Here is a 144,179-nt window from a genome sequence, read left to right as displayed (position 1 = left end):
GAGCCGGCCTTTCCTGTAGCTCTGGACAGTGGAGACCGAGGCCATGGCGCCAGGCATGCGCGTGTGCCGTCCATACGCCCGATCTCCTCGTGTCGTTCATCCGCCGATGCCCCGAGACGCATAAGACCCTCCCCGGTGGCCTGGTCAAACCCTAGCTCGCCCATTCCCCTTCTCCAGCTCACCCTTCTCGAAATCTATACAAGACCGAACTACCGCCGCCACACTCGCTGCCGATCCCGTGGCCACCGGCCGTCCCTCGTCGCCGCACCATGACCAGGAGCCGCACATCGACGCCTTCTTCATCGACACAACAGGAATCGGGCGGAACCACTTTGAAGTCGTCGCCCCGGTCGCGTCTCCATCGCCTCGGCCGCCGCACGATGTCGTCATCGATTCGCCGTGCCTCGACCACCTCCGGTTGCCCTGAGCTGCTCCTCGTCACCGATGTGAGCACGACGTGTTTCCCCCTCTGTTCCCGCCTTTAATCTTGTCCCGTAGCACCAAATCCCCACGAGCCCCGATCTCCCGCGTATGTGTGCGTATTGCTTCTGTTGCCGCTTGCTTCTGCTGCTCACGCCTGCCCGCGCAACCCGCTGCTGCCGCGGCTGTTGTTCTACTGCTACCCGCTACGGCTTGCTGCTCCTGCCGCTGCTCGCCTTGCGCCTGACCGCGCGGCCACTGCCGCTCCCCTTGGCCGCCGCCCGCAGCCCCCACTGCCGCGTCGACCGCCCCTTCCTCCAGCCGCGGCTCTGCTCCGCCCACGCCTGTCCGTGCGCCCCCGCTCGCAGCTGCGTGCTGCCCGCTGCGGCTACGCTTGCTGCCTAGCTGCTTGGCGCGCGCAGTCGTACCCCTGCTGCCGCTAACTGCTACTGCCTTTGCTTGCTGCTGCTTGTTCTACCTGAAGCCGTTGTTGCTTGCTTTGCCTGATGCGTCGTTGCTACTACAGACTTTGTCCAAGAGGCCGGCCCTATTAGAGTTTAATTGGATTAGGTTAGTGGCTAATCTAGCTAGTCTAATTAGACACTGACCACTTGGGCCAGCCCCTGCTAAAAAAAGAGAGGTTAAAAAAATAAAATAATAATTATTAGCAAGTTAATTAATTAACATAATTACCTTAGTTAACTAGCTAATTAACTGCTAATTAGCTATTGAGTCAATGACAGGGGGCCCCACCCCCTGTTGACTAGTCAAACGTTGACTGGTCAACTGGGTCCCCCTGACCCACATGTCACCCTCTGGTACACTTCTGTGTACACAGAGCGGGTACCCATAGCAATTTACTAATTATTTTCGAATTAATAATAAATCCAGAAATTGTTTAAATCTTTGAAAAATCATAAAAAATAATCCGTAACTCGGATGAAAAAGTTTTATACATGAAAGTTACTCAGATCGATAAGACGAATCGGAATACACTCTCCGTTCATCTGTCACATGCCCCTAGCATAGCGAACATCGAACTTTTCCCCTCCGGTTCGTCTGTCCAAAAATGCCTAACTCCGGGAAAACTTTCCCGGATGTTTCCCCCTTCCCCGGTACTGCGTACCCTTGCGTTAGTTCACCCCTAGTGCTACTTATTGTGTTGTCATGCATAGTATTGCACTTGTTTGCTCTGTATTTATTGTTTCTTCCCCCTCTTCTCTCCGGTAGACCCCGAGACCGCTGCTGATGCCCCTGTGATCGACTACGTCGACGACGAACCTTCTTCCCTTTCAGCGGAGCTTCCAGGAAAGCCCCCCTTGATCATTCCGATATCGCCCATTCCATTCTCTCATGTTTGCATTAGATTTTGCTACTGTAATTGATTGCTCCTATTCTGATGCATAGCCTGCTTTTGTACCTGCTGTTGTTACCTACCTGCTTATCCTACTGCGTAGTATAGGTTGGCTAGTGATCCATCAGTGACCACCACCTTGTCCTTGTTGCCCCTGCTTCATCATCGATGACTCGACCAACGTGATCGACGACTAGAGTCCCACACCTCACATCACATCACGCCCCTTTTGTTGCTTGACTCTGGAGAGTTACTATCGAGTGCCAAGGGTGATCCCTCATAACGCACTCCTGATGATAATTCTGTAGTGTAGCTATTCGGTCGTGGTCATCGAGGGTGATTTCCTCTTTCACCATTCCCGATATGGCTCTGTCGTGCAACACCTCAAGTGTGAACCTCGAGGGTGGTCCCTCTTACGTTCACCTTGATGATTACATTGAGTGGAATCCACCGGGGGTGATTCCTCGGGTTTTCCCCTTGATGTCTGGACACACGGTTACCTTGACTTTACTTGAGACATTTTTGAAAGTCGGGCGGGCCCGGAGAGCACCCGAGGAGTTGTTACGGTGGCGGCTGGCTGTTTAGCGGTATAACCGGGAGGGGGTGATAGCTCCGGACTTGTCCCGACTGCCGTCACTTCTTTTTAATAATGCACTAACAGGTTTGGGTATTTGTTCTGAGTTGGCCTTTGGCCTTTACTCACTAACCACCATGCGAGAATAGTTATGGGCCTCGACGTCGTGGTATCAGCCGAAGCTTTGTCAGACGTCCAGTTCAGCATTGTAGCATGGCCTGGTCGGCGCCCCAGTGGAGGTGGCCTGTATCGCCCTGTGCGCAAAGATCCGGAGTGCAACGGGCGATGGGCCCAGACCCCGGAGTGCTTAGGATGTAGACCGGCGGGGACCTCTCTGCTGAGCCTAGGTAGGGCTACGACGTGTTGATCTTCCGAGGCCGGGCATTGACCCAGAAAAGTGTGTCCGGCCAGAGTGATCGAGCGTGTTGGAAAACGTGGTGCACCCCTGCAGGGAAGACATATATTCGAATACCGTGTCCACGGTAATGGACGTTCAGACTTATATCCTGATCTTATACAACTAGAAATGGATACTTGATATGTGATGGATATGTGGCTCCGGGATTGCTTTCTCGCAGGGAGTCGAGGAAGGATCTCTGGGCATTAATGCTACAACATGCTTGTTAATTATAAACTGCTATTCTTTACTCTTCTACATGCTGCAAGATGCTTGGAGCTGCTTGAAGATGCTAGTCTTCGATAGGCTAGGCCTTCCCCTCTATTCTGGCATTCTGCAGTTTAGTCCACAGATACAACCCTTCCATTTGATACCAATGCATACTTAGTATAGATCTGATGCTTGCGAGTACTTTGGATGAGTACTCACGGTTGCTTTGCTCCCCCTTTTCCCCCCTTCTTTCTTCTTTCTGGTTGTTGCAACCAGATGGTGGATCCCTGGAGCTAGATGCCACCGCTGACGGGTGCCTACTACTACGTGGAGCCCGCCAACGACCAGGAGTAGTTAGGAGGTCCCAGGCAGGAGGCCTTGCCTCTTCGATCGTTGATGTTTGTGCTAGCCTTCTTAAGACATCCTTGTTTAACTTACGTCTGTACTCAGATATTGTTGCTTCCGCTGACTCTTGTGTATCGAGCTATGTATTCGATCCCTCGAGGTCCCTGGCTTGTAATATAAAGCTTGTATGACTTTCATTTGTGTCTAGAGTTGTGTTGTGATATCTTCCCGTGAGTCCCTGATCTTGATCGTACACGTTTGCGTGTATGATTAGTGTACGATTGAACCAGGGGCGTCACATCCTCGGAAAAGTATAGCTGTGCAAGCCATTTTCACCTTGAAAAATTTATATCTAGGCTGGATATTTGGTCGACATAAAATAACAGCGTGGGCTAGACGGGCCACGACCCGCCCAGTTGATACCCTACTCCTCTGAACAACAACAAAAACATCAATGAAACAAAATTCTGCTCACCCCTCAAAAAACAAATACTGCTCGAGCTGCTGGGTTCCAGCTGTCGGCCGCTCCTCGCGCAATTATCTGGTTTATTGACTATATATGTTGACAATGTTGTGGGACTGTGATGTCAGGAAACCAGGAGGAAGAAATTCTTTAATATAGTTGTAATAAGGAGGCACTTTCATACGTACAATGATGGCCCTGATATATCCATACTGTCATCCTCTCCACGTAAATTCATCTCCTGATGCCTCATGTTCGTTGACCATGTTGACAACGCGAGATGGCGGCGCTACGGTGAGCGCAACAACTCGAGGGTCGACGGAGAGGGCCTCGCGGGCCCTATGGATGGTCTGTTACAGCGCCCGCTGCTCATTCAGGAAGCCAGGATCATCAGGCCACATGTCCGCGATGGCATTGACGTCCGCTTGTTCGCTGTTGATTCATCCCTCCGTGAGCCGGTGCTCATCGAGGAGGCAGAGGTTGTAGCACTGGTCCTCCTGCACTTGCCGGAATGCCGATTCCCGGCGGCGCTGGTAGCTCTTCCGTCATTAGGGCATCGAAGTGCGACCGCACCTGCTCTATGGTCAACAAGGCATGAATAGGCTTGGGTGGTGGTGTCGGCTCCCGGTCAGAAGCCTCGTCCATTGTCTGGTTGTCGTCGCTGAGCTTGGCGAGCTCGCTGGCGAGCCAACATGTCTAGCTACTGGACCGGACCGCACGAGTCTGACCACCCTGCCCCCCCAGACCCCCTCCCTCGCCCGCGCGCACTTCCTGCCCGAAACGGTCAGCGCCTTCTACGCCGCATCCCGGTCCAGGCGACTGCTCTGCGCTCGAATGATACAACTACCAACCGTCCGTCCATCTGCTGCCCACATTAATGATACGCGATTACCGAGGTGGCTACTCCGGCGCCACCCATCCGTCCCTCTGCCACCCACCGTTGCTATATAAACTGCTGCCCCGGCCATAGCTGCAATCATCCGTGTCCGTTCCCTTTCTCCTCTCCACACCACTCCCACCATGGCTTCCTTGCTCTCCACCGCTCTCCGAGATGAGCGGATGACGGATCAGAAGAATGACGACATCCCAATGGAAAACATGGTGGTCGAGGAGCCGGCACCAACCTCCTCCTTCGCGTCATCCTTGCCAGTGCATTGCACCATGACCATCGGCGAGGCCCGTGCCCAATACATGGACATGGTGAGGCAGCAGCAGGAGGAGAAGTTCGGGGAGGCGCAGGCTGACGCTGCCTACAACCACCAGGTCCTCCAGGAGCACCTGTAGGCGGAGGAGCAGATCGCTGCGGAGCGGGCGGAGCAGGAAGCGCTGCTCGAGTTATACCACTCCGCCCGCGAGAGCCGCCTCGAGCGCTGGCGGTACCGCATGCGGGTGGCGGAGGTTGCGGACAGCTACAAGGAGGACGATGAAGTGGGCAAGGCGCTGTTTGGTGACACCAACGACGAGGCAGAGGACTTCGCTGGCTCCGCCGATGCAACGCCATGCCGGCAAAAAGCCGGAGGACTTCGCCGACTTCGCCGAGGCCCCACCCCACCGAGGCCCCGCCTCGTCAGGAACAAGGCGGAGAACATCGCCGGCTACGCCGAGGCCCCTCCCTGCTGGCAACAAGCTGGAGGACTTCGCCAGCTTCGTCGAGGCTCCGCCTCGCCGAGGCCCTGCCACGCCGGCAACGTTGCAGAGGACATCAACGGCTCCACCGAGGCCCCGCTCCGCCTTCAACGAGGCGGAGGATTCCCCCCACTCCGTCGAGGCGCCGCCCCACTGGCAACGAGGCAGGAGACATCGGCGGCCCCGTCGAGGCCCCGTGATGTCGCTTTAACTATGTCGGTATTTCCCCAAAGAGGAAGGGATGATGCAACACATATACGATAGGTATTTCCCTCAGTTATGAAACCAATGTATCAGTCTAGTAGGAGAAACAAGCAATACTATGTAAACGGTACCTGCACAAAAAGAAGAATTACTTGCAACCCAACGCTTATGAGGGGTTGTCAATCCCTCTTACAGGTAATGGCGTAGGAAATTGTCAAGTTGACGGGATAAAATTGTGATAGATTGGACAAATAGATCTTGATAAAGTGCAAAATAAAAGATGCAAATAAAAATTGTGGAAAGGTATTTTTGGGTTTTCGCAATAATAGATCTGAAAATAAAAGTGGCAAATAATATGTCGGAAAGCAAATATGATGAAGAATAGACCCAGGTGCCGTAGATTTCACTAGCGGCTTCTCTCAAGAAATAGCACACGGTGGGTAAACAAATTACTGTTGGGCAATTGATAGAACCTCAAATAATTATGACGATATCCAGGCAATGATCATTATATAGGCATCACGTCTAAGATTAGTAGACCAACTCCTGCCTGCATCTACTATTATTACTCCACACATCGACTGCTATCCAGCATGCATCTAGTGTATTAAGTTCATGGAGAAATGGAGTAATGCAATAAGAACGATGACATGATGTAGACGAGATCTATTCATGTAGGAATAGCCCCCATCTTGTTATCCTTAATAGCAATGATACATGCGTGTCTTGCTGCCCCTTCTGTCACTGGGAAAGAACACCACACGATCAAACCCATCACAAAGCACCTCTTCCCATGGCAAGAAAAATCGATCTAGTCGGCCTAACTAAACCAAAGATTCGAAGAAGAAATACGAGGCTATAAGTAATCATGCATAAAAGAGATCAAAGAACTCAAATAACTTTGATGGATATAGATGTGATCATAAACTCAAAGTTCATCGGATCCCAACAAACACACCGCAAAAAGAGTTACATCAAATAGATCTCGAAGAGACTATTGTATTGAGAATCAAAAAGAGAGAAGAAGCCATCTAGCTACTGCCTTCAGACCTGAAGGTCTACAATGAACTACTCAGGCATCATCGAAGAGGCACCAATGAGGATGATGAACCCCTCCGTGATGGTGTCTAGATTGGATCTCGTGGTTCTGGAACTTGCGGCAACTGGAATTGTGTTTCGTCGACTCCCCTAGGGTTTTTGGAATATTGGGGTATTTGTATGGCGAAGAGGCAGTGCGGGAGGCCACCGAGGTGGGCACAACCCACCAGGGTGCGCCTGGATCCCCAGACACACCCATGCGGGTTGTGCACCCTCGAGGCACCCCTCTGGTACTTCTTTGGCCCATCTTGTGTCTTCTGGTCCATAAAAACTCTCCAAAATGTTTCACTGCATTTGGGACTCCGTTTGGTATTGATTTTCTGCGAAGTAAAAAACAAGCAAAAAACAACAACTGGCACTGGGCACTATGTAAATAGGTTAGTCCCAAAAAATGATATAAAGTTGCTATAAAATGATTGTAAAACATCCAAGAATGATAATATACGAGCATGGGACAAGCAAAAATTGTAGATATGTTGGAGACGTATCAGCATCGCCAAGCTTAATTCCTACTCGTCCTCGAGTAGGTAAATGATAAAAACAGAATTTTTGATGTGGAATGCTGCCTAACATGTTCATCACATATTCTTTTCTTTTGTAGGATGGATATATGTGAAGGAAATATGCCCTTGAGGCAATAATAAAGTTGTTATTTTATATTTCCTCATATCATGATAAATGATTATTATTCATGCTAGAATTGTATTAACCGAAAACTTGGTACATGTGTGGATACATAGACAAAACACTATGTCCCTATTAAGCCTCTACTAGACTAGCTCGTTAATCAAAGATGGTTAAGTTTCCTAACCATGGACATGTGTTATCATTTGATGAACGGGATCACATCATTAGGAGAATGATGTGATGGACAAGACCCATCCATTAGCTTAGCATAATGATCGTTAAGTTTTATTGCTATTGCTTTCTTCATGACTTATACATATTCCTTTGATTATGAGATTATGCAACTCCCGGATACCGGAGGAATACCTTGTGTGCTATCAAACATCACAATGTAACTGGGTGATTATAAAGATGCTCTACAGGTATCTCCGAAGGTGTTTGTTGGGTTGGCATAGATCGAGATTAGAATTGTCACTCCGAGTATCAGAGAGGTATCTCTGGGCCCTCTCGGTAATGCACATCATGATAAGCCTTGCAAGCAATGTGACTAATGAGTTAGTTGCGGGATGATGCATTACGGAATGAGTAAAGAGACTTGCCGGTAATGAGATTGAACTAAGTATGAAGATACCGACGATCGAATCTCGGGCAAGTAACATACCGATGACAAAGGGAATTACGTATGTTTTCATTACGTTTTGACCGATAAAGATCTTCATAGAATATGTAGGAACCAATATGAGCATCCAGGTTCTGCTATTAGTTATTGACCGGAGAGGTGTCTCGGTCATGTCTACATAGTTCTCGAACCCGTAGGGTCCGCACACTTAACGTTCGATGACGATTTGTATTATATGAGTTATGTGATTTGGTGACCGAATGTTGTTCGGAGTCCCGGATGAGATCACGGACATGACGAGGAGCCTCGAAATGGTTGAGAGGTAAAGATTCATATATAGGACGATAGTATTCGGACACCGTAAGTGTTCCGGGGGTACCGGGTACGTATCGGGTCACCGGAAGGGGTTCGGGTCACCCCCGACAAAGATATGGGCCTTATTGGGCCAAGGGCGGGACAGACCAGCCCCTAAGGGGCTGGTGAACCCCCATATGGGCCGGCCTAAGTGGAGAAAGGAAAAGGGGAGGAGGAAAGGAAATAGAGGGAATAGGATTCCCCCTTCCTTTCCCCTCTCCCCTCTTTCCTTCACCCCTCCGGAGTTAAGGAAAAGGGGAGGCCGAATTGGAGGAGGCCCCAAGTAGGATTCCTCCTACTTGGGGTGCCCCATGGCTGTCCCGCTCCCCCTCCCACCTATATATATGTGGGGAGGGGGTGCCTAGAACACACAATAAACATTGTTAGCCGTGTGCGGCGCCCCCCTCCACATTTTACGCCTCCGGTCATATTCACGTAGTGCTTAGGCGAAGCCTTGCGCGGATCACTTCACCATCACCATCACCACACCGTCGTGCTGACGAAACTCTCCCTCGACACTTTGCTGGATCAAGAGTTCGAGGGACGTCATCAAGCTGAACGTGTGCAGAATTCGGAGGTGCGTACGTCCGGTGCTTGATCGGTCAGAACGAGAAGAAGTTCGACTACATCAACCGCGTTAAACTTACGCTTTCGTTTTCAGTCTACAGGGGTACGTGGACACACTCTCCCCCTCTCGTTGCTATGCATCTCCTAGATAGATCTTGCATGATCTTAGGATTTTTTTTGAAATTGCTTGCTACGTTACCCAACAGTGGCATCCAAGCCAGGTCTATGCGTAGATGATATGCACGAGTAGAACACAAAGAGTTGTGGGCGATGATAGTCATACTGCTTACCACCAACGTCTTATTTTGATTCGGCGGTATTGTTGGATGAAGCGGCCCGGACCAGCCTTACATGACCACGTTCATGAGACCCGTTGCACCGACAGACATGCAACTTGTTTTGCATAAAGGTGGCTGGCGGGTGTCTGTTTCTCCAACTTTAGTTAAATCAAATTTGACTACGACCGGTCCTTGTTGAAGGTTTAAACAACAAACTTGACGAAACATCGTGGTGGTTTTGATGCGTAGGTAAGAACGGTTCTTACTAGAAGCCCGTAGCAGCCACGTAAAACTTGCAACAACAAAGTAGAGGACGTCTAACTTGTTTTTGCAGGGCATGTTGTGATGTGATATGGTCAAGAAATGATGTGATATACGTTATTGTATGAGATGATCATGTTTTGTAAAAGTTATATCAGCAATTGGCAGGAGCCTTATGGTTGTCGCTTTATTGTATGAAATGCAAACGCCATGTAATTGCTTTACTTCATCACTATGCGTTATCAATAGTTGTAGAAGCAATAGTTGGCGAGATGACAACGATGCTACGATGGAGATCAAGGTGTCAAGCCGGTGACGATGGAAATCATGACGGTAATTTGGAGATGGAGATCAAAGGCACAAGATGATCATGGCCATATCATGTCACTTATTTTGATTGCATGTGATGTTTATCTTTATGCATCTTATTTTGCTTAGTACGACGGTAGCATTATAAGATGATCCCTCACTAAAATTTCAAGGTATAAGTGTTCTCCCTGAGCATGCACCGTTGTGACAGTTCGTCGTGCCGAGACACCATGTGATGATTGGGTGTGATAAGCTCTACGTTCACATACAACGGGTGCAAGACAGTTTTTGCACATGCGGAATACTAGGGTTAAACTTGACGAGCCTAGCATGTACAGACATGGCCTCGGAACACTGGAGATCGAAAGGTCGAACGTGAATCATATAGTAGATATGATCAACATAGAGATGTTTACCATTGAAAGCTACTCCATCTCATGTGATGATCGGACATGGTTTAGTTGATATGGATCACATGATCATTTAGATGACTCGAGGGATGCCTATCTAAGTGGGAGTTCTTAAGTAATATGATTAATTGAACTTAATTTATCATGAACTTAGTCCTGAAAGTATTTGCATATCTATGTTGTACATCAATAGCTCGCATATAGCTCCCCTGCTTTATTTTTGATATGTTCCTAGAGAAAACTAATTAAGTTGAAAGATGATAGTAGCAATGATGCGGACTGGGTCCGTGATCTGAGGATTATCCTCATTGCTGCACAGAAGAATTATGTCCTTGATGCACCACTAGGTGACGAACCTGTTGCAGGAGCAGATGCAGACATTATGAACGTTTTGCAAGCTTTGTATGATGACTACTTGATAGTTTAGTGCACCATGATTTACGGCTTAGAACCGGGACTTCAAAATGTTTTGAACACCATGGAGCATATGAGATGTTCCAAGAAGCTGAAAATGATATTTCAGGTTCATGCCCGTGTTAAGAGGTATGAGACCTCTGACAAGGACTTTGCCTACAAGATGGAGGAGAATAGGTCAGCTAGTGAGCATGTGCTCAGAATGTCTGGGGTACTACAATCGTTGGAATCAAGTGGGAGTTGATCTTCCAGATAAGATAGTGATTGGCAGAGTTCTCTAGTCACTATCACCAAGTTACTAGAACATCATGATGAGCTATAATATGCAAGGGATGACGAAAACAATTCCCAAGCTCTTCGCGATGCTGAAATTAGCGAAGGTAGAAATCAAGAAATAGCATCAAGTGTTGATGGTTAACAAAACCACTAGTTTCAAGAAAAAAAGGGCAAGGGAAAGAAAGGGAAACTTCAAAAAGGATGGCTAGAAAGTTGCCACTCCCATGAAGAAGCCCAAAGCTAGACCCAAGCCTGAAACTGAGAGTTTCTACTACAAAGGAAATGGTCAATGGAAGTGGAACTGCCCTAGATACTTGGCGGATAAGAAGGATGGCAAAGTGAACAAAGGTATATTTGATATACATGTTATTGATGTGTACTTTACTAGTGTTTATGGCAACCCCTTGATATTTGATACTGGTTCAGTTGCTAAGAGTAGTAACTCGAAACATGAGTTGCAAAATAAATAGAGACTAGTTAGGGGCGAGGTGACAATGTGTGTTGGAAGTGATTCCAAGGTTGACAAGATCACTATCGCACACTCCCTTTACCTTAGGGATTAGTGTTGAACCTAAAATAAATGTTATTTGGTGTTTGCGTTGAGCATGATATGATTGGATCATGTTTATTGCGATACGGTTATTCATTTAAGTCAGAGAATAATTGTTGTTCTGTTTACATGAATAAAACCTTCTATGGTCAAACACCCAATGTAAATGGTTTATTGAATCTCGATCGTAGTGATACACATATTCATAATATTGATGCCAAAAGATGCAAAGTTGATAATGATAGTGCAACATATTTGTGGCACTGCCGTTTAGGTCATATTGGTGTAAAGCGCATGAAGAAACTCCATGCGGATGGACTTTTGGAACCACTTGATTATGAATCATTTGATGCTTGCGAACCATGCCTCATGGGCAAGATGACTAAGACTCCATTCTCCGGAACAATGGAGCGAGCCACTGACTTATTGGAAATAATACATAACGATGTATGTGGTCCGATGAGTGTTGAGGCTCGCGACGGGTATCGTTATTTTCTAACCTTCACAGATGATTTGAGCGGATATGGGTATATCTACTTAATGAAAGACAAGTATGAAACATTTGAAAAGTTCAAAGATTTTCAGAGTGAAGTGGAGAATCATCGTAACAAGAAAATAAAGTCTCTACGATCTGATCGTGGAGGTGAATATTTGAATTACGAGTTTGGCCTTCATTTAAAACAATGTGGAATAGTTTCACAACTCACGCCACCTAGACCACCACAGCGTAATGGTGTGTCCGAACGTCATAACTACTTTATTAGATATGGTACGATCTATGATGTCTCTTACCGATTTACCACTATCGTTTTGGGGTTATGCATTAAGAGATAGCTGCATTCACGTTAAATAGGGCACCATCTAAATCCTTGAGATGACACCGTATGAACTATGGTTTGGCAAGAAACCTAAGCTGTCGTTTCTAAAAGTTGTGGTTGCGATGCTTATGTGAAAAAGCTTCAGCTTGATAAGCTCGAACCCAAGTCGGAAAAGTGCGTCTTCATAGGATACCCAAAAAGAAACGGTTGGGTACACCTTCTATCTCAGATCCCAAGGCAAGATCTTTGTTGCTAAGAGTGGATCCTTTCTAGAGAAGGAGTTTCTCTCGAAAGAAGTGAGTGGGAGGAAAGTGGAACTTGATGAGGTAATTGTACCTCCTCTCGAATTGGAAAGTAGCTCATCAAAGTAAACTGTTCTCGTGATGCCTACACCAACTAGAGAGGAAGCTAATGAGAATGATCATGAAACTTCAGATCAAGTTACTACCAAACCTCGTAGGTCAACCAGAGCACGTTCCGCATCAGAGTGGTATGGTAATCTTGTTCTGGAAGTCATGTTACTAGACCATGACGAACCTACGAACTATGAGGAAGCGATGATGAGCCCAGATTCCGCAAAATGGCTTGAGGCCATGAAATCTGAGATGAGATCCATGTATGAGAACAAAGTATGGACTTTGGTTGACTTGCCCGATGATCGTCAAGCCATAGAGAATAAATGGATCTTCAAGAAGAAGACTGACGCTGATGGTAATGTTACTATCTACAAAGCTCGACTTGTTGCAAAAGGTTTTTCGACAAGTTCAAGGAGTTGACTACGATGAGACTTTCTCACTCGCATCGATGCTTAAGTCTGTCTGAATCATGTTAGCAGTTGCCGCATTTTATGAAATATGGCAAATGGATATCAAAACTACATTCCTTAATGGATTTATTAAAGAAGAGTTGTATATGATGCAACTAGAAGGTTTTGTCAATCCTAAAGGTGCTAATAAAATGTGCAAGCTCCAGCGATCCATCTATGGACTGGTGCAAGCAACTCAGAGTTGGAATATACGCTTTGATGAGTTGATCAAAGCATATAGTTTTATACAGACTTGCGGTGAAGCCTGTATTTACAAGAAAGTGAGTGGGAGCACTACAACCTTTCTGATAAGTATATGTGAATGACATATTATTGATCAAAAATGATGTAGAATTTTCTGGAAAGCATAAAGGAGTGTTTGAAAGGAGTTTTTCATAGAAAGACCTCGATGAAGCTGCTTACATATTGGGCATCAAGATCTATAGAGATAGATCAAGATGCTTGATAAGATTTTTCAATGAGTACATACCTTGACAAGATTTTGAAGTAGTTCAAAATGGATCAGTCAAAGAAGGAGTTCTTGCCTGTATTGCAAGGTGTAAAGTTGAGTAAGATTCAAAACGCGACCACAGAAGAGAATATAAAGAGAATGAAAGTCATTCCCTATGCCTCAGCCATAGGTTCTATAAAGTATGCTATGCTGTGTACTAGACCTATTGTGTACCTTGCCATGAGTTTGGCAAAGGGGTACGATAGTGATCCAGGAGTGGATCACTGGACAACGGTCAAATTTATCCTTAGTTACCTAAGAGGACTAAGGAAATATTTCTTGGTTATGGAGGTGATAAAGAGTTCATCGTAAAGAGTTACGACGATGCAAGCTTTAACACCGATCTGGATGACTCTGAGTCTCAATCTGGATACATATTGAAAGTGGGTGCAATTAGCTAGAGTAGCTCCATGCAGAGCATTGTAGACATAGAAATTTGCAAAATACAAACGGATCTGAATGTGGCAGACCCGTTGTCTAAGCTTCTCTCACAAGCAAAACGTGATCACACCTTAGTACTCTTTGGGTGTTAATCACATGGCGATGTGAACTAGATTATTGACTCTAGTAAACCCTTTGGGTGTTGGTCACATGGCAATGTGAACTATGGGTGTTAATCACATGGTGATGCGAACTATTGGTGTTAAATCAGATGACGATGTGAACTAGACTATTGACTGTAGTGCAAGTGGGAGACTAAAGGAAATATGCCCTAGAGGCAATAATAAAGTTGTTATTTTATATTTCCTCATATCATGATAAATGTTTATTATTCATGCTAGAATTGTATTAACCGGAAACTTGATACATGTGTGGATACATAGACAAAACACTGTGTCCCTAGTAAGCCTCTACTAGACTAGCTCATTAATCAAAGATGGTTAAGTTTCCTAACCATAGACATGTGTTGTCATTTGATGAACGGGATCACATCATTAGGAGAATGAAGTGATGGACAAGACCCATCCGTTAGCTTAGCATAATGATCGTTAAGTTTTATTGCTATTGCTTTCTTCATGACTTATACATATTCCTTTGAGTATGAGATTATGCAACTCCCGGATACCTGAGGAATACCTTGCGTGCTATCAAATGTCACAATGTAACTGGGTGATTATAAAGATGCTCTACAGGTATCTCCGAAGGTGTTTGTTGGGTTGGCATAGATCGAGATTAGGATTTGTCACTCCGAGTATCGAAGAGGTATCTCTGGGCCCTCTCGGTAATGCACATCATGATAAGCCTTGCAAGCAATGTGACTAATGAGTTAGTTGCGGGATGATGCATTACGGAACGAGTAAAGAGACTTGCTGGTAACAAGATTGAACTAGGTATGAAGATACCGACGATCGAATCTCGGGCAAGTAACGTACCGATGGCAAAGGGAATTACGTATGTTGTCATTACGTTTTGACCGATAAAGATCTTCATAGAATATGTAGGAACCAATATGAGCATCCAGGTTCCGCTATTGGTTATTGACCGGAGAGGTGTCTTGGTCATGTCTACATAGTTCTCGAACTCGTAGGGTCCGCACGCTTAACGTTCGTTGATGATATAGTATTATATGAGTTATGTATGTTGGTGAATGAATGTTGTTCGGAGTCCCATATGCGATCACGGACATGACGAGGAGCTCCGAAATGGTCTTGAGGTAAAGATTGATATATAGGATGATATGGTTAGGCCAAGGGGTTAAGCCTACGGGGCTTTACACTACAAAAAAATACACTTTCGTGATGATACGTGTTTGTCGCAGTAGGTCGCGTTTTTTGTCATGCATGTACATCCATGACAAATTTATGACAGAATCAAGATAGTTATACCTGTGCTGTCGTAGAAGTGTTCCATGACATTACCAAAATTATCATCACGGAAGTGTCCACTTCCATGACGATAAATCGCGCGTCACAGAAGTGCTTTCGTCAAGGGTGACCGACACGTGGCATCCACCGTAACGGAACGCTGTTAAGCTATCGGGTCGGGTTTTGGATCCAATAACCCGTTAACAGCCCCGACCAATGGGGATTTTCCACGTGTAAAATCATCATTGGCTGGAGGAAACACGTGTCGGCTCATCGCTGGGACAGATGTCATCCACTCATTGGACAGAAGGCGCCTATGATACGTCGACACGTGGCACGGCCCAACAGTGGCCCATTCCTGTGAAAAGGCCGGCCCGTTTGACTTGGTCAAAAGCTGGCGGGCCGGCCCATGGAAAGCCTGTTAACGGCCTGTTCGCATATAGCCCATTTACAGCCGCTAACCCAAGGCCCGTTACGCCCTATTCGAATTAGGCCCAGTAGCGTCATCTGGGCCATCCAATATGATTCCAGCCCATTTTCACTTCTGGCCCATGATGTCTTTCGGCCCATATGAGGCCCTATGTAACTCTTGGCCTATTAACGGCCCGTGCTGAAACTGGCCCGTAATGAACAGTGTATTACTTTACACCCATTAACGGCCCATGGTGAAACTGGCCCGTAATGAACAGTGTATCAATTTATACCCATTAACGGCCCGTTATTCCGTTGGGCCGTTTCCAGCCCATGTTATCTTTCGGCCTTCTCAGAGCCCATTTATTCTTGGGCTATTTTCCAGCATTCGTTTACTTATGGCCCGTTACTGTCATTTTCTGCTTGTGGGCCAAATTCAGCCCGTCGTTACAGTCGGCCCGTTTGTGGTCCGTTAATACGTTGGGCCGTTTTCATAGCGTCATCAAATACGGCCTATTAATGATGGCCCGTTATGGTTGGCCCATGAACAGACGATTCCAACTCTAGCCCGTTTACGGCCAGAATGCGGTCTGTTTGGCCCATGTTTGGCCAATCGATCATACGGCCCGTATAAGGCCCATTGATGATACGGCCTGTAGAAGGCCCATTGTTTCTACGGCCCGTAGAAGGCCCACTATTTCTACGGCCCGTAGAAGGCCCACTGTTTCTACGGCCCATAGGACGCCCAGTGTCACTACAGTAAATATTAGCCCATGGTTATTGTGGCCTAGTTTTAAAAAATAGGTTATTGCAGCCACTAGCAAACCGCGGAAAAAGAACTGCAACGACTACAAGCAAACAAATAAACGAGACAACAAGGAAATAAATAAGCAAGCAACTTACGCTAGGCTATCACGGCTATCACACATATTACATCCACTGGGCATCAAAGTTCGCCACCAGTGCAAATAAACGCGCCGACAAAAGAATATACAAAACTGAGAGCACTTCAGAAGGCACTAGGCCTGGCCACGTCGGGCCCCCCAAACAGCTGAAGAAGCTGAGTAGACCTCAGTTGTGTCAATGATAGATGCATCAACACTAGATTTAAGGCATGACGGTGTGCACGACAGTCCTCTGACATCTTCATTGCATCTTTGACTTCAAGTCGGAGCTGAGCTGAAGCAAGCCTTTTCGCTTTAAGTTGAGACTGAAGAAGTCGAACTGATTGAGGCAACGACTGCACAGAGGTTGTCTCACACCTGCTGGTGAGTAGCTTCAACTCATTGTCTTCATCAAGACAGGACCTTGGGGTCATCTCGCTGTCCTCAAGATGGTTTGGCTCACTATCTTCCCTAAAGTTCTACCTGGTGTAAGATATACGAGTCTGAAAGAGAAACAAGGAGACACGTAACAGGTTTCACAATTATATAAGCAAATAAATGGATCTATTATGCATAAGGAACATGTTTTTACAACTACAATTTGAAACTGGTAGTTGTTGCAAACATCCAATCAGATGTAAACAGCAAAGCAAACAGCAGTGGAGGAAATGATGCCTATCCAAATCTATACTAGAACAAAGTTTGAAGGCTTGAGAAGGATGAACTTACATTACATGTTAACACGGGCTGGACAAAGCCCTTCTCCATGTTGATGGAAGGATAATTCAATAAATTCCCCAAAGAAAATTCTTTATAAGCGTTACCATTACTCTACATTTTGCAAAGAGTAAATATAGATCAAATAATATTGGAAGAAACAGAGGATAATGAAGCTCAGGTGCAGACTGATGATACATAATCAAATAACAATTAATTAATTACAGCGTTACAAGGCAAAAGGGAGAGAGGTACTGACAAGAGCAATGCGGAGCCCATTATTGTTTTGAGATCGTATGATCCTTTGAGCAAGGAGATTCATCTGAAATTAGTTTTCATACAAGAGAGAAGGTAAGGCACAAGCAGAAATTTAGGAGTTCAAATTTTGAATTGATATCATAGATAGTACCTGACGCTGGGCTCCCAGCAGTTCTAATAGGGGTTTGGCCACTGGAGTAGGGGTAAAGTGTGGTACAGTTGGATCTGTGTTTTCTGTGGCTACTGATCTATCTGATTTAACAGGTATCACTACCTTTTCCAAATACCTAGTTTGTACTCCTTGAGGATCTGCACTCACCCTCTTCCTTTTGGACATCTATTACGAAAGAACAACATTTGACTGGAAAAACATAGTGTGACGACACATGGAATAGGTACAGAAAATGGATAGGTATGGCATATACTCATATATGATGCTTAAACTAAGCAGATGGTGTAACAAAGTAGAAGTAATGCAAGAGGTCAGATGCAAAATATGTGCGACCAATACAACTTTGCAAAGTTAGAGCAAGCACCTTGATGGGTGAATAAGATAGGCCATCCTCCACCATGCCAAGTTTGTTAGCCAGTGGATTGTTTCGCAATATTCCTCTCATGCGCCCATTCTCATATTCATTTTGATAATGTTCAATATCTGACATGCATGAAAACATAAAAACAAGTGAGATTTTCTTTGTAATGCAGAAGTGATTCTAATCCAATACTGCCTCCCTGTAAACCCCTTTGTGCTATCTCTGCAATTCTTTTAAAAGATGCCATGCATGCTGTAATTTGTTGTGTGCATTAATATAATGTGGCCTACTACTCAAAATATGAGAGCTCCAGAAGTGATGACACTTCGCAGATGATAGCTTCAACATATAGTAAAGAAGAACAAGTCGACCTGACCTGACAGATTCAAAATATACTAAGGGAGAACAACTCGACCTGACCAGTCGACCGCAAGAGAAGAGTATCATCTTAAAGAAGAGCAGAAGAGCAAGCAGATTGAAGATATTACAAGTCTTTCAATACAATGTCGGTTGGCCACCCATGATGAACCAGAGCGCACAGAGAAATACTATTCTTTCTGGTCTCTCCATATGTGGCTCACATGCATTTCGAAACTAAAGTAGGAACATTTAGCTAACCAATTAAACATCTCTCAGTTTTACTAATATCAGCAATAATATCAGATATGAATTTGTACAACTAAGCTTGTTTAGCTCGATGGGTGGAGCAGTGCTATTACGACACGAACCACGTAGGCTGATTGTGGTCATCATAAAATGGGGAAAACATAAGCATGATGAGTACAATGTTGACCGTGGCAGTGGGATGGCAGATCTGAAGCTGCAAACCGCGCAAAGGGTAGTTAGCAACCGACGTTTGCTTTGAAATAACAACTAAGATTTGGTATGGACAAGAAAGTACGGTCAACAAGTGACAAAGAAATGCAATTATGCTGTCTCTCTATATGTCGCGACATGCATTTGGAAACTCAAGTGGGACCTTTAGCTAACCAATTAAATGTGTCGGTTAACTAATATCAGTATCATATCACAATCATATTTGAACAACTAAGCTTTCGAATTCTGAGTGTTGTGTTGTTTAGCTTGAAGGGTGGAGTAATGCTAGTACGACAGAAAGCACCTACGCAGATCATAGTAGAGTAGATAAAAGGGGAAACACCTAAGCATCAAGAGAAAAATCAGGAAAGTGGAACTTGCTGGACCAGTGGGTGGCGCACATGCTTTTCGAAACGAATATAGGAACATTAGGTGACCAATTAAATGTTCTCTATTTTAGTGATATGAGCATCATATCAGATTCGTATTTCAACACGTAAGCTTTGGGTTGAGGTCTTGAGGAGCAGTGCTAGCACGACACGAAGCACCTACGATGATGGTAGTGAATATAAAGGGGGGAAACCATAAGCTTTACGAGTATAGTGCCCGTGCCATGGCGGATCCGAAGGTGCAAACCGGACAAAGCTACTTCGCAACCAATGTTTGCTTTCAACTAGCCACTACGATTTGGTACGGACAAGAAAAGTACAGTAAACAAATTACGATCTATTTTCCGGGTGAGATCAATAACTTAAGCACATATGGAAGAGTACCACCTCTCTTGCGACGCCGTGTAGGCCTATGCTGATACGTTGAGGGTGCTGCGGGTGCGATGGCTGTCGGCGGCGGGGAAGAAGACTTTAGACGGCAGACGGCCGGGTCGGGGGATATATCCTGTTGCCGTGGACGAGGCGGTCGTAGGAGCGGCAACGGCAAGGTGGACGACGGCGCCGATGAAGCGAGAGGAGGCGATGAAAGGATCCCGGTCCAGCGCCGTGGATGAGAGACGTCCATCTCTTGCAGTGGACGACGGGGTAGGGGTAGCGGCTCCGGCAAGGTGGAGGATGGGGTGGCGGACGGAGGAGGCTGGCCGCAGTGCGGAGGTTGTCGTGCCGCTGACGGTGTATGAATGGGGAAATGGAGGGGAGGGGGATCTCAAACTTTGGGACGCGCTTCTCTGAAATGGGGGAAAGTTACGAACTTATCCCCCGTTTAAAATTTCGGACATCGCGTCAGTTGGGGATAGGACGGTAATCTCGCATCTCCCAAATATTTGCCGGTAACTATTTCGGGCGAGGAGAGGGTGTTTTGCCTCCCACGGTTGGCGCCCACGATGTATGAATGGGGCTGACAGGTTGGGCGGTTGTGTCACGTCTGATGGAAGTTACACATCTGCCCCTATTTAAAATATTAGCCTACATCGATTTCGGACGAGGAGAGTTTGTTTTGCCGGCCACCGTGTATGAATGGGGAAATGGAAGAAGAGACACATGTCTTTCGGACGAGCTTGAATCAAATGTGTTTTGCCGCCCATGTTTGGCGCCCACCGTGTCTGAATGGGCTCAGAGGCCGTCGTGTCACGTCTGATTGAAGTTACTAGTCTACCCCTATCGACAGCAGTGTAAATCCAGTCGATAAGGATGTCAAGTGTCAGGGGTAGACAGTAATTTCCATCTCGCAAACACTTGCTTCGGGCAGCCCACAAATTATAGTGGGTGTTTAGCCGCTTCGTTCAAAGCTTGGGAGAATTAGCATTCAAGTTTGCCGTGGGACCTGTCAAACTAAATTCAAATCCAATTTGTATTCGATTACGAATATCCACAGATAATTATACGTTTTGTTATTTATTTCTTCAAAACCACAACAAAGATTTATTCCACCTTTATATATGATTATGATTTAGAAATGCCGTGATCTTCGAATTCAGTAGGTTAGATACACTCTGAGTCAAACAGTTATTTCATCCAATACAATATGCTCACACGAAAAACAGTTCACCTTATGTCAATCATACAAGTACTGAGGATTACCTCGCCTAAAAAATTCGGATCATTAAAACACATGGACAACATAGGGGGTCTTGCAACATAATCCATTGAGAGACATGACACAACATGCAAGTACAATAATCTAATGACAATTTCAACTGGTATCTAAAGAAGAACCGGGATGACCTTGGGCTTCAGATAGCAGAAACATCAGGACCTCCTCCATCTTCAAATGCAACATTCTTACTTCCTCCAATTCTTGGGTTGCTTGCATAATGCGTGCCGCTAATTCCATACTTTCCAGCCTCAAGATAAAGATTACCTCATTCATGGCAGCCACACCATCTCTTTCTGCCTCTAGTAGAGCCTCAAGCACTATAATATCTGTGCTCAGACTGCTCTCCGGCGGTGTTGCCTCTGAACTGCTACCATCTGGTAACATGGATGGCGCACTGCTTCCACAAATAGATTCTGGGGTTGTACATTGTGTCCTAGTGTGAACGGCATCCTGAAAGGTTTCCGCTGGACATTAGTAAGAGATAGTTATCGTATGATCCAGGCAGTAAGCTTACATGGTAAACGACGGACGAATTATTGCCGAGCATGGCAAACTATATTTAAATGATTCGAAGCAGCATCAGCCGAAAAGAAATTAAAATGGTAAGATGAAACTAGGGATGTAAGTGGCAAATAAACGACATCCGCCAGTCCCATCTAGTTAGTTTTTGCTACCTCCCTAGTTCATTTTCCTCAAAAAACAAAAACTCTTTTGAACTATCATACCACTAGTGGACTTTAATCGGGATTAAACGGGACCCAGTTGACATCCCTAGTTGAAAGGGAGTGTACAACCGCTATATTTAAGTTGCCAAGGCATCTAAGCAGTTGAAATAATCTGAGAAAGCACTTAACAGTGCGGCCTCATATAAACTACGAAGACAGTCTTGTGATGAAGTTGAGAGGAAAAGTTAAGGACTCAAATGAAATAGGCATGCATTTCTTTACGATAGTACAGCAGGCACTGCTGACATATTGGCCAACTCAGGTATAGCGTAACAACAAATAAGCATTCGAATCAAGCAATACAGCAAAGCAGACAACTGAACTATTTGTAATTCGGTAGGATTACATGTTGAGGGCACAAGCCAAGAAAGCATCCCACTCGCATTACATTTCACATGTACTAAAACACACTGGCTTACCATATGTTGCTGTGAAGCCTAGCTGCTGTTGCAATGTTCTTTGAAGATATCGTCAGCATCCCGTGGTTGCTCAATTATCCGATCATCCAACCAATCATCGATCATATCACCGGCGATGATTACTGTGCTATGCAACTTCCATTCGCGAGGGGGGGCTGTGTTTACACATCATACCATGGGTTTCATGAATCACCATATCCAGAGATTCGTCGGCACAGCTTGTTGCCAGATAATCTTCAGTGTGTGAAAGGCATCAAGCTTCCATGCCATGGATGGCTTTTGCAAACCCGACATGCGGCGATGTGGTTCATGCCAAAAGAAAATATGCACAACTTGATTCGTGCTGATATCTAGACTGAGCCATGTATTCTGCTGCTGTAGCACGACCCTCTTTTGTTGGATATTATGTACTGTTGTTAGTTTGAAGCACTCCTCTGGTTTGAAGGATAGATACCTTCCTGGGATCAAGTGCATCCTAACTCACCCGCGTAGGATGTACTGATAATGATGATGGAGATGCTGTGCAGAAGCCATATATATATATATATCAGTTAGGCTTCAAGTGCGTACTTGTTAGTTAAACCTATGTATAAATTGTGACACTAAATACGACTAGTTAGTAGTACAGTAGCAGTACTAGTATACGTCGGTCAAATTATTCATCATGTCCACACATTGAATTGACGTGACAACACGCTGCGCGTGAGGTGACACAAGAATCCCGGCGGCGTGTTCGGGTATTCTGGACTTCAGATTTGGAGTACCACTTACCTGTCGAAATCTTTCATCATTCACTTAAAACAGTCGATTGATCATACATTGAGTACCATATAACTGGAATTACCGATGCAAGTCGAAGAAGGATTGGCCGGTGCTGCCGGCTGACGTCAAGTTCGATCCCACGGATCAGGAGCTGATTGAGCACCTTGAGGCCAAAGTGAGTGCTGACAGCGTGAGATTTCAGTCTCTCATCAATTTGTTCATACCAACCATCGACAGCGAGCACGGCATATGCTACACCCAACCTGAGAAACTTCTAGGTAAGACACCGATCGGCCGTCTACTTGCACAAACATATTCCTTTGTTTATAACTCTAATTTTCTTTTTAGACGCAGACCTGGTGAAGCAATTACAATTTGACAGTTAATAAAAAGTGAAACAAGTGACTGCAACATGCCAAAGATGTTATGAAAATGCCAACTAGGTACACTAAAACCTGTATTCCACAATACTGCAGGTATCACACTGAGTGGCCTAAGGAAGCATTTCTTCCAGCGCAATTCTAGGGCATTCAAAAGGGGCACGTGGACGCGTCGCAAGATACAGTCGGAGTGCGGCATGCACGCGATGTGGCACAAGACCGGCAATACCTTGCTAGTGATGGTCAACGGCCGGCAGACGGGCAGCAAAAAAGGTTCTGGTGTTGCACACCAACAAGAACTTCGACCAGCAGAGGACCAACTGGGTGATGCACCAGTACCACCTCGGGGACCTGGAGCAAGAGAAGGAGCGGGAGCTGGTCCTCTGCAAGATTTTCTACCAGACGAACACTAGGGCCAGGAGCAAAAAGATTATAAGTTAGTTTGGTATTGGTAGTTGTACTACCTTGTCGTCCGCAAGTTGGTATTGTTGTTAACGATCTTTTGGTATGAACTTGCATTTGCTTCCAACCATCATGCCGAGGGTCGACGTGGATATAAAGCTGAATCATTTGTTTCAAAATGAATTTTCAGGCACCTGATTTTTATTTGATGGGTAGCATAAGCACCCGCCGTTCGAATTCCCAGTTCTCCAATTTTTTCGAAACAAGTGCATGCACTTATTATCACGATAAAAAAAAATATTCGTGCTGCATCCCAGTTATCAGTTTGTACTTGCAGAATTCTCTCGTTTATTGAGCACGTATATTGTTTTTTCAGGTCGAGCAAGTTTCAACTGGGCTGTAGACTGCCCAGGGTTGGTTTTGTTTTTAACAGGCCCAGCCCATGACGACAACGGGGCACAAAGATCCAGCAGGTATCTACTGGCCTCTGGCCCGCCAGCGTTAGTTATATTTTGTCTTACAACATCCGCAGGCAGTTTTTTTACTGAATCAAACACACAGCCCAGCTCTATTTTCCTCTTGAAACGCATGTCCTACATCCGTTTTCTAATCTCTACCTATAGTTTACCTGTTCATATACACATATCATTATATTGAAAACACATAAAATTCCCTTTTCATATTTACATCCTTATTTTTGTTGTTTTTTCCCACCCAGCGCTGATTTTTTTACCACTGGTTTTCCCTTAAACCAACTCAATTGTCCCACGTCTTATTTGCTTACAAAAACAAAACGATTTTTTGGCAAATCAATAAGTTCTTAAAAAAATGTTTATCATTTCGGGGTTACAACAGTTCGGCCTCCACCGAAATATGCAAAATAAGGTTGAACTTTTTGATCGTGGTCCTGGGCAGAAAATGGGCTGTAATAAATTACTTAAGAATTAGCAAATGGGCTGCAAATTATAAAAAATAGCAAATGGGCTTTATGTTGTCTGCCACAGATTTGGAGGCTGACTTGTGGGCCTACTAAGTTCATGCGTACACAAGGTTTCTCAAAAAAGAAACTTAGTCAACAATCGACTCTACCAGCGTCAGACCATTAGATGTCAATCTAACGGCAATCGTGCTTCTTCAGTCTCTGATCTTCCTGCCCCAGTCGCCCAAACCAGCGCCGTCGGAACCGCCTGCTCCTTCCTCCCATGGCCGGCAGTGCTGCCGGGCAGGCCTCACGGCCCCATCATACTCGCATCCCTGGCCTGTCTATCCTTCTACTCACCCACACCTCCTGTTATTTTCCGGCGACGGCAGCCGAACCAGTCAACCGTCGTACTCTCCACCGCGTGGGCAGCCACTGCCGTGTCTTCCCCGGCTCCGTGTTGTTCCCTTCATAGGGCTCGCCGTCGTCCACTGCCCTGGTGCTCTCGGCGCGGCGTGGTCAACGATGTCCATCCAACGGCCGTAGTGCTTCTTCAACCTCTGGTCTTCTTGCCCCAGCCGCCCAAAGCAGCGCCGGTCGTGCCGCATGCTCCTGCCTCCCGTGGCCGGCTGTGCCGCCGCGGAGGCCTCACCGTCCCCATACTACTCCCACCGCTGGCCAGGCCATCCCTCCACTCACCCACTCCCCCTGTTATTCTGCAGCGACGACAGCCTCACACCGCAGCCGAACCAGTGAACCCTCGTACGCCTCTCCGCATGGGCATCCACTTCCGCGTCTTCCCCGGCTCCGCGTCGTCCCCTTCCTAAGCCTCGCCGTCGTCCACCGCCGTGGTGCTCTCGGCGCGGCGTAGTCAATGTGGTCAATGACCGACTTATATCGGAAGAGTACTGCACGTGGAGAGGCTGACAGCTGGGTCCACGGCAGCCGCAAGGAAGTGCCTCCTTATTACGCACAAAATAATTATTCCTCCACCTGACAGCAGGGACCCACCGGACGGGCCACCAGTATTTCGTGGAAAAAACGTTTCCCCCCTGACTGCTGGGACCCACCGGACGGGCCACCGTATTTCATGAAAAAAACGTTTGCCCCTGACTGCTGGGACCCATCGGACGGACCACCGTATTTCACGAAAAAAACGTTCCCCCCGCTGTCAGCTCGGACCCACCGGAAGTGCCTCCTTATTACGCACAGAAAAATGAATACTCCCCCTGCTAGCTGGGACCCACCATGGTGGGAGGCTGACTTGTGGGCCTACTAAGTTGACGGGGACGGAGGGCTTTGTCAACTTAGTCAATATGAACGATTCTAGCTCCAGTGACCGTACGATGTCCATCCAACGACCGTCGTGCTTCTTCAATCTCTGCTCTTCCTGCTCCAGCCGCTCAAACAAGCGCCGGCGGGACTGCCTGCTCCCTCCTCCCCGCGGCCGGCTCTGCTGCCGCGCAGGCCTCACCGCCCCACCGTACTCCCATCGCTGGCCTAGCCATCCCTCTACTCACCCACACCTGCTGTTATTCTCCGGCGACGGCAGACGAACCAGTAAACCCTCGTACAGTCGTACTTCCCTCCGCGTGGGAAACAACTGCCGAGTCTTCCCTGCCTCCGTGTCGTTCCCTTCCTAGGCCTCGCCGTCGTCCACCGCCCTAGTGCTCTCGGCGCGGCATGGTCAACATGGTCACCGACCGACATGCATCTGAAGTGGACTGTACGTGGAGAGGCCGACAGCTGGGTCCATGGCCGCACGCAAGGAAATGCCTCCTTATTACACGCAAAATAATGATTCCTCCACCTGACATCAGGGACCCACCGAAAGGGCCTCTATATTTCGCGAAAAAACGTTACCGCCGCTGATAGCTCGGACCCACCAGCTATATCTTCGCACGCAAGGAAGTGCCTCCTTATTACGCACAAAAAAAATGAATACTCCCCCTGTTAGCTGGGACCCAGTATAGTGGCAGGCTGACTTGTGGGCCTACTAAGTTGACGGGGACGGAGGGCTTTGTCAACTTAGTCAATATGCACGATTCTAGCTCCAGTGACCGTACGATGTCCATCCAACGGCCGTAGTGCTTCTTCAACCTCTGGTCTTCTTGCTCCAGCCGCCCAAACCAGCGCCGGTCGTGCCTCGTGCTCCTGCCTCCCGTGGCCGGCTGCGATGTGGCGGAGGCCTCACCGCCCCCTACTACTCCCACCGCTGGCCAGGCCATCCCTCTACTCACCCACACCCCCTGTTATTCTGCGGCGACGACAGCCTCACACCGCAGCAAACCAGTGAACCCTCGTACTCCTCTACGCGTGGGCATCCACTGCCGCGTCTTCCCCGGCTCCGCGTCGTCCCCTTCCTAGGCCTCGCTGTCGTCCACCGCCCTGGTGCTCTCGGCACGGCGTGGTCAATGTGGTCAAGGAACGGCTTCCATCGGACGTGGACTGTACGTGGAGAAGCTGACAGCTGGGTCCACGGCCGCAGCAAGGAAGTGCCTCCTTATTACGTGCAAAATAATTGTTCCTCCACCTGACAGCGGGGACCCACCGGACGGGCCACCGTATTTCGCGAAAAAACCGTTTCCCCCCTGACTGCTGGGACCCACCAGCTACACCTTCGCACACAAGGAAGTGCGTCCGGGCAAAAAAACAAAACGATTCGCCCCCCTGACTGCTGGGACCCACCAGCTACATCTTCGCACGCAAGGAAGTGCCTGACAGTCGGGACCCACCTGGTCGAAGCGTACGTAGCGTTGTCATTCTGGTCGCGAACGTGTACGTACATATATACTGGTGGATGTAGAGGTGCGCACGTGTCGTAGTAGAGGCGCGTACATGTCGTAGTAGAGGCGCGCACGTAGCATGTACATGTACGTACAGCGGCCAGGGTGCAAGAAAGAAAATACGGCCACGTATGTGTACATACGGGCGGGGTCTCGAACGCCTACTCACGCATACGTACGGCCAGGGCTCGTGTACATGGCTGGGTCGGAACGGAGAAACAGCGTCGTCGTCGTGTTCATGGGGAGGCAACGGAATGCGTCGTGTTCATGGGGAGGCAACGAAATGCGTCGTGTTCATGGGGAGGCAACGTAATGCGTCGTGTTCATCGGGAGGTAACAGAACGCGTGGGAGCCAACCGGCTGGGTCGGAACGGAATGCGTGGTCGTGTTCATCGGGAGGGCTTGGACGGAACAGGCGATGGAAACGAGGCCTGGCGTACCGCAGAACGGAGGAAACGGACCTCCTACGGTCGAAACGGGGGTCCTGTTGATCGGGAGGGGTTTGGCGTACTGCAAAACGGAGGAAACGGACCTCCTACGGCCGAAACGGGGGTTCTGTTGATCGGGAGGGGTGTGGCGTACCGCAAAACGGAGGACTCCTACGGCCGAAACGGGGGTTCTGTTGATCGGGAGGGGTGTGGCGTACCGCAAAACGGAGGAAACGGACCTCCTACGGTCAAAACGGGGGTCCTGTTGATCGGGAGGGGTGTGGCATACCGCAAAACGGACGAAACGGACCTCCTACGGTCGAAACGGGGGTCCTGTTGATCGGGAGGGGTGTGCCGTACCGCAAAACGGACGAAAGGGACCTCCTACGGTCGAAACGGGGGTCCTGTTCATCGGGAGGGGTGTGGCGTACCGCAAAACGGGACTCCACGGGATACTGTTCATCTCCACGGTCGACCTCCTCCAGCCTCCACGGGCTACCGTCGACCTCCTCCGGCCTCCACGGGCTCCTGTTCATCCAGCCTCCACCGCGCGCTACTCCACCGGCTACTGTTCAACCACCCCTCCACCGTCTACTGTTCATCCAGCCCTCCACACCACGGGGTCTTGTTCAACCACCCCTCCAAGGGCACCCCTCCATCGTCTACTGTTCATCCAGCCCTCCACACCACGGGGTCCTGTTCATCGAGAGGCAACGCCACCGCTCACTGTTCATCAAACCCCCCCCCCCCCCGCAACGCTCACTGTTCATCCAATCGATCGGCTTCAGTTAGCAGCAGTAGCGAAGGAATCGCTCGATCGGGTTCAGTTAACAGCCATCGATCGATCGCTCGGGTTCAGTAACACGTAGCCTGCAGTGCAATCGCTCGGGTTCAGTTAGAGCCCAACGCCTCGCTCGGGTTCAGTTAGAGCCAACGCCTCGCACACACGCGCGTACGTGTACGAGAGAAACGCGCATCGCTCGGCCCCCGACCTCCCACCGTAACCGGGAACTCCCTGAAATTTTCCGCCCTCGCTTCTACCACATTTTTTTCCGTCATGGACGGCCCAAAGAATGTCATGCAGCGGCGTCTCCGGCCCGCCCAGGACGAAAAGCCCATTTTCTATCATGACTTTTCGTCATAGAAGTAGGAGCCCACCATATCTATGATGATACCGGGTTTTGTCACAATTATCGTCATAGAAGTGTCATATGTATGACAGAAAAAAATTCGTTCGGCCCAAAATGTCACGGATGTGTCTTTTTTTTTGTAGTGTTAGGTCAGTGCAAAAGGAGTTTTGCGGAGGCAGGGGGCCAAATGCCAGAGACCCTGGCATCTAGCCCTGGGCCAGACGCCGAGCCCCATGGCGTCTGGGCCAAACGCCAAGGACTGTGGCGTCTGGTCTTGGAAGTTCGAGAAGGACTCTTCCTTGCGGACAAAACCGACTTTGAGGAGGCTCTTTCTCCACACCCGGGACACATCAAGATACACCAAGCCGTGTGCCGGCAATCCCGCCCCTCTAGTTTATCCTCCCTCATAGTTTCCGTTGTGCTTGGCGAAGCCCTGCGGAGATTGTTCTTCACCAACAGCGTCACCACGCCGTCGTGCTGCCGGAAATCATCTACTACTTCACCCCTCTTGCTGGATCAAGAAGGCGAGGACGCCATTGAGCTGAACGTGTGCTGAACGCGGAGGTACCATACGTTCAGTACTTGATCGGGACGCATCGTGAAGGTGTACGACTACATCAACCGCATTGATAAACGCTTCCGCTTAGTGATACGTCTCCAACATATCTATAATTTATGAAGTATTCATGCCATATTTACAACAATTTTATATGGTTTTGGTATGATTTGCATGGAACTAACCCGTGCTGACGCTGTTTTCAGCAGAACTACCGTGGTGTTGTTTTTTGTGCAGAAATGAAAGTTCTCCAAATGAGCTGAAACTTTTTGATGATTTTTTTGGAACAAAAGAGACCCCCGAAGCTTCGTGGAAGGACCAGAAGGTGAATGAGCAGGGCACAAGACACCGGGGCGTGCCTGGGCCCTTGCCCATGCCCTGGTTGGTTGTGCTCACCTCGAGGCCCATCTTCGCATGAAACCAACACCAAAAACTCCTATAAATAGAGAAACCATCAGGGGTAACCCTAGATCAGAAGTTCCACCGCCGCAAGCCTCTCTAGCCACGAGAAACCAATCTAGACCCTGTTCTGATACTCTGAAGGAGGGGGGAATCATCACCAGTGGCCATCTTCATCATCCCGGCAGCCACCATGATGAGGAGGGAGTAGTCCACCCCCGGGGCTGAGGGTTTGTACGAGTAGCTATGTGTTTAATCTCTCTCTCTCTCTCTCTCTCTCTCTCTCTCTCTCTCTCGTGTTCTTAAGATGTCACGATCTCGATGTATCGCCGGCTTTGTTAATATGGTTGGATCATATGGTGTTTTCCCCTCTCTATCTTGATGTGAACTGAGTTTTCCCTTTGAGATTTCGTTCTTATCGAATTGAATACTTTTATGGATTTGAGAACACTTTATGTATCTCTTGCTATGAATACTCGTGGTGACAATGGGGTATCATATTAATTCACTTGATATATGTTTTGGCACTCAACTCATGGATTCCCGAGGTGACATTGGGGTAATCTATGCATAAGGGTTGATGCACGTTCTTGTCTTTGTTTCTCCGGTAGAAATCTTGGGGCACTCTTTGAGGTTCTTTATATTGGATTGAGTATTGTGAGTCTGAAATGGTTTGATGCATATTGTATAATCAACTCACGGATACTCGCGGTGACATTGGAGTATCTAGGTGACATTAGAGTTGGTTGATGGGTATCATATGGTGTTATTTTAGTACGAACTCTTTGTTAGATTGATCGGAAAGAATAGCTTGGTGTTATTTTAGTACGAACTCTAGGGTAGATTGATTGGAAAGAATAGCTTTGAGGTGGCTTCGTACCCTACAACAATTTCTTCTTATGTTCTCCGCTAGATAGGAACTTTGGAGTGATTCTTCATCGCATGTTTAGGGATGGTTATGTGATCCAATTATATTAGCATTGTTGAGAGATTGCACTAGTGAAAGTATGGACCCTACGCCTCATTTTCAAGCATTGCAATACAGTTTGTGCTCCATTTTATCAACTGCTACCTTGCTATTTTATTTTGTTCCTATTACAAAAATCAATATCTACTATCATTACTACACTTTTATTACCATCTCTTCGCCGAACTAGTGCATCTATACAAATTACCATTGTATTTGGTGTGTTGGGGACACAAGAGACTTTTTATTATTTGGTTGCAGGGTTGTTTGAGAGAGACCATCTTCATCCTACACCTTCCATAGATTGATAAACCTTAGGTCATCCACTTGAGGGAAAATTGCTACTGTCCTACAAAACTCCGCGCTTGGAGGCCCAACACGTGTCTACAACAATAAATTTGCGTAGCAGACGCCAAGCTATTTTTTGGCGCCATTGCCGAGGAGGTGAGTGCTTGAAGGTATATCTTTAGATCTTGCAATCGAATCTTTTAGTTTCTTGTTTTATCACTAGTCTGGTTTATAAAAGAAAACTACAAAATGGAATTGAGGTGGTCTCATATTGTACACCTTTATAATATCTTTCTTGAAAATGATGGATCGGAAAATTATGCTCAATTGTTAGAAGACGAAGTCAATAAAATGTTTGGCACCAAATATTTAAAGGATGAGCATGATTGCAATGTTGTTAGTATGAATTCTTTGAATATCCAAAATTCTAATGATTATTGCACTAGTCATGAGAAAAATGTTTCTTATAAGCATGTGAATTTTTGTGGAGTGGAAAGACTTTGTGAAGATGTGCCTTATAGGGAAGATATATTTTGTAAGAAGTATAAGCATGATAGAACCATTTTTTTGCTCAAAGTGATAGATGAATTTGCTACAAAATTATGCTCTCTTTGTCCTATTACTTGTGAACTTTGCAATAAAGTTGGTCACCTTAATTTCCAATGCATGCTTTTTCATGATCGAGTCGTGTCCAAATATTGCAATAACTTGATCACCCTTGAACTTTATAATGAACTTTGTCTATTTTTGGGGAGTGAAGAATTGACACATAAAAATAGTTTGTTTAAAGTATTCATTCTCACGGACGACATTGAAACTAATCTAAAGAATACCTATATGTTTTGCATTGTAAATTGCAATGAGAATGCTTATATTGCCAACTATAGAAAGATGGGAAAACCAATAGAATATAAACGGAATACTAATGAAAGGGTAAAGATTTCCACTTTCCCTCCTATTGTCTCTCATGATGAAATAGCTGACGAGGAGGAGCTCCCTATTCAACCAATCTCATCAATAAGAAGCTTGAAAAAATTTAATTAAACCCACACATGATGTGGTGAAGAAGAAGAAAAGAAGAAAGAATAGAGGTAAAAAGGTATCTCTCCCAAATAATGTTGCTCCTATTATTGTTGTGCCTCATGAAAATGAATAAAAAATAATTGTGGAAGATGATGCACTTGATGATGATATTGCTTCTATGTCTTATGGCACAATGTCCGAGAGCACTATTGATGATGATTTTGTTATGCCTATTGCTTGTTGTGATGATTATGATTGGGAAGATAATGATACTTCTTATAATCTTGAAAATCTTTTTGGCTCCAACTTGGGAAATTATGATGATATCAATTGTTATACCGTTGGTGCTATTCATACTATTAATGATGAGAGTGATTATGCTTATGATATGCCAAGCCTCAAGCTTGCGGATGCTATGTTTGATGAGAATGCCATGTTTGAGAATTTATTTGTTGCAATTAATGTTTGTCCCACGCTTGGGGATGACATGCTTAATGAAGATGATCGTTTTGGCCCTTCTACTTCGAATGATCAATTTTGCTATGATGATTGCATGCCTCCTATCTATGATGAGAACAAAGTTTCTACTTATGATGATTATTGTGATGATACTTATGTTATAAAAAGTAGTGATGATTATATTTATAAAACTTGTCATAGTTATGATTACCCTTTTCCAGAACATTACTCTTTTAATGTGGAAACAATTTATAGTATTCGAATTTCATATGATAATCCCACCATTGTGAATGAGAAGAAATTTTCTTATGTGGAGAGTAATAAAATTTCTATGCTTGTGGACAATGAAAAAAATGCTTTATGTGATGGTTATATTGATGAATCTATTCATAATGCTACTGAAAATTATTATGAGATAGGAACTTATGATTCATGATGCTCTCTTTATGTTTCAATTCTTATCCTTTATGCGAGCATCATTGAAATCATCATGCCTAGCTAAAAGGCATTAAAGAAAACTGCTTGTTGGGAGACAACCCAACATTTACCCCTACTATTTTTGTGTGTTCACATGATTAAGCTACTGTAGTAATCATGTTTTATAGCCTTTGTTTCAATAAAGTGCCAAGTAAAGCCTTTGGGATAGTGTGGATGATAGTTGACTTGATTCCGTGCAAGAACAGAAACTTTTGCTTCTAGAAAGAGAATTGTTTAAATTCACTGGAGATTCGAAAACTTCTGAATTTTTTACAGATGATTGATATACAAATTGTTTACGTTGTCCTAATTTTCAGCATTTTTGGAGTTGTAGAAGTATGGTAGTTGTCCAGATTACTACAGACTGTTATGTTTTTAACAGATTCTGCTTTCAATGCATAGTTTGCTCGTTTTCTAGTTTCTATGGCTTATATTTCTCAATATAAATTATGGAAACGATAGGGTACAGTAGGCATTGTGTGAGAGCAATTATGAATCTTTTCTTTGACAGTACCAAAGTGAACTGTTTGCTCTTTATCATACTAACCTATCTCACGAAGTTTCGTTAAGTTTGTGTGATTGAAGTTTTCAAGTTTTGGGTAAGACATCGATATGAGGAGAATAAAGAGTGACAAAACCCTAAGCTTGGGGATTCCCAAGGCACCCCAAGTTAATATCCAAGGAAGATCCAAGAACCTAATCTTGGGGATGCCCCGGAAGGCATCCCCTCTTTTGTCTCCAACATTACCGGTAAACTAACTTGGAGCTATATTTTCATTCGTCACATGATATGTGTTTTGCTTGGAGTGTCATTTTATTTTGCTAGTATTTGCTTGCTGTTATTTAGAATAATGTTTTCCATATTTTATTTCAATAAAAATATCAAGTATAGCCTTTGCCATGCTTATTTTGCAAGTCTAGATGTTGCTACTTCAAAACAGAAAGTTTATCGCTGTTGCGAAAATTCCCTAGAAAATTTAGAATGTGATAAAATGTTGAAACTTTTTGCAAAATAAGCTCTGATAAATTTTCCATAGTGTGGTAAATTTTCATAATTTTTGGAGTTAAAGAAGTATGGATCCTCTTGCATTCTTTACAGACTGTACTGTTTTGACAGATTGCTGTTATGTTTGCATTGTTTGCATACGTTTGCTTGTTTAATGATTCTATTTGAGGATAGGACTATTAAATATGCAGAGGCATTTAGTATGCAATGTTGAATAATAATTTTAGTGATTTGCTACAGTAGAGAATGATAAGGTTTTTGCATTGGTTTATACTAACTTATCTCACGAGTTCTTGTTGAGTTTTGTGTGGATGAGTGTTTATTCACTTGTCATTGCACGAGAGTATGGCAAAGGTATTAGGGATGCCCAGTACCGAAATGAAAATAAATTTACTTTATGTTGTCAAATAATAAATTCCTTGGAAAGTGTTGGTATGGACGGTATCCGTGGATACGGCTAGCCGTGGAATGTGAAAGTATGGTGGAAAAAGGAATAAACTTTATTTTCTGTTTGGGAACCGCCTATGATATATCTAGCATGGAAAGTATTGGGAACTACTCGATCGGTTTCGTTGACAGGAAAAGCATGCCACCCAAAATGTTTTTTCTATCTTTTTCGCTTTGAGCTCTGGCACCTCTACAAATCCCTACTTCCCTCTGTGAAGGGCCTATCTATTTACTTTATGTAATTTTTATTTTTATTTGAATCTCCATCTTCTCTTATAAAGCACCAACTAAGGGGCACTATGATCGTACTTGAGCATTGGATGTAGCTAATATGCGAGTGTGTTTCATGAATGGACCAATGATTGAGCATGATGGGCTAGGGATAACTTTTTTTAGTGTTGATATTTTGAAAGACATGGTTGCTTATTGATATGCTTGAGTATTGAAATCTTCATGTCAAAACTAGACTATTGCTTTGAACCAGATAAAAGTCCAAATGTCCATACTACAAAAGAAAAGAATATGTGATGAATATGATAGGTAGCTTTCCACAAAAAATATTCCATTTTCAATTGCTACTTTATCATGATAAGTTTTATGAGAAAGAGTTGATGTTATGATGCTAGGAAAAGTGATTGAAATTATCTTTGATCGAACTTATACACTTTGCTAGCATTCACACTTCATAAATTATTTCTTTTATCATTTACCTACTCGAGGACGAGTAGGAATTAAGCTTGGATGCTGATACATCTCCAACATATCTATAATTTATGAAGTATTCATGCCATATTTACAACAATTTTATATGGTTTTGGTATGATTTGCATGGAACTAACCCGGACTGACGCTGTTTTCAGCAGAACTACCGTGGTGTTGTTTTTTGTGCAGAAATGAAAGTTCTCCAAATGAGCTGAAACTTTTTGACGGTTTTTTTGAACAAAAGAGACCCCCAAATCTTCATGGATGGACCCGAAGGTGAAGGAGTAGGGCACAAGACACCGGGGTGTGCCTGAGCCCTTGCCCGGGCCCCGGTGGGTTGCGCTCATCTCGAGGCCCATCTTCGCGTGAAACCAACGCCAAAAAATCCTATAAATAGAGAAACCATCAGGGGTAACCCTAGATCAGAAGTTCCGCCGCCGCAAGCCTCTGTAGCCATGAGAAACCAATCTAGACCCTGTTCCGGCACTCTGCCGGAGGGGGCAATCATCACCGGTGGCCATCTTCATCATCCCGGCGTCCGCCATGATGAGGAGGGAGTAGTCCACCCTCGGGGCTGAGTGTTTGTACCAGTAGCTATGTGTTTAATCTCTCTCTCTCTCTCTCTCTCGTGTTCTTGAGATGTCACAATCTTGATGTATCGCTGGCTTTGTTAATATAGTTGGATCATATGGTGTTTTCCCCTCTCTACCTTGTTGTGAATTGAGTTTTCCCTTTGAGATTTCGTTCTTATCGGATTGAATACTTTTATGGATTTGAGAACACTTTATGTATGTCTTGCTATTAATACCCGTGGTGACAATGGGGTATCATATTGATTCACTTGATATATGTTTTGGCACTCAACTCGCGGATTCCCGAGGTGACATTGGGGTAATCTATGCATAGGGGTTGATGCACGTACTTGTCTTTGTTTCTCCGATAGAAATCTTGGGGCACTCTTTGAGGTTCTTTATGTTGGATTGAGTATTATGAATATGAAATTTGATGCATATCGTATAATCAACTCACGGATACTCGCGGTCACATTGGAGTACCTAGGTGACATTAGAGTTGGTTGATGTGTATCATATGGTGTTATTTTAGTACGAACTCTAGGATAGATTGATCGGAAAGAATAGCTTTGAGGTGGTTTCGTACCCTACAAACAATTTCTTCTTATGTTCCGCGCTAGATAGGAACTTTGGAGTGATTCTTCATCGCACGTTGAGGGATGGTTATGTGATCCAATTATATTAGCATTGTTGAGAGATTGCACTAGCGAAAGTATGGATCCTAGGCCTCATTTTCAAGCATTGCAATACCGTTTGTGCTCCGTTTTATCAATTGCTACCTTGCTATTTTTTATTGTTCCTATTACAAAAATCAATATCTACTATCATTACTACACTTTTATTACCATCTCTTCGCCGAACTAGTGCACCTATACAAATTACCATTGTATTTGGTGTGTTGGGGACACAAGAGACTTTTTATTATTTTGTTGCAGGGTTGTTTGAGAGAGACCATCTTCATCCTTCACCTCCCATGGATTGATAAACCTTAGGTCATCCACTTGAGGGAAAATTGCTACTGTCCTACAAAACTCCGCGCTTGGAGGCCCAACACGTGTCTACAAGAATAAAGTTGTGTAGTAGACGTCACTTAGCAATCTTCAAGGGTATGAGGATGCTCTCCCCCTCTCGTAGCTATGCATCTCCATGGATATATGTTGCGTGTGCATAGAAATTTTTTGTTTTCCATGCAACATTTCCCAACACAGAGCTCAAAGCTTAAATTGAGAGATAAAAATTTTGAGAGGCATACTTTTCCCGTCAATGAAAACGACCGAGTAATTCCCAACACTTTCCATGCTAGATATATCATAGACAGTTCCCAAATAGAAAATGAAGTTTATTCCTTTTTCCACCATTCTTTCACCTTCCATGGCTAGCCGTATCCACGGGTGCCTTCCATACCAACACTTTCCAAGGAATTTATTATTTAACAACATAAAGTAAATTTCTTTTTCATTTCGGGACTGGGCATCCCTATTACCGCCGCACTCTCGTGCAATGACAAGTGACTAAACACTCATCTTGAGAATAACACATCTAGCATGGAAAATATTTGCCACCCCTGCCGCTTCATGAGCGGTACGAGCACACAAAAAGGAAATTTATTTTGAAAATTAGAGATGGCACATAAAAATTTGCTTAGAACGGCACGAAAATACCACATATAGGTAGGTATGGTGGACTCATGTGGCAAAACTGGTTTAAAGGATTTTGGATGCCCAAGTAGTATCTCTACTTAGTACAAGTGGAGGCTAGCAAAAAGATTGAGAAGCATCCAACAAGGAAATGAAAAATCACATAAGCAAGCATTAAACATAACTAACGTTGAATAATGCACCACAAGTAGGATGTAATTTAATTGCATAACTATTGACTTTCGTGCTAGCATAGGGAATCACAAACCTTAACACCAATATTCTTACTAAAGGATAATTACTCATCAACATGACTCATGTAAGTGCATCTAGTGCCCCTTAGTGATTTTGGTGTATTGAAGGCTTATAGGTTAAGGGACTAATGTGTTTATGAGTGTACACAGGTCTATAAGTCTATGAGGAGTTTGAAATTTACAGAGAAAGTCGGCCCCTAAAAATGAAGTTCTTTGACTGAAGACTTCGGATTTCTGAAGACTTTCTGAAGACTTTGAAAGGGAAGAAATTGGTGTGACCTTAAAGACTTGGTATTCATTTGAGGAACATGAAGCGTGAAGACTTTTGTTTACGTAGTTTCATTTTCTCTTTCTTGAGTCATAGGAAACACCGTACTATTAAAGGGGGTCGAGGAAATACTAAGGAAAAATTTCCATGTGATGCTCAACTCAAAATCCTACACCTACCAATCCCTTCGAATGAAGCCATTGGAAATCTCATACAGCTCAGTCATATTCTTCAGTGACAGAGACGAAGTTCTTCTGGTCTCTGAGGAATTTGTTCTGACTGAGGAGTTAGGAATTCGCCAGTGCGGATTGCCTACATAGTGAGGAACATGATAGCCCTGAGGAATTTGATACTCAAATTTCCGACCGTTGTTGTGCTATACGCCAGTTGTCCCAAAATATCTACCCACCTAACGGTCATATCATTTAAGGGCATTTATGTCTTATCATGCCGGGCTGCTCCCTAGGCTATAAATAGCCGCCCCTACAACCACTAGCTGGTTGGCTGCTCCGAGAGAAACTGACACTTGTCATTTGAGAGCGTCCCATCCTCCGAGGACTTTGAGCGAAAATCATCAAGTGAGGAAAAACCCCAAACCCAAATACCTACAAACCCAAAGTGATTGAGCATCACTAAAGAGATTGATCCTGCGTGGATCCGACGCTTGTTACCTTTGAAGACTGTGCTTCTTCCAGACGGTTAGGCGTCATGGTCTAGAGCATCCAAGAGGAAATTGTGGATCGCCGAGTGACCGAGTTTGTGAAGGTTCGGAAGTCACCTGGAGACTTACCACGAGTGATTGGGCGAGGTCTGTGTGACCTTAGTTCAAGGAGAATACAGTGAGGACTGTGTGTCCGGGACTGTGTGTCCTCAGGTTTAAATACCTAGCCGCTCCAACCAGATGTACAACTGAGACAGCAGTTGGAACTGGTCTACCAAATCATTGTCTTCACCAAGCCTACTAGTTCTATTTCCTCAACTCTTTCATTTCCTCATTCCTGTGTTGTGCAATTGTTCATATCTGTGTTTGAAGACTTTGACTGAAGACTTTCTCAATTTCCTCAGTTCAATTTCCTCAGTCTGTTTGTCTTCATCCTGTGTTTACGCTTTCTGTACTCTGTGCTTGTTTTCATTTCATCATGATGACTATGCTTGTGTTCTGCTATGCATACTTTTGAGTACGTATTCCGCTGCAAGTAGTTCTTCGCTAAGGAATTTCCTCACCCCCAAATTCCTCAGTGAAGAATTTATAAAAATCGCCTATTCACCCCCCTCTAGTCGATATAACGCACTTTCAATTGGTATCAGAGCAAGGTACTCCCTTGTTCTGTGTGATTTTGGTTTAACCGCCTGGAGTTTTAGTTATGTCGACCATAGGTATGAAGAAAGTGACATGTCCCATCTTTGAAGGTCATGATTATCCCAAGTGGAAGGCCATGATGAAGAAGCGCCTCATGGCGATGAACAGCGAACTGTGGACCGTCACTGAGATTGGTCTTACCGATCTATGCAAGATGGCGGACACTGATGATATTCGCAAGTACACTCGACTTGACATCATGGCGAAGGATATCATCTGTTCCTGCCTATCCAGAGATGAATTCAGGCGCATCATGCATCTTTGCAATGCGAAGCTTATCTGGGACCGAATCTCTGACATCTATGAAGGTCATCGAACTTGTCATGATCCCTGGTTTGAGGATTTCAAGGAATCACTCAAAACGATGACTTTCGAACCTGAACCATCATCTTCTGCACCATGCCTCATGGCAAAAGGTGCCAAGGTAACCGAATGTTCCTCATCCGAGTCTAGTGATGATGAATCTGATGATGATTTTGGACCTAGCTATACCAAGCTTGTTTGTATTGCCACTAAACAACAAAAGGCCTTGGAAAAGGTTCAAAACATGCTAGATAAAAGTGATGATATGTTGGGTGAAGAAATGGATCACACTAAAACCCTGACTGAAAATCTTCAGAGGCTTCAGACTAGGTTTGACAACCTTCAAGGTCATCATAACACTCTCTTATCTGATCATGAGAAGCTTTCTTATGAATTTCTTCAAAGAAAGCAAGATCTTGAGAAGCTAAGAGAGAGTTATGAAGATCTTCAGAAGGAGCGCGATTCATTACTTGCTCAACAAATCAGCGCTGCTCAGGAAGAATTTGTTCCTCCATGTTTGAAATGCATTGAACGTGAATCTGCTAATTCTTCACCTGAATGTTCAAATGCTTCTAATGCTACAAATTCTTCAACTGTCTCTGCTATCACTAATTCCTCATCTGAGGACATTGCTAGTATCACTGACGATGCAGGGCTGAAGGAATTGTACATGACAGGCATGTACAAAAGCCTCAAAGGGCATCAGACTCTTTGTGATGTGCTTAAAAAGCAGATCCTCAACAGGAACCCTAGGAAAGAGGGTATTGCCTTTGAGAGGAAACTCAATGCTGATGGTACATATTGGAAGCCTGAGCAGTACCCCAAAACCTCATGGGTTGCTGCAAAGGGACCTCCAGTTGATCCATCTAATTTATCCGGCTTTACATGCGAATCTTCTCATTCTTCTGATGAGTCATTTGACTCCAACTACAAACTGTTTAAAAATCAGAATGGTGAAGTATTTGCTAGATATGTTGGCACTAACTGCAGGAACGGTTCTCCTATGAAGAAAATCTGGGTTCCCAAAAGGTGCCTTGAAAGTCTTCAGGTGAATGTCCTCATGACACCACCTGTGAAGAATAGGAACCCCAGATCAAATTCTTCACATGGACCAAATTCTTCATATGGATCCAAGTCCTCATACGGACCAAATTCCTCACGTGGATCAAATTCCTCAAGAGGATCAAAATCCTCATATGAACATCATCGTGCTAACAACTCTGTTTCGCAGGGAGGAGCCAAGGGCTATGAATATGAGCATTATTCTTCTAATCATTATGTTCATAAGTCCTCGAAGAATTTCTCTGCTTATTCATATGCTTACCCTAACTTCTCTTATGTGAAACGAAACGGATTGGCTTCTATGCCACCTTTCTCATATGGAGCTCGCAGAGTGATGAACTCTTTGCCACCCCTTCAGATGTGGGTGGTGAAGAAAAAGAACTAATCTCTTCTGCAGGGTCAGGTCTCCAGACGTACTTGAACGTCTGAAGAATTTGCTGGAGACCTGAATGTTGCCTGAAAGGACGCAGGCTAATCATGAAGAAATGAACTTTCATTTCTCACGTCCTCATACTGCTTTATCTGTTCTATTGCTTGATGAAATTGATCTGATGAATTGATGTCATATTCTTCACTGATGAAGTATATGAAGTTCGTAAGCTGCACTAATTCATCTGCAGGATGATCAACCCAAAGCCACTGAGTGGGTCCTCGATAGTGGATGTACAAATCACATGACTGGTGACAAGAATCTATTGATTGATGCTCCCTTATCACCATCGCATCTGAAGCATATCATCTTCGCTGACAAAGGCAAAAGTCAGGTATTGGGTCTAGGTAAGGTTGCGATCACAAAGGATCGACACATGGACAAAGTCATGCTTGTCGAGTCCTTAGGATACAACCTCATGTCTGTCTCAATGCTTTGTGATCTTGATATGGTAGTTGTCTTTGGCAAGTATCGTTGTGTTGTGGTTATGGAAGCTGACAATTCCAAAGTCTTCGAAGGCTTTAGGAGAGGAGACTTGTATATTGTTGATTTCTCTACAGGACCGCAACCAGCCGTGTGCCTACTTGCAAAAGCTTCAGAAGGATGGCTATGGCATCGACGACTTGGTCATGCAGGCATGAGGAATTTGCACACGCTTGCGAAGAAGAAGCATGTCATTGGCATTGAGAATGTCAAATTCCTCAAGGATCACCTATGTGGAGCTTGTGAAGCTGGAAAGATGACCAAGGCTAAGCATCCAGCGAAGACTATCATGACCACTACTCGACCATTCGAATTGCTTCACATGGACCTCTTTGGTCCTAACCATTACTCAGCTGTCACAAATGACGCATCTCTCTATGGGCTTGTTATTGTTGATGATTACTCTCGTTACACATGGGTACACATTGTTACTTACAAACATGAAGTGCAGGAAGTCTTCAAACGATTTTCCTCGAGGGCTTCAACCAACTTTGGTGTGAAGATCAAGCACATCAGAAGTGACAATGGAACTGAGTTCAAGAATTCTGGTCTTGATGACTATCTTGATGAACTTGGTATTACTCATGAGTTATCTGCTCCTTACACTCCTCAGCAAAATGGCGTCGTGGAGCGCAAGAACAGAACTCTTGTTGAGATGGCTCGCACTATGCTTGATGAGTACAAGACGCCTCGTCACTTCTGGATTGAGGCAATTTATACTGCGTGCCACATCATCAACAGGGTATATCTTCACAAATTCTTCAAGAAGACTGCCTATGAACTCCTCACTGACAAGAAACCCAATGTGAGTTATTTCAAAGTCTTCGGTGCTAAATGTTGGATTAGAGATCCTCATCACAATGCTAAATTTGCACCGAAAGCACATGAAGGTTTTATGCTTGGTTACGGAAAGGACTCGCACACCTACAGAGTCTTCAACACCGTTCTTCACAAGGTTGTTGAAACTGTAGATGTGCGGTTCGATGAAACTAATGGCTCGCAAAGAGAGCACCTACCCTCTGTGATAGATGAACCAGCACCTGAGGAAACTATCAAGTTCAAGGCTACTGAGGATGTCATTCCTACCGAAGAATCTGCTGAAGAATTCATTCCAGAACGTGAAGAACGTCGAGCTAATGCACCTGAAGAAATTGCTGAAGAAAATGGTGCTGAAGAAAATGCTGATCAAATTCCTCGACGACAACCTACTCATCCTCGCGTTGCAAAAGAAGTGCAAGTTGAGAAGATCATCGATGACATTGAAGCACCAGGTCCTCTCACACGCTCAAAAGCTTCACATTTATCTAACTTTTGTGGGCACTATGCTTTTGTCTCTATCTCAGAGCCCACTAAGGTAGATGAAGCATTTCTGGAGCCTGAGTGGATTCAGGCCATGCAAGAAGAATTACATCAGTTCGAGCTCAACAACGTTTGGGAACTGGTCAATCGTCCAGATCCTCGCAAACACAATATCATTGGCACAAAGTGGATCTACCGCAACAAGCAAGATGAAAATGGCCTTGTGGTGAGGAATAAGGCACGGCTAGTAGCTCAAGGCTACACACAGGTTGAAGGAATTGATTTCGATGAAACTTTTGCACCTGTTGCTAGACTTGAAGCTATTCGCATATTACTTGCTTATGCTAACCATCATGATATCACTTTATATCAAATGGATGTGAAAAGTGCATTCCTCAATGGTAAGCTTGAGGAAGAAGTATATGTTGCTCAACCCCCAGGTTTTGAAGATCCTAAGCATCCTGACAAAGTCTTCAGACTAAATAAGGCCCTCTATGGCCTCAAGCAGGCCCCTCGGGCGTGGTATGATACTTTGAAGGAATTCCTCATGAAGAAAGGCTTCAAACCCGGTTCACTCGACCCTACTCTTTTCACTAAATCATATGATGATGAATTGTTTGTATGCCAAATATATGTTGATGATATCATCTTTGGCTGTACTGACCAACGTTATAGTGATGAATTTGCCTATATGATGAGTGAAGAATATCAAATGTCTATGATGGGAGAGTTGAAATTCTTCTTAGGTCTTCAAATTCGTCAACAGCGCAATGGCATATTCATATCTCAGGAGAAATACCTCAAGGATGTACTGAGGAAATTCGGCATGCAAGATTGCAAAGGCGTCAAAATTCCTATGCCCACAAATGGCCATCTGTGCACTGATGAAAATGGTATTGACTTCGATCAAAAGGTATACCGCTCCATGATTGGTTCTTTATTGTACTTATGTGCATCTAGGCCAGATATTATGCTTAGTGTTTGCATGTGTGCCCGATTTCAAGCTACACCGAAGGAATCACACCATAAGGCTGTGAAGCATATTCTTCGATATCTAGCTCACACACCAACACTAGGATTATGGTACCCCAAGGGCTCGGCTTTTGATCTCGTTGGATATTCTGACTCTGACTATGCTGGTGATCGTGTGGATCGCAAGTCAACATCTGGTACATGTCATTTCCTCGGACGATCTTTGGTCTGTTGGTCCTCGAAGAAACAGAACTGCGTATCACTGTCTACTGCTGAAGCTGAGTACATTGCTGCTGGTTCTTGCTGTGCTCAATTGCTGTGGATGAAGCAAACTCTCAAGGACTACGGCGTCAACGTGAAGAATGTGCCTCTCTTCTGTGACAATGAGAGTGCCATCAAGATTGCTCACAACCCAGTTCAGCACTCGAAGACAAAGCACATTCAGATTCGTCATCATTTTCTTCGCGATCATGTGTTGAAGGGCGACATTTCTATTGAGCATGTGAAGACTGAAGAACAGCTAGCCGATATCTTCACAAAGCCCTTGGATGAGAAGAGATTTAGCAAGTTGCGGTGTGAGCTAAATATCTTAGAATCTTCGAATGTTCTTTGAAAAGGACACTCATCCTAACACTTATGCAAAATTGATGACTTAGATGTGCAACACATGAAGAAACATTTTTCTTCAATCAATGAAGAATAACACTCTAAGTGTGAAGAAATTAATGAAGAATTTGATTCTCAGAACCCTACGACAATTGTACGCGGTGTCTGAAATCATCATTCTTATACGGTGGGTCACGCCACCACAAAAGTTGAAAATCTTTAATTTGAGTTTTTCCTCAGTTTTGAAATTCCTCAGTTGTTCATATTCTTCAACTTTGCAAAATCTTCACTGTTTTCGTCGTTTCTCTTCATTGGCTATATATATATATATATATATATATATATATATATGAGTTTATGTCCTCTACAACATTCACTTATTGCTATTTCTTCAAGTTGCTATTTCTGCTAAGTGAATGTGATCGGACCCTTCCCCCTCTATGCTATACTCAACCCAATCTATTCACAAATTCTTCATGTGCGTTCTATTTGAAACTCATTCAAAATCTTCACTGCGTCCTTGTCAGCTGAAGAATTTGCGAATGGAACTTTTAACTTATCTTATCCAAATTTTCGGCTTTGCCGCTCAAACCGTTCCGCTTTCCACGATATACTTATCTATTCACCCACGATCTAACACGATATCCACTTCTCAGTACGTGGGTGACACATGTCATGCGAATGAGAAGAGTCAGGGGCACGTTCGTCCAATTTCTTCGGGCGAACCGTTTTTCACCGTGGCTATAAATACCCCCTCTCCCCTTCCTCACTTCTTTTACTCCGCTCGACCTCTCTCCAAGCTCGAGCTTCTCAAACCCTAGCGCCGCCGCTACATCATCGTCGCCGGTGAGGAAGAGCCTCACTCCCTCGACCTCGTCGCCGCCGTACTCACGCCGGCCGCGGAAATCTTCACTCCGCCGCCGCCGTAGCCGTCTTCCTCCGCCAAGTTAGGGCGTGGAAGATCTGCACAGACGAGCTTCACTTCTCCACATCCCAGTTCGTCGTGTTCTTCGTTCAGGTAATTAAAAGTTACTTTTACTGCCCTCTTTGATTCAAATGTTTACTACAAAATCTTCAAAGGTGTTTTTCTTCAAATCCTCACACACTAAACACCTCACATGTCATCTGTTCTTGATTCATTTCTCTAAGCATCATTTTCTTCAAGATTCCTCAATTGTGTGGATCTTCGAGCTATACAACTCTGGAACCTAAGACAAAGAACGCTTAGTGAAATTCTTCAAGACTCATCTGGTCAAATTCCTCAAACTTGTTCTTATTGAAAAACCTTCTGAGAACGCATATGACCTCTCCAAATTCCTCGCAACTATACTCTGTTCACAGGTACTCATGTCCGCTGCTGAATCACTAGGTTCTCATCAACTTAACTCATTTGCAGCGTTCCTTGAAGAAAAGTTGCATACTTCTTCAGAGAGTTCAATTGTTCAAATTCCTCAACTGAAGAAAATGGCTAATGAAAAGAGGCCACAGAAAGGAGGAAAGAAGCCTGAGGTCAATACTGCCTTTGAAATCCCTGAGGACATTTATGCTGGGTACTGCACACCCCCTGAGGAAGATAAAAATCAGCGCAAGGTGCGCATTCAGAGGATAGAAAGGAGATGGGCAAAAGAGTGGAGGGAGTACAGGTATGTGACTCCAAAATACATGAAGAAATTCGCTGTTACTCCTCCACGCTCAAGACCTCCATTGGCACCTGGCCAAGAGGCAGATCCCACTAGCATCAAGCGCGGTGAGGATTTTCCTGAAGAATGGGCCAAGCGCCAGGCCAAGTTGGCCAAACAGGCAAAAGATGCAGTGAGGAAATTCAACAAAGATTCCACTGCTGCTGCTGCTGCTGAGGCCTCTGTAAGGCCGAAGAAATCCATGGCAAAGAAGCCTGCGCACGAGCCAAGTGCCTCTTCTTCAATGCCCTCACAGCCAATTTCCTCAGCTAAGCCCTCACGGCCAATTCCTCAAGCCTCTCCTGCTCCTCCAAAGTCCTCAGCTGCCCCGACAAAATCCTCAGCACCTGTGCATCTCGCCACGTGCCAAAGGACAACATGCATCTCTATTGCCTCAGGAGCTTCAGCTAGTTCCTCAGCTGCACCAAACTCTTCAACAGGACCCTCTCTACTGAAGACAAAGACAACTGCTGGATGAGGCTCTCGCCCAAGTCCTCAGAAGAAGCAGGTCGCCTTCCAAGTACCGCCCGATAAAGACGAAGCTGATGATGAAGAACTTGCTGAAATCATCAGAGACAGGCAAGTCAGGGCCGCTAGAGCCAAGGGCACAGAAGTGCCACTGCTTTTTGATCCAAAGCTGATCCTCGACTATATTGATCTCTGGCACAAGGACCCAAACACTCCTATGCCTGATTTCAAGTTGACACCTGGCCAAAGTCACATGCTGACCCATTTCATCAGTGAAGAAAAATGGAAATATGAGAAGGCCAGACAACTCAAGAAAGCACAGTACAGGAAGGAGAAGTTTCTGAATAACAACGTTGTCTCTATGACAACTGATGAACTCGTAAAGCTCCAGTCTGAAATCAAAGTCCTCAACGATGATTTCAACGCTTACTATGCTGATTGGAAAGGAGCCAAGGTTAGGTTCGTCAATCTGACGAAGACACTCACTTCAAGTGCCGCTGCCCCTGTGCATATTGAAGTCACTCCGGCTGAAGCATCTGCTCAGCAAACTGAAGAACATGCCAGCACCACTGATGACAATCAGGCTACTGAAGATAATGTGAGTTCCAGGGCTGATGACTGCATTCCAGCCGCTGATGAAATTCCCAGGGCACCCACTTGTGGTGCGCCTGAAGAAAATGAAGAGGTCAGGGCAACTGCATCAGTTGTGCCTGAAGAAACTGCACCAAATTCCTCTGCTCCACCTGCGCCTACTCCAACTCCAATCCTTCCATCTGCATCAGGTGTGAAGAAGACCAAGGCTACAGAGCGTGCAGCAGTGAAGAAAAGGAAAGCATCAGCTTCGTCAGATTCTTCTGCTCCGAAGAAAATGAAGCCTATGACCAGCTCTTTTGCAAACCCGATTGATGCTGTTCCAATCTCAACCATGCCATCAAAGGACCTTGTTCCTTTTGGTGAAGAATATGTGATCCCTAGCGGATCTGATGAAGAAACTCCTTCTGCTGCTACGTCAGAGCAGATGGATGAAGAAATTGAAGTGGATGAAATCCCTTCAACCCCAGTTTCCTTGCCTGTGCCTCAGTTTACTGCTGAAGAGGCCGACATTGAAGAAATTGAAGATGAAGATGTGGACATTGGCTGTACCACACCTGTGATGAATGATGACTTTTGGGAAAGTCAGCACCCCAATTCTCCACTCTTCACTCCACTGCAGCAAATTCCCCAGTCCCCAGTCACTACAGTTCAAATGGGATCTGATGAAGCTCATGAAGACATTCCAGCCGCTAGTGCTGAAGAAACTGAAAATGAAGAATTGAAGACTCAGGCTGCCACTGAAGAGGAACCAGAAATTCCTCAGCCTGAAGAACCTGAGATTGCGATTCCTGAGGTTGTGCTGCAACTCACTAACACTCCTCTGCCCAAACCAAAGGATCCATTCTCCAGGAAGCAAAAATTCAAGACTGATGCCTTCTTTGGCGAGCATGTATTCTTCACTGATTACAACCCTTATGACTCTACTCGCATAAGGAAGAGGCGTTTCTGGACTGCCAGCCAGGCAAATTTCTATTCCTCAGTACTGTTCGACAAAGACAAAGTCTTCGATCATGAGCACATTCCTCACGTGGACATGGAATCTCTACCGTGCTTCGTGCCAGTCCTCAGTGTTCTTCACGATGCTGGACTGTTAAATTTCTGCACTCACATCTGTGATTGGAATGAAGAACTTATTCTTCAATTCTATGCAACGCTGCACATCACCGGAAATTCTGAAGATGTGAATTCATGGGTGCTGGACTGGATGTCTGAAAACACTCACTACAAGGCACCAGCTACTGAATTGCTTCGTGCCTTACCTCTCAGTCCGCCCCTTGAAGGTGCTTGTTGCGTCTACAATGAACCTGAGCTAACCGATCACTACATGGAAGTGCTGATGAAGCCTTTGAAGCCAGGTCAGACCTCAAGAACAAAATTCCTTGTGAAGGAATTGCTGTATGTGCCTCGATCTGTCTATCGCATTCTGACGAAGACATTGAGTCCAATCAAGGGCCAAGACTCAAATGAAGAAGAAGTCGTTGGCATCATGAAGAATCTGCTTTTTAATATCATTCATGGCATTCCCATCAACTTCCATGATTTCTTCATGAGGACTCTGGCTAATGTCGCCATGTCACCATTTGAGTTGAAGCCTTATGCACCTTGGATTAGGAGATTCATCAGGACAAGGTCTTCACTCAACTATAAAGCTAATACACTGAACCATTGCAGCTACTTGCCCCCAATTGAAGTCCTCAAACGGACATTTTCCTCAGCTGATGAAAAGGGCAAGGCTACTGCTGTAATTGATGAAGGCATTCATCCATTGGATGGACAATTTCGCAAGGCTGCATCCTACTCCACCAATGATGACTCTGCCACCCATGACTCTGCCGCCAATGCACCCAAGCAAAATCCTCAAGGCACAGCACCCAGGGTGATGACTGACCGTGAGCTTCTCCGCAGTCTTCACCAGAAGGTTGATCACAATCATAAATGGGTCAAGCGTCAGTTTGGTTCAATTCTTCACAACATGACTGCTACCCACAATGCAGTGAAGAAAAACCACTACTACCTTCATGAAATCCTCAACCGCACCTGGGCTGTTCTGTCTCAAGTCTATAGTGAAGAAGATCTGAAGACAATGGGTCTCAAGGACGATCTTGACTGGGCTGCACCTCCTCCGAAGAAGTACAAGAAGGTCAAGGTTCCTTCCTTGGTGGCCAGCTCCTATCCTTCATCACGTGACACTGATGAACATGAAGATTTGGACGACACTGCGGCAGGCCCTACTCCAACAACGCTGACGCTCCTTCATCAACTTGATATTCTTCAGGGGCATTAGTCCTCATTTTTGAACCTTTTGGTCATTCGATGACAAAGGGGGAGAAATTTGAGTTAGTCTTCAAGCAGGTCTATTATATGGGCGTTTTTTCCTAAGTTACAACTCTCGTTCTTCTGATGACTTTGTTGGATCGAGTTGTAAACTTAAAACTCTATGGTGGCCTGATACTTTTGCTGTTTCTTCTGCATGCTTATTCCTCATTAATGTCATTGCACGCATGCCGAATTACATCAGTCACCATATTTCATCATGCATTTCAAATTCTTCATATATTATGTCAAATGCGTGTATGAATTACAAGATATAGGGGGAGATCTCCATGATTCAACTCTTCAAGTGTGCATTGCTTCAAAAGCAAATTCCTCACTATGCACACCATCAGGGGGAGTTCTTCTTTATCTTGCAATAAAATTCCTCAATATCAGTATTTACACTTCATATGTTTATCCCCGTTGAAAACTTAACCTATATTGTCATCAATCACCAAAAAGGGGGAGATTGTAAGTGCATCTAGTGCCCCTTAGTGATTTTGGTGTATTGAAGACTTATAGGTTAAGGGACTAATGTGTTTATGAGTGTACACAGGTCTATAAGTCTATGAGGAGTTGGAAATTTATAGAGAAAGTCGACCCCTAAAAATGAAGTTCTTCGACTGAAGACTTTGGATTTCTGAAGACTTTGAAAGTGAAGAAATTGGTGTGACCTTGAAGACTTGGTATTCATTTGAGGAACATGAAACGTGAAGACTTTTGTTTACGTAGTTTAATTTTCTCTTTCTTGAGTCATAGGAAACACCGTACTTTTAAAGGGGGTCGAGGAAATACTAAGGAAAAATTTCCATGTGATGCTCAACTCAAAATCCTACACCTACCAATCCCTTCGAGTGAAGCCATTGGAAATCTCATACAGCTCAGTCATATTCTTCAGTGACAGAGACGAAGTTCTTCTGGTCTCTGAGGAATTTGTTCTGACTGAGGAGTTAGGAATTCGCCAGTGCGGATTGCCTACACAGTGAGGAACATGATAGCCCTGAGGAATTTGATACTCAAATTTCCGACCGTTGCTGTGCTATACGCCAGTTGTCCCAAAATATCTACCCACCTAACGGTCATATCATTTAAGGGCATTTATGTCTTATCATGCCGGGCTGCTCCCTAGGCTATAAATAGCCGCCCCCTACAACCACTAGCTGGTTGGCTGCTCCGAGAGAAACTGACACTTGTCATTTGAGAGCGTCCCATCCTCCGAGGACTTTGAGCGAAAATCATCAAGTGAGGAAAAACCCCAAACCCAAATACCTACAAACCCAAAGTGATTGAGCATCACTGAAGAGATTGATCCTGCGTGGATCCGACGCTTGTTACCTTTGAAGACTGGGCTTCTTTTTCTTCTAGACGGTTAGGCGTCATGATCTAGAGCATCCATGAGGAAATTGTGGATCGCCGAGTGACCGAGTTTGTGAAGGTTCGAAAGTCACCTGAAGACTTACCACGAGTGATTGGGCGAGGTCTGTGTGACCTTAGTTCAAGGAGAATACGGTGAGGACTGTGTGTCCGGGACTGTGTGTCCTCAGGTTTAAATACCTAGCCGCTCCAACCAGATGTACAACCGAGACAACAGTTGGAACTGGTCTACCAAATCATTGTCTTCACCAAGCCTACTGGTTCTATTTCCTCAACTCTTCCATTTCCTCATTCCTGTGTTGTGCAATTGTTCATATCTGTGTTTGAAGACTTTGACTGAAGACTTTCTCAATTTCCTCAGTTCAATTTCCTCAGTCTGTTTGTCTTCATCCTGTGTTTACGCTTTCTGTACTCTGTGCTTGTTTTCATTTCATCATGATGACTATGCTTGTGTTCTTCTATGCATACTTTTGAGTATGTATTCCGCTGCAAGTAGTTCTTCGCTAAGGAATTTCCTCACCCACAAATTCCTTAGTGAAGAATTTATAAAAATTGCCTATTCACCCCCCTCTAGTCGATATATCGCACTTTGAACTCACATATCACTATCATCATATCTCAAAACTATTGCAAATAATCAAGTTTATTTTGTCCGATGATCTTCATGAAAGTTTTTATTATATCCTTCTTGCATATCTATCACTTTGGGACTTGTTTAATATATTGCAATTGCTTTTTACAAGCTCAAACAAATCTAAGTGAAGAACATGAGCATAAAATTTAAGTGAAGCATGAGAGCATTTCTTCAAAAATATTAAAGCACACCATGCTAAAAAAGATATAAGTGAAGCACTAGAGCAATTCCATAGCTCAATTTTTTTAAGTGACTCACATAGAGCAATTCTAACAAATCATAGCATATTTTGGCTCTCTCAAATAGGTGTGTCCAGCAAGGATATTTGTGACAAACTAAAAAGAAAAACAAGCAAAAACTCATATAATACAAGACGCTCCAAGCAAAACTCATGATATCTAACGAATAAAAATATAGCTCCAAGTAAAATACTGATGGTCGTTAGAAGAAAGAGGGGACGCCACTGGGGGCATCCCTAAGCTTAGTTGCTTGTTTCTCCTTGAATATTAACTTGGGGTGCCATGGGCATCCCCAAGCTTAGGCTCTTCTTACTCCTTATTCCTTCATCCATCATGATCTCACCCACAACTTGAAAACTTCAATCACACAAAACTTAACAAAACCTTCATGAGATCTGTTAGTATAACAAAGCAAACCTTCATGAGATCTGTTGCAAACCCACTCATATTTTATTATTGCATTATATCTAGTGTATTACAACTTTTCTATGGATCATACCCCCGATACAACCCATTGTTTCATCAAAATAAGCACACAATGCAACAAAAACAGAATCTGTCAAAAATAGAACAGTCTGTAGCAATCTGAAAACTTTGTATACTTTTGTAACTCCAAAAATTCTGAAACATTAGGACAACGTGATTTGTATATCAATCTGTGTAAAAATTTCAGAATTTGTCCTCACTTCTGTGATTTTTCAAAATTATTTTACTGGACGCAAAAGTTTCTGTTTTTCAACAAGATCAAATCAACTATCACCCAACATGATCCCAAAGGCTTTGTTTGGCCCAAACACTAATTAAAACATAAAAACACAATCATAACAGAGGCATAATTGTGCAAATACTCAAGAACAGAAAGAAAAAGGCAAAAATAAATTTTATTTATTGGGTTGCCTCCCAACAAGCGCTATCCTTTTATGCCCCTAGCTAGGCATAATGCATAGATCTAAGTATTGTCATCTTTAGTTTCCAATTCCTCGATCATGCAACCACTATTCTTTAAAGATTTAGCATAAAGATTTTCAATAACAATACTCCTAGGAATGAGATTGAAAAATTCGTTCTTGCAATTAGGGTTTCTAACAACTTCAACAAAGTAGGGGTGAATACTAATCATCTTAAGATCATCTTTGTTATTTTTAGAAGTTGCACCCTTGTTCTTAGTGACTTGAGTAATCTTGCTAATTTTTACAGGAGTTTTTTCAATAGTTTTAACAGAAGCAAAAGCCGAGCTGAAGTTACAGAAAATTTCTTCCAACTTATCAATCCGAGAAGGGCTTTCTTCAATTCTTTCGTGAATTATGGTTCCTTTTTTCCTTTAGCAACTTAAAAACCTGATACGTCTCCAACGTATCTATAATTTTTATGTAGTATTCATGCTGTTATTTTATCATTCTTGGATGTTTTACAATCATTTTATAACAACTTTATATCATTTTTTGGGACTAACCTATTAACCCAGTGCAAGTTGCTGTTTTTTGCTTGTTTTTTACATTGCATGAAATCAATATCAAACGGAGTCCAAACACAACGAAACTTTTTTGGATTTTTTATGGACCAGAAGACCACCAATGGGCCAGAGCAGCACCTCGGGGGTGCCCCGAGGGGGCACAACCCACCAGGGCGGGCCTGGGGGGGCCCAGGCGCGCCCAGGTGGGTTGTGCCCACCTTGGTGGCCTCCCGCACCCCCTCTTTACCCTATAAATTCACAAATATTCCAAAAACCCTCGGGGTTAACCTAGATCAGAAGTTCCGCCGCTGCAGGCCTCTGTAGCCACCGAAAACCAATCTAGACCCCGTTCTGGCACCCTGCCGAAGGGGGGAATCATCACCGGTGGCCATCTTCATCATCCCGGCGGCCACCACGATGAGGAGGGAGTAGTCCACCCTCGGGGCTGAAGGTTTGTACCAGTAGCTATGTGTTTATTCTCTCTCTCTCTCTCTCTCTCATGTTCTTGACATGTCACGATCTTGATGTATCACGGGCTTGGTTAATATAGTCGGATCATATGGTATTTTCCCCTCTCTATCTTGTTGTGGTGAATTGAGTTTTTCCCTTTGAGATTTTGTTGTTATCGGATTGAATAGTTTTATGGATTTGAGAGCACTTGATATATGTCATGCATATGAATACTCGTGGTGACAATGGGGTATCATATTGATTCACTTGATATGTGTTTTGGCATTCAACTCACGGATTCCCGCGGTGACATTGGGGTAATCTATGCATAGGGGTTGATGCACGTTCTCGTCTTTTGTTTCTCCGGTAGAAATCTTGGGGCACTCTTTGAGGTTCTTTGTGTTGGATTGGGTATTATGAATCTGAAATTATTTGGTGTTATTTTAGTATGAACTCTTGGATAGATTGATCGGAAAGAATAGCTTCGAGGTGGTTTCCTACCCTACAAATGATTTCTTCATATGTTCTCCGCTAGATAGGAACTTTGGAGTGATTCTTCGTTGCACGTTGAGGGACGGTTATATGATCCAATTATATTAGTATTGTTGAGAGATTGCACTAGTGAAAGTACGGACCCTAGGCCTCATTTTCAAGCATTACAATACCGTTTTTGTGCTTGTTTACTATTTGCTACCTTGTTGTTTTTATTTATTCAAATTATAAAAATATATTTCTACCATCCATATTACACTTGTATCACCATCTCTTCGCTGAACTAGTGCACCTATACAAATTGCCATTGTATTGGGTGTGTTGGGGACACAAGAGATTTCTTGTATTTGATTGCAGGGTCGTTTGAGAGAGACCATCTTCATCCTACACCTCCCACGGATTGATAAACCTTAGGTCATCCACTTGAGGGAAAATTTCTACTGTCCTACAAAACTCTGCGCTTGGAGGACCAACACGTGTCTACAAGAATAAAGTTGCCTAGTAGACATCAAGCTCTATTCTGTCGCCGTTGCTGGGGAGGTGAGTGCTTGAAGGTATATCTTTAGATCTTGCAATTGAATCTTTTTGTTTCTTGTTTTATCACTAGTTTGATTTACAAAAGAAAACTACAAAAAAAATGGAATTGAGGTTGCATCATATTATTGATCATCTTTATAATATCTTCCTTGAAAATGATGGATCGGAAAATTGTGCTCAATTGTTAGAAGAATAAGTCAATAAAATGTTTGGCACAAACTATTTGAATGATGAGCATGATTGCAGTGTTGTTAGTATGAATTCTTTGAATATCCTAAATGCTAATGATGATTGCACAAGTCATGACAAACATGTTTCTTATAAGCATGTCAATTTTTGTGGAGTGCATAAAGTTTGCGAAGACGTGCCTTATAGGGAAGATAGATTTTGCAAGAAGCATAAACATGATGAAACCAATTCTTTGCTCAAAGTGATAGATGAATTTGCTACAAAATTATGTTCTCCATGTCCTATTACTTGTGAACTTTGCAATAAGGTTGATCATCTTAATTTCCAATGCAAACTTTTTCATGACCGTATCATGGCAAAATATTGCAATGATTTGATCACCCTTGAACTTTATAATGAGCTTTGTCTATTTTTGGGGAGTGAAGAATTGACACATCAAAATAGTTGGATTGAAGTATCCATTCTCAAGGACGACATTGAAGCTAAAAAAATATCCATATGTTTTGCATCATACATTGCAATGAGAATGCTTATATTGCCAACTATAGAAAGATGGGAAAACCAATAGAATATAAACGGAATACTAATGAAAGGGTAAAGATTTCCACTTTCCCTCCTATTGTCTCTCATGATGAAATAGGTGACGAGGAGGAGCTCCCTATTCAACCAATCTCATCAATAAGAAGTTTGAAAAAATTAATTAAACCCACACGTTAGGTGGTGAAGAAGAAAAGGAAAAGAAGAAAGAACAGAGGTAAAAAGGTATCTCTCCCAAATAATGTTGCTCCTATGACTGTTGTGCCTCATGAAAATGAATCAAAAATAATTGTTGAGGATGATGCACTTGATGATGATATTGCTTCTATGTCTTATGGCACAATGTCTGAAAGCACTATTGATGATGATTTTGTTATGCCCATTGATTGTTGTGATGATTATGATTGGGAAGATAATGATACTTCAACTTGGGAAATTATGATGATAGCAATTGTTATACTGTTGGTGCTATTCATACTATTAATGATGAGAGTGATTATGCTTATGATATGCCAAGCCACAAGCTTGGGGATGCTATGTTTGATGATAATGACATGTTTGAGAATTTATTTTATGCAATTAATGTTTTTGCTAAGCTTGGGGATGCTATGCTTAATGAAGATGATCTTTTTAGTCCCCTTACTTTTAATGATCAAATTTTCTATGATGATTGCATGCCTCCCACTTATGATGATTATTGTGATGATACTTATGTTATAAAAATTAGTGATAATTATTGTCATAATTTTGATTATGCTTTTACTGAACATTACTCTTTTAATGTGGGAACAATTTATATTATTCGAGTTTCCTATGATACTCCCACTATTATGAATGAGAATAAAATTGCTTATATGGAGAGTAATGAATTTTCTATGCTTTTGGATCATGAAAAGAATGCTTTATGTGATGGTTATATTGATGAATCTATTCATGATGCCACTGAAAACTATTATGAGAGAGGAACTTATGATTCATGATGCTCTCTTTATGTTTCAATTCTTATCTTTTATGCGAGCATCATTGAAATCATCATGCCTAGCTAAAAGGCATTAAAGAAAATCGCTTGTTGGGAGACAACCCAACACTTTTACCTAATGTTTTTGAGTGTTCACATGATTAAGATACTGTAGTAATCATGTTTTATTGCTTTTGTTTGAATAAAGTGCCAAGTAAAGCTCTAGGGATAGTGTGGATGTTAGTTGACTTGAATCTGTGCAAAAACAGAAACTTTTGCGTCCAGTGCAGAAATTCTTATATTTTACTGGAACGTGGAAAATTTCTGAAATTTTTACAGGTGATAGATATACAAATTGTATAAGACTTCCTATTTTTTCAGAATTTTTGGAGTAGTAGAAGTATGGTTGTTGTCCAGATTACTACAGACTGTTCTGTTTTTGATAGATTCTGTTTTCAATGCATAATTTGCTTGTTTTCTAGTTTTTATGGCTTATATTGCTCAATATAAATTGTGGAAATGATATGCTACAGTAGGCATTGTGTGGAAAAAATTATGAATCTTGTCTTTGACAGTACCAAAGTGATATGGTTTGCTCTTTATCATACTAACCTATCTCACAAAGTTCCGTTAAGTTTTGTGTGATTGAAGTTTGCTAGTTTTGGGTGAGATATTGATATGAGGAGAATAAGGAATGACAAGACCCTAAGCTTGGGGATGCCCAAGGCACCCCAAGTTAATATCCAAGGAATATCGAAGCAACTAAGCTTGGGGATGCCCCGGAAGGCATCCCCTCTTTCATCTTCAACATTATCCGTAACCTCACTTGGAGCTATGTTTTCATTCATCACATGATATGTGTTTTGCTTGGAGCGTCAATTTAAATTTGTTAGGATTTGCTTTCTGCTATTTAGAATAATGTTTTGCATCTTTTATTTCAATAAAAGTGGCATTGATAGCCTTCACCATGCTTATTTTACAAGTCTACATGTTGCTGTTTGAAAATACAAAGTTTACCGCTGTTGCAGAAATTCCCTAGAAAAGTCAGAATGTGATAAAATGTTGAATTGTTTTGCATAATAAGCTCTGATAAATTTTCTACAGTGTGGTAAATTTTCATAATCTTTGGAGTTTAAGAAGTATTGATACTCTTGCATTCTTTACAGACTGTACTGTTTTGGCAGATTGCTGTTGTGTTTGCATTGTTTGCATAGGTTTGCTTGTTTAATGATTCTATTTGAGGATAGGAGTATTAAATATGCAGAGGCATTTAGTATGTAATGTTGAATAATAATTTTAGTGATTTGCTAAAGTAGATAATGATAAAGTTTTTGCACTGGTTTATACTAACTTATCTCACGAATTCTTGTTGAGTTTTGTGTGGATGAAGTTTTTAAGATTTAGGGGAACCGTGATATAAAAGGAATTAAGGAGACACGAAAGCTCAAGCTTGGGGATGCCCAAGGCACCCCAAAATAATATTTCAAGAAGTCTCAAGCATCTAAGCTTGGGGATGCCCCGGTAGGCATCCCGCCTTTCTTCTTCAACAATTATCGGTTAGTATCGGTTGAGCCTAAGTTTTTGCTTCTTCACATGAGTTGTGCTATCCTTGAAATGTCATTTTATTTTCATTTTGCTTGTTGTTTTAATAAAATACTTAGATCTTAAACTTTTAGTAAGAGAGAGTCCACAATTAGCTACCTATTTACTTAACTACTCACTTGATCTTCACTTATATCTTCTTGGAGTAGCTTGTCGTTTACTCTTGTGCTTCACTTATATCCTTTGAGTAAATTGTTGAATGAATTGAAAATCATGAAGTTGAAATTATATCATGCCTAGTGGTAGCTTCACATTGGGTTTAGAAAGTGAAATCTTTTGAAGCTTGACAATCGCAATATTGGTCATACAAGCAATTCATGAATGATTTGTAGAAGGAAGAGAACTTTCACATGCAAATACACTATCTTGGAAATCTTTTGTGATTGTGAGCCCCCACAAAATATTATATGCCAAAATTGTTGAGGTTGGATAAGGAAGATAACATAATGATTTATGTTTGTTCATATTCACATAGAAGTTATATTGTCATAGATTCTTCAACATGTGGTGCTTGCCCCTCATCTTTGCTAGCAAAAATTCCGCACCAAGTAGAGATACTACTTGTGCATCCAAAAACCCTTAAACCCAAATCTTATTTTCAAGAGTCCACCATACCTACCTAAGGATTGAGCAAGATCCCTCAAGTAAGTTGTCATCGGTGCAATAAGGCAATAAAAATTTCTTCTAAAAGTGTTAGATCATTTAGCGTAAGAGAAAATTGAGCATTGTACGAACTTGTGATGGTGAAGAATAAAAGCGACAGACTGCATAATAAAGGTTGCCATCACAAGGGGCAATACAACGTGACGTTCTTTTGCACTAAGGGGTTGAGCATACAAACAAATAAGCGATGTCAACCTCTGCTTCCCTCTGCGAAGGGCCTATCCTTTACTTTTATGTATTTACTTTTATGCAAGAGTCAAAGTTTTTCTCTCTGTTCCTTTTTATTTTTCTCCTTTGGCAAGCATCATGTGGCGAGGAAAGATCTAGGCACATATGTCCAGTTGAATATGGGTAGCATGAGTTATTATTGTTGACATCACCCTTGAGGTGAATACGTTGGGAGGTAAAACAATAAGCCCCTATCTTTCTATGTGTCCGATTGAAACGTTTTGCTCATGTGTGTGAGGCGAGTGTTAGCAATCATAGAAGACTATATGATGGTTGAGTATGTGGAGCTCTTACTTAAACTCTGTTTAATAAGTTGAATTACAATTGCTTGGTGACTGAGAATATAGGTTGTTGAGTTTCAAGAGAATTCATTGTTTGAACCTTAACATGTGAATTGGTTGCTACTTTAACATGAGAAGTTTTATAAGAAATAATTGCTGTTATGATGCTAGGAAAAGTGATTGAAATTATCATTGATCAAACTTATGCACTTTGCTAATATTCACACTTCATAAATTATTTCTTTTATCATTTACCTACTCGAGGACGATTAGGAATTAAGCTTGGGGATGCTGATACGTCTCCAACGTATCTATAATTTATGAAGTATTCATGCTGTTATTTTATCATTCTTGGATGTTTTACAATCATTTTATAGCAACTTTGTATCACTTTTTGGGACTAACCTATTGACCCAGTGCCCAGTGCCAGTTGCAGTATTTTGCTTGTTTTTTGCATCGAAGGAAATCAATATCAAACGGAGTCCAAACACTGCGAAACTTTTTGTGGATTTTTATGGACCAGAAGACCACCAATGGGCCAGAGCAGCACCTGGGGGGTGTTGAGGGAGTCCTGGACTAAGGGGTCCTCGGGCGTCCGGCCTATTATCAATGGAGCAGACTGGTGGGCTATGAAGACATGAAGGCTGAAGACTGTACCCGTGTCCGGATTGGACTCTCCCTGGCGTGGAAGGCAAGCTTGGCGACCAACTATGAAGATTCCTTCTTATGTAACCGACTCTATGTAACCCTAGATCCCCCCGGTGTCTATATAAACCGGAGGGTGTAGTCCGGGAAGGATATACTCATTACCATAGTCATACAGGCTAGGCTTCTAGGGTTTAGCCTTTACGATCTCGTGGTAGATCAACTCTTGTAATACTCATATTCATCAAGATCAATCAAGCAAGAAGTAGGGTATTACCTCCATAGAGAGGCCCGAACCTGGGTAAACATCGTGTCCCCCGTCTCCTGTAACCATCGACCTTAGACGCACAGTTCGGGACCCCCTACCCGAGATCCGCCGGTTTTGACACCGACATTGGTGCTTTCATTGAGAGTTCCACTGTGACGTCGGCGAAAGGTTCGATGGCCCCTTCAATCGTCGATAGTGACACTATCCAAGGAGAAACCTTCCTCCCCGGACGGATTTTCGTATTCGGCGGCTTCGTACTGCGGGCCAACCCGCTTGGCCATCTGGAGCAGATAGATAGCTACACCCCTGGCCACCAGGTTAGATTCGGAAGCTTGAACTACGTTGCGGATATCCGTGGAGAGTTGATCTTCAACGGACCTGAGACCACAGCGATCGCTCCCCCTCACTCCGATGAACATGACTTAAATCTGTCATCAGACCATATTCAAGAGATGGTTCCTGTAACTGTTACGGCCTTAGATCCGGAGCAGATTGCGCCATCCGAAGCCACGGAGTCCGCGGCGTTGGAGCCGCACACAGACATTAAGACCTGGGAATATCTACGTCAACGGAATTCCGGACTCGTTTCCGGCTATAAGTTCCGAACCGCGTACACCTGTGGACACCGAGTTGGATCAGTCATTGATCTATGAGTTCAGCGCCGCAGACGTCTTCCAACACTCGCCCTTGGGCGATGTTCTAGATTCATTAAAAAACCTGTCCTTGGCGGGGGACTCACGGCCGAACTATGTCCGGTTCGAAATAGAAGCTGATGATGGAGAATTTCACTTCCGACCCGCCACCCACTTCATAGCCACTGTTGAGGACTTAACCGACGTGCTTGATTATGGCTCCGAAGACATCGACGGTATGGACGACGATGCCGACAAGGAGCAAGGCCAAGACCCGCCATTCACTGGACGTTGGACGGCCACCTCTTCGTACAATGTGTACATTGTTGACACACCTAAAAAAGCTAGCGACAATGACAAAGAAGACCCAGTTGCGAATAAACCTTATGAGACACAGTCCAAGTGCCGACGCCCTAAACGCCATTCTAAGTCACGTCGCTCAAAGGACAGCAACACTGGCACCGGAGAAAATAGTACTCCGGACGACGCCGAAAACAATGAAGACCCTGTTGGAGCAACATCCGAACAGGAGGAACAAGACAACGGGCAAGTTAACCCTGATAAACAGGCCATGCCTAACGACCCGGATGACGATAGTTACCGTCCACCCTCTGAGGATGAGGAGAGCCTCGGCAACGAGGATTTCATCGTGCCCGAGGCACCCCTCGAGCAGGAGCGCTTCAAGCGCCAGCTAATAGCTACTGCAAGAAGCCTGAAGAAAAAGCAGCAGCAGCTTCAAGCTGATCAAGACCTACTCATTGACAGATGGACTGATGTCCTGGCAGCCGAAGAATACAGCCTCAAGCGTCCAGCCAAGAGTTACCCGAAACGCAGACTGCTACCTCAGCTCGACGAGGAGGCGCCAGAGCCCATACCTCCCTCGTGCAATGCGGAACGACCACCACGTGGTCAGGAAAGTGCGGTGGACCGACCACCCCGCGGTCGGGATAAAACGGCAACTCAGGCCGAACAGCAGCCCGCCCCACCGCCTCGTAAAAACAGAGATAAAACAGCTCGGGACTATACATACGACCTTCGGCAGGACCTGGACAGTAGAGCAGGACACACCAGATCAATCTACGGATCGCGAGGACGACTTTCTACTCGCGACGACGGCTACCTATTCGGACGTGACAAACCTAGTCACGCCCGGGCCGATAACCGCAGACGGACTTCATCGGAGGTGCACCGCGACGCGGCCCGATATAGAGGCGCCGCACACCCTCTCTACTTCACAAATGAAGTACTGGATCATGAATTCCCCGAGGGGTTCAAGCCCGTCAATATTGAATCATACGACGGAACAACCGATCCCGCAGTATGGATCGAGGATTTTATTCTCCACATCCATATGGCCCGAGGAGACGATCTCCACGCCATCAAATACCTCCCACTAAAGCTCAAAGGGCCAGCTAGACACTGGTTAAACAGCCTGCGTGAAAATTCCATCGGCAGCTGGGAGGACTTGGAAGAAGCTTTTCTTGACAACTTCCAAGGTACCTATGTCCGGCCACCAGACGCCGATGACCTAAGTCACATAGTCCAATAGCCTGGAGAATCAGCCAGAAAATTCTGGACTAGGTTCTTAACCAAGAAGAACCAAATAGTTGACTGTCCGGATGCCGAGGCCCTAGCGTCCTTTAAACATAGCATCCATGACGAATGGCTCGCCCGCCACCTCGGCCAAGAAAAGCCGAAGTCTATGGCAGCCCTCACGGCACTTATGACCCGCTTTTGCGTGGGTGAAGATAGTTGGCTGGCTCGTAGTAAAAACACAGCCAACGAGGCAGGCCCCTCCGAGGCCAAAAACTGCACCGGCAAGACCCGACGCAATAGACACAAACGCCGAAGTAATGGCGATAACACCGATGACATTGCAGTTCACGCCGGATTGAGTGGCTCCAAGTCCGGCCAGCGAAAGAAACCTTATAAACGGAACAGCGAGGGACCATCCAGCTTGGACCGCATACTCGATCGTCCGTGCCAGATACACGGCACCCCAGACAAACAAGCCAATCATACCAACGGAGAATGCCGGGTTTTCAAGCAAGCCAGCAAGTCCAAAACCGAGAGCAAGGAAATGGGATCGCAAAGCGAGGACGACGACGAAGAGCCCCGGCAGCCGAACACTGGGGGGAAGAAGAAATTTCCCCCTCAAGTCAAAACGGTGAACATGAATATGCTACACACATCCCCAAAAGGGAGCGCAAGCGCGCACTCAGGGACGTCTATGCGGTAGAGCCAGCCGCCCCAAAATTCAATCCGTGGTCGTCATTCCCGATCACCTTTGATCGTCGAGATCACCCAACTAGTATCCGTCATGGCGGTTCGGCCGCACTGGTCCTCGACCCAATCATTGACGGATTTCACCTAACACGAGTCCTAATGGACGGTGGTAGCAGCCTCAACCTGCTCTATCAGGATACAGTGCGCAAAATGGGCATTAATCCCTCACGAATCAAGCCCACAAAGACTACCTTTAAAGGAGTCATACCAGGCGTAGAGGCCCGTTGTACGGGCTCAATCACGCTGGAGGTGGTCTTCGGTTCCTCGGACAACTTCCGAAGCGAAGAGCTAATCTTCGATACGTCCCCTTCCATAGCGACTACCACGCACTGCTCGGACGAACCGCGTTTGCTAGATTCAATGCGGTGCCGCACTATGCTTATCTCAAGCTCAAGATGCCCGGTCCACGCGGCGTCATAACAGTCAATCGAAACACGGAACGCTTCCTCCGTGCTGAGGAGCACACAGCCGCCCTAGCAGCAGAGGTACATAATGGCCTTTTCAAGCAGAACTATAATCCGGCTGCCGAGCCCCTGGACATCGTTAAGAGCGTCCGGACTACACTGCAACAGGGCAGCTCGGCTTGTCAAGAGCTTGATTAGCAATTCGACCTCCGTCCCAACCCCGATAAGGAAGTGGCACTCGTACCACGCGTACATAACTACGCGCCCAAAAACCCATGGATACGGACGGAGGCATAGCTAGCTCGTGATCCACAGTGCGGCTCGACCGACCCCAGGATTCGCATACCTTTTCTTTTCAATTTCAGGTCCCTTCTCTCTTTTCGAGGTTTCTTCCGACAACCCGTTTGTCGGACACACCAAGGAGGCAAGGAGCTTTGGCGCACAAGGGAACCCCCAGGTGGCCTCCGTTAACGATTTCTATACCTATTTTACATACCCGCACGCAGCTCACACTTGGTCTTAGCATGTTAAATAGCCTTTCTTGCTTATCATATTACATGTACATATACGCCTCGACGTATTAATCACATTACAAAAATAAAGGGCAGCGTCAGTTTATTGCTTAATCTTCCCCTTTTTCCTTTGTATTTATTACTCGTTGCACGCGTACATTCTGGTACGTATTACCGCGCCAGGGGCTTCATCACACCCCGCATTACGACAACAAAAGTCCAAACACTTTACAGTACAGTTCGGTACCCCGAACTTATAGCATTATATGCATCGGCTCCGAATCATGTCTTTGGTCAATAGTTGGGTTTCCCGGCTCCTGTGTTTGCTACCTTACGTTCCGCTATATCGGCTAGGGTAGTAAAGGGAGAACTACTGCGATTGTGTCCCGGTTCTTCCGGACGAGCAGCTCGGTAGAGAAATCCGAAAACTGACTGTCATGATGTGGCGAGAGCTCGTCAGCTATTCGAGAGGTCACAAATCCTTAGATATTTTTTCCGCTTTATGCGAGGAATCGGTTTTCTCCGATTAGGCGTGTATAACGCCCTTAGTTCGGCCTTCCGAACACCAGGGGCTTCGCCGAAACTTTCATGGTCAAACTCCTATGGCTAAGTGAGGGTAATAAAGGCTGTATAGTCTGATTGCCTTGTTCATTGCGCTAAACACCTCCTTTAAGGACCAGAATGTGGAGTAAAGAGTGTTTAGATTTATCCCGAACACCCCCGTACTATCTACGTGGGGGCAGAAGCTGACGACTGGTCAATCCTCAGATTTTAATAAACGGCCGCACAGGAGGTAAAATTTAATGACAAGCATCATTTTACATACCGATCTTGTTTCATATTACAGGACAACCCGAATGTTTTCATGGGAATATCACGTCCTTCGGACATTGCTCTGCCACAAGGCGGGATCCCTCCAGGACACCGTTGAAATACAGCTCGGGTCGACGATGCTCCTTGCCCTCAGGTGGCTCCTCGGTCATCAACTTCTTGGCATCCATCTTCGCCCAGTGCGTCTTGACGCGCGTGAATGCCATCCGTGCACCCTCAATGCAGACCGACCGCTTCACGGCTTCAAGACATGGGCAGACACTCACAAGCCGATTCACAAGTCCAAAGTAGCTGCCGGGCACGGGCTCGGCATGCCACAGCTGGACTATCAGGTCCTTCATGGCTAACTCGGCCAACTTGTGCAGCTCGACCAGCTGTTTCAACTGGTCGCTAAAGGGCACCGGATGTTCTGGTCCAAGATATTGGGACCAGAACATCTTCTCCATAGACATCCCTTCTTTGGCCCGATAGAACTCGGCAGCATCTGATACGCTGCGCGGCAGATCGGTAAACACCCCTGGAAAACACAAGTTCGGGTAAGTTCAAGGACCGCTGCCTTTGCATACTTGCCTTGCATAGTGAAAGCCTTGCCCGCCGCATTCTTCTTGGCCGCCTGGATTTCCTGGAGGGTGCTCTGGGCTTCGGCTCGGGCATCTTGCGCGCTCTTGCGGGCCTTAGCAAGTTCAGATTCTTGTGTCCTAGAATCACGCTCCAAGGACTCGTACTTCTTGACGGCGTCCTGGAGCTCTTGCTGAATCTTGCTGACCCTGGCCTCGTGCTTCTCGCGTGCGGCACATTCCTCGGCCACTTTTTCTTCGGCCTCGGCTAACGCCTTTTTGAGGGCCGCCACCTCGGTCATGGCCCCTAGTATAGTTCATGACATTTTAGTCAGCTTGAACCATTTATTCTTCAATATACACGCAGGTTACTGCATACCTTGGTTATCCTCCAGCTGCTTCTTCACGAGGCCGAGCTCTTCCTCGGCCCGCTCCAGTTTCTGCTTCAGTCCGGAGAACTCCGCGGTTTGAGCGGTAGCAGCACGCAACGAGGCCTGCTTATTCACATAGACACCTTATGTTAGACTCCTGCAAAATTATTTTTGATCCTCTATTCGGCTTTTTCTTTCCGGACACCGAACAGAGCATCAGGGGCTACTGTCTACACTGTGATACTCTTCCTACAATTACATTATTCACCTCAAAGCCTGTTAGAAGGCTAGCGCAGGCTTCGGTCAGTCCGTTTTTGGCAGACTGAACCTTTTCGATCACCATACCCATATGGGCACGGTGCTCATCCACAATGGAGGCACCTTGCATCGCTTCCAGTAGATGATCCGGCACCTCTGGTGGGACAGAGGTCACCGGCGGCACACCCCCTCTTTTCGGGGAAGGCCATTCGCCGGACTCCGGAGCCGTATAGGTCTCCGGAATAGAGTCCGGCTGAGGGTCGAATAGAACTCGACCCGCATCATCCGTCTCTACATTGGCTTTTTCCCCCATATGTCCGATGGCCCGGGAGTCATCCTGGGGCGCCACCCTGATGATCTCCGGAACTTTCCCCCGGTCTGAGGAGGTCCTTCGGGACACCTCCTCCTCATCACCCTTGGCCGAGGGAGAGTAAGCAGGCGGCGGCGACATGCTGGCCCTCTCCTTTGGGTCCAGTGAACCTTCTGATGAAGATCGCGGAGAACTGTCCCGGGCCGGACTGCAATAACATGATTCAAACATATCAATATTACAAGGCGGAAAGGCCAGACATTTGGGCGTGCATAAAGATTTTGATACTTACGATGCGGCCCGAGGCTTGGTCCGGGGAGGTCGCTCCGGACTGCTATCGACGTTCCACGCGGAGTTATCCGTGAGGGAGCCTTTCCCCCTCTAGGGCGCCTTCGCCTCCGGGTTCATGAAGGCCGCTCTCTTCTTCCTCCCCGCCTCAGGTGGGGAGTCATCTTCTTCTTCCTCCTCCTCGTTATCATCTTCGGCGGACGAAGAGTGAGTCTCGTCTTCGGACATCACATCCGAAGCACCTTTTCGGCGAGGGCTCCTCTGGGTCCCTTTAGCCGCTTTCTTGGCCGTCTTCTACGGCACCTCATAAGGTGCTGGAAACAACATTTTCGTCAGTAATGGGAATTCTGGGTCTTCGGGCAACGGAGCCGGACAGTTAATCCCCCCTGCTACCTCGATCCAGGCCTGAAAACATGGATAGGAAGGCTTAGGCTTTTTCCTCAAAATATGCTAGTAAAGGGTATACCTTGAAAACATGAAAGAACTTACCGAATTAGCCTGGCGTTTTAAGCTGAGCCCGCGATCCTCGGTCGTGGGCGCTGGCGTCTCGCCGGCCTTGAAGAGCACTTTCCAGATGTCTTCGTGCGTCGTGCCGAAGAGCTCTAGTAGCGTCTGGTGCTTGGCCGGATCGTACTCCCACAGACAGCAAGTCCGGCGTTGGCACGGAAGGACCCGACGAACGAGCATGACCTGGATCAAGTTGACAAGCTTGATTTTCCTGTCTATCATGTTCTGGACGCACGTCTGGAGCCCAGTCAGCTCGTCCGAGGGACCCCAGGTTAGGCCCCTCTCTTGCCAGGTGGTGAGCCGCATCGGGATTCCGGATCGGAATTCAGGGGCCGCCGCCCAGTCAGTGTCGCGCGGCTCGATGATGTAGAACCACCCCGATTGCCACCCCTTCACCGTCTCCGCGAATGAGCCTTTGGGCCAGGTAACATTGGGCATCTTACCCACCATGGCACGTCTACACTCTGCTTGTTGACCGCTCACCACCTTCGGCTTCACATTGAAGGTCTTCAGCCATAGACCGAAATGAGGTGGGATGCGGAGAAAGGCCTCACACAGGACAATGAATGCCGTGATGTTGAGAATGAAGTTAGGGGCTAGGTCATGGAAGTCTATCCCGTAGTAAAACATCAGTCCGCGGACGAACGGGTGGAGAGAGAATCCCAGCCCGCGGACAAAATGTGTGAGAAACACAACCCTCTCATGGGGCTCTGGAGTAGGGACGATCTGTCCTTTGACCGAGAGTCGGTGAGCGATCTCCTTGGCCAGGTATCCGGCCGCCCGGAGCTCCTTGATGTCCTTCTTCTTAATGGAGGAGGCCATCCACTTGCCTCTAGCTCCGGATCCGGACATGTTTGGAGTACTTTCTCGAATGAGGAAAAGCTAAAGGTTGGGTGCTGGAGCTCAAGGACGGAAGGGCTGAAGAAGAGGAAGGGTGTGGGTGAAGAAAGAAATCCTTATCCCCTTATAAAGCCGCGAATATCAAGCGCCTCCCCACTCGCCCTAAAGGCTCGCCTATCCCAAGGCATGTATAAACGGCACGGTTGGGTTTCCCATGCCCTCATTAATGCGAATCCCACGATAAGGGGACATGATCTCTGCTTTGACAAGACGTGCCAATGGCAACCACGTCTCGGGACGTGGAGCGCCGGGCACAAAACGGTCCGGAATTATGACCGGTCGGGCGTGATGTCCTGCTGCAAAAGTTTGTCAGCGGATTGGACTCGTGTAAAATTATATTCTGTCTGGTTGTGTATGGTGTGTGTGACAGGTCCGGATACTATCATCGCGTTCGAAGACTATCTTGGAGTTCGAAAAAAGGGAACCCGCCTTGCAATGCCGAAGACAATCTGCGCGCCGGACTCCTCGTCATTGAAGCCAGGTTCAGGGGCTACTGAGGGAGTCCTGGACTAAGGGGTCCTCGGGCGTGCGGCCTATTATCAATGGGCCGGACTGGTGGTGTGGGGACCCCGACTCATAAGTCGTGATCGTCGAATGCACGTGTACAGTGATCCTAGAGATCAATGCTCACTGAACACACAGAAGGTGAATAACAAGAGTCTTACATCCATACATACCGTCTTACACAAATTATGACCATTATGGTCAAGTCTTACATAGATAAAGCCACAAGGGCTGAATACCAAATAAACTTAAGCAGCAGAAATCTTTGTCGATAAGTAGAACCCATGCCATCTGCCTTAACCCTACAGGCATTCTGACTGGGAAACGTCCTAGTTCGCATGCTCGTCTCGAAAGAACTCTTCTTCGAACTCCTGTTCTTCCATGCCTGGCCAATTAAATAACCAGTGGCAAGCCAATGAGTACTTTGAATGTATTCGCAAGCAACCCATGTTTCGGTTCAAGATACAACAATGCATGATATAGGTAAATTTTGCAGAAAGCTAGTTTTGTTGTGTTATGACTTGTTCAACAATTGGTAAAACATGCATCATACGAATTCAAGTAACCATAGGGACTGGTTACATATATCAACATAAATGGAGTGGGCATCAACCCAACTCAATCATGTCAAGTCCTTTGTCTTGACCCAAGTAGTTCTTCCCACTTATCCAAACACACCCACTGGTTTGTAAACATGTGGACGTAGCCCAAGAGCGGTTACCCAACTGTCCATGACCGTGGACACGGCTATTCGAATAGTTTTACACTCTGTAGAGGTTGCACACTTTACCCACAAGATCCAGGGAACTTCCGTGTCATCCACGACCCGCGGTACCTCAAGTACCGGGGGTAAGCACCCGATCACTATCTTTCCCTAGACGACAGTAACATAGAGTCCACTCGATTGGTAGTAACCCCCGTGCCCAACATTTCACATCTTAAAATTGTGGAGCCTCGCTCCCATATTCATCATATACCACAAGCACGGGGTACCAACGGTGTGTCCGGTGCCCTGTGAAAACAGTCATGGCCGCACTACCTGGCGTGACACCATCCCGAGAGAGCGCAACAACGACTCTCCCGTCACTAGTAATGCGGGCTCCAAGCTAGTATCGGCCTAGGTAATCAATAATGCCCTTTCCCATATAAGGGTAGAGTGGTTGCGCATGTAAGGTTGGAATAACGGTCGCAACTTAAACCAATCCGTTTTCAAAACAACACACACACTTGCCTCGGTACACCACTTCGTCATCAAGTGGTTACCCAACTCATTATCTCCCCCAGGCATAAGTGGCACCCAACAGGGTTTTCGAAAAGTCTTTTGAAAATACTTTGTCTCCATCACCATGCATATTCCCGTCCCTTTTTGCGTAGCAACTACTTTAGCATCCTATCTACTCCCACTGGCATAACCCTCATAAGGAGGTAGGGTCATGCACAATGCAAGTATCAACGAGGAAGTAATGAAGGCAACCCATCAAGTGGTTACCACCTCATCATGATTCCGTTGCAACAACAATATGGTGCTATATGACATGCATAAAAAGGGTTGCATAGATATGGTCAAAGGGCTGCTTGCCTGGCTCAGCAAAGTCTTCTGGGTCTTCAAAGCCTTCTAGTCCAACTCCTTCGTCAGCAACGCAATCTATCATCGCAAGATAATAACGAGAAAAATAAGGCAATAATAAAACAGAAAAACCAAAGTGCTCAGAAAAATGTCAACTCATTTTTGTTAATACTAGGGTTAAAACTAAGAAGGGGAAAATTCTTATTTTTGGATTTGGAGCTACAGGGACAGAGCAATGGATTTTTAAACAAGGATTTAATTGCTCAAATTTGATTTTGAATTTGAACAGTACAGAAAAGTTGGTTGGGCATGTATGAAAACTACACCATTAAATAGGTGGGATTTTTACAAGATTTTAGGAACTGGAATTATTGCATTTGGATTAATATTTAATCCTGTGGAATTTTTGGAAAAGTGACAGAAAAGGAAAAAGGGAAAGTGCACTGTGCCCGCTGGGCCAGAACAGCTGCAGTTCAGCAGGCCCAGAGGGGAAAAGGCCCAGGCAAGCCGGCGCGTGCGCGCGCGCCAGGTTTTCAAACCTGACGGGCGGGCCCGGGCGTCAGCGAGAGAGAGAGAGAGAGGGGCGAGGGAGAGGTGAGGATGACAAGCAGGGCCCGCCTGTCATCTCCAACCTCGTGACCAGAGGGGTCGGCGAGCTCACCGGCGATGCTACAGGGCATGGCAGGCCGAGCGGGTGGCACCGTTGGACTCAGGGGAATGTCGCCGTTCGGGTGGTGGTGGAGGTGGTCGCCGGAGCAGCCTGGGTCGCCGGCGACGAGGTCACGTGGCGGAGGTGCTTCGGGCATCGGTGGTTCCGGCCGTTCCCGGCTGCAAAAAGAGTGGGGAAAGAGAGGGGAAGGGTCAGTGATGCCGCGTGGTTCTAGATCGAGAGAGAACGGGGGCGGAGGAGGCCTGTACTGCGCGAACGTGGAGGAGCCGAGGCGACGAAGCTCGAGCTCGAGCTCGAGCGGCTCTGGAGACAAATGGGTGGTGCGGGAGGTGAACTAGGAGTGTGGGGGAGCGACAGGGAGTGAGAGAGAGGCTCGGGGTTGCCTTATATACGCTGGCCGAGGTCCACCGTAGGCGCGGCCTACGGGTGCCCGCGGGATCGGCTCGGGTGGCCGTTAGAGAGGGAATGGAGGGCTCGGGGGTGTTCACGGGAGTGGTCTAGGGTGCCAGGGAGAGAGAGGAGGAGCGGGATGAGCTGCGGGCGGGCCACAGGGGCGGCGCGAGCATTGGCCGAGCGGGGTGGCGTTCTGGCACGAGCTGTAGGAGAGAGAGGAGGGCGCGGGAGCAAGTGGGCGGCCTGCTGGCATGGAGCGGACGTCGAGGGGCATCGACTGGCGCGCGGGGGATGCTCGAGGTGGCCGGGAGACGCGGCGTCAACGGTCGGGTGCCCTGCCAGGCGCTCTAGAGCGCGACTTTGGCCGGCATCCGCGGCTTTCCCGTGTCCGCGCGCGTCCACTTGCGTCTGGCAGCTGAAGGGGGCATGGGCAAAAGCTGGGGAGAGCCTTGGATGCTCTAGAAAGCTGAGGGGAGAGAAGGAGGCTAAGAGAGAGGGAGGAATCTACTGTCCAGAGAAGAAAAATGGGGTTCTCCCCCCTTCATCATTGCTTCCTCGGGAAGCAAAGCACACAGGTGCTAGAGGGGGACTAGGAGGGGTCGTGGCAGAAAGTTGAGCCTACGGAGATTAGTGGAAGAGGCCAAAAATGGGATTTTGGTAAAGTGGCAGAAGGTGTTTGATGGAGGTTTCGGCAAGTAGATGATTTCCATTTGCCATGAGACTCCACAGGGTGAAATTCCACATATAATTAGGGCCTTCCACCAATTTGGAGCTTATTTGGGCAAAGTTGCCAATGCAACTTTTGTAAACCCTAGAAATTAGCAGAAATGAACTTGTGTAGGTCTAGTTGAGCAATTCAGTTCTCCTTGATGCACCACTTAGTGTAGTGGCCTCATTTGGTCATGTGAACATGGTCACAAAAGTTGGGGTCAAGGAGAGAAAGTTGGTAGTACAAAGTTGTTCAAATTTGATTCTGGTTAGAGAGGGTTTTGGGGCATTTTGGTGAACCAAACTGACCTTAATTGAGATGAGGCTTTGCAATGTGATCACAATATGTATTTGTGACTTGCTGGATTTTCCTTGGATTTTTATGAAAATATTTCCTGTAGAAATATTTCAAATCCTTGAAATGGGCAGAAATGGTTTTGGGAGGTTTTGTCCAATATTTTGAACATGACCATGTGTTGAAACTCTTATATATGGAAAATATATGTCCACTGAGTTACCCTGATTTTTTTCAAATATTTTTGAAACAATAAAGTAATTTTTCCTTATTAAAGACCATTTCTGGCCTTAAGAAAAAGCTTTTAAATAAAATAGGGAAATAACTTTTAAAATTATATTTTTGTGGTTTATGGGAATCCTATATCTAATAGGTTTCAAATATACTCTTTGAAATATTTTTCATACCCCAAATCAAGTTATTGTAGTGCAAACCTCAATTCAGGGGTTTTTGGAAAACTAATTTTTGAAAATACTATTTGGCCAATTTTTTTTTAAGAAAATACTATATTGCACTATACACATGGCATGATCATTGGGCAGAAGTTTGGGGCAAGGAGATGAAGTACAGAAGGTGGAGTAGTTGACTTCAAAGAGCACTTGAAAAACCACACAGAGAAAACCAACTCCAAAAATAAAAGCCAAATAATGCAAAAGTTTTTGTTGGTCCAAATTTTCATGTTTTATTAATGCAAATGACATGTTACAAAATGCAGGGTGTGACAGGTGGGCTGTGAAGACATGAAGGCCGAAGACTGTACCAGTGTACGGATTGGACTCTCCCTGGCGTGGAAGGCAAGCTTGGCGACCAACTATGAAGATTCCTTCTTATGTAACCGACTCTATGTAACCCTAGATCCCCCCGGTGTCTATATAAACCGGAGGGTGTAGTCCGGGAAGGATATACTCATTACCATAGTCATACAATCTAGGCTTCTAGGGTTTAGCCATTACGATCTCGTGGTAGATCAACTCTTGTAATACTCATATTCATCAAGATCAATCAAGCAGAAAGTAGGGTATTACCTCCATAGAGAGGGCCCGAACCTGGGTAAACATCGTGTCCCCCGTCTCCTATAACCATCGACCTTAGACGCACAGTTCGGGACCCCCTACCCGAGATCTGCCGGTTTTGACACCGACAGGTGCCTCGAGGGGGGCACAACCCACCATGGCGCGCCTGGGTCTGGGGCCCAGGCGTGCCCCGGTGGGTTGTGCCCACCTCGGTGGTCTCACGCACCCCCTCTTTACCCTATAAATTCACAAATATTCCAAAAACCCTCGGGGTTAACCTAGATCAGAAATTTCACCGGCGCAGGCCTCTGTAGGCACCGAAAACCAATCTAGACCCCGTTCCGGCACCCTGCCGGAGGGGGGAATCATCACCGGTGGCCATCTTCATCATCCCTGCAGCCACCACGATGAGGATGGAGCAGTCCACCCTCGGGGCTGAGGGTTTGTACCAGTAGCTATGTGTTTAATCTCTCTCTCTCTCTCGTGTTCTTGAGATGTCACGATCTTGATGTATCGCGCGCTTTGTTAATATAGTCGGATCGTATGGTGTTTTCCCCTCTCTATCTTGTTGTGATGAATTGAGTTTTTCCCTTTGAGATTTCGTTGTTATTGGATTGAATACTTTTATGGATTTGAGAGAACTTGATATTTGTCTTGCATATGAATACTCGTGGTGACAATGGGGTATCATATTGATTCACTTGATATGTGTTTTGGCATTCAACTCACGGATTCCCTTGGTGACATTGGGGTAATCTATGCATAGGGGTTGATGCACGTTCCCGTCTTTAGTTTCTCTGGTAGAAATCTTGGGGCACTCTTTGAGGTTCTTTGTGATGGATTGAGTATTATGAATCTGAAATTATTTGGTGTTATTTTAGTACGAACTCTTGGATAGATCGATCGGAAAGAATAGCTCCGAGGTGGTTTCGTACCCTACAAACGATTTCTTCGTATGTTCTCCGCTAGATAGGAACTTTGGAGTGATTCTTCATTGCACGTTAAGGGATGGTTATATGATCAATTATATTAGTATTGTTGAGAGATTGCACTAGTGAAAGTACGGACCCTAGGCCTCATTTTCAAGCATTGCAATACCGTTTTTGTGCCCGTTTACTATTTGCTACCTTGCTGTTTTTATTTATTCAGATTATAAAAATATATTTCTACCATCCATATTACACTTGTATCACCATCTCTTCGCCGAACTAGTGCACCTATACAAATTGCCATTGTATTGGGTGTGTTGGGGGCACAAGAGATTTCTTGTATTTGATTGCAGGGTCGTTTGAGAGAGACCATCTTCATCCTACACCTCCCATGGATTGATAAACCTTAGGTCATCCACTTGAGGGAAAATTGCTACTGTCCTAGAAAACTCTGCGCTTGGAGGCCCAACACGTGTCTACAAGAATAAAGTTGCGTAGTAGACATCAAAACCTCTCCGGCTTTCACTACTAGGGAATACCTTATACACAGAACTTTAGCAGTAGCGCTTGTTAAAAAAGCTCGCTAGTGCTAAATAGCAGTAGCGCGTGCAGGATAACCGCGCTGCAGATACACATGTAGCAGTAGCGCGTCTCGCGCCAAAAGCGCTACTACTAAAATTCCCACTACTAAGCCGATAGGCTACACATAGTAGTAGCGGTCTTATAAAAACAGCGCTACCGCTAATACTGTTGTAGCACCGCGTTTACGTAGAAAAGCGCTACTGCTAACGAAAATAAAATAAAATGAAAAGCAAATAGAAAAGTAAATGATAATGAAAGAAATAGAAAAAAGGAGAAAGGAAAAAAATGTAAAGAAAAATAAATGAGGAAAAAAAGGAGAAAGGCATAGCAGTAGCGCTTTTTGTAAAATGCGCTATAGCTAACTTAGCTAGAGCGCGTTTTCAGTAACGCGCTACCGCTATATTTAACTTAACTAGCGGTTTCCCTCCCCCCGACCAGCACTTCTCCCCCAAATCCCTCGCCCCACTTCGCCGTCGTCTCCCCAATTCGCCGTCGCCCCACTTTGCTGCCGTCTCTTGCCGACGTCGACGCCCGCAACCTCACCGTCTGCCCCCGAGGCCGCCCTCACCCTCACCGCCGTCGCCCAAGACCGCCCTCAACCTCACTGTCGCCGCCCTCGACCTCACCGCCGCCGCCCTCGACCTGACAGCCGCCCGAGCCCGCCCAGGAACGCCGCTGCCCGAGCTCTCCCCGCCCCTGCCTCCGTCGCCGAACACCTCCCCGCCACCATCTCTCCCCTCTCTGTAAGCCCCCCACTCCTCCTCTCTCTCTCTGCATTTTCTTCCTGCCATGTTAATTAGCAGTAGTAGTAGATGTTAATTAGTAGTAGGGTTCATTGATAATGTTTTTTAGTAGTAGTAGATGTTAATTAGTAGTAGTGGTGGTACTAGTTAACTAGGGCAGTAGGGTTAATAGTAGATGTTTTTTAGTTAGGGTAATAATAGATGTTAAGTAGGAGATAATGTAGATGTTAATTAGTTCAGTAGGGTTTAGTTTTTGAATTGAGTTTGTTTAACTAGATGTTAATTAGGGCAGTAGGGTTTAGTTTAGAGTAAAATTTAGTTGAGTAGTTAACTAAATATAATCTATATTTGGTTTTTGAATTAAGTTCGAGAGAGCATGAGATTTGTGTAGATTTTCTTGAAGTGTCAAACACTAGGAGATGCAAATTTGAAGTGGTCATGATATATGCAAATTCCGCAATTGTGTTTGCTCATGTTTATCTACTGTTGTAGTTTCTCATGTACATATTCTTAAGTGGTCTTGTTATATGCAACATAGAAGTGGTTCGATTGTGCCCAAGTGGCCTTTTGTTGTTTCCAGGGAATGAAGCCGAGTGGCCTATGTTTTGCCGGAATGTGGATTCATTTCCGTTCTGGCAAATTTCAGGTGCTCGATGTTCCACTTTTTAGCAAAGGTCATGCCGAATTTTTTCGTGAATTTCGGCATGACTTGTGCTACAAACTAGGACATATCGAGTGCCCGGGATTTGCCACACCGAGAAGGAATCAACGTTCTCTGCAAAACATAGGCCTTTTTTCTGTCATTATTCATTTTATTAGGTCTAGATTTAATCATAGGAAACATGGCTAGCAACGATGATGGACAGGGTTCTGGTGATTGCGTCGATGTCTACCGGGCGACAGACGAATTTTTGAACCTTGCCGACGATCAACGGGTGTTCTTGCTAGGCGCGCCTGTCACATCGGAAACTGAGACCGACATCCAGACCGGCGCTGAGACTGAGACCGGTGCCGAGACCGGCGCCGAGACTAGCGGAGCCGGTATAGAACCGAAAGCAAAGAGGCAACGGCGCCCAAACCAGCTCATGACTACTAGACTGGTGGTCATGGAGATGTACGGCGGCATTTTTGGGCCAACAGCGCCCGAGGAAGCACGATAGTGCTACGAGAATCAAATAGGCTGCATCATACGAACAATCGACACCATCAATGATGAGAAACTAAAGAAGATAGATAATATGAGGCCCTCCCTCCTAAAGAAGTTGCACCAGATATTCTTGTTCTTGGGCCGGGATGAAAAGGAATATAAAAATCCAGATAAGGACTCGGCAATGAAGAAGATAAACAAACACGCCATGCCAAAGTTTAGCGACGCGTTGGCCGCCTGGAAAGCAAGGGTGAAACATCGGATCATCAACAAAAAGGAGCCCTACTCCGAGATTGTAAAGGATAATCCAACAATCACGGAAGAGCAGTTTGAAATATTCAAGGCGACTTTCAAGGCCGAAGCAGCCAAAAAAAAGTCGAAGTACATGAAGGGGCTTCAATAGAGGAACATGGGGTGCCACCACCTCGGAAGCGGTGGTTACGGCGGGAAGAGGTCCATATGGGCCAAGGAGGACGCGGAACGCGAAAGTCTGGGCATCCCAGACCCCTTGGCGGACTGTCGGAGTAAGTGGCCACGGGTAGCCAAACCGGCTACCCCTGGCTCTTCAGAAAATTTATCAGGCCTTTGAGCCTTCAAGCACTCCAAGCATTTGGGCCGCCTTCCCGGGCCGGCTACCACTAAAGCCGACTCCCGGAAGGCGACCCAGCCTCACCGACTCCAAGAAGCCGGCCAAGAGAAACGCCGACTCCTAGAAGCCGGCCGAGACCACAACTACTCCTACATAATGACGACCTGACGGGGCATGGCCACAGTGCGGCCCACGACCCCCGAAGCCCGAGGCGGGCATGGCTACAGGAGGCCGTACGGGAGGGATGTCTCCCGTGCGGCCCGGCACTGTAGCCACGCCAGCTACGACGTCATCCACGACCCCCTCCTGTACGGCCCGAGGACAGCGGGCCCCTTTAGCCAGAGAGAGGCGTGAAGGTGGCCCGGCTTTCCCTAGTCGGCCGGGAGCATAGCCGGCCTCCGGAAGCCGGCTACTCCCTTCCTCGAAGCAGGAGCCCCATTAAGGAGACAAGACGAGGTGAGGCTACAGTGATAGCCCCCGAGGCGGCCCACTGTAGCCATGCTCACCTCAACAAAGCCCTCATCATCAGAGGCGCGGCTACAGTAAGCAGCCGCCGACAAAGCCCTAGGCGGTGGGGCTGGCCTGTCGACCAAGTAACCGGCAGCCGGCGGGACCCAGCAGCCGGCGGGACCCAGCAGCCGGCGGAGAAGCCGGCGAGCATAGACACTGACGGCTGGGACCAGATCCCAGCCGGATTACCATTGTACCCCCGGGGGGTAGGCCTATATAAACCCCCCGGAGCACCCATGCAAAGGGTTCGCACCCAAGCATAGTTGGCCACTGAGCATAGTTCGCTTCTGGTTGGCACCTCTGCATGTTTGGCTTCCAAGCATAGCACACGCACACACACCATAGATAGAGAGAAACAAGAGCTAGCCTTGTTCTTCTTCTCCCTTGATCCCAACGGCTCTAGGAGCGATTGTAGCTACTCTTTATCGAGCTAGTGATCATGCGGAGACCCCGCAGAGCAGGACTAGGGGTGTTATCTCCTCGGAGAGCCCCGAACCTGGGTAAGATTCGCCGGCGTGCATGTCTTCGCCTCATCTCGTTTCCAGGCACCGGCGACGTGTTATTGGCTCCCACAATGATAAGCCATCCTTTGGCATATGTCGCACCAACCACCCGACATTTGGCGCCCACCGTGGGGCCAGGTGCACCGTCGTCCGGAGACCTGTTCTGGACGGGAACCTTCTTCCTTCCCCGCGAGCGCAGCCAGCCTGTTGCGCCCGATGGCGCTTGCCCCGACGCGCTGCAAGGCGTCGACGACGCCTGCGCAGCGAGCCGCCTCGCCGATCTGCTCGGCGAGACTCGCATCTCCGACAAGCCTGTGTCTGACGCAGGCACCGACTACCCCGAGAGCCGCCTCGTCAGCCTCCTCGACCAACTTCACGTCTCCAGCGAGCCTGGTGCGGACATGGAGTCTGTCGGCTCCACCGTCCCGATGCTCATTGACTCCGACACCGCGTCGCTCGACGCCTACCCCTCCGACGTGGTGGTCTTCGACGACCCACTCCCTCGAGCTGACAGCGGCAGCAGCGCTGTCACCGAAGTGCTGGTCATCAGCCACGTCTCCAACTCGGGCGGGAGCGCCCGCGACGCTCAGCAAGCAGCGATGCACGACCTCTCCATCCCCCTCCCGGCCGACGCCGACGCCGAGACCCTGGAGGCACGCCATCTTGCCCTCATCACGGAGAGCAAGAAGATAGCCTCGATGAGACGCCTCACCGAGGCCCACCAGCGCGAAGTCGACCGCGCCGCCTTCGGGACGCCGCCGCCGAGCGGCCCGAGCCGAGCCGGCTTCGTCCAGAAGCGCGGCGCAGCCGTTGCCAGCATGCTGGGCGCAGATCGCCCCGTCTACGCCACCCCGCTCGAGAATCTGCGAGCCGCTCAGGCGGCAGCAGAGGAGCTCAATGGGCTGGGAGCCGATGAGCTCCCCTACATGACAAGACGGATCCAGCAGCTGATCGATGCGGCTGCAGAACGGCACGAAGCCGGCGCCCGAGCTGATAGCCATCCCCCGCGCCGGGAGCACGCCGCGACGTCACGCTCGCCGACTGCAAGCGGCACGCGCCAGAAGAAAGACAAGGAGCCGGCTGCCAGCCGCAGCCGGACTCGCATCACTATCGAGCGCGACGCGGATGGCCGCCCTCGGGCGGTCGAACACCAAGGAAACCTGCCGCCTCCCCCGCCTCGAAGAGAAAGACGCCTCACTCCGCCGCCCATCACACATCTGACTCTTGGCGACCGACTCGGCCGCCGAGAAGGAGTCGGCGAGAGCGACGCCCGCCACAGGATCGACCGCCTGGCCCGATCCTTGGCGTTAGAAGAAGAAGACGATGTCGGCCCGCCATGCTTTGGCCCCCGCATCCGCGACGAGCCCTTCCCCAAAGGGTTCTCGCTCCCCAGAGACACGCCCAAGTACAACGGCTCGGTGAAGCCGGAAGATTGGCTCATCGACTACTCCACAGCCGTCAGCATCGCCAACGGCAATCGGCGCGTCGCCGTGAAGTACGTCCCCCTGATGCTGCAGGGCACGGTGCGCACATGGCTCAACAGCCTCAAGCCATACAGCATCAACATCTGGCTGGACTTCACCGAGGTTTTCGTCCGCAACTTCACTAGCACCTACAAGCGGCCTCCCAAGCCTCGCCAGCTCTCCCTCTGCGTCCAAGGGCCCAACGAGTCGACCCGCGACTACCTCACGCGATGGGCCGAGCTCCGCAACTCCTGCGAGGGAGTGCATGAGGTCCAGGCCATCGAGTACTTCACTGCCGGGTGCCGAGAGGGCACCCTCCTCAAGCACCGACTCCTCTGCGACGAGCCGGCTACCCTCGATGAGTTGCTGATCACCGCCGACAAGTACGCCACTTCCGACTCCTCCATGAAGACCGAGCTCCGAGTGGACGCCTCGGGGAAAGTGGTCGCCTCGGCTCCCAAGCAGCCGGCTGGCGACCCCAACCGGCGCCCCTACCAGAACGACCACAAGCGCAAGGGCCCCCTGCCGACTTCCTCCAGTCGGCAGGTGGCCACCATTGAAGACGAGCAGCCCGAAGAGCGGCCTGCTCCCAAGAAGAAGGGAGGCCGGCCGCCCTGGCAGCCGTCCTTCTCCTACGAACAAGCACTCGATGCTCCCTGCAAGTTCCACAGCGGCGCGAAGCCGTCCAACCATACGGCACGGAAATGCCACTGGCTCACCCGCATCACCAAGGGCGAAGGGATAGTGCCGCCTCCGCCTCCCGGCCCGCCGCCTCCAGCTCCCCAGCAGCCGGCGGCCCGGCCGGCAGTCGGCGCCATCCAAGACGAGTTCCCTGAAGCGCACGACGCCTACGTCGTCTTCACGAGTCAAGTCGACGACAAGCGCAGCCGACGCCGGCAACACCAAGAAGTAAACGCAGTCGCCTCTAGCACCGCCGAGTTCATGCATTGGTCGGAAAAGCCCATCAGCTGGAGCCAGGCCGACCACCCAGAGGTGATGCCTTCGCCTGGCTCCTATGCTATGGTCTTGGACGTCACCCTTCCGACGGAGAGGCGAGCGGCCAGATTTTCCCGCGTCCTGATAGACGGCGGAAGCAGTATCAACATACTGTACCGCGACACCATGGACAAGCTGAACATCAAAGCAAAGCAGCTCATGCCGAGCCACACTGTCTTCCATGGTATCGTACCCGGCCTATCTTGCTCTCCGATCGGCAAGATCAAGATGGATGTTCTCTTCGGAGACAAAGATCATTTTTGCCGGGAAGCAATATGGTTCGAGGTGGTGGATTTGAAAAGCCCCTATCATGCACTGCTTGGCCGACCTGCTTTGGCCAAGTTCATGGCTGTGCCCCACTATGCCTACCTGAAGATGAAGATGCCGAGCTCGAAAGGGATCATCACGATAGCTGGCGACTACAAGAAGTCCATCGAGTGTGCCATGGCCAGCAGCCGGCTGGCCGCGTCCCTCGTGGTGGCGGAAGAGAAGAAGATGCTGGAGCGGGTTGTGGCCATGGCTGGCAAGCAGCCGACCTTGTCCCCCAACCCCAAGGACTGTGATGCGCAGGGCTCCTTCCAGCCTGCAAAAGAGACGAAGAAGATACCTCTAGACCCGGAGCACCCGGAGAGGTTTGCCGTGATTGGGGCGAACTTGGACAGTAAATAGGAAGGCGAGCTCGCCGACTTCCTCCGTGAGAATCGAGACATCTTTGCATGGTCCCCAAAGGACATGCCGGGTGTCCCGAAGGATTTCGCCGAGCACAAATTACATGTCCGAGCTGATGCGAAGCCGGTCAAGCAACCCCTCCGCCGACTATCAGAAGAGAAGCGAAGAATCGTGGGAGAAGAGATAGCCCGGCTCCTTGCAGCCGGCTTCATCATGGAAGTGTTCTTTCCACAATGGCTTGCCAATCCAGTTCTGGTTTTGAAGAAGAATAACAAGTGGCGCATGTGTATAGACTACACAAGCTTGAACAAGGCCTGCCCAAAGGATCCGTTTGCTTTGCCACGGATTGACCAAGTGATAGACTCTACAGCCGGATGCGAGCTGTTGTGTTTTTTGGATGCATACTCAGGGTATCATCAGATCAAGTTGGACCCGGCTGACCGCCTCAAGACTGCCTTCATCACACCCTTTGGAGCTTTCTGCTACCTGACAATGACATTCGGCTTGAGAAACGCCAGTGCCACTTTTCAGCGTTGCATGCAGAAATGTCTCTTGAAACAACTCGGCAGAAATGCCCACGTCTACGTAGACGACATTGTGGTGAAGACAGAGAAGCGCGGTACCTTGCTGGAAGACCTGAAGGAAACATTTGCCAACTTGCGCCGATTCCAGATCAAGCTCAACCCCGAGAAGTGCGTGTTCGGAGTACCAGCCGGCCAGCTGCTAGGCTTCCTGGTCTCCGAACGCGGCATCGAGTGCAACCCTGTCAAGATCAAGGCCATCGAGAGGATGGAGATACCCACCAAGCTGCGAGATGTGCAGAAGTTCACTGGCTGCTTAGCCTCCCTGAACCGTTTTATCAGCCGACTAGGAGAGAAGGCCCTCCCCCTGTACCGACTCATGAAGAAGTCCACTCACTTTGAGTGGAATGATCAAGCCGACCAAGCCTTCCATGAGTTGAAGAAAATGTTGACCACTCCGCCCGTCCTGGCGGCGCCGACTGAGAAGGAGCCCATGCTCCTCTACATCGCCGCGAGAAGCCGAGTCGTCAACACTGTTGTTGCGGTCCAGCGCCCGGAAGAAGGACGAGCCAAGCTGGTCCAGAGGCCGGTCTACTATCTCAGCGAAGTACTATCCAGCTCAAAGCAAAACTACCCGCACTACCAGAAGATGTGCCATGGGGTGTACTTCGCTGCCAAGAAATTGAAGCCCTGCTTCCAAGAGCACCCCATCACGGTCGTGTGCACTGCCCCGCTCGCCGAGATCATAGGCAGCAGGGATGCATCCGGCCGGGTGGCCAAATGGGCCATTGCCTTGGCGCCCTACACGATCTTCTATCAACCCCGCACCGCCATCAAGTCGCAAGCATTGGCCGACTTCCTCGTCGACTGGGCCGAGACCTAGTACTTACCGCCGGCTCCCGACTCTACCCATTGGAGAATGCACTTTGACGGGTCCAAGATGCGCACCGGCTTGGGAGCCGGCATCGTCCTCACCTCTCCCAAAGGCGACAAGCTCAAGTACACGCTGCAGATCCACTTCGCCGCCTCCAACAACGTGGCCGAGTACGAGGCGCTCGTACATGGGCTCCGGCTAGCCAAAGAGCTCGGCATACGTCGGATCCTGTGCTACGGCGACTCCGACTTAGTGGTCCAGCAATCATCTGGCGATTGGGATGCCAAGGACGCGAACATGGCGAGCTACCGCTTCCTCGTCCAGCAGATGAGCGGATACTTCGAAGGGTGCGAGTTCCTTCATGTGCCTAGGGCCGACAACGACGCAAGAAGTGGTGGTCGACCCCAACGCAACACCCAACCCACCCACCCGAGTCATGGTGGCCACGATAACAGCAGAAGAAGTCACAGCTCCCTCATGGGCCCAGCCCATCCTCAAGTTCCTAGTCAGCAGAGAGCTGCCGACTGATGAGATCGCAGCAAGACTAGTGCAACGACGAGCCGCAGCATACACAATAATCAACAGGGAGCTTGTGAAGTGCAGCGTCACTAGAGTCTTCCAGCGTTGCGTCGAGCCAGAAAAAGGAGTGGCAATCCTCAAAGACATCCACCAAGGCGAATGCGGCCACCACGCCGCCTCAAGATCCCTCGTGGCCAAGGCTTTCCGCCATGGGTTCTTCTGGCCGACTGCCTTGGAGGATGCTAAAGAAATAGTAAAGAGCTGCAGAGGGTGTCAAGTCTTCAGTTCCAAACAACACCTGCCGGCTTCCGCCCTCAAGACCATTCCCCTCACCTGGCCTTTCGCCGTCTGGGGACTGGACATGGTGGGCCCTTTCAAGACGGCCCGCGGTGGCTTGACACATCTACTCGTTGCTGTGGACAAGTTCACAAAGTGGATCGAAGCAAAGCCCATCAAGAAGCTGAACGGGCCGACTGCCGTGACATTCATCACCGACATCACCACTCGGTACGGTGTGCCGCACAGCATCATCACCGACAACGGCACAAACTTCGCCAAAGGCGCGCTGGCACGTTTCTGCGCGACACAGGGCATCCGACTGGACTTAGCGTCCGTTGCCCACCCGCAGTCAAACGGCCAGGTCGAGCGAGCAAATGGACTTATCCTCTCCGGCATCAAACCCCGACTGGTTGTACCACTGGAGCGATCGGCCGGCTGCTGGCTCGAAGAGCTGCCGGCTGTCCTCTGGAGTCTGCGCACTACACCCAACAAGTCAACCGGCTTCACTCCATTCTTCCTCGTGTACGGTGCCGAGGCTGTCATCCCAACAGACATCGAGTTCGACTCGCCTCGGATCACCATGTACACGGAGGAGGAAGCCAAAGAAGCAAGAGAAGACGGCGTCGACCTACTGGAAGAAGGCCGGCTGTTAGCCCTCAGCCGGTCCGCCATCTACCAGCAAGGCCTGCGCCGCTACTACAACCGCAAGGTCAAGCCAAGATCCTTCCAAGAGGGCGACCTTGTGCTCCGGCTGATCCAGCGAACAGCCGGCCAGCACAAGCTCTCGGCCCCTTGGGAAGGCCCCTTCGTGGTCAGCAAGGCACTCGGGAACGACTCCTACTACTTGATCGACGCGCAAAAGCCAAGAGCACGCAAGAGAGATGACTCCGGCAAGGAGTCGGAGCGACCATGGAACGCAAACCTCCTAAGACGATTTTACAGCTGAAAAGCAGTATGTATCACGCTACCCCTTTTGTATTAAGTTACAAACCAACAGGCCCCCCGAACAGTACTCGGGGACTGCCTTTTATTTATCTATGGATGACGAGTGTCATATCCATGAATGTCTTATTACATTTTGAATTCTTGTCCGGCACCGGGTCCGACTAGTCGGCCCGGGGACTGGCCGCCTTAAGCTATATTATAAGTTCTTCCCGAAGTCAGCAAATTAGTGCGCCGGCTCCCCAGTCCTCTCTTGTTGAAAGTCGCAGCTCAAAGAACTGACTGTCCGACTAGCAAGAGAGAAGACAGAAAGGACGCCCACACGAAAACGGCTAGGGAACAACTAACCTATATAGCAAAAAGACGGCCTCCATATATGCCTGCCGGCTGTCACAGCAGCCGGCTGGCCGGCTTCCTAAAAACTTAGCTTAAGTCCGACCGAGCTAAAAGTACTTCCCCCTCCCCAATCGGCCAGGCACTCCCCGGCTACAGATTGCAGAGCAACTGTTTGACTAGGGAGGCGGCAACCAAGGGAGGGTGGCAAAGGAAAAAAGCAGAAGGACAAAAAGCAAAAGTACAAGGAAAGACCGATTGCATAACTTATATACATAAAAGCCCCCGATAGGCGGCAACAGAATTAAGTTTGAATACACCCAGTGGGTGGAACTGCGCAGACTTAACCAAAAACATTGTTCAAAAGTAACAAGACAGGAAACAAAAGAAAGAAGACAAAGGCGCGAAGGCCGAGTTGGTCGGTGAAGGTAGCTCGCCGGCTGAAGGAGTGGCCGCCTAGCTGGTCCCGGCTTGACCGGCTCCCGCAGCAGGAGACGCACTCGCACACAGCGTAGTGCTGGAGGCGCGGTCAGGCTGGCCGGCTGCTCCACCAGCCGGCTCGACGTCTTCACCCTCCTCCTCCTCCTCTTCACCCTCGTCGTTGGAGTCGATCTCCTCCGCCGAGTCCTCGCCGATCGCCGGGTCCAGCCCGAACCAATCTTCCGGCTGGGCGACTCCATTGTCGTCCACCTCGGGGGCGAAGACGTTGGTGTCGGTGTAGTCGGCGATTGCCGAAGCCCGTCGAATGATGGCCGGCTGCGCCGGCTCCAGCTCCACGTCGGCTTGCCGCCGCCAGGTGGCCAGCTGGTCTAGATTCAGGCCTGGGTACCAGGCCTTGACGAACTCCAGCGCCTGCCCGGCGCCGGAGCGAGCCGCTGACGCCTTCCAAGCCTCGAAGCGCCCGACGGCCACCTCCAGCCAGTCGGCGGTCCGACTGGGAGTGCGCGGGATCACTTGGCCGGGCCAGAGGGCGGCCAGGACCTGCGACCCGGCACGCTGAAGCCGGCGGAGCAGCCTGTGAGCCGCTGGATACGAGCCTGGATCGCCAGGAGCTGCTCCTCCAGCGAGCGGCCGGCAGTCGGCGAAATCTCGAAGCCGGCTCGCCTCTTCGCCTGGCGACGAGCTTCGATGGCCTGGTTGGCGGCAGTGGAATAGCCGGGGAAGTACTCTGCGCAGAAAAGAAAAGAAGAACCCCAAGTCAGAAAAACAAGTCAAAATGACAGATGGCAAGAAAGGACGAAGGGGTAGACGACTTACCGTCAACCAGATCCTCAATCTGGCCATAGCCGGAGACCAGAGTCTGCCTGGCTTCGTCCCAGGCGGCCGCCTTCGTCTCGAACTCGGCCTGGAGGGCGGCTTCGCAGTCCTGCACGGCCTTCAGCGCCGCCTTGTGGCTTTCCTCCTGGTCGGCCAGCTTCTTGACCAGGCGGTCGCGCTCCTGCACCAAGGCGGCGAGCTCCGCGTCCTTGGCACGAAGAGCAGTCTGGGACTCCCCCAGCTGTGCCCTCAGACTGGTGTTGGCCGCTGCAGAGACAGAAGAAGAAGAACAATGAGAAATCATCAAGCAAGATCCGAGCCGACTGCTCAGCAGTCGGCCCGAATCTCGGGGACTACACCCAGTGGGTGCGCTGACGCGCCCCCACATGAGATAGAGATCAAGTCACATACCTCGGCTTTCAGTGAGATCGGCGGTCTTCTGCGTCAGCTCCCGAGCCTGGGAGTTGAAGGCGGCCGCTCGGAGGTTGTGATAGTCCTGCAAGATGGACAGAAGATCGACGTGAGAACAAAAGCAACGATGAGAAATCATCAAGGAAGATCCGAGCCGACTGCTCAGCAGTCGGCCCGAATCTCGGGGACTACACCCAGTGGGTGCGCTGACGCGCCCCCACGAGAGAAATCAAGAAGAAGATAAGAATACTAACCCGGATGGCAGCCCGCGTGGCGAGGAATTCGTCGGTGAACTGCCTCAGCGCCGCGGCCTGGCCCTGGAGCCGGGTCCGGACGTCTTGCGCAGCGATGTTCACCACGGCTGTCCCTTCGCCTGGCGTCCACCCTGAGGTAGCGCTGGCCGCCTCCGCGTCTCGGGCCGACGAGCTGGAGCCCACGGCCGGCCGTGGCTCCGACGCCGCTTTCTGCGGCTTCGACGCGGCCTTCCCTGCGCGCCGGCTTGGCGGAACCCGGACCGCCACCGCAGCTCCCGCGGTCGGCTCGCCTTCCGCCGACTGTGCGGGCGCAGGCTCAGTCTGGCCGCCTTGGGCCGCCCCAGTCGGAGGAGTCGGCCCCGGCGCCTCCCTCACGAAGATGACGTCGTCTCCGCTCCCGCCCAGACCCGGCTGGGAACCGCTGGCTCCCCCTGGCGAGGGATCCGCGTCCCCGGGCGCCATGGCACGCAGGGGGGTGACCATCAAGGCCTCCCCTGCCGCCGCTTCGGCCTCGGCCTCTGCCTGGGCCTTGGCTGCAGCCTCGGCGAGCGCCTTCGCCGCCTCCTCATCCCGAGCTGCCTGGGCGGCGGCTGCCTTCCGTGCCTCCGCCTCCCGCGCTTCCTGCTCCTCCCGCACCTCCCGCGCGTTCCTTTCCGTCGCCTCCAGGAGGGCGGCGCGGGGATCTACGCGGCGGGTGGTGCTCCCAGAGCCCCCTGGCGACTCGACAACGGAGCCGGCAGCCGCCCGCTCGAGTGACAGTGGAGCTCTGATCAAAGAAAAGAAGACAAAGGTTCAGAAGACCACCCAAGAAAGGAAAGAAGGAGAATACACAGAAAGAGAGAAAGCTTACGCTGACACAGCCTGCGGCTGCTTCACCACTTTGCGGAAGCGAGCCGCCTTCGCGGCCGCTTCTTCCCGCCTGGTGGCTGCCGCCCCACCCCTCGGCTTCTTCGTCCGTCTACCGAACATGCCCTGGGTGGCGCGACGTTTCTGGCCTCTACCCCGAGCAGGCTGCGCGCCGGAGGAGCCCGCGCCGCGTCCGGAGGCTGGCTGGCGGGGCGGGACGACTTCGGCTTCGTCCTCGTCCGGCCAATCGTCGAAGGTCGCGGAGAACTCGGCGCCGCCTGCTTCGCCGCCGGCTTGGCCACCAGCCGGCTCGGCGGCTTCCTCCATATGGACCGCCCCCAGATCGGGGTCCTCCTGGTCGTGCTCAGTCCGGTCGGGGGCGAAGCGGCGCTCCACGTCCGCCCCGCCGGCCGGCCGAAGCAGAGGATTCTGTCAAAAAGCGAGCCGACTGAGTTAGAGTCGGCCCAGAGGAACTCGGCGACAAAGCTGAGAGAGAAAGAGAGAAAAAGAGAAGGGGAGCGTACCGTAGGCAGAGGATTGGCGCGGCTATATGGCTCCTTGCCGAATTGCCAGTCATCGGGAAGCTGGCAGTTGGCGAGGTAGTTCACCATGTCGGCCGCGTCGGCCTGCGGCATCTCCTTGGTGCACATCCGGCTCGGGTCGAGCTGGCCGCTCATCTGACAGATCAGATGAGGCCGGCTCTGGAGCGGGAGGATCTGGCGCGTGACGAACGCGGCCAGAAGGTCGGGCCCCGTCAGGCCCTCCGACTGGACCATCACCCGCAGGCGGGCGATGGCGGCGTTCCCTCCCTGCGTTAGCGTCACCGCCCGGAAGGACCACTGGGGCAGCCTCCCCGCCGGTGGGCCGGCTACGTAAGCCGGCAGGTTGACGTAGTCGCCCCGTGGAGCGATGTTCCGCACGTAGAAGTATGACTTCTGCCACTTCTTCACCGATTGGATCAGCGTGATGACGGGGAAGGGGTTGTCGGCGCCCGATCTCCGCGACGCGATGAAGGCACCAGTGTGGGCCGGCACGCCCTTGCTGCGCGTACCCAGCTTCGACTGGAAGAACTCCCCCCAGAGCTCAAGGGTGGGGAGGACGCCGAGATAGCCCTCGCACAGGGTGATGAAGGCCGACAGCAGCACCACCGCGTTGGGGGTGAGGTGGTGCGGCTAGAGCTGATAGAAGTCCAGCCAGGTGCAGAGGAAGGCGCTCACTGGCAGGCCGAAGCCGCGCAGGAAGTGCGAGCGGAAGACCACCCGCTCGCCATCCCGCGGCGCCGGCCTGATTTCTTTCTCCGGCGCGAGGCGGACCTCCACTTTGTCCGCACTGGGCAGACGCCGTGTGTCGCGAAGGAAGTCGATGTGGTAGTTGTGGACGATGGAGCCATCCCAATCCCCGCCAAGCTGATCTACGTGGGGAGGCATGGCGGAAGCTAGCACGGCGGTGGAGGAGCGTGCGAAGGAAGAGCGCGGCGGCGAGGCGCTGTCGCAGGAACGAGCAAGGCGAGAAGACGAAGGGAGAAGGAGGAGCGTGCGAGGGTCTGCCGCCCTCCACCTCCCCCTACTTATAGCCTCATGCGGCCGAAGAGGCCGGACGTGGGGGGGGGAGACGTGGGATTAACTGCGCCCACTCCCCCCACGTCTCGCGTTTATTACGCATAAGTGCGAGCCGAAACTGCCGCACGGAACGTGCGGTCGGTTCCGGGATACAAAAGATCCGCGCCTGGGCTGGGGCGTGGACGTGGCGGGCCCCCTCTCTGCGGCAACGTCCCGTCTCGCGCGTGGGCTGGCAGGCTTTCCGGCTACGTGGCGCGCCGTCGGCCCGCGGCCGGCCCGCAGCCCGCCGCACATGCCAGCGGGTTCCCGCCCTCCGACTCCAGAAGATTTCGGCTCACGCGACGTGCCTGACCAAGGCCGGCTCCCAGCTGCCGGCTTGTCGCGATGGGAAGCTGTTCGAGCTTCTCAAACCCTACTCCACCTCGAAGCCCGATCAGCTTCGGGGACTACTGTCGGAGTAAGTGGCCACGGGTAGCCAAACCGGCTACCCCTGGCTCTTCAGAAAATTTATTAGGCCTTTGGGCCTTCAAGCACTCCAAGCATTTGGGCCGCCTTCCCGGGCCGGCTACCACTAAAGCCGACTCCCGGAAGGCGACCCAGCCTCACCGACTCCAAGAAGCCGGCCAAGAGAAACGCCGACTCCTAGAAGCCGGCCGAGACCACAACTACTCCTACATAACGACGACCTGATGGGGCATGGCCACAGTGCGGCCCACGACCCCCGAAGCCCGAGGCGAGCATGGCTACAGGAGGCCGTACGGGAGGGATGTCTCCCATGCGGCCCGGCACTGTAGCCACGCCAGCTACGACGTCATCCACGACCCCCTCCTGTACGGCCCGAGGACAGCGGGCCCCTTCAGCCAGAGAGAGGCGTGAAGGCGGCCCGGCTTTCCCTAGTCGGCCGGGAGCATAGCCGGCCTCCGGAAGCCGGCTACTCCCTTCCTCGAAGCAGGAGCCCCATTAAGGAGACAAGACGAGGTGAGGCTACAGTGATAGCCCCCGAGGCGGCCCACTGTAGCCATGCTCACCTCAACAAAGCCCTCATCATCAGAGGCGCGGCTACAGTAAGCAGCCGCCGACAAAGCCCTAGGCGGTGGGGCCGGCCTGTCGACCAAGTAACCGGCAGCCGGCGGGACCCACCAGCCGGCGGGACCCAGCAGCCGGCGGAGAAGCCGGCGAGCATAGACACTGACGGCTGGGACCAGATCCTAGCCGGATTACCATTGTACCCCCGGGGGGTAGGCCTATATAAACCCCCCGGAGCACCCATGCAAAGGGTTCGCACCCAAGCATAGTTGGCCACTGAGCATAGTTCGCTTCTGGTTGGCACCTCTGCATGTTTGGCTTCCAAGCATAGCACACGCACACACACCATAGATAGAGAGAAGCAAGAGCTAGCCTTGTTCTTCTTCTCCCTTGATCCCAACAGCTCTAGGAGCGATTGTAGCTACTCTTTATCGAGCTAGTGATCATGCGGAGACCCCGCAGAGCAGGACTAGGGGTGTTATCTCCTCGGAGAGCCCCGAACCTGGGTAAGATTCACCGGCGTGCATGTCTTCGCCTCATCCCGTTTCCAGGCACCGGCGACGTGTTATTGGCTCCCACAATGATAAGCCATCCTTTGGCATATGTCGCACCAACCACCCGACACGGACTTCACCGTCCCGCATGAGCGTGACGTCCTCAGGGCACAACACCACTGGGACTCAGTCAAGAAGGTTTTCGAGACGGACCCGGTCACGACGGAGTTCATGACTGCTGGTAATTTTAGTTTCTGATCAATTCGACTGCACATTTAGTCATATTTGCAAACGATCCTTGTTCCTTTTGCAGAGAGAGAAGCACAGGATTGTGGCCGAAAGCGACTCGACGTCTGAGGCGTTGGCGAGGCCCAAGTGGGACACTCCATTCAACCGGGCGTTGAACATATTGAAAGGACTCCCGGTGGACACTCGGCCATCGTATGGACGCGTGCACGGTGTCGGAGACGGCGCCACGTGGAAGACGTACTACCGTGAGACGACGGAGGAGAGAAAGGAAAGACGGAGGTTAACTGAAGAAAACATCGACAAGAAGGTTGAGATTGCGGTTGAGAAGAAATCAGCTGAGACAGTCGCAACAGCGGTAGCTGCCGCAAAACAGGCGATTGCAGATTTGTCTGGTGGCTTGGTTCCAGCCGTTGTCAGTTGGAGCAGGCAAAATCCAGAAAAAATGCAGCGGACTTTCCCCTTGCCGACTTCTTCGGGAGCAGCTTGACTAGCGTTGCACCAGCGCCTGCACCGGCTCCCGCACCAGCTCCTACACCGGCTCCCGCACCTGCTCATAGCATCCCGTCCTCCGTCCCGGACGTGCTCGGCAGTGCTTTGTCTTTGGCTGAGCTCGACGCCCTCACGGTATCTGTCACACCGGCCCTCTTCAGTAAATGTATAATCTCCCGTTTCCGTTGCCTTTCAGATGTCTCACGTCGCAGACATGTCTTTGCAGGCTGACGTAACCCCGTGCACCATATTGTACACCATCGGCGACCAGAAGGTGGACGTGGGGAATGCGACGATAATGAAGCCGAAGGAACCATTGTTCCGCAGCCGGGCCGATCCCCCCTGACGTCTTCAAGGTTTCCATGGTCAGTGTCAAACTAGGCCACGAGAATTTGGCTCCTCCGATACTAGGGGGGATGACGACGAGACCCCGCGGCGGCTTGGTGGTTGCAATGGGTGGGTCCTGTTGTGGCCAAAGAGTCTGCTTCGTCTGGAGACGGCCGGGAGCACACCCACAAGCACGCAGCCTCAGCAAGGTATGAGCATGAACACCCCACCTACCCAATTAGCATCGGCTGTCTTGCTGGGTGATAGCGGACGGGGTGAGGAAGAGGCTCCATTAGTCGCTGATGACGTCGCCATAGATGAGGATGAGGATGACGATGACACTGAACAGTATCTCAATACTGGCGCCTATGACGGTGAGTACTCAGGGTTTGAGCGTCATGAGTCGGTGCCTGAATTGCCGCCTCCGGAGGCTGAATGTATTATAGATGAACTTCCAGTAGGAAAGAAGCATAGGAAGAGACGGAGGAAAGGGAACAAAGCTGCTTCTATGATCCAACCGCCTCAGCAGCCTCGGGTTCAAGACCGTATACCTATCCCTGGTGCGGCAAAATGGCATATCGCCGGTGAACCAATCCTACCTAAGGCAGCGTTAGAGGCCACACACGGCAATCTAAGGAGACTTCATGATGATGTGCTGCGGAGAGAGAAAAGCCTCTCGGAAAATCCAGGATACCCACTCTATGTGGTTAACGTGCCACGACAAAAGTCGTTCGTCCACTCATGCCCCGCGGACAAGTTCTTCCTTCGATTCGATTACATCTTTGACATGTTTCACTTGAAGAAGCTGGATTTTACGTTTGTCCGCCTTTTTGCCTTGAACATGAACTACATCATCGGGATTGAGCAGATACCTTATATCTGTGTCGCTGACCCGTACTTCATGCACGAGGGCTTCTTGGCAGTCTGTGCAGAGCACCTGTGAATACACGAGGGACTACATCGTCGATTTCATGGTCGCTAATAAGGACAAGGAGGCGATTCTTGTGCCTTATCATCCCATGTAAGTCATCCGCGCGGATATCCTTCCTTCGATTTCAATCATTCATTTGCATGGTGGAGGCTAATTAATTTGAGGTGTACTTATTTTGCGGAGCGGCGGGCGCGCCGTCCTCATCATCCTTTACCCCCGATACTCCCACGCTCTTTACTTGGACTCGTCGAAGAACTTGAACAAAAATGATTACACCCACATCAAGTCTGTTCTCGACAGTGCTATCTTTTACTACGACGCACGGGGTGGAGAGATCAAGGACAAGAAGAAAAAGGATGGTAGGCCCGCCTTCTGCCATAAGACCGACTTCTGCTGCATCCAGCAACCGAGTGATTCTCTTAGTGATGGATTCTATGTCCTACACCACATGCTGGAGTACAGACGGGATCATCAGGACCTTCGCATGTCACCTAATTCTAGCGATTCCCATATTCTGCAATGGGCAAAGAACGTAGGAGATACCCCGGATCATCGACTTCGAGTTGAGTTCTATCACATCCAGCATGAACTTTCCCAAGTCATCGTGAAGGAGGTCCTCGACACAATAGGCATGTTCTACGAGGAAGGGCAAATGTCGCGGGAAGACGTCCAAACACGCGTAGCCGCTCAGCGTCTCGACCTGAAGCCTTTCACTAAGCTCGGGGACTATCTCCCTGACTTGGATGGATGGAACGACATGTTGGAGTGATTGTCGATATATGACACTTTGTCCGTTTAGTCCATACTTTCTGAATGACGAAACTTTGAGTTATGCACGACGAAACTTTATTTGTGATGTAATTAAACCATCCTCCTCAACTAGCGAAGATCACTCTGGTTAGGGCATTTTGGGTACGATGAACTTTGTTATTTATGCTTATGATATGTTGCTTCTATTTTTGCCAAGTCTGTCTCTTTTTGTTGCTTAACTATGTATGTTGCATATCATCGGCTCATGTGACGATGCAGGTGCATAGATCATTGATGACAAAGAAGTGCAACACCAGGAGTATACGACGTGTGGCCGGAGTGTCAGGCCCAGGTGTACCGGTTTCCGGTTTCCGAGCGACAGCCAGTAGTTAGTTTAGGTTCACGCTAATGCGAGAGAGGGATACGAACTCATGTACTGCATAGTTCCGCTCTCACTCATAGTGATAGCTCTTCTCGTGTATATTATTGTATATATAGATGACGATGTAGTTGCAAGTAATCTATACCTGTATCGCTATTTTCGAGATGATGATGAGAGACCACTTTGTGTTGGATCATGATTATGATGATGACATAGTTTGATGAGACTATCTGTATGTATATGCTATGATTACATTTGTAGGTGTTTGATATGCTAAAGATTATTGTATAAAGCTTGTTCAAATACAAAACAAATATGCAGGAAAAAATAGAAACTAATAAAACTAGCAGTAGCGAGGGCAATAAAGTTAGCAGTAGCGCTCTCTTACCAGTAGTGCGTCCTGGTCAAAAGCGCTGGAGCTATTAGCAGCAGCGCGTGGCACCAAAGCCCGCTGCTGCTAGCCATGTATAGCAGTAGCATGGGACGGCACGCGCTACAGCTACATGTTATCCGTAGCGCCTTATCAGTAACGCAACACCATGCGCTAATGCTAGGCAAAATACCCGCGCTACTGCTAGGCTTTTCCCTAGTAGTGTTTGACCCAATTTTATTAGCAAGATTATGCATTTTTTATCTAAGTTTTCAATACGTTCTTCAGTAATCACTTTCTTTTCAATAGCATCAAGCCTTTGCATAACATGCTCAAGTGTTAAAGCAGTTTCATTGATAGTGAGGTGTGGTGAACCCACTAGATTTCCCATAGCATTAAAAACATCCAAAGATGGACACACCTAGAAATTCCCACCGGTAATCGTACCAAGGACGAATCTATACCAAGTGGTACTGCCTACATAAAAACTGCGAAGAAGAACAACGGTAGATTGCTTATGAATAGATCTATTATGAGCATTGCAAATTCTATACCAAGCATCTTTTAGATTCTCCCCTCCCCTCTGTTTAAAATTAAGAACTTCGTTCTCGAGGGTACACACAATAGAGAAAGAACTAGCCATAGCGATAAGACAGGCAAACAAGATTGCATACAAAAGAAGATTTGACGAGAAAACAGTGAACGAAAAAAGGGCGAATAAAACGGAAAACTTTGTGAAGTGGGGGAGATGAAAATGAGAGGCAAATGGAAAATAAAGTAAATTTCAAGGAGATGAGATTTGTGATTAGGAACCTGATAGATGTTGATGATGTCTCCCCGGCAATGGCGCCAAAAATTCTTTTTGATGTTGCTTGAACTACGTCGGTATTTCCCCAAAGAGGAAGGGATGATGCAACACAGCTACGGTAGGTATTTCCCTCAGTTATGAAACCAAGGTATCAATCCGGTATGAGAACCAAGCAACACTATGTAAACGGTACCTGCACACAAAGAACAAATACTTGCAACCCGACGGTTATGAGGGGTTGTCAATCCTTCTTACGGCTAAGGCGTAGGAAATTGTCAAGTTGTCGGGATAAAATTGTGATAGATTAGATAAATAGATCTCAATAAAATGTGAAATAAAAGATGCAAATAAAAATTGCAGCAAGGTATTTTTGGGTTTTTGGAATAATAGATCTGAAAATAAAAGTGGCAAATAATAGATCGGAAAGCAAATATGATGAAGAATAGACCCAGGGGCCGTAGATTTCACTAGTGGCTTCTCTCAAGAAATAGCACAGGGTGGGTAAAGAAATTATTGTTGGGCAATTGATAGAACTTCAAATAATTATGACGATATCCAGGCAATGATCATTATATAGGCATCACGTCCAAGATTAGTAGATCGACTCCTGCCTGCTGATGACCCACAAGTGTAGGGGATCAATTGTAGCCCTTTTCGATAAGTAAGAGTGTCGAACCCAACGAGGAGCAGAAGGAAATGACAAGTGATTTTCAACAAGGTAATGTCTGCAAGTGCTGAAATTGTAAGTAGCAGAGTAGTTTGATAGCAAGATAATTTGTAACGAGCAAGTAACGGTAGTAGTAACAAAAGTGCAGCAAGGTAGCCCAATCCTTTTGAGGCAAAGTACATGCCAAAATGGTCTCTTATGATAAGCAAAGCGTTCTTGAGGGTACACGGGAATTTCATCTAGTCACTTTCATGATGTTGGTTTAATTTGTGTTTGCTACTTTGATAATTTGATATGTGGGTGGACCCGTGCTTAGGTGCTATTCTTACTTGAACAAACCTCCTACTTATGATTAACCCTCCTGCAAGCATCCGCAACTACGAGAAAAGTATTGATAATAAATTCTAACCATAGCATTAAACTTTTTGGATCCAATCGGTCCCTTACGGAATAGCGCATAAACTGGGGTCTAAGCTTCTGTCACTCTCGCAACCAATCAACTAATTGCTACTCCACAATGCATTCCCTTAGGCCCAAATATGGTGAAGCGTCATGTAGTCGACGTTCACATGACACCACTAAGGGAATCACAACATACATACTATGAAAATATCAAACACATATCAAGTTCACGTGATTACTTGCAACATGATTTCTCCCGTGACCTCAAGAACAAAAGTAACTACTCACAAATGATAAACATGCTCATGATCAGAGGAGTATTAAATAGCATAATGGATCTGAACATATAATCTTCCACCAAATAAACCATATAGTAATCAACTACAAGATGTAATCAACACTACTAGTCACCCACAAGCACCAATCTATAGTTCCGGTAACAAGATTGAACACAAGAGATGAACTAGGGTTTGAGATAAGATGGTGTTGTTGAAGATGTTGATGGAGATTTCCCTCCCCAAGATGGGAGAGTTGTTGGTGATGATGAGGACGATGATTTCCCCCTCCGGGAGAGAAGTTCCCCCGACGGAATTGCTCCACCGGAGGGCAAAAGTGCTCCTGCCCAAGTTCTGCCTCAAGACGGCGGCGCTTCGTCCTGAAAATCCTCTCCTTATTTTCTCTAGGTCAAAATGACCTATATACCAGAAGATGGGCACCGGCGGTGGGCCTGGGTGAGCAAAACCCACCAGGGCACGCCTGGGCTCCCTGGCGCGCCCAGGTGGGTTGTGCCCACTTAGTGGGGCCCCTCTGGAAGTTATTTGCTCCAATAATTCTTAAATATTCCATAAAAAATCTCCGTGAAGTTTCATCTTGTTTGGAGTTGTGCAGAATAGGTAGCCTGACGTAGCTTTTCCAGGTCCAGATTTCCAGCTGCTGGAATTCTCCCTCTTGGTGTGTACCTTGCAAATTATGAGAGAAAAGGCATTAGAATTACTCCAAAAACCATTATTATGGATACAAACATCCACTGGTGCATGTCGGTCCTAAATAAACGATTTAAAACCCTTTCCACGACGGCATTTGGAACCGTCGCCAAGTGAGTGTGGGCAATAGTGGGGTCCTTCCCACACGACCCAGAAATCGTCGGGGATAGGCCCTCGTGGGACCCAGGCTGGGGCCGTGTGCGATCGGGAGAGGCATGGAAACCCAATCATTTCCGTAGATTTGTACATCCCACACGGTGAATCCCAGAAATCATTTTCGTAGGTATGTACATCCCACACGATGAATCCTAGAAATCATTTCCGTAGGTATGTACATCCCACACGGTGAATCCCAGAAATCATTTCCGTAGGTATGTACATCCCACACGGTGAATCCCAGAAATCATTTCCGTAGGTATGTTCATCCCACACGGTGAATCCCAGAAATCATTTCCGTAGGTATGTACATCCCACACGGTGAATCCCAGAAAATCATTTCTGTAGGTATGTACATCCCACACAGTTCTTTGTGTGGAAACGTGTGTGCAAGGTGGCCTAACGCAAACAGTTCGCTGTCGGAAGCCGTGTGTGATTGTTAGTTGATCGAACACACCTACTTTCTAGAAACCATGCGGGTTGTTTGAGTTCATCGCCCACGGTGCTGTCTGAGTAACCGTTTGCAATAGAAAACCCCAATAAGCAGGGTAATTAGCCCATTATTGATAATCCATGTACTAATCAAACTGATATTTCTTATAAAACACACCAGATATTCCATATCCGTATAAAAGCAACCAGGATTTCATAATCGAAGTACATCAGATAGCTTCGGCACTTAGTTACGCCATTACACAGCAGCACGAAGCTTCACATGCAGCATCAAAAACTTTTGGAAAGTAGCATCATACACGATAAATAGACAGATGAATCTCATCTGGGAAACTGCAAAAGCGGAAGGCAAATATTGAGCCTTCAGTGATGTTGAATGTCCTTGCAACTTTAGGCCAGTGGCTATGGATAATTGCCCGCCCAACCTTCGTCCTCTTCAGCAAGACTTCAATATTGTACCGTGGGTGTTGAATGAATACGTTCCTCGCCTCTTGACCATGCAGGTGGTTTGAGAGGCAATCATCGGTGAACTGCTTTGAAAAGTACTGAAAACAAAGCTATGCATAAATCGCTGTTGTAAATTTTGAAATGGCGCAAGGGGCAAAAACAAGGTAAAAGAGTTGGTACCATCCTATAGTTGACTGATGTCTTCTTCATTGTGCAAACAAAGATCTTGCTGTTATTCGTCGCAAGTTTCTTCATCCTAACAATCTTTCTGAGTTTCTTGACTTGACTGATATTCATGGACATCTCATTTCCCCATATGCAAAATGGGTCAAACAGTGGGTCTAAGCCTCTGACAGCAGGACCTACATGTGCAAGACCAAATTGTAAGAAACCTAAATATTAGAATGATTCCTGCAACTGCACAATAATGTGCTATTAGCCAAAGGACCCTGCTTGAACAAACCTCGATGGTAAACCGCAGTGTCTCCCATTGTTACCCTGCAACACACATAAGGAAGATCTTGATCAGGTTAACTAAGAGTTGCCATACTATCAGTAGAATGTGTATTGAGTACAGCCAAATTCGATTGGTGTCACATGCATAACAATACAAAATTGCACCCACAGCAAATGAAAATCAAATTGCAGAACTGAACCAAATAGTTAAATGGACAGCAGACCAAATGAACCAAAATAGTTAACTGAGCACGACATTGCAGAATAGAAACATGTACTAGAAGATAAGATAGTTAACAAAACAAAGAATGCTTGAGAACAGTACTACAAAATGTAGCAATTGTTGGACCAAAGTGTTAACTGAACATTACATTTCAGAGGACCAAACTGTTAACTGAACATCAGATTGCATATTAACATTATAGAGGACAAATCACTAGAAGGCACTAGCAGTTGCCTCGAGAAAACATCACGAACTGTATTTTAAAGTAGACAACCGCGCGACGGTGTCGACGGTGGCCTCGAAGACGAGGTGCTCCTCCAAGATCTGGCGGTCGACACGCATGTCAGCCATAGCGACCTCGTTCGTGCGTGCGGCCGCATGCTACTCAGCTTCATGTTATACTGCATGTAAAATGGCTATGGGCGGCGCTTAATTGGAGGAGGGGGCAGCGATTTCGGTGGAAGGTGTCGCTCCGTCAGTCGGGGCATGTGGAACGGGAAAGGAGGAGGATGGTGTGGGTGGGGTGTGGATTACCTGACCATATCGACGAGGCCGCGCAGCAAGAAGAAGGGTCGGCAGCGAGGAGACCGCGCAGCAAGAAGAAGGGTCACCGGCGAGGAGGCGGCGCTGCAAAAAGAAGGTCGCCGGCGATGAGGCGGCGCTGCAAGAAGAAGGGTAGCCGGCGAGGAGGCGGCGCTGCAAGAAGAAGGGTCTCCGGCGAGGAGGCTGAGCTGTCAGTAAGCAGCAGTGAATGTTTGAACTTGGAAAGCAAGGAGGAACAGTGGAAATGTGTCTTTTGGTAGGAGGGAGGGGGCGGGGAGATAAATATTTCCGCGGTGGCAATTTTTTTTGCTCGGTGCCGCGAGAAACTGGCGCGCAAGTGTAGTTCAAGCGGGGGCGGTGGACTGTAGACGACGAAGCTTCCTGCGTAAGCTAGACAAGACGGTGCGCCAAGATATTTTATATCGCATCCCACACGATTCTTTCTAGTAAACTGTTTGTGGTACACCTGATTTTTTCATTATGTTTTGAAAGACAAAATGGTGTTATGGAGGGAAAGGATGGTGTTTGAATTGCTAGAACATTTACGTAAAGTGAACATGCAACTAGTACATGAGTGTCGTGTTTAAATTTGGAATTATTTCGGGTTCCTTTGGCATTTTTATGCATTAATTGAGTTTCTGGGCATTTAATGTGCATAATTCAAATTTGAACTACAAGCACATGCTCCAGTGCACCAAAGTTGTTTGAAAAATCACATGTGTGTCCTTGGGTGAATTTCTAGGACCAATGCAAGAGATGGGAGTGAAATTCAAACATTTGGACGTCGTGGCTCGGCCGGAAAGATGGAGAAACTTGGTTTTTTAATTCCTGTAATTCCAAAACACACCTGAAAATCATGAAACTTGGCATGGTGTCATGACATGGCACCAACATGCTGCGGTAATATTTTTGGCCGAATTGGGACAAGCTTTGGTGTAAGTTTCTTGCAAACCGGAGCTTCCCTCAAGTAGGCTCGTGGTTCCGAGAGGGAACGTGTCACCTCCGTGTGCGAAACGACATACGTACACTGTCTTCTCCTGTCTTATTTTTTTTTACACAGCCATATTAGACCAAATAGAAGTACCGTGCTAAATTTTGGAATTATTTCTGGCTCGTTTCGCCTTTTTTATACATTAATTGAGTTTCTGGGCATTTAATGTGCATAATTCAAATTTGAACTACAAGCACATGCTCCAGTGCACCAAAGTTGTTTGAAAAATCACATGTGTGTCCTTGGGTGAATTTCTAGGTCCAATGCAAGAGATGGGAGTGAAATTCAAACATCTGGGCGTCGTGGCTCAGCCGGAAAGATTGAGAAACTTGGTTTTCTAATTCCTGTAATTCCAAAACACGCCTGAAAATCATGAAACTTGGCATGGTGTCATGACATGGCACCAACATGCTGTGATAATATTTTTGGCCCAATTGAGACAAGCTTTGGTGTAAGCTTCTTGCAAACCGGAGCTTCCCTCAAGAAGGCTCGTGGTTCCGAGAGGGAATGTGTCATCTCCGTGTGTGAAACGACATATGTACACTGCCTTCTCCCGCCTTATTTTTTTACACAGCCAGATTAGACCAAATAGAAGTACCGTGCTAAATTTTGGAATTATTCCGGGCTCGTTTCTCCTTTTTATACATTAATTGAGTTTCTGGGCATTTAATGTGCATAATTCAAATTTGAACTACAAGCACATGCTCCAGTGCACCAAAGTTGTTTGAAAAATCACATGTGTGTCCTTGGGTGTATTTCTAGGTCCAATGCAAGAGATGGGTGTGAAATTCAAACATCTAGGCGTCGTGGCTCGGCCGGAAAGATTGAGAAAACTGGTTTTTTAATTCCTGTAATTCCAAAACATGCCTGAAATCATGAAACTTGGCATGGTGTAATGACATGGCACCAACATGTTGCGGTAATATTTTTGGCCGAATTGGGACAAGCTTTGGTGTAAGCTTCTTGCAAACCGGAGCTTCCCTCAAGAAGACTCGTGGTTCCGAGAGGGAATGTGTCACCTCCGTATGCGAAACGACGTACGTACACTGCCTTCTCCCGTCTTATTTTTTTACACAGCCAGATTAGACCAAATAGAAGTACCGTGCTAAATTTTGGAATTATTCCGGGCTCGTTTCGCCTTTTTTATACATTAATTGAGTTTCTGGGCATTTAATGTGCATAATTCAAATTTGAACTACAAGCACATGCTCCAGTGCACCAAAGTTGTTTGAAAAATCACATGTGTGTCCTTGGGTGAATTTCTAGTTCCAATGCAAGAGATGGGAGTGAAATTCAAACATCTGGGCGTCGTGGCTCAGCCGGAAAGATTGAGAAACTTGGTTTTTTAATTCTTGTAATTCCAAAACACGCTTGAAAATCATGAAACTTGGCATGGTGTCATGACATGGCACCAACATGCTGCGGTAATATTTTTGGCCGAATTAGGACAAGCTTTGGTGTAAGCTTCTTGCAAACCGGAGCTTCCCTCAAGAAGGCTCGTGGTTCCGAGAGGGAACGTGTCACCTCCGTGTGCGAAATGACATACGTACACTGCCTTCTCCCGCCTTATTTTTTTACGCAACCAGATTAGACCAAATAGAAGTACCGTGCTAAATTTTGGAATTATTCTAGGCTCGTTTTGCCTTTTTTACACATTAATTGAGTTTCTGGGCATTTAATGTGCGTAATTCAAATTTGAACTACAAGCACTAGCTCCAGTGCACCAAAGTTGTTTGAATAATCACATGTGTGTCCTTGGGTGAATTTCTAGGTCCCATGCAAGAGATGGGAGTGAAATTCAAACATCTGGGCGTCGTGGCTCGGCCGGAAAGATTGAGAAACTTGGTTTTTTAATTCCTGTAATTCCAAAACACGCTTGAAAATCATGAAACTTGGCATGTTGTCATGACATGGCACCAACATGCTACGGTAATATTTTTGGCCGAATTGGGACAAGCTTTGGTGTAAGCTTCTTGCAAACTAGAGCTTCCCTCAAGAAGGCTCGTGGTTCCGAGAGGGAACGTGTCACCTCCGTGTGCAAAACGACATACGTACACTGCCTTCTCCCGCCTTATTTTTTTAGACAACCAGATTAGACCAAATAGAAGTACCGTGCTAAATTTTGGAATTATTCCGGGTTCGTTTGGCCTTTTTTATACATTAATTGAGTTTCTGGGCATTCAATGTGCATAATTCAAATTTGAACTACAAGGACATGCTCCAGTGCACCAAAGTTGTTTGAATAATCACATGTGTGTCCCTGGGTGAATTTCTAGGTCCCATGCAAGAGATGGGAGTGAAATTCAAACATCTGGGCGTCGTGGCTCGGCCGGAAAGATTGAGAAACTTGGTTTTTTAATTCCTGTAATTCCAAAACACACTTGAAAATCATGAAACTTGGCATGGTGTCATGACATGGCACCAACATGCTGTGGTAATTTTTCTGTCCGATTTGCGAAGGCCCACATATTAACAATCAACAAAGTTATTTTGGAACAAGTGCTGTCACGTTACAAATCGGAAACACAAGTATTATTGAAACCGTGGGCGTTCGACTTACCAATTACGTGCGGCCACGCGTCCCCTTTTTTTTATTTGCTAGGAGGTGCCGTGCGGGGTAGCTATTTGAGTATGGGAGGCGTGCGATCAGACCCCCGCGCGTGCTCATCGGGAGGAGAGCCCTTTGACCGCTACCCGCCGCGCACCTCCCTCCCGACGTCTCCATTAATGGTGCCCGAGCACCTATTCTACGGCGTGGCTATATGTCTCACTGGACTGAGATTTAAGAGAGAAAAATGAAAATCTAAAAAGAAAGTTTTACACGGATCTTGATGTAAGATCCGACGGACCTATATAGCATCGACTGCGACTTATAGCAAGCATGATGAATATAAGGACGATGACAGTGGATAATAATTGTCTTACATATTTAGAAACATAATTAAAAAAAGCCACATGCGGCAACGCCCGAAATACACAAGGGCAAAAGAAGAAGGAAGACAACGATCTGGCTCGCTGATCTCTACTTTCTTGATGTGTTGCTGCAGGCCATGGGAACTAGTCTCCGCGGCGAGCGGCGACGAGCTCTTTCTTGTCCTCAAGATGCTTCTTGAGAGCATCCACGGATTCCTCCACCAGCCTTCTGCGCTCGATGCGCCGCTTGTTATTCTCGTCCATAAGTTTCTCGACGATGACGTCGGTCCTCTTCAACAAGGCAGTGGTCTGCTCCTGCTGCTCCGCACTTCCGACGATCTTCGCCCTCAGCAGGTTGCGCTCGGCCCGGAGCTTCCCATTGCTCTCATTTAGTTGCCGGATGACGTCGGTAGACTGTTCAAACGAGGCTTGCAGGTCATCCTGCAACCTCGCCCACCTTGAGATCTGGTCCATCTGCCTATGGACGAGGGCACGCATGCGCCTGTAAGAGTCCTCGCCTGCCCGCGAGACATTTTCCCAGGCCGCCGCGGCAAGGGAGGACATCTCGACTGCATTCGCGGTGTGGAGGGACATCTCTTCTGCTTCCGCGGCACGGCCGGACCAGTCTGCTGCATCGATGGTGCGGCGGGTCCTCCGTGCTGCTTCGGCGGCGCGGCGGGACCTCTTTGCTGCTATGGCCGTGCGGCAGGACATGTTGGCTGCTATCGCGGTGAGGTGGGACATCTCTCGTGCTCCCGCTTCCAGGTTCGCCTCTCCCTGGTCGCAATCTCTCGACCAGAACTCATGCTGGCCATGGCGGACGCAAAGGAACGATGATGAATGGCTTGTTTGTTTTTGACTTTTTTTGGATGAGGAGTTGAGGAGGAATGTGCAGTCATCTTAGAGTAGTAGTATTTATAACCGCGTAGTAATACGCTGCTAAGTGGGAAACCGTTTAGGTTTTGATCGGTGTGAATAGGTTTGCAATTTGGAATGTGACGGGACGCATGCTCAAAATTTACTGACGGTTATAAGTGCGGCACTATTCCCGGAAGGCGTAAAGTGGGCACGTACGCCTTCTCGGCCGCGTACGTGGCGTTTGCACCATAGGGTGCACCACAATAGGCAATGTCAGCACAGTATTTTAATTAGAATGGGTGTGCCCGTCTAGCGCACACACGTTGATCTATCTAACTGTTTCAGTTTGTTGTGGCTAATCGCAAACAGCTCATCCATGTGAAGTGTATGCCACCAATCTCAGACACTTTGATCTGGCTTACCCGTTTCTGTTTTGTTGCCTAATCGCAAACACTTAATCCTTCTGAAGCGTATGCCCTCAATCACACACACCTTGATCTGGCTGACCATTTCTTTTGTGTTGCCTAATCACAAACAGTTCATCCGAGTGAGCTGTATGATGTATATCGCACACACCTTCATCTGGCTGCCCGTTTCTTTTGTGTTACCTAATCAAAAACAGTTCATCCGAGTGAACCGTATGCTCTATATCGCACACGCCTTCATCGGGCCGCCCGTTTCTTTTGTTCCGCCTCATCGCAAACAGTTCATTAGACTGAACCGTATGCCCTGGATCGCACACGCAACAAAATCTGAACCGTGTTTGATGCATCCTCCATCGCAAACGTTTTCACCTTTTTTGACGGTTTTCATACAGCACCGTTTGCGATTATGGCATCACACACAGTTTCTCGAAGGGTCTCTAATCGTAATGTCGCGTTAGCAGCATCCTGCAGTAGTGATCATAAATAACAGTAAGAAAACATGATGCAAAATGGACATATCAACTCCCCCAAGCTTAGACCTCGCTTGTCCTCAAGCGAAAACCGAAATCGAAAAACATGTCCACATGCTTTGAGAGAGAGGTGTCGAGAAAAACAAAATATGGACATAGAAGCATCATGTTGATTATTATAACAACAACAAAATTAGATGTAGGACTTTTATCATATACTTCTCATGAATAAGTAATAGTTCATCACACAATCGAAGTATAAAGCAAAAACTCTATTAGAAACCAACAAACTATGTTCTCAGTCAACTTTGCAACTATAATTCATCATCTTTTCAGGAAGGGTCACGTGTCGGAGCCTTTAGGCAAGTCCACATACTCAACCATCAAATAGTCTTCTATGATTGCTAACACTCACCGCGTACACATGAGCAAAACGTTTCAACCGGACACATAGAAAGATAGGGGCTTATAGTATCGCCTCCCAACGTATTCACCTCAAGGGTGATGTCAACAATAACTCATGCATGTATATTCAACTGGACATATGTGCCTAGATCTTTCCTCACCACATGATGCTTGCCAAAGGAGAAAAATAAAAAAGAATAGAAGGAAAACTTTGACTCTTTGCATAAAAGTAAACACATAAAAGTAAAAGATAGGCCCTTCGCAGAGGGAAGCAGAGGTTGCCATGTGCTTATTTGTTTGTATGCTCAATCCCTTAGTGCAAAAGAATGTCACATTGTATTGCCCCTTAAGATGACAACCTTTATTATGCAGTCTGTCGCTTTTATTCTTTGCCATCCAAGTTCGTACAACACTCAATTTTCTCTTACACTAAATGATCTCACACATTTAGAAGCAATTTTATTGCCTTTTTGCACCGATAACAACTTACTTGAGGGATCTTACTCAATCCCTAGGTATGTATGGTGAACACTTGAAAATAAGATTTGGGTTTAAGGGTTTTTGGATGCACAAGTAGTATCTCTACTTAGTGCGGAATTTTTGGCTAGCAAAGATAGGGGCAAGCACCACATGTTAAAGTATCCATGACAATATGACTTCTATGTGAATATGGACAGGCATAAATCATTACGTTGTCTTCCTTGTCCAACGTTAACAATTTTGGCATATAATATTTTGATGAGGGCTCAAAATCACAAAAGATTTCTAGGATAGTATATTTATATGTGAATCTTCTCTTCCCTTATTAATTCTTTCATGAGTTGCATCATTGACTAATGCTATGTTTGTCAATCTCTAATAAAATTTTCTACTTATACTTTTCCTTATGTGGTGCCATCACCTACCATAAGATTAGTATATGATCTTATTGATTTATTTCTTTCCTTTTATTTATTTCCTTTCTCTTTTCTTTATTTGCGACATGAGAGTAAAGAAAGTAAAAACTCACACTAAACTTTATTATATAGCTTGCACATGATTACAAGGATAGATCACTAAGCAAACTCTCAAGGAAGAAATGATCGAACTAACTTTTATTCATCTAAAGCAAAAGATCGAACTAAAATAAGTAAAAGTAATAAGATAGTGGGGTGATACGATACCGGGGCACCTCCCCCAAGCTTGGCGGAAGCCAAGGGGAGTGCCCATACCCGATACTCAATTCTCCTTTGGTGATGAAGAAGAAGGTGGTGGTGATGAAGCGATCCTATCCTTAAGGATCAAGAGATTCTCCAATCGATGAATGACGCTCCGGAGATGGATGATATGCTCTTGATGCAGAATATTTTCGCGAGTGAGATACTTATTTTGTATGCGAACTATTTCAATGACGCGAAAAGCCTCAATCTCAGCAGGAGTAAGGTGAGTAAGGTAGGGCTTAAGGATATCTTCTTCCTCCTCCTCGGCCAGCAGTGCTTGTGCTGTCACCGGGGATGGATCTACAGTAGCTTCCTTGCCCTTGTCTCCCTTGATGGTGTTCACCGGCTCCTCCCTCTTCGTCTCGATCTTCATCAACCAAGCATCTTCTTCCATGTTGTTGGAGGAGCAGGAAGACATGATGCCTGGCTTGATAAATCTGACCGGGAACAACAAGAAAAGAGAACAGAGGATTTCCTCACAATACGGTAGTTAACAGGTTCGGGGAGTATATATAGATTTTTTATCTTGGAGGACAAGCATACGGGAGAAAAACGGAGCACAGAAGGTGCCCCAGGTTGGCACAAACCACCTGGGCACGCCAGGCTTGCCTGGCGCGCCCTGGTGTCTTGTGCCCACCAGGGGACGCTTCCTGGAAGTTTCTTTATTTCCTAAATTATTAATATTCCAAAACTGATAAAAAATATTTTTGCGGATTTTTCGGAGTCCGTTTACTTACCATATCACGTACCTCCTTATTTTCACGATTCTGGAGTGTTCCGGAAGGACTCTTTTATGTGTTCTTCCGGTGTCAAAGTTTGGATAATATTACTTTCAACATTAATGGGCGTACTTGAGATATAATGCTTTATTCGTTGCCCATTGACAACCTTCGGGTTAGTACCTTCGGGATTATTTATTTTGATGGCTCCAGACCGATAAACCTCCTTGATGACATATGGGCCTTCCCATTTTGAGAGGAGTTTTCCTGCAAAGAATCTGAAACGAGAGTTGTACAAAAGAACAAATTCTCCGACTTTAAACTCACGCTTTTGAATTCTTTTGTCATGCCATCTTTTAACTTTTTCTTTTGAATAATTTTGCATTTTCATAAGCTTGGGTTCTCCATTCATCTTGAGAGCTAATATCAAATAACCTCTTTTCACCAGGAAGTTTGAAATCATAGTTGAGTTCTTTGACTGCCCAAAATGCTTTATGTTCTAACTCAAGAGGCAAATGACAAGCTTTTCCATAAACCATTTTATATGGAGACATACCCATACGATTTTTATATGTTGTTCTATAATCCCAAAGTGCATCATCTAATTTCTTAGACCAATTCTTCCTGGACCTATTAACAGTCTTTTGCAAAATTAATTTTTTTCTCTATTGGTAAGTTCAACTTGACCACTAGACTGAGGATGATAGGGTGATGCAATTCTATGGTTAACATCATACTTGACAAGCATTTTATGGAAAGCACCATGAATAAAGTGTGAACCACCATCAGTCCTTAAATATCTAGGGACTCCAAACCTTGGGAAAATAACTTCCTTAAGCATTTTAATAGAGGTGTTGTGATCAGCACTACTGGTTGGAATAGCTTCTACCCATTTAGTAACATAATCAACAGCAACCAAAATATGTGTATACCCATTAGAGGAAGGAAAAGGTCCCATGTAATCAAATCCCCAAACATCAAATCGTTCAACAGCAAGTGAATAATTCATAGGCATTTCTTGACGCTTACCGATATTACCTATCCTTTGACATTCGTCACAAGACGAACTTACGGGCATCCTTGAAGAGAGTAGGCCAAGAAAATCCAGACTGCAATACCTTATGAGCCATTCTATCTCCAGCATGATGCCCTCTATAAGCTTCAGAGTGACATTTCCGTAGGATTTGTCCCTGTTCATGCTCAGGTACACAACGTCTAATAATACCATCTACTCCTTCTTTATAAAGATGTGGGTCATCCCAAAAGTAATGTCTTAAATCATAGAAGAATTTTTTCTTTTGTTGGTATGTAAAGCTAGGTGGTGGTAAATATTTAGCAACAATGTAATTAGCATAGTCAACATACCAAGGAGTACTATAAGAAACATTTATTGCAGCTAACTGCTCATCAGGAACACTATCATCAATAGGTAGTGGGTCATCAAGCACATTTTCAAGTCTAGATAAATTATCAGCTACTCGGTTCTCAGCTCCTTTTCTATCAATGATATGTAAATCAAATTCTTGTAACAAGAGAACCCATCGAATAAGTCTAGGTTTAGCATCTTTATTTTCCATAAGATATTTAATAGCAGCATGGTCTGTGTGAACAGTTACTTTGGAATCAACAATGTAAGGTCTAAATTTATCACAAGCAAACACAACTGCTAAAAATTCCTTTTCAGTAGTAGCATAATTTCTTTGAGCACTGTCTAGAGTTTTACTAGCATAATGAATAATATTCAGTTTCTTATCAACTCTTTGTCCTAGAATAGCACCAACATCATAATCACTAGCATCACACATAATTTAAAAAGGCAAGTTCCAATCAGGTGCTTGAACAATAGGTGCAGAAATTAAGGCTTTCTTGAGTGTTTCAAAGGCTTCTAAACAATCATCATCAAAAACAAAAGGAATATTCTTTTGCAAGAGACTAGTGAGAGGCCTAGAAATTTTAGAAAAGTCTTTGATAAATCTCCTATAGAAACCAGCATGACCTAGGAAACTACGAATACCTTTTATATCTTTAGGACACAGTATTTTCTCAATTGCATCAACCTTAGCTTGGTCCACTTCAATACCTCTTTCATAAATTTTATGACCTAAGACAATGCCTTCATTAACCATAAAGTGGCACTTCTCCCAATTCAAGAGAAGATTTGTTTGTTCGCATCTCTGGAAAACTCGCTCAAGATTGCTTAAACAATCATCAAAAGACTTCCCGTAAAAAGAAAAGTCATCCATGAAAACCTCAACAATCTTTTCACAAAAATCAGAGAATATAGCAGTCATACATCTTTGAAAGGTAGAAGGTGCATTACATCGTGAAGGAAATATGCCCTAGAGGCAATAATATCATGATAAATGTTTATTATTCATGCTAGAATTGTATTAACCGGAAACATAATACATGTGTGAATACATAGACAAACAGAGTGTCACTAGTATGCCTCTACTTGACTAGCTCGTTAATCAAAGATGGTTATGTTTCCTAGCCATAGACATGAGTTGTCATTTGATTAACGGGATCACCTCATTAGGAGAATGACGTGATTGACTTGACCCATTCCGTTATCTTAGCACCCGATCGTTTAGTATGTTGCTATTGCTTTCTTCATGACTTATACATGTTCCTATGACTATGAGATTATGCAACTCCCGTTTACCGGAGGAACACTTTGTGTGCTACCAAACGTCACAACGTAAATGGGTGATTATAAAGGTGCTCTACAGGTGTCTCCAAAGGTACTTGTTGGGTTGGCGTATTTCGAGATTAGGATTTGTCACTCTGATTGTCGAAGAGGTATCTCTGGGCCCAATGCACATCACTATAAGCCTTGCAAGCATTGTGACTAATGAGTTAGTTGTGGGATGATGTATTACGGAACGAGTAAAGAGACTTGCCGGTAACGAGATTGAACTAGGTATCGAGATACCGACGATCGAATCTCGGGCAAGTAACATACCGATGACAAAGGGAACAACGTATGTTGTTATGCGGTCTGACCGATAAAGATCTTCGTAGAATATGTGGGAGCCAATATGGGCATCCAGGTCCCGCTATTGGTTATTGACCGGAGAGGTGTCTCGGTCATGTCTACATAGTTCTCGAACCCGTAGGGTCCGCACGCTTAACGTTACGATGACAGTTTTATTGAGTTTGGATGTACCGAAGGAGTTCGGAGTCCCGGATGAGATCGGGGACATGACGAGGAGTCTCGAAATGGCCGAGACGTAAAAATCGATATATTGGACGACTATATTCGGACTTCGGAAATGTTCCGAGTGATTCGGGTATTTTTCGGAGTATCGGAGAGTTACGGGAATTCGTATTGGGCCTTAATGGGCCATACGGGAAAGGAGAGGAAGGCCTCAAAAGGTGGCCGCGCCCCTCCCCATGATCTGGTCCGAATTGGACTAGGGAAGGGGGGGCCTTCCTTCTTTCTCCTTCTCCTTTCCCTTCTCCTATTCCAACAAGGAAAGGAGGAGTCCTACTCCCGGTGGGAGTAGGACTCACCCTTCTGGCGCGCCTCTCCTCCCTAGGCCGGCGGCCTCCCCCTTGCTCCTTTATATACGGGGGCAGGGGGGCACCCCATGGACACACTTGATATACGATATTTTAGCCGTGTGCGGTGCCCCCTCCACCAGATTACACCTCGATAATACCGTCGCGGAGCTTAGGTGAAGCCCTGCGTCGGTGGAACATCATCATCGTCACCACGCCGTCGTGCTGACGAAACTCTCCCTCAACACTCGGCTGGATCGGAGTTCGAGGGACGTCATCGAGCTGAACGTGTGTAGAACTTCGGAGGTGCCGTGCGTTCGGTACTTGATCGGTCGGATCGTGAAGACGTACGACTACATCAACCGCGTTGTGATAACGTTTCCGCTGTCGGTCTACGAGGGTACATGGACAACACTCTCCCCTCTCGTTACTATGCATCACCATGATCTTGCGTGTGTGTAGGAAATTCTTTGAAATTACTACGTTCCCCAACACATAAACCAAAAGGCATACGTCTATAAGCATAGGTTCCAAAGGGACAAGTAAAAGTGGTCTTTTCTTGATCAGGTTGAGAAACAGGTATTTGTGAAAAGCCAGAATATCCATCAAGGAAGCAAAAGTGTGTGTGCTTAGATAATCTTTCAAGCATTTGATCAAGAAAAGGTAAAGGGTAATGATCTTTTCTAATTGCTTGATTTAATTTTCTGAAATCAATTACCATTCTATAACCTGTAACAATTCTTTGTGGAATAAGTTCATTCTTATCATTAGGAACAACAGTTATACCTCCTTTCCTAGGGACACAATGAACATGACTTACCCATCTACTATCAGCTATGGGATAGATTATACCTGCTTCTAGAAATTTTAATATTTCCGTTCTTACCACTTCTTTCATTGTCGGGGGAAACGACACCTACGGGATCACGTAGAATCCCTTTTGCTACGGTTGGCGGGCGCGGGGCTGTGGAAATAATGGGATTAGAAGACCAACGTAGGGGGATTATCCAGGTTCGGGCCGCAATTCGTGCGTAATACCCTACTCCTGTTGGTGTATGTTTATCTGGTGTTCTTAGACTAGCTACAAAGCATGCAGGGTCCAAAGAGTCTGAATCCTCTCTCAGTACGCCGCGGGCCTCCTTTTATAGTCGAAGGGGCTGCCATAGTGGCACACAAGAGGTGGAAAGCTATACAGTGGTCGAGTCTATCTCCTGGCACTGTAGGAAAAATGCATTTAATGCGCTGCCGACGTGTCCTTCTTGCTTTATCGGGGATGGCTAGGGAACTCATCCCAGCTGTCGCCGCCTCGCCTGTCTTCGATGTGCGTCTGAGTTGACGGGGCGTGTAGTGCCACGGTGGCTGGCTGGCTGCTGAGTTCGTGCGGTGGCAGGGTCTTCACGAAGATCTGCATGCCACCACGTAGGTGCTTTGCTGAGTTGGTCTGGAGTCCGCACGTCGCCACGCAGGTGCTCGCCTAGTTGGTGGGCTGGCAGCTGTGTGGGAACGGCGGTGTAGTCTTGGCGGGTTGGGGCTTGGCTGTGGCCCCGCGGATGTCTTCGGCAAGAGTCTTGCCGAGGCCCCGGCAAGGTCTTGCCGCGGCGTCATGGGCATCCCCGGCAAGGATCTTGCCGGGGGGGTCTCGTGGGTATCCTCGGCAAGGATCTTGGCGAGGATCTTCGTCTTCTGATTCTCATCTAGTGCTGTATGTTCTTGGTCTTCACAAAGATCTGCATGCCACCATGGAGGCGCCTCCCGAGCCTTGGTTCCAATGTGGGTGATGGCGCCGGAACTCTTAGGCTCAAGGGTGGCGGCTCTGCTGGTGTTGGGCAAGTTGCCCCGGCAAGGTTCTTGCCGGGGCTGTGGAGGCCGCCCCGGCAAGGGCCTTGCCGGGGGGGGGGGGGTCACCTCGCCCTTCTGCTCTTCGTGTCTCTGGCTTGGCGTTGCTCTGGTTGCCTTGTGTCTTTGCTTCCTTCCTCTGCCCCGCTAAGTGTGGCCGCAGCCGCGGCTCTAACTGCCCGTGCACAAGTAAAGGGCTACAAAATAGGACCCCTACTTTTGTACACCGATAGGATCCCCCGGGCCTGCGCCACACATAAGCGCGACCGTTGTTGGGCTAGGCCCAAAACGGTGCGCCGGTATGCGGGGCCGAGTTTTGCTACAGTAACTCCCTCGCGAGTTGCGCTTCCCCACGACCCGCATTGAATGCGCGACGTGGGGGTCACGCGTGATGTGGGGGTCATGCGTGGGGCGGTTGCTGCGCTCATGCGTCACATCATGGTGAATGGTAAAGAGGCGACCCGCGCCTACCCCATAAAAAGGGAAAACTGCAGGTGCGCTGCTCATTTACCCTCTACGCCTCTTCCAATCTCGGAATCGCCGTCCCCCTCTTCTTCCCCAGGTGAAAGATTCGAAGCTCTCGCCTCTGCTTGCTGCCACTGCGCCCCCATTGCTCTCGATCCTTCACCTTCTCCCAGCTGTCATGGCACCCAAAATCAGCAAGGGCAAAGGAGCGGCCAAGGATGTCGGGGAGAAGGAGGCGCCGGAGAGCGAGTTGGCGGTGCGGCGGACGTAGCTCGCCTACTAACCTTCGATGGTCGATGCGGTCCATCTCAAGAACTTCTTCTTGCCCCTGTGGGGGAGGAAGACGACGGGGCACCCTTCCACGCGCGTCGCCCCCGCCGATTTCGCCAAGCCGGCCCACATCGGTACCCCTTCTTCGTCGATTTCTTATCTTGCGGGCTCTGCCCCCCTTTCTCTGACTTCTTCAACGACGTCATGGACACCTACGGCTTCCATCTTCTGGATTTCACGCCGAATGCCGTGGCGTGCATGGCTCTCTTTGCCCACCTCTGCGAGGGCTTTGCCGGGGTGCTCCCCAGCACGACGCTCTTCCGCCACTACTTCTCCCCTCGCCTCCAGCCAGGGGGCACCATCTCTGGCTGTATCGCCTGGATTCCGAGGACCCAGGAGAAGGGCACGTATCCGGAGGGCGCCCAGAAGGAGAGGTGGGAGGAGTGGCAGAGCCGGTGGTGCTGGATCGAGGAGAAGGACCCGCAAGAGTTCTGCCGGGTTCGTTAGAGCCCGCCGACCCGCCGCAGGGACTGGAGTGACCTCGACGCCAACGACGAGAAGCTCACGGTCGCCACCACCAGGATCCATCGCCTCACCATGGCCGGACTCACCCTCGAGATGATCGGGGCCGACTTCATCCGGCGCCGAATCGCCCCGCTACACAACAAGGGGAGGCCGGCCTGGGATTTCAGGAACGCGGTCGATGTCATGAGGCTCCGCCCTGGCCTGAAGCACAATTTCACGGTGATGGGGCACACCCACTTCTGCCAAAGGCTCTTTCAGCTCGACGTGGACGGCGACGGCAGGGCTGAGAGGACCGACAGGGCCGCGAAGGCCAGCAAGGCCGTAAAGGGGCCCCTGTTTGGGTTGCCGGCGGGAGTGGTCCCGCTGAGCAACAACTCTCGCCAATCCGCCATCATCGCCATGATGCCGGACTTCAATGCGCATGGCCTTGACCCGGCCTGGGCCGAGCAGCCAGCGGAGAAGGTGCAGGAGTTCTTCGACACATTGTCGGAGAGCTATGTCCGTGATGAGCCGCTGCTCATCCAAGACACCATCAAGGCGGAGCTGGACTACATTGCCGCCAGGGCGGCGGAGGTGGCGCTTGCTAGGGAGGCCGGCAGCGTTGGTGCCACAGAGGACGAGGCCGACGAGGCCGCGGAGGAGAAGGAGCTCGCCCAGTGCACGGAGTCTGCCGGGGAGGCCAGCGGCGCCGGCGCCGATGCCCCCTTGTTGAAGACGCGGGCGACGGGTCGTCCAAAGAGGAGGTCGAGGTGAACGACCCCCCGGCCGCGGGAAGGCAGCGCGTCCTGCGGCGGGCCAGCTCTGGTGAGCCGGTCCGGCCCGGCAGGACCACGCAGTGGCAGCCGCCCCAGGAGCAACTCATGCGCAAGACGAGGGCGATGAAGGCCGCGACGGCGAAGAAGGCGGTGAAGGCCGCGGTGGCGAAGAGGACGGCGACTGCTTCCTCCTCGTCCAAGCGGCACTGGACCCCATCCCCTTCCCCTTTGGACAACACCTTGGAGGCCGAGTTCGACCTTGAATCTTTTAGCCCGGCGAGGAAGAGGAAGCTAGCGGAGGAGGAGGTGGAGGAAGAGTAAGTATTTCTCCTCCCACATCATCTCCTGACTTTACTCCTATGTTATCCTCCTTTGATTTGATGTTATCCTCACAGGGACGTGGAGACGCTGTCCCAGAGGTTGGCGAAGAGGGCCAAGGCCTCAACGAGCGATAAGCCCCCGGTGGGTACTTCGTGCACGCCGTTGCTGGTAGAGAGCATCCCGGACAGAAGCCCCCGACGCAGCCCTCGCTTCAGCCCCCAGCGTGAGTCCACCACTCACTTCTTCACCGATGATCATTGGGGTGTGGATTCTTGATGCTGACCTTGCTGGGTTTGCAGGAGGAGAACGGCAGCAGGAGGAGCCATTGAGGTCCACTCCTAACATGCCCCCCCTCGACTACGCCGCTCCGAGGGGCGTCCCCGGCAAGGGCATTCACCACCGAGCCCACGCACATGGAGGAGGAGGAGGCGAACTTGGGTGCCGGGGGTTCTGCCTCGGCAACGAATGCTGGCGGGGAGGGCGCCACTTCTTCCCAGCCCCGTGTGGGTAAGTTATTTGCTTTCTGTCCCTGTTCTTTCTTCTCCTTTTTGAACCTTGACCTTTCCCCTATCTTATTCCCCTTCTTGGTATCCAGATCCTTCCTCGGCGGACCGGGAGGGCATTGACACCGTCATCGAGGACGTCGCCAGGGACGCCGAGGCCGAGGCCGACAAGATCACCGCCAAGGAGGCCGCCAAGACCACCGCTGAGGATGCCGCCAAGGGGCCTGCCGGGGAGGCCGGCAAGGCCACTGCCGAGGAGGCCGGCAAGGTGCCTGCCGGAGAGGCCGACAAGGCCGCTGCCGAGGAGGGGGTGGTCGACGACCAACCTTCCTCCTCTGCCGCCTCTGGCTTGGGCAAGTATTTGAAGGTGGGCGACAACCTGTTCGTCCATGTCCCAGGAACGGCAAGCACCAGGGTGCCAACCGAGGGGGAGGCATTCGACGACGAGGCGCTCGCCTCCGCCGGGCTTCAGGTTGTTGACGAAACGAGCACCGGCGGTGGCGGTTCCCAAGAGGAGCAGCTGCTTCGGGCCATGAGTGTCAACTTCCAGAAGCTCCAGGCGCTCCATCGTGCCCGCCTAGACAAGGCAAAATCCAGGATGGCGGTGGCAGACAAGGCGGAGGCGGACCTCGAGGAGCGCGTCGCTGAGACGCAGGCCTGGTTCCGCCAGGCCCACGATGAACTGAAGGTTGCCCAGGATTTGCTGGCTGAGCGCAAACAGGAGCTTGTCCTGAAACAGGCCGAGGTCGAGAAGGCCCAGGAGGCGACGAAGGAACAGGCCGCCAAGGACGAGGCCGCTCGGCACCAGCACCAGGCCGAGCTGAACTCCTAGGAGGAGGACCTTGCCGCTCGTGAGGAGGCACTCGCCGCCACACTTCGCGGCAAGGATGATGAGGTCGAGAAGCTCGTCACGCAGCGGACCCAGGAGCTGGAGCAGAGGCACAAGGATGCACTCAATGCTCAAGCCTTGGTCCATGCCGGCAAGGTGAAGGAGCTGGAGGGGGAGCGGGATGGGCTGAAGAAACAGGTCCTGGAGCTGATGGAGGAGAAGGACGCGGCCAACGGTGCTGTGGCAGAGGCGCATGCCATAGTCCTCGGCAAGGCCGAGCTACTCTCCAAGGCCAACGACTCCGTCAATGACCTGAAGCTGAAGTTGGAGGGCCTTGAGGGGACGCTTTTGGAGGTCAGGGTCCGGGAAGAGACCCTGACCAAGGACCTGGAGGAGGAGAGGCAGCTGCGGAGGAATGATGCTGCCGAACACAGGGAGTACGTGAATGGCACAAACCGTTGGGTTAGTCGCCTCGCCGACGTCACCGGCAGGACCACCACGAAGCTGGCCGCCATGGGGATGCCGAATGTCAGGTACTCCCTGGAGCCGGACATGAGTCCCAATGCCAAACTAACCCTGTTCTTCGAGGGCGTTCTTGGAGCCCTGGAGCAGCTCCGCTCCAACCAGGCAGCTTATCTGGCCGATGAGGCCCGGAGGCTCTGCCGGGGTGCCTTGACCAAGGTGCTCACCAAGGTGGCGTTCTGGAACCCCACCGTCAACTTCGCCAATGCGTTGGAGAGCTTGCCGGAGGAGGTGGACCTCGCGGCGCTCAAGGAGCATATCAAGCCCATCATCGACTGCGTCGATGGAGTCGAGAGGGTGGAGGGCCAGCGCCGGGACTAGGAACCCCGTTTCTCATCGCCGCTGCGAGTTCAGGATCAAGACAATTTTATCTTAAATTAGAACCACAGCGATTGTTTGATGTAATATAACTCTACCGTACTTCGATATCACGCATGCTATCTTCCCATTAGATCTTTCCTTGTATGTTTGCACCCTACGCTTGGTGAGGTAAGGCTGCCGGCGCGTAAACCCCATGCTGTGGTGCTTTGAGGACGGATCCTTAGCACCCTGCCGGGAGGGCGCTTGCTGCCGGTCAAACCACCTTGCCGTTCTCAGCGCGGCCGCATGAACTGTCGAGCGGACTCAAGACAGAGACAAGGGCGTTGCCAATCGCGGAAGGGTCCCATTGCGTGCAGGTTTCCCATACAAGGAACGAGATCTTCCGAGGAAGACAGACTTATATGAATGAAATTAACCAAAATTTTGCATGACTTAGCTTTTTGGGGCCACGCAGATGGCTGTCGAAGCTGTGGACGGCACCAGAGGGCGGCTGATCAACGTCGCCCTCTTCCTTCGAGCCATCTCCATGAAAGAGTCGACGCATCGGCTCCAAAACCAGATTTCCACGGCTTGCGCCCCCTACCTGGCACCCCAAAGATGTAAGGGGAAACGACACCTACGGGATCACGTAGAATCCCTTTTGCTATGGTTGGCGGGCGCGGGGCAATGGAAAGAGCGGGATTAGAAGACCAACGCAGGGGAATTATCCAGGTTTGGGCCGCAATTCGTGCGTAATACCCTACTCCTGCTGGTTTATGTTTATCTGGTGTTCTTGGACTAGCTACAAAGCGTGCAGGGTCCAAAGAGTCGGAATCCTCTCTCAGTATGCCGCGGGCCTCCTTTTATAGTCGAAGGGGCTGCCACAGTGGCACACACGAGGTGGAAAGCTATACAGTGGTCGAGTCTATATCCTGGCACTGTAGGAAAAACACATTTAATGGGCTGCCGACGTGTCCTTCTTGCTTTATCAGGGATAGCAAGGGAACTCGTCCCAGCTGTCGCCGCCTTGCCTATCTTCGACGCGCGTCCGACTTGACGAGGCGTGTAGTGCCACGCTGGCTGGCTGGCTGCAGAGTTGGTGCGGTGGCAGGGTCTTCACGAAGATCTGCATGCCACCACGTAGGTGCTTTGTTGAGTTGGTATGGAAGCCGCACGTCGCCACGCAGGTGCTCGCCTAGTTAGTGGGCTGGCAGCTGTGTGGGAACATCGGTGCAGTCTTGGCGGGTGGGGGCCTGGCTGTGGCCTCACGGATTTCTTCGGCAAGAGTCTTGCCGGGGCCCCGGTAAGGGTCTTGCCGCGGCGTCGTGGGCGTTGCTACCTTTTGAGCACTGCGTTGGTTTTCCCTTGAAGAGGAAAGGGTGATGCAGTAAAGCAGCGTAAGTATTTCCCTCAGTTTTTGAGAACCAAGGTATCAATCCAGTAGGAGGCCATGCACGAGTCCCTCGCACCTACACAAACAAATAAATCCTCGCAACCAACGCAATAAAGGGGTTGTCAATCCCTTCACGGTCACTTACGAGAGTGAGATCTGATAGATATGATAAAATAATATTTTTGGTATTTTTATGATAAAGATGCAAAGTAAAATAAAAGGCAATGAAAATAGCTAAGTGTTGGAAGATTAATATGACGGAAAATAGACCCGGGGGCCATAGGTTTCACTAGTGGCTTCTCTCGAGAGCATAAGTATTATGGTGGGTGAACAAATTACTGTTGAGCAATTGACAGAATTGAGCATAGTTATGAGAATATCTAGGTATGATCATGTATATAGGCATCACGTCCGAGACAAGTAGACCGACTCCTGCCTGCATCTACTACTATTACTCCACACATCGACCGCTATCCAGCATGCATCTAGAGTATTAAGTTCATAAGAACAGAGTAACACCTTAAGCAAGATGACATGATGTAGAGGGATAAGTTCATGCAATATGATATAAACCCCATCTTGTTATCCTCGATGGCAACAATACAATACGTGCCTTGCTGCCCCTACTGTCACTGGGAAAGGACACCGCAAGATTGAACCCAAAGCTAAGCACTTCTCCCATTGCAAGAAAGATCAATCTAGTAGGCCAAACCAAACTGATAATTCGAAGAGACTTGCAAAGATAACCAATCATACATAAAAGAATTCAGAGAAGATTCAAATATTGTTCATAGATAAACTTGATCATAAACCCACAATTCATCGGTCTCAACAAACACACCGCAAAAGAAGATTACATCTAATAGATCTCCACAAGAGAGGGGGAGAACATTGTATTGAGATCCAAAACGAGAGAAGAAGCCATCTAGCTAATAACTATGGACCCGAAGGTCTGAGGTAAACTACTCACACATCATCGGAGAGGCCATGGTGTTGATGTAGAAGCCCTCCGTGATCGATGCCCCCTCCGGCGGAGCTCCGGAAAAGGCCCCAAGATGGGATCTCACGGGTACAGAAGGTTGCGGTGGTGGAATTAGGTTTTTGGATCCGTATCTGGTAGTTTGGGGGTACGTAGGTATATATAGGACGAAGAAGTACGTCGGTGGAGCAACGTGGGGCCCACGAGGGTGGAGTCCGCGCCCAGGGGGGTAGGCGCGCCCCCTACCTCGTGCCCTCCTGGTTGATGTCTTGACGTAGGGTCCAAGTCCTCTGGATCACGTTCATTCCGAAAATCACGTTCCCGAAGGTTCCATTCCGTTTGGACTCCGTTTGGTATTCTTTTTCTGCGAAACTCTGAAATAGGCAAAAAACAACAATTCTGGGCTGGGCCTTCGGTTAATAGGTTAGTCCCAAAAATAATATAGAAGTGTATAATAAAGCCCAATAATGTCCAAAACATAATATAATACAGCATGGAACAATAAAAAATTATAGATACGTTGGAGACGTATCAAGCATCCCCAAGCTTAATTCCTGCTCGTCCTCGAGTAGGTAAATGATAAAAACAGATTTTTTGATGTGGAATGCTACTTGGCATAGTTTCAATGTAATTCTCTTAATTGTGGTATGAATATTCAGATCCGAAAGATTCAAGACAAAAGTTTAATATTGACATAAAAATAATAATACTTCAAGCATACTAACCAAGCAATTATGTCTTCTCAAAATAACATGGCCAAAGAAAGTTATCCCTACAAAATCATATAGTCTGGCTGTGCTCTATCTTCATCACACAAAGTATTTAAATCATGCACAACCCCGATGACAAGCCAAGCAATTGTTTCATACTTTTGATGTTCTCAAACTTTTTCAATCTTCACACAATACATGAGCGTGAGCCATGGACATAGCACTATATGTGGAATAGAATGGTGGTTGTGGAGAAGACAAAAAAGGAGAAGATAGTCTCCATCAACTAGGCGTATCAACGGGCTATGGAGATGCCCATTAATAGATATCAATGTGAGTGAGTAGGGATTGCCGTGCAACGGATGCACTAGAGCTATAAGTACATGAAAGCCCAACAAAAGGAACTAAGTGGGTGTGCATCCAACTCGCTTGCTCACGAAGACCTAGGGCATTTTGAGGAAGCCCATCATTGGAATATACAAGCCAAGTTCTATAATGAAAAATTCCCACTAGTATATGAAAGTGATATCATAGGAGACTCTCTATCATGAAGATCATGGTGCTACTTTGAAGCACAAGTGTGGTAAAAGGATAGTAACATTGTCCCTTCTCTCTTTTTCTCTCATCCTTTTTTTGGGCCTTCTTTTTTTTATGGCCTTTCTCTCTTTTTTTATTTAGTCCGGAGTCTCATCCCGACTTTTGGGGGAATCATAGTCTCCATCATCCTTTCCTCACTTGGGACAATGCTCTAAAAAATGATGGTCATCACACTTTTATTTACTTACAACTCAATACTTAGAACAAAATATGACTCTATGTGAATGCCTCCGGCGGTGTACCGGGATATGCAATGAATCAAGAGTGACATGTATGAAAGAATTATGAACGGTGGCTTTGCCACAAATACAATGTCAACTACATGATCATGCAAAGCAATATGACAATGATGGAGCGTGTCATAATAAACGGAACTGTGGAAAGTTGCATGTCAATATATCTTAGAATGGCTATGGAAATGCCATGGTAGGTAGGTATGGTGGCTGTTTTGAGGAAGGTATATGGTGGGTGTATGATACCGGCGAAAAGTGTGCGGTATTAGAGAGGCTAGCAATGGTGGGAGGAAGAAAAGTGCGTATAATCCATGGACTCAACATTAGTCATAAAGAACTCATATACTTATTGCAAAAATCTACAAGTTATCAAAGCAAAGTATTACGCGCATGCTCCTAGGGGGATAGATTGGTAGGAAAAGACCATCGCTCGTCCCCGACCGCCACTCATAAGGAAGACAATCAATAAATAAATCATGCTCCGACTTCATCACATAACGGTTCACCATACGTGCATGCTACGGGAATCACAAACTTTAACACAAGTATTTCTCAAATTCACAACTACTCAACTAGCATTACTCTAATATCATCATCTCCATATCTCAAAACAATTATCAAGCATCTAACTTCTCATAGTATTCAACACACTCATAAGAAGTTTTTTTACTAATCTTGAATGCCTGTCATAATTAAAGCAAATTACCATGCTGTTTTGTAGGACTCTCAAAATAATCTAAGTGAAGCATGAGAGAACAATAGTTTCTATAAAACAAAACCACCACCGTGCTCTAAAAGATATAAGTGAAGCACTAGAGCAAAAACTATATAACTCAAAAGATATAAGTGAAGCACATAGAGTATTCTAACAATTTGAGAATCATGTGTGTATCTCTCAAAAGGTGTGTACAGCAAGGATGATTGTGGCAAACTAAAAAATAAAGACTCAAATAATACAAGACGCTCCAAGCAAAACACATATCATGTGGTGAATAAAAATATAGCTCCAAGTAAAGTTACCGATGAAAGTAGACGAAAGAGGGGATGCCTTCCGGGGCATCCCCAAGCTTTGGCTTTTAGGTGTCCTTAGATTATGTTGGGGTGCCATGGGCATCCCCAAGATTAGGCTCTTGCTACTCCTTGTTCCATAATCCATCAAATATTTTACCCAAAACTTGAAAACTTCACAACACAAAACTTAACAGAAAATCTCGTGAGCTCCGTTAGCGAAAGAAAACAAAACACCACTTTAAGGTACTGTAATGAACTCATTCTTTATTTATATTGGTGTTAAACCTACTGTATTCCAACTTCTCTATGGTTTATAAACTATTTTACTAGCCATAGATTCATCAAAATAAGCAAACAACACACGAAAAACAGAATCTGTCAAAAACAGAACAGTCTGTAGTAATCTGTAACTAACGCAAACTTCTGGAACTCCAAAACTTCAGCCAAAATAGGAAGACCTAGATAATTTTTTTATTGATCAGCAGCAATTGTAATCAATATTTTATCACGTTCTGGTGATTTTTAACAATTATTTTTGTGAACAGAAAGTTTCTGGAATTTTCAGCAAGATCAAATAACTATCATCCAAGAAGATCCTATAGGTTAAACTTGGCACAAACACTAATTAGAACATAAAAACACATCTAACCAGAGGCTAGATCAAATATTTATTCCTAAACAGAAGCAAAAAGCAAAAAAAATAAAATAAAATTGGGTTGCCTCCCAACAAGCGCTATCGTTTAACGCCCCTAGCTAGGCCTAGGATTTCAACGATGCTCACACGAAAGACAAGAATTGAAGCACAAAGAGAGCATCATAAAACATGTGACAAACATATTTAATTCTAACATACTTCCTATGCATAGGCATCTTATAGGCAAACAAATTGTCAAGGTAAATAAAATCTAGCATATGCAAGGAAGCGGAAAGAAACAATAGCAATCTCAGCATAACTAGAGGTAATTTAGTAACATGAAAATTCCTACAACCATATTTTCCTCTCTCATAATAATTACATGTAGGATCATAAGCAAATTCAACAATATAGCTATCACAAAACATATTCTTAACACGATCCACATGTATGCAAAGTTGACACTCTTCCAAAATAGTGGGATTAACATAAACTAAAGTCATGACCTCTCCAAACCCACTTTTATCAAAAATACCATAAGGTTGAATATTCTCCAAATATGTGGGATCTAAAGTTGACACTCTTCCAAACCCACTTACAATATTATTACAAACATTATTATCAATCTCATATTCATCATGGGGCTTAAATAAAGTTTCAAGATCATAAGAAGAATCACCCCAATCATGATCATTGCAACAAGTAGTAGACATAGCAAAACTAGCATCCCCAAGCTTAGGGTTTTGCATATTATTAGCACAATTGACATCAATAGAATTTATAGTAAAATCATTGCAATCATGCTTTTTATTCAAAGATCTATCGTGAATCACTTTATAAAGCACTTCATCACAATTTTCAGATTCATGAATTTCAAGAAAAACCTCATAAAGGTAATCTAGTGCACTCAACTCACTAGCAATAGGTTCATCATAATTGGATCTCTTAAAGAGATTAGCAAGTGGATGAGGATCCATAAACTTTTAGCAAGCGAAGATGCAAGCAAAAAGAAGGCACATGGTAACACAAGATCGAACGGAAGGAGGGCGAAGAAAAGGCAAATGTGAATTGGGGGAGAGGAAAATGAGAGGCAAATGGCAAATAATGTAATGCGGGAGATAAGGGTTTGTGATGGGTACTTGGTATGTTGACTTTTGCATAGACTCCCCGGCAACGGCGCCAGAAATCCTTCTTGCTACCTCTTGAGCACTGCGTTGGTTTTCCCTTAAAGAGGAAAGGGTGATGCAGTAAAGCAGCGTAAGTATTTCCCTCAGTTTTTTAGAACCAAGGTATCAATCCAGTAGGAGGCCACACACGAGTCCCTCGCACCTACACAAACAAATAAACCCTCGCAACCAACGCAATAAAGGGGTTGTCAATCCCTTCACGGTCACTTACGAGAGTGAGATATGATAGATATGATAAGATAATATTTTTGGTATTTTTATGATAAGATGCAAAGTAAAATAAAAGGCAATGAAAATAGCTAAGTGTTGGAAGATTAATATGACGGAAAATAGTCCCGGGGGCCATAGGTTTCACTAGTGGCTTCTCTCGAGAGCATAAGTATTACGGTGGGTGAACAAATTACTGTTGAGCAATTGACAAAATTGAGCATAGTTATGAGAATATCTAGGTATGATCATGTATATAGGCATCACGTCCGAGACAAGTAGACCGACTCCTGCCTGCATCTACTACTATTACTCCACACATCGACCGCTATCCAGCATGCATCTAGAGTATTAAGTTCATAAGAACAGAGTAACGCCTTGTAGCGACCAGACCTCAAACAGTCTAGTCTCTGTGCATCAGTGTCATCCCTGGATCGGTAATGCTGACACGCATAGTACTTTGAAGGATTTATAACAGAGTAGCAATCACACACTTATTACATCGAATAGTTCAAGAGAACTCAATACAATAAATATGGCTTAAGGCCATCTAAAACACGATAACAACGGAAGGCTTGGAAGATAAAGTGAGTCCATCAACTCCAACGGCATCACTGAGTATAAGACCACGACCTAAGGCTCCTTACTCGTCGTCTGAAAAGTCTGCAACATGATACGTTGCAGCCCGAAAACGGGTCAGCACATGGAATGTGCTGGCAAAGTAACACATAGAGAGTAATGAACAGAATAATGCTATCACTACATGCATATTTGGCTGGTGGAAATCTCTATGGTTACAGTTTTGCGAAAAGCCATTTTTTCCCTACCACAAAGGAATAAATTTTATTTAACTATCATGGTGGTTGTTAAACATTGAGAAGGTACCTCCAACTCAATCCCAATTAAGAACGTGATTAACCCAATCAAATTAAATTAAGTAACATGATGATGAGATTCACATGATAATCCAAGAACTAGATACTCAAGATGTCCATAACCGGAGACATGGCTAATCATGATTAGTTTGTACACTCTGCAGAGGTTTGTGCACTTTTCCCCACAAGACTCGATCGCCTCCACTTGGTTTCTCGCACTACATGGTGTTTGAGAAACGGATGACCGAGACACAGTCTTTCAGAAACACTACTCTTTACTCCGGGTGGACAGTTACACCTACTTTCCCCTACATCTGCTTGCCCACCTCTTCAAGAGGTCATGTAACCTACTCAACTATGCTAGAGCCCATAATAGCTTGTGGCTGCACACGGAAGTTTCTAGCATGAATAATCTCATGATCCCTTTGAGTCTGGGTGGCGGTCCATAGGATGAGCACACGGGTACTCCGGGATATCCAAAAATACAGGCAAAATTGGTTTCTCCAGGTGCCTCAATCCACCCAGATGTAAATTAAAGTAGCCACCTTAAGTTGAACCATAAATTAATAATCTCACATCTGTCATGAAGAATTCACTCAAACCCAATCCACGTCTGCGAGCATAGCAATATAAGCAAACATAGAAGTAACTCCCAAAGGTTTGATAGTAAACAGGACAATAGGTACTACCTCATCTACTTCCCAAAACCCACATATTAGTCAGATCCTAATCATGCAACTGTTTGAGGATTGATCTAATGCAATAAAACTGGGTGATGAAAAGTATGATCAAAGTGTTACTTGCCTTGCTGATGATCCGTGAAACCTAGAGACTCGTAGTAGCACGCTTCGCACTCCGGGTACTCTATCGCAAACAAACAATACATACATAAGCAATCAAGCAAGGGTGCACGAAATAAAACTCAAAATAAGATATCTAACCAGAAAGTTCAACTTAAGAACTCCGGTTTGCAAAAAGAATCAATTCAAACGAAGCAACGAAGGTCAAACGGCGAAAGAAACAAGCTTCGTTTACTAATCTGGATCTAAGTCAAATTTTACAGTAGCAAAAACTTGTTTGAGTTGGTTAAACGGAAAGAGAATTCGAGACGAAACTGTAGGCGCTTGAATCGCCTGATTCCGATAAACGAGCGAAAAGTTATACTAAAACGAAAAACAGATCGGAAATCGCGATCAGGAATAATCGCGGAAAATCCGAGAAAAAGAAAAACTGACGAACAGGCTAACGATCGAACGTTCGCTGTCTGTAAAAGAAAAATGAAAACCGTTCGTTAAAACGAACGAACGGGCGTTCGCTATTTAACTAAACCGGAAAAAAATAAACCGATCTAATATAAAAAAAACGCATCTTGGTTTTGAAATAAAACCGAACGGTTTTTCGAGAAAAACAGGCGGCTACCTCGGTTCGCGTGACGGCGGCGGCGGCGAGCGGCTCCGGCGGGTGGCGGCGTCGGGCGAGAGGTGGCGGGGCTCTGGCGGACGGCGTCGGGTGGCGGGTCGGGCGGCGAGGCGACGCGGGATGGCGGCGGCGCGGGCGGCGGCGGCGGCTTGGGTTTCGGGTAGGCGGCGACTTGGGCTGAGGTGGGGCTCGGGCCGCGGCTTTAAAGGCCGGCCGGGCTGAGGTGTCCGGGTCGGACACGGCCCGTAAGGCGGTTGACTTAAAAAAATTCAGACGTGCAGAAAAAGTAAGAAAAGAAATACTAAAAGGACTCCAAAAATCCCGAAATAAATTTTCCCCGTCCTCTAAAAATAAGCAGGACAAGATGAACATTTATTTGGGCCTAAAATGCAATTGTGAAAAACGCATATTTTCCTAATTCGAATAAAATCAAATAAATCCAAATAAAATCAATTATTTGTTTTTAATATTTTTCCTCCAATATTTCATTATTTGTGGAGAAGTCATTTTATCCCCTCTCATATATTTTGATATGAAATATTTTCGGAGAGAAAAATAATTAAAACAAATGATCCTATTTTCAAAATTTGAGAAAACCCAAGTATGAAAATAACGAAATCCCCAACTCTCTCCGTGGGTCCTTGAGTTGCGTGAAATTTCTAGGATCGCAAATCAAAATGCAATAAAATATGATATGCATGATGATCTAATGTATAACATTCCAAATTGAAAATTTGGGATGTTACACGCCTTAAGCAAGATGACATGATGTAGAGGGATAAATTCATGCAATATGATATAAACCCCATCTTGTTATCCTCGATGGCAACAATACAATACGTGCCTTGCTGCCCCTACTGTCACTGGGAAAGGACACCGCAAGATTGAACCCAAAGCTAAGCACTTCTCCCATTGCAAGAAAGATCAATCTAGTAGGCCAAACCAAACTGATAATTCGAAGAGACTTGCAAAGATAACCAATCATACATAAAAGAATTCAGAGAAGATTCAAATATTGTTCATAGATAAACTTGATCATAAACCCACAATTCATCGGTCTCAACAAACACACCGCAAAAGAAGATTACATCTAATAGATCTCCACAAGAGAGGGGGAGAACATTGTATTGAGATCCAAAACGAGAGAAGAAGCCATCTAGCTAATAACTATGGACCCGAAGGTCTGAGGTAAACTACTCACACATCATCGGAGAGGCCATGGTGTTGATGTAGAAGCCCTCCGTGATCGATGCCCCCTCCGGCGGAGCTCCGGAAAAGGCCCCAAGATGGGATCTCACGGGTACAGAAGGTTGCGGTGGTGGAATTAGGTTTTTGGATCCGTATCTGGTAGTTTGGGGGTACGTAGGTATATATAGGACGAAGAAGTACGTCGGTGGAGCAACGTGGGGCCCACGAGGGTGGAGGCCACGCCCAGGGGGGTAGGCGCGCCCCCTACCTCGCGCCCTCCTGGTTGATGTCTTGACGTAGGGTCCAAGTCCTTTGGATCACGTTCGTTTCGAAAATCACGTTCCCGAAGGTTTCATTCCGTTTGGACCCTGTTTGAAATTCTTTTTCTGCGAAACTCTGAAATAGGCAAAAAAACAACAATTCCGGGCTGGGCCTCTGGTTAATAGGTTAGTCCCAAAAATAATATAAAAGTGTATAATAAAGCCCAATAATGTCCAAAACAGAATATAATATAGCATGGAACAATCAAAAATTATAGATACGTTGGAGACGTATCAGGCGTCCCCGGCAAGGATCTTGCCGGGGGGGTCTCATGGGTATCCTCGGCAAGGATCTTGCCGCGGATCTTCTTCTTCTGATTCTCATCTAGCCCTGTATGTTCTTGGTCTTCACAAAGATCTGCATGCCACCATGGAGGCGCCTCCCGAGCCTTGGTTCCAATGTGGGTGATGGCGTCGGAACTCTTAGGCTCAAGGGTGGCGGCTCTGCTGGTGTTGGGCAAGTTGCCCTGGCAAGGTTCTTGCAGGGGCTGTGGAGGCCGCCCCGGCAAGGGCCTTGCCGGCCGGGGGGTGGGGGGGAGGGGGGGTGGGGGGGTTCACCTCGCCCTTCTGCTCGTCGTGTCTCTGGCTTGGCGTTGCTCTGGTTGTCTTGTGTCTTTGCTTCCTTCCTCTGCCCCGTTAAGTGTGGCCGCAGGCACGGCTCTAACTGCCCGTGCACAAGTTAAGGGGTACAAAATAGGACCCCTACTTTTGTACACCGACATTCATCTTCGGATTTAACCGACGTTGGTGATCAACAACGGGTTTAGCATCAGGTTCCATATTAATTTGTGCTGACATAGAGTGGGACTAATGCCCTTTAAATCGTCAAGAGTATATCCAATAGCAGCTCGGTGCTTCCTTAGAACCTTCAATAATCTTTCTTCTTCATGTTCTGAAAGGTTAGCACTGATAATAACAGGATATATCTTCTTTTCATCAAGATAAGCATATTTCAAGGTGTCTAGCAACTGTTTTAATTCAAACACAGGATCACCTTTAGGTGGAGGAGGACCTCCTAGAGTTTCAATAGGCAAATTGTGTTTGAGTAGAGGACGTTGTTCAAAGAAAATCTTATCTATTTCATTTCTTTCATGCATATGTAAATCATTTTCATGGTCTAGCAAATATTGTTCTAAAGGATCAGTAGGTGGTACAGCAATAGAAGCAAGACCAATTAATTCATCCTGACTAGGCAATTCTTTTTCATGAAGCTTTCTACTAAACTTGGAAAATTTAAACTCATGAGACTCATCACCAAAACTAACACCGAGAGTTTGTTTCTTACAATCTACCTTAGCATTAATTGTGTTCAAGAAAGGTCTACTAAAAATAATGGGACAGAAGTCATCTTGTGGGGAACCAAGAACAAGGAAATCAGTAGGGTATTTTATTTTCCCACACAAGACTTCAACATCTCTAACAATCCCAATTGGTGATATGGTGTCTCTATTAGCAAGTTTAATAGTATCATCTATGTCTTCTATCTCTGCGGGTGCTATGTCTTTCATAATTTCTTGATATAAGGTGTAAGGAATAGCACTCACACTAGCACATATGTCACATAAACCATGATAACAGTGATCTCCTATTTTAACTAAGATGACAGGCATGCCAACAACAGGTCTATGTTTATCCCTTTTATCAGGTTTGGCAATTCTAGCAGCTTCTTCACAGAAGTAAATAACATGCCCATCTATATCTTCTTCTAAGAGATCTTTAACCATAGCTATGCTAGGTTCTACTTTGATTTGATCATCAGGTTTAGGTGTTCTAAATAGCTTTTGTTAACCACAGTTGAAACTTTAGCATGTTCCTTTATCCTAACAGGGAAAGGTGGTTTCTCAATATAAGCAGAAGGAACAACTGGATCAACATTATAAAGTATAGTTTCTTCTTTAATTGGTACCGGTTCTTTGATTTCTTCTTTAATAGGTGGGTATTATTTAAACCACTTCTCTTTAGGGAGTTCAACATGAGTAGCAATTACAAAAGGAGGCTACTATCTCCGAGTCAAGTCCATATTTAGTGCTAAACTTTTGAAAAGCAACTGTATCCATAAAAGATTTAACACAATCATACTTGAGTTTAATACCGGACTCTCTACCTTCGTCGAGTTCCCAGTCTTCAGAGTTGCGCTTAATTCTTTCCAAAAGATCCCACTGGAACTCAATAGTCTTCTTCATAAAAGAACCAACACAAGAAGTATCAAGCATGGATCAATCATTATGAGAAAGCCGAGCATAAAAATTCTGGATAATAATTTCTGTTGAGAGCCCATGATTGGGGCATGAATATAACATTGACTTAAGCCTCCCCTAAGCTAGAGCAATACTTTCTCCTTCACGAGGCCAAAAATTATATATATAATTCCGATCGCGATGAACTAGATGCATAGGATAATTTTTTTGGTGGAACTCCAATTTAAAACGATTCCAATTCCAAGATCCAATATCATCGCATAGCCTATACCATGCCAATGCTTTTCCCTTCAAATATAAAGGGAAAACCTTTTTCATCAGTTCATCCCCGGGTAAACCTGCAAGCTTAAGCAATCCACAAATTTGTTCTACATATATCAAGTGCATATCAGGATGTTCGGTTTCCATCTCCTGCATAAGGATTAGCTAGGCGTTGTTCTATCATACCTGAAGGAATTTCATATTCAATATATTCAGTAGGTGCAGTAAGTTGAGGGGTAGCTAATTGTGGTTCCGGATGAGGTGAAGATACCCCGAACAAACCCCTCAAAGGATTGTTTTCCATAGTAACAAGTGACAATAAATTTCGGCACACTATATAGATGTTTCCTTACCAAATTCCACTTACCAAAGGCGCTTCACTCCCCGGCAACGGCGCCAGAAAATAGCCTTGATGACCCACAAGTATAGGGGATCAATTGTAGCCCTTTTCGATAAGTAAGAGTGTCGAACCCAACGAGGAGCAGAAGGAAATGACAAGTGGTTTTCAGCAAGGTAATGTCTGCAAGTGCTGAAATTGTAAGTAGCAGAGTAGCTTGATAGCAAGATAATTTGTAACGAGCAAGTAACGGTAGTAGTAACAATAGTGCAGCAAGGTATCCCAATCCTTTTGAGGCAAAGGACAGGCAATGGTCTCTTATGATAAGCAAAGCGTTCTTGAGGGTACACGGGAATTTCATCTAGTCACTTTCATCATGTTGGTTTAATTTGCGTTCGCTACTTTGATAATTTGATATGTGGGTGGACCGGTGCTTAGGTGATGTTCTTACTTGAACAAACTTCCTACTTATGATTAATCCTCCCGCAAGCATCCGCAACTACGAAAAAAGTATTAAGAATAAATTCTAACCATAGCATTAAACTTTTGGATCCAATCGGTCCCTTACGGAATAGCGCATAAACTGGGGTTTAAGCTTCTATCACTCTCGCAATCCATCATCTAATTGCTACTCCACAATGCATTCCCTTAGGCCCAAATATGGTGAAGTGTCATGTAGTCGACGTTCACATGACACCACTAATGGAATCACAACATACATACTATCAAAATATCAAACACATATCAAGTTCACATGATTACTTGCAACATGATTTCTCCCGTGACCTCAAGAACAAAAGTAACTACTCACAAATGATAAACATGCTCATGATCAGAGGAGTATTAAATAGCATAATGGATCTGAACATATAATCTTCCACCAAATAAACCATATAGTAATCAACTACAAGATGTAATCAACACTACTAGTCACCCACAAGTACCAATCTATAGTTCCGGTAACAAGATTGAACACAAGAGATGAACTAGGGTTTTAGATGAGATGGTGTTGTTGAAGATGTTGATGGAGATTTTCCTCCCCGAGATGGGAGAGTTGTTGGTGATGATGAGGACGATGATTTCCCCCTTCAGGAGGGAAGTTCCCCTGGCGGAATCACTTCGCCGGAGGGAAAAAGTGCTCCTGCCTAAGTTCCGCCTCGAGATGGCGGCGCTTCATCCCGAAAGTCCTCTCCTTATTTTTTCTAGGTCAAAATGACCTATATTCCAGAAGATGGGCACTGGAGGTGGGCCTGGGTAAGCACAACCCACCAGGGCACGCTTGGGCTCCCTGGCGCGCCCAGGTGGGTTGTGCCCACCTGGTGGGCCCCCTCTGGTAGTTATTTGCTCCAATAATTCTTAAATATTCCATAAAAAATCTCCGTGAAGTTTCAGCTTGTTTGGAGTTGTGCAGAATAGGTAGCCCGACGTAGCTTTTCCAGGTCCAGATTTCCAGCTGTTGGAATTCTCCCTCTTGGTGTGTACCTTGCAAATTATGAGAGAAAAGGCATTAGAATTACTCCAAAAACCATTATTATGGATACAAACATCATAAATAACAGTAAGAAAACATGATGCAAAATGGTCATATCACCTGCTTCTAATACTATTACTCCACACATCGACCACTATCCAGCATGCATCTAGTGTATTAGGTTCATGGAGAAACGGAGTAATGCAATAAGAACGATGACATGATGTAGACGAGATCTGTTCATGTAGGAATAGCCCCCATCTTGTTATCCTTAATAGCAACGATACACGCGTGTCTTGATTCCCCTTCTTTCACTGGGAAAGAACGCCACACGATCGAACCCATCACAAAGCACCTCTTCCCATGGCAAGAAAAATGGATCTGGTCGGCCTAACTAAACCAAAGATTCGAAGAAGAAATATGAGGCTATAAGTAATCATGCTTAAAACAGATCAAAGAACTCAAATAACTTTCATGGATATATATCTGATCATAAACTCAAAGTTCATCAGATCCCAACAAACACACCACAAAAAGAGTTACATCAAATAGATCTCCAAGAGACCATTGTATTGAGAATCGAAAAGAGAGAAGAAGCCATCTAGCTACTGCCTACGGACCTGTAGGCCTACAATGAACTATTCACGCATCATCGTAGAGGCACCAATGAGGATGATGAACCCCTTCGTGATGGTGGCTAGATTGGAGCTCATGGTTCTGGAACTTGCGGCGGCTGGAATTGTGTTTTGTCGACTCCCCTAGGGTTTTTGGAATATTGGGGTATTTATAGGGCGAAGAAGTGGTGCGGGAGGCCACCGAGGTGGGCACTACCCACCAGGGTGCACCTGGGCCCCCCAGACCCACCCAGGTGGGTTGTCCCCCCTCGGGTACTTCTTTGGCCCATCTTGTGTCTTATGTTCCATAAAAATTCTCCAAAAAGTTTCGCTGCGTTTGGACTCCATTTGGTATTGATTTTCTACGAAGTAAAAAACAAGCACAAAATCGCAATTGGCCCGGAGCACTATGTCAAGAGGTTAGACCCAAAAAATGATATAAAGTTGCTGTAAAATGATTGTAAAACATCAAAGAATGATAATATAATAACATGGAACAAGCAAAAATTATATATACCTTGGAGACGTATCGCTCCGTCCCACCGGCAACGAGGCCGCACCACACAGAAAATGAGGAAGAGTAGAAGATGGTATGTCGCTGCTGCTCGGGTCCAAGTAAGGCCAGCGCTCCTACCCTCCGATTGAAGCCAAGCTTGGCGAGTTGAACATCAACGACCGATTAGCTACTTTGCGGCGACGTGGAGTCAGATAGCTTCACTTCCTGTGGCTCCAGAAGCGGAGCTGGAGAAGAAGCTTCAGTTCTTGGGCCGGACACGGGGAATGGGTGCTAGAGATCATAAATTAGGGTAATTAATTAAACCTCCAGAGCTGGACGAGCACCGCTTTGTAGTTGAAGAATGTTTGAAATGTAATGAAATCCGGCATGTTTATATGAAATCAGGCCGTGTATGAACAAATTTAGACCAGTTAGTTTGAATTCTTGTATCGGTTGCATTACATGAACCTTCAAAACAATACGCACTACTTCCTCCACCTAGGCGTGTAAGTCACCTTATGAAAACCAAATAATCCCAAAATACTTAGGCGCGGTGCATTAACTCTGACCTTGTTTATTGTTTTTTGACATAAATAAAGGAATCAACCAATAAGATATGTGGGGCGTGTATGCTATCGATGAATTGAGACTACCAAACACGACATGCAGTGGTCAGTCCATTGCATGCAATGCTATTAAGCAAACAAACATTAAGTTCTCTCGTCTTTTCCTCTGCCTTGGTCGCGGTGCACAACCTAAGATGACTTGGGAACCTAGACAGAGGGAGTAGCATTATTCTCAGGACGCACGGTGATCACGTTGTTTGCTGCAGTTTCCGACTTACCAAAAGTTTGAGCAGCTTTTTAGCGTGCATGTACATTGCAATCAAACTCACAAGCCTGGCAAATTTTCACTGAACATCAATCGATCGATGATTATGCATCTCAATTATTCACACATCAGAGCGAATATTTACTTCACAACTAAAGACAAAAATAAAGAAAATCGACTGACCATCTCAATTATTCACTCGTCACAGCCAATATTTACTTCAGAATTGAAGACACAAATAAAGAAAAATCGATTGATGCTACTGATCGCAAAGGGCATCCTATTCCAAAATATCAAATTCATGTCTTCTTGCTAACATCAATGAGAAAAATTTGGAAAGGTTGCCCCATTCCAAAATATCAAAAGCATGTCTTCTTGCGAACATCAATGAGCGAACTTTGAGAAGGTTTCCCCATTTCAAAATATCAGATGCCTACGACTGTAGAATGGGCGGGGTTTGCCATCATTTTGCACATTGGCATGTCACCTCATGCTAAATAAACTAGCAGTTCTTTCTGTGTAGTTCCACTAAAATAAACCAACTTCACGCGTAGCTTGTAGGATTTCTCCTTTATATGTTGCAACGCCTTTAACATATCGGCACCATCAGAATATTTGTGCAGTTCCCACTGAAATCAAGTTGAGCATCCCTGCTTGCAAAAATACAAAAAAGTGAGTAGTATGAAGCAAACTGAATTATGAATTTATAGTTTAAATAGGCACCTACATGGTCCATGTAGAGCACACATTTTAAAAAAATGGAACTCACCAGAAAGAATCCTAAAACAACATTGTACTTGCCCATCATAGCAAAAAAGATGGAAATCTGTGAGTCCTTCTGAGCTGAAGTTAGTTTGGTCTTGTGGGAAGTAATGTAATCATCCTTCTACTCCTCCTTCTGATGAGAAGATAGACTGGGATTCTTCATCCTGGCATAACCGGAACTAGGCACTTCACGTACTCCATATTCTTCTTCAAGGAGGATGATCCTGTTGTGCGAATACAAGAGAACAACTAAATGCTAACATCCCCGGCTGCTTAAAAAAAGTAAAGGAAATATTTAAAACAACCATTACATTAACAATGGGAGTAACTCATGAAATGTATAGTCACAAAGAGATGCAACCTCTTTATCCTCATAGGAAATGATATGATCCCAAAGACAGCAACTCAACTTAAACTGTATTATTACTTAACTTTATCAGTGGCTATAACGGTGGCAAACCGGTGCCTCAATTTATTAGTAGCCTTAGATTAACACGCAAAAAAATACCACTTTCTCATGACAGTAGCTAAACAGTAGCACAACACCAATAGAGATGACAAAGCTCAATCATATGGATGAAATCCGTGGGCACCAACCTTTGTCAGGAGGCTTATTGTGTAGAGCATACAGATGAAGCACTTCTCCGGAACCATCTGTTATTATCTACTATGGTTGCCATGCTTACTATATACTCCTCGATTAGTTTAATGTTTCCAACATCTTCTTGTGTAGTTCCACTAAAATATATGTTATCTTCAAACAAGATCCATGTTGCACAAGTAGAGATAATTACATATTACATTAAGAGTGGTATCAAATCACAGTGGAAAAACAATTGCTCGGTGCAGCCATAGCAATAAATTAAGATGCAAAACTATATCATTACTTGTGTCATCACAGTTCCAGTGCTTCATTACAGCACCGGGAGTTGATTTTTGTTCTTATTCCGCTTGTTCTTCCCCTTCATCACTTGGTTCAATAACAGACAAGCTTCGCTTTCAATGTAAGATTTGGCATGTCAATTAGTGAGCACAAGTATAGCACTAAACAACAACATTTATTTTCTTATGACAGTAGCAAAATACAGGCCAACAGTTGTGAAATATCATTATCTTACCTCAATGGGATATTATGGTGCACATACAGATTGGAAGTCTGGTCTCCTTTTGTGCAGTTCACTAAAATCAAGCAACATGACCGTATAAGTAGCACAACATATGAAATCACACTGCACAATCATATGGAAGAAGGCCAGTACTGACCTCTCATGACGCAAAATTCAAACAACTCACAAGAAGAAGATTTGAAACAAATTTGCCAACACAGATAGGAAGTCAGATCTCCTCTTGTGCAGTTCCACTAAGATCAAGCAATCAAGCAACTTTGTCGGTGTGACATTTTGGTTGAACTGCACAAAACACTCTTAAAGCAAAAGTGTTTTGTGCAGTGCAACAAAAGTTCGCAATAGCAACGAGGTGAAGTAGATAACCCTGTTTACATGGAGGTGCAAAGGAAACAACTACTGGCCAATAACAGTGGATGACACAGAAGCCCACAAAAAGAAGCATCTAACTTATCTAAATGGGAAAGAAAGTAAGACAGTATAATTTCTCAAACAGTGGCATTGATTCATATTAATAGAGAGATTATGTTAGCAATAAAATTCGTTAAACATGTAATTTGCTTTTAACTGTGGCACTGTTCAATTTTCCAGCGGCATTATTAGATTAACAATAGCTAAATGTTTGTATGGGACAGTGGATGCACCAACACCATGTGCATCTACCGATGTATAAAGAGGTGATGCACAGTCTGTTGCAACAAACAACCAAGGAGCATACTTGTGTTGGTACCATTTTGGTTCTCTTTATACACCTTTCCCAATGTGAGGGTGGCAAATCTAGGCCTGCTCAAAATCTACAGCCTTGTCCCCCACCCACAGAAAGATCAGTTCCTTACAGATGTGTGTACTGCGTTTGTCATTGCTTTCCCTTTTCGACCAACATAGGTGTTGGATAGCCAGTCTGTAATACTTCCCCCCTTCGTTTCCTCTTTGAACCACGTCCTAGATTCATGCTATACAACTTTCCCCACTACTTTCCTGTTTGATCCAACACCTAGATTCGAGTGCAAAAGCAAAAAAATCCACATGCAGCTAGAGCAATGCCTGTGGATTAAGTAAATTATACCTTAAGGTTCTTGGGGTGTGGCTCGGTGGGCGGCCGGAGGCTGATCTGCCCACACTATGGTAGGCAGCGAGGAACAAGGGGTCGGAGGCCCTCCCGCGCTGTTGCTGGGTGGAAGAGAACAGCGGCGCCGACACTGGATTCCCTCGCTCTCCGATGGCGACAGCGTTAAGCCTCCTTCCCTTCCCTGATGGACGGGATGCCGCCGGCTCTTTGACCAGCAGTGAGGGGAGAGAGAGAGGCCAACGCAGTCCTGTTTAGATCTGGAGAGGGTGATGGTGTGAAGAGAGCAACTACAAGCGTTGGGGCTCGAGTGTGTATATATATAGTGGAGAGAGAGTGTGTGTGAAGAGACCAAACCCTAGAAAACAAGCGCTAAGGCTGCAGCGTATATATATATACTAGTTGGAGTGGTTTTCTTTTTCTCTCCATAAAAATCGTTTTAAATTGTGCATAAACAGAACTCTTTATTTAATTTCTCCCTCCATCACAGTTTACAGCGCACACATCAATAATCTCTCGGACCAAGGTGATTAGCGATTGCATTGAAAAATAGCATCGGGAGTTATACCACGGTGCTAATTACTGGAGAAATTAATGCGTACCACGTGCATGGAGTGCTTTCAGTCCATGTACACACATGCATGCATTTATTCCACCCCGCGTACACACCTGCATGGAGAGAAGATTGTGTGCTTGACTGCAGTTACGATGCCCTAATTAATTGGGCATTAAACCAATTGCATCTAAAATCCCTCCGGTGGTGGGAATGCATGAGAATTTAAGTGCTCCCTATAAACTATGAAGGAGGGCAATGCTAATACGTGAAGGAAATTCAATGCTCAAAGGAGTCAATTCGCAATTAACGCTCCATGCCTCCCGGTCGCACTTACTATCGTTCACGTGTGGTACACAACCCTCCGAAGTGAACAACAACTAAACCTGCATGCAACGCGGAGGCATTCCCATTGTTGTGCGACCCGGCACCCGGACGTGGAGGCACAGTCGCAGGCGGCCAGAATGCTCCAAATCCGGCAGCCGCGTGCGTCAAATCCCACGGCTGCAGATATAGCGGTTGACCGCCGGCGGCGGGACGAGAGAGGCACAGATCTGGCCATCGTGTCGTGGTCGACTGGGCTATAGTGCGAGGCAGGGATTGTGTCTCCGACGGACGTGCATGTACCTCTTCTCTTCTTGTACGTACTTTGTTGGGGATATAACCCCACGGTGTGACCCGCCCAGTAGGGGCCAGGTTACACTGTTGGCGACTCAGTGACGAGGCCTAAGCAAGCCCAAGAGGCCAAGACATGAAGCCCGGAGGCGGCTTACGAGGCAGGCCAACTCAAGGTCCAATACCTGGAGATGGCACGTAACCTGGAGGTGTAAGACGCCGGACGACGACTTGCGTAGCAAGGCAAGGCGACATAGAGCCAGGGTCGGTCACGTTATATGACTCAACCTGGACTCTTGTAAGCCATAGGCCTCATCCTGTGTATATAAGGGCGAGTCCCTGCGACGGGTGAAACTTAAGTTGCAATTAATCGATAGCTAGGTAAGTGATTCCGCTCCCTTGTAATCGATACTCAAGCAATACAACACAAAGAAGGAAGTAGGCTTTTACCTAGTTGGTGAGGGGCCGGGCCTGGGTAAACTCATGTCTCTCGTCCCGCTCAACCCCTTTAAGCAAATCACCGTAGCCATGGCCTCGCACCTAAGTTCTTTCACGAGGGCATCTACCGTGACAAAACCACGACAGTTGGCGCCCACCGTGGGGCCTGCGCATGGTGGTTTCGAGTTCTTGAAGGGCACTTTCCCAGGGATCGAGGGATACGCTGTTGGCAGGATGACTAAGAGTAGCCGCGGCAAGCTCTACATCAATGATGCTGGCTAGGGCCCCAAGGCCGACTCAATCAACTACGGGTACCGGGTCCCCTTCGGTGGGATTCACGACTTCATCAGCAAGATCGGCAGATCATAGCCTGCGCAGGACATCTGCACCGACATCGTAGAGCCGGCTCAGTGCATGCAACCCGCCCGGATTCAACCCGGCCGGAAATATGTTTTCGCCGGTTTCGTGCATGGCATGGATCTTGCGGTGGATTTCGTATCTGGAGGAGAGACTCTCATCTACTCAGGTGATGAGTCCTTGACCGGAGAGACGGTGTCAATCTATCAGCTTCCAGACGGCGGGCTTGGGGGCTATTCCGATGGTGACAGTATTCCGGACCCCTATGAGCCACCGTGCTGAGCTGCTATCTTCATGGCTGGCACGGGGCCGGCTCTCAATTCATCAACAACTGTGGCTATGACCTTGGGCTCGACTGCTGTTGCGACAGCCGGTGGTGGCAGCTCACATAGGCCACCGGCTCAAGTTTTGTCAGATCTCTTGGGCACTTTGACAATTTTGCTAGAGATAGAGGTGACTGCGGCGAATCAAGCAGAGCGTAATGCAGAGATTGTAAAGATTCATGCGGAGATCACTAAGGCCCAGGAGGATATCAATGCAGAGAATACCAGGATGGCAACAGAACAGGCTCAGATCGTGGCTGAATCGGAGTGTGTGAGGACAGAAGCTTGGCATTTGAGTCTGGATCAGAACGCCTCTAACGCGGTTCTTCGTAGGAGGCACCAGAATCGCCTACCTTTGCATTATGAGCCCATGAATCTGTTTAACACACCAGGGGTAGGGCCAAGTATTCCAGATACAATGGTAAACTCTCAGTTAAACCCAGACGCGCTTGGAAGCCAGCCGGCGGCTCAGCCTCGCCAGCCTGAGCCGGCACGGAGGGAGGATCGGGTGCCTAACCCGCCCCCAATCAGACACCGCCACAATGTTTTTGACGCCCCCACCAGGGCACATTTCTAAACCGGTGGATAACATGTTAGCAGAGGCAACTCGGATGGCGGCTATTCCAATCGATAGCGAGTCACCAGTTGCGGTGGAGACCCGGAACGCGGTTGAGCTCCTTCAAATGTCTGTTGCGCAGCAGGCGGCTTACTCATACAGCCGTGATCATGTTCATTCGACCCCTCGCCCAAGTTGAAGTTATTGCCGGCATGTTGAGTCGTCTGCAGTTTCCAGCAGCGAACGGCGTCGTCACTCGCCCCGTGATGGTAACCTATTGGTCAATGCTCAGGCGATTGTGGATGAAGCCAGGGCTCGTCGTGAGGCGGCAGTGGTGGCCCAACAGGGGGCTTATTAGCAGCCCCCGGTGACCCCCTCAACCTTAGTAGGAGCTGGGATGATTTCTAGGATGGTTGGAGTGCTGTGTTTAGTACCAGATCTGCGTAATGAACGTTTGCCTAATGATTTCAAGGGTCCTCGCAAGGTGCCTAATTATACAGCTGATCTTCCTCCCGAAGCATGGATTGAGAGTTATGAGTTAGCCATGGAGATGCTGGATGTCAATGATGCTGTATGTGCGAAATACTTTACTATGATGTTGGATGGGCCTGCTCATACATGGTTAAAAGGGTTGCCTCCTAATTCTATCAGCTCATGGGCGCAGTTGAAGGCACGTTTCATTAAAAACTTTCAAGCACTGGTACAACAAGGTGCTATACACACGGTTTTTAATCCCTTTCCGCGACGGCATTTTGAACCGTCGCCAAGTGAGGGACTGCGATAGGGGGGGTCCTTCCCACACGACCCAGAAACCGTCGGGGATATAGAGCCATCACTAGTACATCGAGGTGCTATCAAACGGTTTTTAACCCCTTTTCACGACAGCATTTGGAACCGTCGCCAAGTGAGTGTGGGCGATAGGGGATCCTTCCCACACGACCCAGAAACCGTTGAGGATATGCCCTCCTGGCACACACGCTCGTTAACAGGAGGTCATGTGCGACCGCCGAGCGATCAAATATGGTTATACATACAGTAGTGCTAAAAAAATACAATTATATAGGCAAAATCGTTCCGTCGTAGGTACATAAATGGCAAAAGAGGTTAGCCCAAGATCAAAGAGCGAGGTCCCCATGGACGTTGTATCATCCCACAGCAGTGGCACCGACCCAATCGTGCATCATGAATTGCCGACTGCTGATGCTCTAGAGGCTAAACTATTGGTAGAAAGAGATTCTGCTTCTGCACTTAGAGATGAAGTTGACATGTTGAGGAAGCAAACAACACAATCACAAGCAGTACTCAAGACAACCATTAAATATTTGGTGGATTTCAAAACGAAGCAAGCTGAGACTGACCGCACTGTTAAGGTCCTGAAGGAAAAAAGGAAATAAAATTCCCACTTGGTAAATCATAGGTGAAATGTTTTTTCCATCGTTGAATAACCTTTGTGTTGTTTGTTCATGTAATCGATCAAACCATTTGTTTTAGAGATCATGTAATAAATGTTTTTTTTGTTTTTTGGTTTGTAATTTTTTGAGCACGAGTCTGTATTCATTGATAAGACTCTGAGACATTTCATTTTGATTGCTGTGCCAGACCTACAAATATGCCAATCGGGCTGAATGTGCATTCAGCAATAATAGTAGTATAGATGGTCCTTAAGTGGCACACATCTGAAAGGGCCAAGATGTTGTACTAGATTTGTTAAAAAAATGATGCTCTTCTAGCAAAAAAAGTACAGCGGCTTGGCTGATGTATGTTAGTTGATATTATTGATCCATATAATCTATAAGTGTTTATATGTGTGTTAGTTTTGTACATTATTGGTTGATTGACTCGGTATTTTGAATCTTGAGACATTGCTTGTGTACATATCTAAATGGGAGTACACATTATGCTGCATGTGACACTTGAGTTGGACATAAACTGGTTTGAAATATTCGAATTCACCTTAAACTGGATTCTAGCTTCTGAATTCGAGTATCGACATTTGTAAATCATATTCATATATGACAGTGCAATACATCTTTGTTGTGCTTTTGAAGATATATAAAAACACATAGAATGATTTATAAAGATTCATATAAGAATACAAAATGGATTCGAATTTAGTTGCCAGGGTAAACATGGATGCTTATTGTCCCCAAATTCGAAAGAAACGGAAAAATATCCACTCCCACGTCGGCTGCCCGAAGCCAGTGTTTGCGAGATGGAAATTACTGTCTACCCCTTACACAAACAATCCATTGCCCCGATTTCCACTACTCTCAATAGGGGTAGGTTAGTAACTTCAATTAGACATGACACGACCGCCTCTGAGCCCATTCAGACACGGTGGGCGCCAAACGTGGGCGGCAAAACACATTTGATTCAAGCTCGTCTGAAAGAACGATGTCTCTCCCTCCATTTCCCCATTCATACACGGTGGGCGGCAAAACAAACTCGACTCGGCCGAAATCGATGTAGGCAAATGTTTTCAATAGGAGCAGGTTTGTAACTTCACTCAAACGTGACACAACTGCCCTACCTATCAGCCTCGTTCATACACCATGAGCGCCAACCGTGGGCGCCAAACCACCATCTCCTTGCCCGAAATCACTCTGGGAAAATATTGGGGAGATGCGAGGTTACCGTCCTATCCCAAACCAATGAGACGTCCAATTTTTAAATGGCGGCTAAGTTCATAACTTTCCCATATTTCAGATAGGCGCGTCCCAAAAACATGGTTCCCCATGCCCTCTCCCTCCATTTTCCCATTCATACACCGTCCGCGCTAGAACACCATCCCCGCACCAGCCGCCTCCGTCCGCCACCCCATCCATCACCGCTTTCCTCCACCCCATCCATCGCCGCCATCCTCCACCATGCTGGAGCACCTACCAAGACCGCGTCGTCCACTGCTGGAGATGAACGTTTCTCATCCACGGTGACGGACCAGGAGCCTTGCATCACGTCCTCTCACTTCATCAGCGCCGTCGTCCTCCTTGCCGGGGCCGCTCCCATGACCTTCTCGTCCAGCGCAACCGGACTTATCCCCCGATGCACCCGTCTATCGTCGCAGATCTGCTTCAACGCCACCGACAGCCATCGCACCCACGATGCCTACACGGCGCCGCAAGAGAGGTGGTACTTCATATTTGCTCAACTTTTTGATCTCAACCAGAAAATAGATCGTAACTTGGTTACTGTACTTGTTTTTTAGCTCTTAGAATTTAGTTCTTAGTTCGAAGCAAACAATGGTTGCTAAATAGCATTTCTGTGGTTTGCAGCTTCAAATCTGCCATGGCACAGTCATAATAGGGTTTAATTGATCATGCTTAGGGGTCCCCCTTTTATGATCATTATATGATCAACATACGTGCTTCGTGTCATAATAGCACCGCTCCACCTATCAAGCTAAACAAGCTTAGTTGTTCAAATACGAATATGATATTATTAAAACAGAGTCGTTTAATTGGTTAGCTAAATGTTCCTAATTTAGTTTCAAAAATGCATGTACGCAGCTCGGGTGTGGATCTACAGGGTGCCCACGGTGGGCCGCGGCCCACCCTGGGATTTTGGGTCGGCCCAGCCCCAATTCCCCTCTGTTCTGTTGCGCTTCCGATCTCTACTCGCCCCCTGCCTCACCGATGACTTGCCGTCCCCGGACGGCATGACTCTAGGAGGAGACGCCGGACTAACAGGAGGTCAGGAGCCGCTCGCCCAACAGCGTCACCGCTGCCCGGGCGCGCCGCCGTGCCTACCTTCCTAGTCCGTTCAGGGCTCAGGCGTGCAGCAGCCACTAAGCCAACCCGATTTATCCTGAGATACGTCCTCAACACTCAACAACCACTCCTCATCACCCATTTTCTAATTGATTCATTACTCATTAGGCAGGACTGTCATTAGGGTTTGTTGTGTACTGAGTGCTACCTACACTTAATGGTTCAGATGTATTTTAGTAATCTTTAGTACCTGTAAAGTTCACAGGGTTTCAAAATTCTGGCCCTAGGAACAGACACTAGTCATTTTGGATTGTTGGTCATAGTGACATTGACCCAGGTTACTACTGCAGGCCAGGTTTATTGACAATTTTACTTGTCTTTCTTACTCATTCGATATGATATCCAATTATTCACGTCGATTAGTTGCAAACAATAAGTGCTAGACCAACTTCTTGATTCAGATTTTGGACGGTCTCTTACTGTAGTTACAATTCTGATGGTGATTCGTCCATGGGCGAAACTGATTCGATGTCTGGTGGTGAGATGGCCATCTACTCTGATGGTGAGTCGTCCATGGGCAAAACTGATTCGATGTATCAACTGCAAGACAGACGGCTTGGGGGCTGTTCCGATGGCGACAGTATGCCGGACCCCCACGAGCCGCCGAACAGAGTGGCGATCTTCATGGCTAGCAACCATCCGGTTCTCAGTTCAACAGCCGCCGCGACCAT

The sequence above is a fragment of the Triticum aestivum genome, chromosome 1D (genome assembly GCF_018294505.1).
Source record: "Triticum aestivum cultivar Chinese Spring chromosome 1D, IWGSC CS RefSeq v2.1, whole genome shotgun sequence".
In the NCBI taxonomy this organism is placed as follows: Eukaryota; Viridiplantae; Streptophyta; class Magnoliopsida; order Poales; family Poaceae; genus Triticum; species Triticum aestivum.
The sequence above is the reverse complement of the archived record's forward strand: the minus strand, read 5'-3'. Positions refer to the sequence as shown.